The sequence below is a fragment of the Aptenodytes patagonicus genome, chromosome 1 (genome assembly GCF_965638725.1).
Source record: "Aptenodytes patagonicus chromosome 1, bAptPat1.pri.cur, whole genome shotgun sequence".
NCBI lineage: Eukaryota > Metazoa > Chordata > Aves > Sphenisciformes > Spheniscidae > Aptenodytes > Aptenodytes patagonicus.
The window spans coordinates 127774772-127896667 of record NC_134949.1 but is presented as its reverse complement, the minus strand read 5'-3'; the positions used below and the strand labels follow the sequence as shown (position 1 = coordinate 127896667).

Genomic DNA, 121896 nt, shown 5'->3' with positions numbered 1-121896 from the left:
GATGTCAGATTTGCAAAATTGGTTTAATCTGCAGCACCTATCCGTACAGCCAGCTTACCCTGCTGGAATCTCAACTTCTCAGATCATACAGCTTTAGGTTTGTTTTGGAGGATTCTTCAGGAATCCCTCCCCTCCATCCTGGTCATTTGGAGGAACCGTGCAAAACTTTATATGCTGCTTCTAGAAATGCTACAGTAACGCACCATCCGTCTGCAGTTCCCAATGACTGGCTTAGTGCAGGGAACAGCCGTAGGGTTAAGCTTGTTCTTCACTCCCAGGCTCCCAGCCCCTACAAAACGATCCACCCAGATTATCGCTGCAGACACGTGGCCCTCGCATGGATCAATCTGCAGGACTGAGACCAAAAAGCGTAAACGGAAATAAACCCAACCAAAACAAAAATAAAATAGCCCTTAGTGCATGTTTAGTTACAGAAACCAGACTGGCAAATAGGAAAAGGATGCAGATCTCCCAGTTACATTATCGGCTACTTACTCAGTAACACTGCAAAAAACCAGATGCTGGGCAGTCAGTCTTTTTCATTCAGCACAATTAAAAAACCCTCTATGCCAGCATAGTATGTACAAAATCACATACAGTTAAAATAAGCAACTGAAAGCGTGAATGAGATTCTAATATACAGTACTTTCACACAGCCAAAGCTATTTTATTTTACAAGATGAGTCTTTTGCGTTAATCTTTTTCTGAAAGCCCAGTAAAAACAGCGTGAACTACTTGAGCAAAATTTAAGAGACAACTTACAAAGTAATATTTGCATAGCACTGTAAATCTGCGTATTTGTTTGGGCACAGTTCTTAGTAGAAACTACAGTAGGTGACAGGGTTGGGTTTTCTTAATAGCTTCTTGTTTTTAACCAGATTCAGGCGCGCCTCTTCTGAACGTCATAAAAGCAAGTGTAGGAAATAGCTGTAAAAATGTACAAAAATATATACACATACACAGTAAGTGCGTACCCTGTATACAGTTTTATTACTCGTTAGGTTTGGCTAATAATGATCATCCGGTACTTACACTTCCCTCCAAATGACAAGTTTGTAACAAATGGATCAGGTTAAGGATGGTGAGTTTTCTCAGAGAGAAGGCTTTCATTAAAGCTACAGTACTTGCTGGTGATCTTTAGGAGTGAGCGACACGCCAGCTGACAGTGGCTGCCTGGCGTTCAGGCAGGTAGCATTCAGTCGTCACAAGGTACAGCTCTGACAAAGCTGAAGCGACATAACACGAAGGGGCACAGCTTGGCTCTCCGCACAGATGCGCATGCACGTAATAAAGGAGGTCCATAGAACCAGTTCATGCCTCGGGCGAAAAGAAAAATTAATTCCTGATTAGCCTCTGCTGCCCACTCTTCCTCCCTTGGCAAATTAGATTTTAGTGCGACTAGTAAATCGGTGTGTTTTTCTTGAAAATACATCTTGGCCAAAATAAAAAAAGAAATATAATTTGTCTAAGACTGCAAATTGGTAGTGGTAGCCCCCATACTACAGAATACTTCCAATTTAGATTTTAAAAGCACTGTTATATTCCAGTTTCTGCTGAAGTGCCTATTTTTAAAATACATTTCCTCTTAAAAAGATAAAATGCTGCTTCTGCTAATGTAAAGCTTTTTAGAAATAGACAATCAGCTGCACTCAAGCACTCTCTGAAGTGAAAGTGAACAAATTAACTTTCTTCCCAGTTTTGAAAACTGAAGGCAGCTTTCCATAAACCTAGAGAGGCTGAGGATAGGAGAAACATGACATGTTTGGCTGACGGATGCCAATCAACTGTCTTCCCAATTCCAAAGTGTGAAATATTTTCATGACATTTTCTGGTGGCTACCAAACGTGGCGCAGACCCTGTAACACTGACTTCCAGAAAGTTTTCCCGCAAAACCACAGCAGGTAAAAAAAACCCCCAAACCCCCCAAACCCAAACAACAATCTCCAAGGATCTTGATGCAGAGATTGCTGAGACAATCAGATAAACTAGTCTTCAAGATGAATAAGGGGGAAGTGTGGCAGAGTAAGAGTTGCCATGTGTAATAAGGAGATAAGCCCTTCAAGACAAATTCTGACCCCAATCACGTGAACATGACAAGGGCTGCCTCGTAAGTTGTCAGAGGGAGGTTTCACATTCGTATTAGTCAGAGTTTGCCTGCCCACGTACACGCTTATCTCTGGTTTGCAAAGCTCCTGGCCACTGCGCCATCTTCTCAGGGCAAGAATTTGGCCAGGTCTGTTGGTGTTCCTCCTCCTTCCAGCGACGCACCTTGCAGCCCTCAGCATGACTGTTACCCGCTTCAAATCCCGCTTCACTCAGCTCTGAAGCAGCCCATTACGGATCAAAAAGTTCAGGAATATGGAAACGAGTAGCTGTGACAAACTGGGTCAAAGTACAAATTCAGCATTACCGTTATGGGGATGGGCTTCTTTCCACAGGCATCAACCAGAACGTGGAGTAATCGTCTGCTGTGAACCAGAAACTTCACACCAAGCGACGTAAGCACACGGGCATCCAGGAGATGCTGTGAGCTACACCAGTGTATCCAGTTTTCAAAGGAAATCTAGGAACGGATTTTTCACTTTTATCTGCATTGCCCGCCAGCATCTGGATGGAACGCACTTGGGCTAGGTCTGTCCAATCTTGGCCTTAGACTTCTTAATACATACTTCTCCAAGATGCCAAAATATGTGAATATTATCTGTCTTCAATCTGAAACACTCTGCACAGTGTGAACTCAGCGTTATGGAAAGCCTCCAACCCCACATTTCTTTCATCAAAATGTACAGGAAGCAAAACCAGATTTTGGGGTAGGCCCAGACAGAAACTGTACCTTTAGCAATTATCAGATGTCCAGTGACCCCCGCTTGCTGGTTACTCCAACTGTTAGTGAAGACCTTGTCCCAACTCCCTTCTGTCGGCTTCATCAATGCCAGAGGGACCCCTTCCCAGGTAGTGATGGCCTACGTGAGCAGGCCTGGGAAGGACTTCTCTTCCCTGATAAAAGTTTTGCTCTGAAGCAGCAAAGTTGCATTATCGCTTAACACAACTTAAACACAACTGTGTCACTTCAGACCTACTGAGCACGTCAACCAGTGCCAAAATGCAGGAAGACAAAACCCCAGCTATGTGAGACGATTTCTATAGGACTGGTCGAACTGGAAAGGTCCAAGTTCCAGTTAAGAGGTCGTAACCGAACCATCTGCAGAAAATACAGGCAAGCAAATATACAGACATCAGTAGATGGAGACACGTGGTATCACGTGGAAGTGAGCAGACACTCACTTTTTCTGTGAATACTAGGCAGTTAGGACAAAGGTAGTAGTCATATTCATTGGTCATCAATTAAGTGTAGAGCCCTTCAAGATAAGTTAAAGCAGAACAAAGGAACGTTGCCCATACTCTTTGTGCCGGAGACAGATATTTTGCTCAGTGACGCAAAGTCAATTGCAAGAGCACATTCAGCCCACAATGAGCAACAGAGAACTGTAATCCCTATGAGCCAAGACCTCCGGATACCAGTTATCTGGTCCTTCTTCAGCATCAGCTTTTTGTGCCTTCCTAGCTGAGAGATGCCACAATGCCAGCAGGCTCCGAGCTTTCGCACCAGGTTCTTAGACGTAGGTCAACATGATGCTACCTGGGAACTGCAAATCCCACTTGGAGAGCAACACCATTGTTCTTCATGACAATGACAAGCGCTGCCAAGGCCAAGAGCATAGCATCTGTCCATATTCGTCTGAGAACCATAACTCCGTGGCAGTCAGCTTGCAAGTCCATACTTGAGAACACGGTATTTAGTCTAAACAATCAAGCAATAAATGAAAATTTTGAAAGGTGGAGAGAGAAAATGCTCCTATAGCTATAAGTTTATTAAACCTAGCATGGTTGAAAAGCAAAAGACGAAAAACATGATATATTTTTGTTTATTATTGCTCTTAAAGGGCTTGGTAGTCAAATATACAAGCTATATTCTATTAAACCAGAAGAAAATAAGATATAAAATCTATGCTCGCTTTTCCAATCCAAGCCACCTGCTAATCTTCATTAGTGACATTAACTTCAGCTATTTCGAGTCATTTTAATTTATACTCTGTGTACGTGCGCGCGCGCGTATAAAAAACCCCTATTTGAGGAGATAAAATTCAGAATGAAGAGATTTGTGTTGGTTTTGTACTGTTTTGTGCATTGCTGTATATTTCAATTTTCCAAATAGCTACTGATATGTCTGTTTAGAAGAGCAAAATTTAAGTAACTGATGATGTATTTATTATATTTTCAAAAAGAAAGCATGACTAATAAGTTATGATAAGAAAATACGAAATGTTGATTATTCTCCCCTTGATGTACATGCACTAAATCCCATGATTCCTAATAGGGAGTTACATGCACTAAGAGGAGAAAAGAATCCTGTAAAGAGAAAGGCTATTAATTCCCTTCTCCTTTAAGCATCTCCCCTCTTCTCAGCATTAAGAAGGGATTTATTTTGTGAAATTCTTGTCATGCCCATTAATATACTGCTCAAAATATAATTATAAAACATAGTCAATGGTCAGCCTGCTTTGCAAGCCTCACTCTGCTAAGCCAGTACAATTTATATCTATTCCACATCATCTTCAGGAAGCAAGTATACAGCATTTGTAACATCTTTCTAAGAAGCAAGAATTATATCCATTACTGAATTACTTAAGGGGGAGGGGGGAAGAATAAAGAAAAGAAAGAAAAGCCCACTGCTTTTAGTCCTCCGGTTAAAAAACAGGGAAAAAAGTCAGAGTTATATTTATCAGCATTTGGAAGCCTAACCATATTTAAAGACTGAGTACAAAAACATCCAGCAAGGAAAACAGAGTCATGGCTAGGCTCTGTTCTCCTCAATTCCCAAAGCATATTCCAAATTCCACTAACATTTACAACAGTTTTGCATCCCCTATCTTAGGGAAGATTTATTGAGGGGACAAAGATGACATACTAACGCTGGGGCTACGGGTACAATGATTCAGTGAGGATGAGTCTGACAGGAGACAAACAATGTAGGTCATCCTTCAAATCCTCTTGTTGAAAAGACCACAAATAAAAATCAAGTGCATGACAGAACAGTGATTAATGACCCCAAGTAAAATATTTTTCTAAGTTACAAAATTGCTCTTCCAGTGTTTGAAAACAGAAAAACCTGTGGGAGAAGAGGTTACATTCCAACAGTTAGAGTAAATACGAAAAGAAGGTAAATTATTACTCTCTTATCTTGGTTACTAAAGCAAAGATGAAAATAACGACCAATGCTTTGATAAGATCTGCTCTTTACAAAAGTGAGATAAATAACCAGTGACAGCTGGGTTAAAAATACAGACCCCGAGGGTCAGCTTCTGCCCTCAGCCGTAGATCTGCAATCCATTTCACCAACTTCTGAGCACAGCCAAATGCAGATCGTGGCCTTCAGACTTGAACATACGGGTAGTTCCCATCTGTTTGCAAATAATTCTCCAGCTATGCATACAGCAGCAATCTACAAAAATCTCAGAATGTGCGTTTGTAAAAAAGAAAAAAGGGGAAAAAAAGAAGAAGAAAAAAAAAAAGACAGGTACAGCCATGATTCCGATCTCTAATTTTCAGTGAAAAAACCCAAAGGTCCACAAGCAAAACTGAAGATATTTAAAATCCCTGAAGAGACCCCATACTCTTTCTAACGCTTAACAACACAGCTCACCTTGCAATATACTTCACATTAACATCTAAAGGACGACCAAGCAGGAAGTGCAGCACACGCTATCATTACAGCACACAGGGTAAGATCCTGGCCCCATTTGAATCAATGTCAAAAAACTCTCATTAAAAGTTCAAGAGATGGCAGTATTTGAAATCTGATTGCTACAGACCTCTCCTTTTCAAATTTTTGTAAAAGACGACATTTTGAAAACTATTGTGCTGATTTCTGCTGCTGCCTCCCGGTTTACTGAGAGAGGTTGGCTGAACTGGACTTTGGCGATGAGAGATGCGAACAGAAATAAAAGGAGAAAACGTCGGGACAATTGAATAAATTTCCTTCTTTGCACGACTCCAAATCCCACGGTCACCATTAATTCAGAAAACAAAACAAACCCAAACAGAGTCAAGATTATCGTACACGTATGATGTGAAACAGGGCAAGCAACACTCAAGACTGAAGTAATACTTCAAAATTAAACAGCCTTGAGCAGTTAGCAGGAGATATGATGAGAATTCTATACTGTTTTAATACTAGTGGATCTGTTCTACGGTATGCGCTGATCAATAATGCCCTGCTTCCAAACTCCACTATCCGTTCTCTCGCATTACAGAAGTTTTAAGACGTTGCCTGAAAATAAAAAGTATCAGTGTAACATACAAATAGAATTTAATCTGTAGCCATGACAACACAGCCTTTCCAAAATGATTCTAACCCAATGAACATCTGTCAATTAATTTAGGAAGGGTTGTTTTGTCCTGGCTCATCAATAAAAAAAAGTTGGAAATCAACAAACATTACGTTGGCTTTAGCAAGAGGAAACATTCAATGGCTCCTGTTGTAAAAGTGAGTGTAGTGCTCCTGACAGAAACCAGTGTATTCAGTCATCTGAAGATGCACGTGGCCACAGCCAATGCCCTCTTTTCCTCCCCCCACCCCCAAGTCCCCCAACAAAGCAAGAAATATTAGCTTCTTCTTCCACCCCACCCCGGATTTTCTCCCATAGTTTGACTACAGTAATCCTTAAACAGGCAGAAAGTTGATGCGTTCTCTTCAGTTGATGCCTCCAACTTCTTCATTCTTGGCTCAAGTTTTATTCATTAATATTAGTCATCAGTTATTAAGAAAAAGATAGTTTCTAAGTGTTTGTTGTTGTTTTTTAACTGAAGTTAATTGGATACCATAGTCTGGTTATACGTGCTGAACTGCAGCTGCCAGTTATTCCTTTTTCTTGAATTCTTGGTTGCCATAGCTGGAGCCTTTCTCTATTTCAGTTACTCCTATCAGTCTACGAACTCCAAAGGAAGCTTTAAAATATAACAGAGAAATGGGAGGCATATTAAAACCAGTTCAAGGATTTAGGAAGTTACATGTAAACACCTAAGCAGAACCAACATGAGTTAACCCAATCCTTGAAGACAGTAGTGACTACAGACCAACAGTGCGCTGTATGAGGCTGCACACAGATCACAGGTCAGATGTCAATAAACAAGGAGGACAATCCAGATTTAAAAATATAATTAATGCTTCTATGTTGATTAACAGGACAGGTAGTATGAATGCTGAAGCATACCCCTCCCCCCCCCCCCCCCCATTTCGTTTTGGGGTTTTTTTGTGTGTGTGTGTTAGGGTTTTTTGTTTGGGAGGGGGGTGTGTTGGGATTTTTATGTTTGGTTAGTTTTGTGTTTGTTGGGTTTTTTTTAATTCACAGAAAAGGTGCGCAGTAAGAGTATTTTCTCCTTCAGGCACCATAATAATAGGCTACAAGACTCACTTGCTATTGATTGCTATAGATACTGCCTAAGATATGAAGGCAAGCCTGCCTGGATTAAAGCTTTTGAAATAATAAAAATGCTATACAATGTAAAGACTACAGAGTGAGCTCCAAGTACTCTTCTGCAAGCCCCATTCATATTAATACACAGAACTTATTGGAGGTAATGGATCCTGTTACATGTCACTCTGGGCTTAGCATCTTCTCTGCTTTTATTACCTGCTCCAACAAGTCCCAGGAATGCAAGGATAAGGAGAGGTGATCCACTTGCAAAAACTCCAAAGCCAAATGTGAAGAGAGGAGAGAGGAGAACTGTGGCCCAAAAAAGAAAGTTTAGGAGAGTCCACGGTCTTCTAGGAGGTTTAAACTGCTGGCCAGGAAATATGCCTTCCTGATTATACATCTCTTGCAAAGCATCCTGGGAGAAAGAGAAGATAGAAAAAAACATGTTCATAATGTTTGTGCCAAGCAATCCAAGACTAGTCAACTCCAGGACAAAGTGAAGGACAGTATCTGTGGTAAATACCCGTCAAGAGTACACAGCATCCATTCCCATCTGCTGTCATTTATTGGGGCATTTCTGTTGACCGCCAAGGCTACCGTATTAGCCCTTTGAAGGCAATCTTGGCCACCATCAGAAACTGAAACCGTATCAGCCTCTCCACTACCAAATACCTTCATCTCTTCTCCTAATTGCTTAGGAATTTAGGGCAGTGTCAAGCCAGAGGCCAATTCAGACTACCTGCCTCTTTGCGGGATGCTTTTTCTTCCCGTTTTTACTTCCAAAAAGGTCAGCATGATTTAGCAAAGCAGAGCAGAAAAATGCTGTCTATACAGCCAGAAGAGGAAGGCAAAGCACAAGCTAACCAGCAGAGACAGCACTGTGCTAGCCATAACCCCAAGACTTCAACAGAGCAGTTGCATCCTGAGCTGAGCCTGCAGAGAGGTGCAATGATGAAACACATCACTCAAAGGAGCAGCATGCCCACGTTCTTCCCTCAGTTTGTAAGAATGTTCTGTAAAGGTTTCCAAGCCATTGCGAAGGATGGCTCAAGTCTGGCTATTTCTTATTTCTTACAAACAATCTGCTGCCTACATACAGACTAAGCGTAAGCTTGGAAATGCTGCAGCACAGGTTATCATAGCAGAAGAAAGCCCAAGACAGGTAAAGTTTCTGTGCTCCTCTGTTTTCCCACAAAGATAAGCAACACAAAAATCAAAATACACATTTCAAGTTCAACAATCCACCAGTTAGGGCTGGGCAACATTAATTACAGTTCTTGCCTCCTCCCCACAGAACTGTTAAATCTGTGGTCAAAAAATTAACCATCTAAGGTAAAAAAAAAAGACAAGACACAAGGAAAAGCTTTGAGCCGTTTGAAGGCATGCTGGCCACGTGCTACATCAGTCCCTGGCAGCAGATCCCAGGAACTGTCTGTACCATGTCACACACCACTGCAGAGGTATTACCAGGAGGCAGAGAAAGTGACAGTGGAAGAAACATGAAAGCAAAGGACAATTGCAGCTAAGAACCAGGACCGGCTGTCCCTGACATACAGTTATCACTCTTCTTGAGTGCCTAAATGCACCCACAGGGAAAATGGAGCTTTTAGAAATGTATGACAGAGACCCAAGAGCTGAAGAATATGGAAGATGGTGGATTGCTATTAGTCTTCCGCAACTCAGGCATATCTCTGAATCCCATTGTGCTTCCCAGCAATTTGAGACCTACTCACTAGCCAGCCCTCTGCGGCCCAGGGCCTCTTCTGTAATGCTCCTTCCAGTAGTTTGAGGGATGGCTGCCAAATTATACATAATATTTCCATCTCTTCTCTCCATCCAGTGCAAGAGTGTGCATTACTCAGTGCCTTAATGCACTACCCCTGTGAAAGTCCCAAAAGAGAGAAAAGAAAGCAAAGCTGTTTACCTTTTCCTGGTAAAGCTTATGAAGCCAGTTTGCAGCTTCCTTTTCATCTTGAGGGATATCTTCCAGAGGAAATCTCCTAGTTTAGTAGAGAGATTAAAAAAGAAAAAAAAAAAAGAATTAAGGGAAAATCCAGGTAGTTGACTTTAGACCTCTAGTAGGGAAGATCTTCCATTCAATGAAGGGCATAAGCTAACAGGTAATACTGTCACTGATGGCAGAGGTCTTAAATGCACAGAACTGGGACTTAAATAACACCCGATTCTCCACCTAAAACTCAGACTCCTAAGACAAAAGAAACTGTACAAGCTCCTATCGATTTCAGAGCACATTAGTAAAACAAGCATTTCCCATTCAAACACTCTTCTTCCTTCACCAGAACCGCCACCAGTTGATTCCCAGTGACCTCAGACTGAGGCATCCAGGGCTGGGAAAAGACAAGCAAGCGGCAAACCCCAGGATAATTGTCTGTTACATTTTGTTAGTGAAAACCCCATTTTGGAAGGAATGGGAGGGGTGGTTAAAAATCCACTTCGTACCAACTCTAAGGAAAACATCTTCTTCTACAGCGACTGCACTTCTCTCTCCGTGCCTCTCCAGCCCTACAGATTGAGGCATGCAGTTCTGGGTGCATATGAAAATTGTGCCCAGCTCCAGGTACTGACCTGACCTCACCAAGAACAGGCACCTTTTAAGAGCCTCTTTCTAGTGGTGAAGAGCCAACCATTTTCCTGCATTCTTTTATTTTCCGAGATAGACCACTAACATGCCCACAAATGTATCGTCTCCTTTCTCAGTGGCACACACCTCAGTCCTGTTTCAATTCAGAAAGAAGTTGCTCAGTCTGTAGAGGGCAGGCACACACCTTACCCTCAGCTCGAATGTATTTTGGCAACACTTGGACTCTATCAGGGCCCTCTTACAGCAGGGCAGTAAGAACAGAAGGGTGACCTCTGGGAGGGCTCTAGACACAGTGATCCCAGATACAACTTATTTGCTGCTGCCCAACCGGGGAATGTATTTCCGCAGTACGAACTAAAGCCTTCGAGTCTGCAGCAGCAGAGGGAAGATATTCTAATACATTTCTAATAATTTCTGCATCCTATAAATGAATTGAACACCAGATTTTACAGATTTACTTTCATTAGCTCTAACAGCAGGAGCTGCTCAATTAATATAAATAACGCTCAATAAAAGCTCAGTAAAAAGTCATTTCCTGAAAGCTCTCTAGTAAAGTTGTCACCACTAGAGGGTACTCACAGCAATAACATTTGGTCATTTAGCTGATTATTTTCTCTGGAGCCACTCAGGAGAAAGACTGGATCCTTTGCAGAGAGCTAAGCTTCTTACCTCTGCACAGGTAACTGCATACGCATATACCAAGAACAAGAGCTTACATGCTTCCTTTCTCTGAGCTAAGTCTGCTGGCATATTAAGGACACGTTCAATTTTCAGCAAAAAACCTGTAAAAATAGTTTCCTTATTCTCATAGCTTCCTCTCCAAAACAGAGAAAAAGCTTCAAGTGTAGAAAAGCATCCTGAGAATGTTGATTCAGTCCACAAACATGTTTTAAATCAAAATTATCTGAACATAGTCATTAGTTTCTTTAATAGGGTGTCCTGGTTTCGGCAGGGATAGAGTTAATTTCCTTCCTAGTAGCTGGTACAGTGCTGTGTGTTGGATTTAGGATGAGAATAATGTTGATAACACACCGATGTTTTAGTTGTTGCTAAGTAGTGCTTACACTAGTCAAGGGCTTTCCAGCTTCCCATGCTCTACCGACTGAGAAGGCTGAAGGTGCACAAGAAGCTGGGAGGGGGCACAGCCAGGACAGCTGACCCAAACTGGCCCCAGGGACATGCCATACCATGTGACGTCATGCTCAGTACATAAATTGGGGCAAGCTGGCTGGGGGGGCCGCTGCTCGGGGACTGGCTGGGCATCGGTCGGCGGGTGGTGAGCAATTGCACTGTGCATCACTTGCTTTGTGTATTATTATTATTATTACATTATTATTATTACTTTATTTCAATTATTAAACTGTTTTTATCTCAACCCATGAGTTTTTCTCACTTGTGCTCTTCCAATTCTCTCCCCCATCCCACTGGGGCAGGGGGGGAGTGAGCGAGCGGCTGCGTGGTGCTCAGTTGCCGGCTGAGATTAAACCACGACATAGGGTACAATTAGTAATTTTATCTGGCAACATCATCCTCAACAGAATTTTATGAGCCCAAACCTCTTCTAATGACTATTGAAAACTATATTTCTCTTCTTTCCTCCCACTACCTCACCAATAAATAAAACTAACTTGCATCTCCATTAGCAAGCCATAGGATATTTAACTGAATGCAGCTGCTCTTCAATATATAATTATAGAGATGTACATCCATACATATGCACCCCAGATCTAGCTAGATGCTACATGCATCTGCCATCAGTATGGAATTACAGGTGGCAACCGCCTGACCAGCTGCTTTGCTAGCTGGTAAGTTGTCTGCTCACTTTCCTCATCAGGAATATGTCTGGCAAGTGCAAATAGTCAAAATGAAACCCCTTGCAAATGAGTGACCCCATCTCTCTCCCCATCACCTCCGAAGCCTTCTTTCCAGCTGAAAGACTAAAATGTTGTGGAAGTTGCAGTATCTGAGAACAGAACTGGAACACGTGTCCTTCCCTTCCCCATTAGGGCTGCAGCACTCTGCCTCCCCTGGGATAGCATTTCTTCCACAAAACTGTTGCTGCTATACGTTGACACAATGGATAATCAGTGTGATTCCCTACAAAGTCTTTCACCCTTGGAGGCTCTGGTAAGACACACCTGTCCTGTAGAAGGACAATGTATAGAGCCAGTGCCACACATCTGCAATGCACAGACCCATGGCTGGAGGGGAAAAGTGGGGGGGAAGTAGCAAGGCTTTGTTTGTTTGTTTGTTTTAATAAACCAAACATCAACCTCATCACCAGAATGTAGCAATGTTTTCCAAAGTGTGGGTGAAGTTCTCAGAGAAGCAGAATTGAACTGTCAAAAGAACTGCGGAAAGAACAACGAGGTCATTTGTCAGGTCCAAACATAAAAGGGAAAAGAAGAAATTCAACAGGAAAGGGTTGGTAGTTTTTATCATCACAAGGAAGCCTTTAAAGCAGAAGGCAACAAGGAGAAAGCAAGAAAGAGAAAGCGTGTGTGTGTGTGCATGCACATGTGTACGTGCTGCATGGAGTCAGGTGTCAGCAGTTACTCTTTCAGGCAAAAAAGTGATGAGCAATGTGAGGAATGTACCACCTCATTCATACGATGTCTGAATTTCAGCATTATTTAACTTCTAATCTGCTCATCAAACCATGTGAGAGAAGGGGAGAAACTGGCACAGTAAGGAGCTTTACACCATTTACTACAAGAGACTACTCATGTTGGACAGGCTATTTATACCATGCATATGCTTGCAGGGGACTGGGAAGGGGGCAGAACAGTTGGTTTTCTGCTCCCAGCAGAGAAAGGAAAAACGTGGACTAGTGCCCTCAACTGCACAAAACTTGGGGAAACCCCGGAACAACAATGTGGTCATACCCAGGCTTAAAAAGTCTGCCCAGTGCTTTCTGACTTGCTGGGTGATATCATGGGATCTCACACATGAAAGCGAACTGAAGCAGGGGGGAAACGGGGAGGTCTTTGTAGCCTGCAAAGAAGCCTGAAGGACAAGGAGAAGGGGACTACAGCAAAGGACATTACCCTGTAAAATCTGAATACACTTCAGCATGCCAAAGCATGCATCTTAGGGCTCACCTCCATCATGAAATGCTCACCTTACACACATATCTGCTTCATATTTCTTTCCATAAAGAATTCCTAATAAAGACGGGTTCTTGTTTCCTCTGAAATTTAGTGTTACATCGTACACTGCTGAAACTGTTACAAAAAAGAAAATATGGCTGTTATATCAGCAATTCTAGCATGCCGGCAACCTTGCATTAGACAGCAACAGGGCCTTGTGCAAGCCTTGCATTAATGATGTCAGGTAGCAGAGTCCTTCACTACTTTGTGTTTACATGTTGTATTTATCTGTATCAGCCACCTCACATTCCCATCTATGTAGCACGTGTGTTATCAAAACACAAGACAACTCAATGAACTAAGCAACAATGACATACATGAAAGGTTTATTATTTTTTAAGATGTATCTGAGAGTTATGTGGCACAAATTAACAGCTGACATGCTGAATGCTTATTACTGCCAACTCACTAATTGTAATGGATGTAATAGATATAACAACAGAGTATACCACACTGTGCTACACAGAGTATACTAAACGACACATTACAATTAATGCAAAGAACAAGTAGCAGCTTGCCAGTACCTGTTCCCCTGAGACACTGGACAGCAGTGGTGAAACCTTTGGTTCTGGGCAGCAGGTGGTATTTCAGTTTAGGCAACCCCTTGGATTCAGCTACCTCCATGCTGATACGATGCTTGGTCTCTGTAAAACGAGTTCCTTCACAGTACAGGAGAAACTAGTACGACGAGACAAAAGGCAAAAACAAGGACATCTTGAGATCAAAAGAAATCAAGCAGAATATTGAAAATTTGTGTAAGATAAGCATACATCCATGCATGCGCACACACGTCAATTGTCTCATTTGATCAAGTATTAGGCATAAGCACCACCTCACAACTCATTTACAATTACATTTAATTTTAACAACACTGGTACCAAACTTAAGGCAACAAAAAGTCTAAATGGTTATACCTGAAACATTTACTTAAAAAAAGAAAAATCCCTGAAGGCTTTGGCTGGCTGGTGATGGACTAATCTACAAATCAGAAAAAGCAATCCAAATATCAGTACACGACCACTTGAGGAAAAAACATATTAATCACTAGCTGCCTCATTTAAAATTTGTACTGTACAACCAGAACTACTCATCTGAAGACAGACTTGTTTGTCTGAAAGCTTTTCTGTTTTTTTTCTTTTTTTTTTTTTTTTTTGCATCTGTATCAGTTGTGTTCATAAAAAAATGGTGCCTTTCCCTAAAAGCTTTACCTTGTTCATCTCGTAAGGCACCAATCTGACTGTAGTATCCTGAGTAACTATTAAAGACTTAAATCCTCCCATACTGACTTCAGGCAGCACAAAACATCGATCTGTCCTTCTCCAGCCTCCATATTGCCTCTGCTCTAGTTGAGAGAGAGAGAGAGACCAGAAGCAATGCAAAGCCAAGAGCAGACAAAGCAAGCCCTTCTGAGGGCCCTAGGGTGAATTTCTGTTTATCCCTGGCCTTTTTGAAAGGTGGACATCATTCCCATTGCGCCAGCAATAGAAAACATTGCTGCATTTGAACACACAAACCTCTGCATCCCTGGCAAGCAAGGGACGGGGAGAAGAGCAGGCTGCTACTACTTTCTCACAGCAGTATCATGCAACGCTGGAATGTTGCAATTCAATAGAAAGACTTGTCGAATGCATCACTATACATCTGCTATTTGTCAGTGCTGTGGTTGCTTGACTTTTTCTCTCTAGTGTATCCACATACTGTGCACCACAAAAGGTAAGTTAAACGAATGTTAAAACCGCAAAGCCATAGACACGAGAGTTAGACCTTCCAGAGTGCAGTGAGAGAACGGGAGCTGGTCCTGCAATCTTCATTTGGCCCTTGAAGGCACGTTCGTTATGAAAATCTGACCAACCATCACCACCAAGTGGTGAGGACAGCACAAGGTACAGAGTGTAACACCGCAATCTCAACCCCAGTCTGCAATGCAAGCTCTTTCTATACCAAATTCTCACCCTCTTCTACTCAACGGCGCAGTGATCCTTCTGGACCAAGTATGCGAGCGAGGTACAGACTGTGCTGCAGTGCACGTGTGAGAAAGACCTCACGAAGGAAGGTTGCGCAGAGACCCCTAATTGTGGCATTTAGAACGCACAAAAATTAGGCAATTGATTTACTTAAGTCAATTTTAATCATGATTTAAATTACCAAGCAGGAAGTCTTCATTTAAATAATCAATGCTAACTACGTTTTGCATTTATATTTTCTAGTTGTTTCCCCTAGAGACTAGTCCTTGGTTCTCAGTCGTAGAATCATTAAAATGTATAGATTTGCAACTGAAGTACAGTCTTGAGATTTTTTTAATTGGTAGGGTTTTTTTCTTATTTTTTCCAACACTGATCAGGAGGATATATTAAATGTAGTTCATATCCATATATTCAAGCAATTAAGTAGTTTAAAATACATTCTCCAGATTCTTATTTTTTGTATCTTTGTAATGATAGAAAATCACAAATGACGCATTCACAATGTCCTAGTTAAGGCTTACTATTTCACTATTCATTTTAACAAGCTGTACTGGATAATATTGGAAAATCACTTAAAATGCACAAAAAGCCTCTTAAAATGTTTTATGAGCCAAATAACTGTATATTACATGTGCTGCTATAAAAGCAAACCAGTAAATTTATCAGAAGTTTGCATTCAAAGCTAAAAGAAGGTTAATAGGTTTATTATACCACTGCGTTGCTGCAGTAAAATCTAAGAACATTGCACATAATGAAATATAGATGTTTCAACCTTGACTTGAAATAATGTCAGAATAAAAAGGAAAAGCGTAACTGCAAAAGCAGATGTAAGCTTGCCATATGTTCTCATAAAGACTTTTAGGGAAACCTGTAATTTCACAGATCAATGAACATACTAACAAGAACTTCCTATCAAAATCCATGGTCTGTGCATCCTGTCCCCCCCCCCCCCAATTCACTCACTTCTCCAGAAAAAACTTTTTTGTTTGGGTGTCTTTTTAGCCTACGTCAGAAAACATAGCTTAAGGTTACACAGATTTAGAGTCAAATATGGGCTGTTATTGTTTTTTTTTTTAAAAAGGTAAAAATAAGTTCAGACAAAATTAACAAGTATTACACAAGCCTGATTTATAAATTATCGTCAAGCTTGTAATCATCTATGCAAGCTTCTGAACCGTTTCCCAAATGACTTCCCTTACCAACAGGCAAACAGAGCAACACTTCACCACCATATCCCAAAAGACCTCCTGAAACAGAACACGGGTTTTCCTTGACGATGCTTGAAGGAAGTAGTGAGCAGTCCCTCCCCTGATATATAAGGCTACAGTACCACATGAGTATCTCCATCACCATTCCGCTTCTAGCAGTCGATACTAGAGGAGGAACTCGACACTTACCCACATATATTCAGGATAATCAGCCAAACGTTTTAATCCTTCAATAACCGTATCTCTGTCTTCTTCCCACTTCCTTTTGCAGAAAACAATCTCAAGGAAGTACCACGTCCAGCCAATTAGGGGCACATATAGTAGCTCTCTCTTAGCAAGAACTTTGGAACTCTTGGAGAAAAACAAAAGTAACAATCCAAAAATGTCATTTGCTGATTTGTACAATGAGATCAAAGACATTAAAGTTAAGGTGACGAAGGGTTGATGGAGTTATATCTGGAAACTCAAATGCAAAGAAACTGTATGTGCATGGGTTTTAAATAGACCTATAGTCCTCCAGATGAAGGGAAAGCTCATGGCCCCACGTACCCCTAGCACTCCGAAGCGCTCTGTCATAGTCCAGCCGCACAAGAAGTCAATTTCAAAGTTGTGATTCAAGATGATGATGACGTGTTCTTTCCCAAAGGTGTTCACCGTGGCCTCGTCTGAGAACAAGGTGCACTCTGTGCCTGACCACCATTCCAGCAGCATTACCAACTCTGACAAACACAATGAAGATGGAGAGAGGAGTTAGGGGTGCCGCTTACAGAAAGCATTTAGCATTGCACCTCCAGCCCCATTCAGTGCCTAGTCTCTCCTGACTCCCAACACCACTGTCACCTTTTCAATCCAACCCAGTAGAGATGAAATGAGAGCTTAGGCAGGTATAGACCAAACAACATCACCATCCTTAAGCAGTATTTAGGGCACTAGATATATGCATTATGGATAATTTAACAAGTTTTTAACACTGCAAATTTGGGCATTATATTATGACTGTGAACTTTCATGATCACTGGAAAAAAAACCCAAAACTTTGTGCCTGAAAACAGACAGTTGAGCTGTTGATTGCTCCACTAAATGAGTACAGTTTCTCCCAGGTGGAATACAAATTATGCATAGATGCAGCCTAATGCTTTTACTCAACATGAAACAAGCTTTATGGAGGTAAACAGACCAATAAAGGGCTTTTAAAGGCATACAGTGCCATAGATCTTCTGCAATAGATTTTAATATTAGAACACAGGACTCTAATCGTTCTGTATTATGGTCATCAACACAGAGTCAGAAGCACCAGAGAATCGAGCTAATTTATCAAAATACCCGGGCAAAGCCAGGAATGGTAAATTGTGTCTTTCTTTTACTGCAGAAGAAAGAATGAGCCCTTTCTCCTCTGTCTTCTCCAGCTTCTCAATATCCCAGCATCTCTCTTACTCCACCCTGGACACTCCCTTCGTTACCTACTCTTCTTATTTTCCACCTCCCCTTTTTTCATCTTAAAAAACCCCTTCTACTTAAATTCAGCATGCACTGAATGTAGTTGCTATGGTTAGCCTATTTCCCTCATTTCAGTACAACCAGGCAGATGGAAGGCATTGCTTGTATCATGGGACAACTATAAAAAGTATGAGAATAGTTCATTCTCCCAATAGGAAGATTTGCTTCCATGCAAGCTGTAGTCACTGGTACTTTCTCATTTCAATGAGATATGGATGCAATCAAAATTCAGTTGCACAAATATGGCAGTTAAAAAGTCCAACTCTTCCCACATTACTATGACAAACTTGCAGGGTCAAAACTGGAAGGTGCCCCCTCAGTTCTCTACACCAGATTCTGCCACGCAGTATTTTAGCTTTCCATCGAGAGGCCCTGGTTTTGCAAAATGGAGCAGCGCCTTCCTGCACAAGGGCTTCTGATCAGTGGGATCACGACAGGGTAATCTATCCATACTGCTAAATAAGAGCGGGTGCAATTTTGGAACACATTAGAGAGAAGGCAAACACAGTATTTGGGTGAATGACAGGGAAAACCAATCCTGGTCTGCTGAAGATACATAGCTTCTCTAGCACTAGTTTTTTCACTTTTATTTCCCATGTGACCACTTATCCGCCAGGTTATTTCCCTGTATCATTTTCAAGACTCACTCATTTGGAGGCATGACAAAGTTATGCAACATGCCGATCAAGAGAGCGTAACCCTGGTAAACTGGAAATACAGCAGAGGAAAGACAGAATAATAGTTTATACCAACTAGAGGTTTCTATCACTGCTTTCCAGCTTTGCCTCCTTTGCAAATGATGTGATCACTTACCCTTCTTGCTCTGGTTATCCTGGCTCAGTAAAAGGGGAAAGAGGACAGCAAGAGTGTCCTCAGTTGAGAGCTGTGCTCTTCAAGCAGGTGGCCAGGAGAATGGAGTAGTGGTGCCAAACATAGTGTGGTACCCTGAGCAATTTTCCCTTTCCATTGCTGTCTATGTACTAAGGAGGAACATCTCCAGTACCTGCTACAGTCGCTGCATTTTCTTATCAAAAATAAAATAAAATGGGTGTGTTTCTTCTTCAAAAATCAGAAAAAAATTCTGCAGAGGCAGGTGTGGATGATTTTCTGCAGAGCATTTCTTGTACCATTCACTCTAAAATAGCGGAGCAAGCTTTGCTGAGAGATTTTCCAGAGTTCATACTGAGAGAGGAGGGTTGATGAGCCAGAGAATTAATATGAGGAAACAGATTGTCCTTTACAAGTGTACTGATAAATGATGTAATTATAACCAGGAGTGGGCTCATTTCCTTTTTTTTGGTGTGTGGGTTACAGCTATTTTGCGTGGCACTGATCCTGCTGATGCTACAGCAAGCCCATCCTTCTGAACGAAGGGATGATAACACTTGCGCTGCTTGGGATGCTTCCTGTAGAGGACAAGCAACACCTTGCTACAACAAACCCCCTCCTGCGGCCGGGGTTCCCACACACCAAAGCAGGCGGGTTTACAGCCTTGCAAGCCACCCAGAAACAAAGCAAACAAGAGGCACAGCGCACCTCTCAGTTTAAAGTACTAACATTTGAGAGATTATTTTTGCAACCAGACTAAACCAAGTGCGCTGCGCTCTCCAAAGACGTGAGTCATCTGAAAGGAGCTGATGTAGGAGAGCTTGAAGTACAGACTATCTGTCATGAATCACATGTGCTGCAAAGGGTTTACGTTGAGGCCAGAGCCCAACAGACGTTTTTTCCCCAAACGTCTGCCACGAACACTGGATAGAGTCTATCTCCTTCCCCTTCTGAAGCCACGCTTTATGTATTTGAGAAGAGATGCAGTAAGAACACAGCCTGATTTTCAGTGGGCTATAGTACATAGCCAGATACCCGATCACCTGTGTATCTACCCCTGCACACCGATCCTCTGCCGGATGGGCAGAGCAGCTTCTGTTATAGATAGCTCTTACACAAACACCCTCAGCCTAAAACTAAACAGCTTGGAGTAAGCGAGCAAAATGTAGCATCTGGAACAGAACACCAACCTACAGGTTCATTGCCAGAAGGCTTCCACGTAATGAAATCATAATTTCATAATTTCATTATGAATGGCAACATTTGAACTGCTGCATTTACACGGCTTACTTAATTCGTTATAAATCACAATTGAAGTGCATATTCTGTCAGCTCTTCCATTACAGGCCATCAGCACTCTGCAATCCCATATAACATTTACGTTAATTTTCATAGTTTAATTTCTCAATCATTTAATTTATAATAGGCTATACACAAGGGGTTATCCTAGGTACAACCCAATTATCTACTCAGCTTCTCCAAACCTTTTTGAACAACAGTGTAGGTTATTTCCAGTGTATACAAGATATAAGGTAACAGCATTTAAAAGGTGATTTCTCCATGCACAATGCTAACTTGTAGAAATCAAGGGTCTGAACCTTATAAGCCTTACAGGCACAAGCAGCTCATATCCTCAGAAAAGCCAGACTATTAGTGCAACAATAGTTTTCAGGATGAGATCAGATTCTAGATTATTAAAAGCACATTAAGAAATTCTTACAAGCAAATAAAAAAAAATCCCATATACCCCCAAACCCCCTCCAACCAAGCTAATTTTGAAGTTTCTACCTGTAAGTTCTTCTATTACAATACCTTTTCTCCTGACAGTTTACTTGCCACTCTCTATTTAATTTCCTCTCTCCTGTGCTTCTCAGACAACATTCTCAATAGGTAGGACAAAAAGCACAGGAAGGACAACAAGCCTAAAAAGAAACCGAACTAGATACTTTGGAGAGTTTTTGTCATAGTACTTCACCTCAATGATTTAAGAAATGTGGGTGCCTGTCAGCGTATCGCTCAACTGTAATTTAAGTACTCATTCAGGTGACTCATTTACCCAAAGTGGGAGTTGGATGCTGAGCTGAGCACTAAGGTAAGTGGCCGTGCATACTGGGAGGGGATGGAGAATGGAAACAAATTAGATGATTCACTGCTGAAACAGGAGGTGACATTTGGACTAAGGAGCCTTCTAAACATTCATTTCAGAAATCTAATCCCCCGTTAAGCTGTATGAGGAGGAAAAAAAAAGAAGCCATCCATGGGGAGCAAGTTTTGCAAAGGTCTGAAAGAGGAGAGCAAAGCAGCTGCATTCACTGCAGAGCTGTTCCACAGGCAGAAGAAGAAAAGAGCGACAAATTGCTCACAGGAGGAGACACTGGCGTCACAGATGGACACTGTAGGGTGTAAGAGGACTCTGAAGTTGTCACACAGTTCAGCTATAGAGGCATCTACACTAGATACTTTAAGATAGACATCTCTCTGCAGACCACACAGTCAACTTGGGTTCCTGTTCTGGTTTCGGCTGGGATAGAGTTAATTTCCTTCCTAGTAGCTGGTACAGTGCTGTGTGTTGGATTTACGATGAGAACAATGTTGATAACACACCGATGGTTTAGTTGTTGCTGAGCAGTGCTTACACTAGTCAAGGACTTTCCAGCTTCCCATGCTCTGCCAACTGAGAAGGCTGGAGGTGCACAAGAAGCTGGGAGGGGGCACAGCCAGGACAGCTGACCCAAACTGGCCCAAAGGACATTCCATACCATGTGACGTCATGCTCAGTACATAAACTGGGGGAAAGCTGGCCGGGGGGGGCCGCTGCTCAAGGACTGGCTGGGCATCGGTCGGTGGATGGTGAGCAATTGCATTGTGCATCACTTGCTTTGTATATTCTACTATTATTATAATTATTATTATTTTATTTCAATTATAAACTGTTTTTATCTCAACCCACGAGTTTTCTCACTTTCACTCTTCTGATTCTCTCCCCCATCCCACTGGGGGCAGGGGGGAGAGTGAGCGAGCAGCTGTGTGGCGCTCAGTTGCCAGCTGAGGTTAAACCACGACAGTTCCTAAGTAAGTGGTCAATATCGCATGTATGCTCCGTACCTGAAGCAGTCTCTGTGAATTCCCCCTTCCCCATCACTTAGCACAGGCTCTGATGCAGGATGAAGATGGTATTGAGACAGAATCAGCAATTTCCTACCAGTCGAGATAGGGTTGGGGGTGGGGAGGAGCTTTACTTCCCCCTTCTTTTAAATGACAGTGACAATATGTATCAGTCACTTGACTTTTGTATATTTTCCCAGTATTTCAGAAAAGATAGCTGCTATGAACTGCTCTGAGTCTACCTCTACCTTAGCACTTCTCTCTCTCTCTCATGTGTCTGTGTGTATACATATACAATTTCTTTAATTAACAAAAAGAGAAACGCCCCTCCCCACCCCCAGCCCTCACGTCCCCTTCAAGCATACTCACGGCTCCAAAGCGAATAGGCAAGGCGACAGTTTACTCGGCGATAAAACTGCTTGTTTATGGGCCAGAGGACTAGCGTGCATAGTTGAATGAAGTTAATGATCAGTCCACTCACAACAAAGACGAACCCAATGAGGAGGTGAACTATGAACTGGGTCTTCAGAAAGGCAATGAAGCCCATGATAACCACTCAGAAGCGCGTGCAAGGGCTGTCACTCAGAATAACTGTCCTGAAAGAGAAAGAAAAGAATCAAATGGAGACTGGATTTACAAGCCCCGAGGAGGGGCAAAGTGGGAGCCCTGAAACACTCCACGCCACTTCACCAACAGGAACCCAACCCAATAAACACTCTGCTCTCCAAGCCTGCCTCATTCAGGTCTTCACACAATAAACTGTCGACGGTGCAAATCACTTCAAAAAATAGGAACGAATCATTATTTGCAATTTACAGCCACTAAGACTATTGTTTGCTGAAGATGAATCTCACACCTCTCTTCAAACAAAGATCATATAATTGGACTTAATGCTGGGGGGAACACAGACCCCTGCACTCGCAGTGAAGCAGTTGAGCCCCGATCGGTAAACAAGCTGCACCATGACTGCTGTACCTTCAGGGGTTGCTGTCCCTGAACTGCAACAGCAGCCTCAGCCCCCTGCACCCAATAAATGGCATGCCGTGCCTCTGGAGCTGCGTAAACAAACCACTGCCTTCCTGGCCTGCCTTCAAAGCCACCGCTCTGTACACACTTCTCCCAAACAGGCACCGAGCGACGGCTGCCGGGGGCTACAGAGACTTTGTTACGCGTTTGCTTTGACTAGAAGAGTACAGCAGTCCATCTGAGGAGCAGGCTCTTCATCCTGCAGCAAATTTTGGGATGAAAAGAGCAGGGCTGGTCACACAGAGCATCAGTCTGGCAAACACTAAGGCATGGAAATGGAAATTAGGTATTCCCACATCCAAACTCCATGCTGGAACAAGTTTAGTAACTTCTCACTTTGTCAAGCCACTGTTCCATGATCAAATATACCAGTTAGTGTGGGGGGAAAAAAGTAAAATAATAGAAAAACCTTAGGCTATGTAGCAGTACAAACTTGACCCGGAAAGGGCTTTGGTGCAGAATCTTGATTCCACCGAATTAGCCAGAGCACTTAACTCTGAGCATGTGCCATATTTATACCAGGTGCAGAAAGACAGGCGATGCCTAAACCAGCAGAAAGCAGCTTAGTAGCTTAGACAGACAAGTCTGATCCAATACGAATCCTGCCAGCACAAAGTTAACCCAGTAAAATGTATTTACCAAGCCACCAGATTGAGTTTATTCCAAACCCAGCGTTATCTGGCACTGGTCTTTTTGACCTGTTGGATACTAGAAGCCCTACAACTAGTCCAACCAGGCTGTCAAACCACAGCCTCAACGTCTCACCCAAAAAATAAAAGCATGACCCTGATTTTCTGCCACAGCCAAACCTTGCTGACAGTATTTATGCTCAGCTTTTACAAGTGTTGCAAATGACCACACCAACCAGTAGATGGTAACAAACACTTTTGACAAGTCAAGCATCCAAAGGTGATGCAGAAGTTCTGAATGCCCAAAAATAAAGTACCTGCCAGCTGTGAGGAACCAAACCATTTTCATTTGCCACATGCTTACAGTATGGTGCTATTTATAAAACTCAACAGTAATTTTACTTGTGAAACCTTGTTTTCTACCGTCTCTTCTACAAACCAGGTACTGCCTTTCTAGGCACAGGCTGTCTAGCTTTTGCACAATTAAAATCTATTTGCATCATTAGTAATCTACCCACTTCAGAAGCACGTTACAGAGGAAAAAAAAAGTCTGTTTCAATAGAGCCACTATTGTGCCTACCACAGAAAGCAAAGCAAAGCAAGTTGAATAAGCCGATATAGAAGCTTATGATAAATAACCTAAATTCTCCCAGTGTTTTCCTGTAAGAATGGAAGAAACATTCTTCCACTAATAAATTACTTTAAGAACAGCTGTTGGGAAGCAGAGACTTGTGTTTAAAAGGAAACAAGTGGAGCCCTCCTTCCTCTCCCCTCCCCAAAGGGCTGCAGGGTACAGTCATACAGCCAAAACACCCCACCAGCATTCACATGTACCGTATGGGAGGTAGCCATGGTATTCGGTGTTTGACTCCCTAACACAGCAATGGGCTCATTTATCTTTTCCACTGGCACGTTCTTCAGGTCATTGTATTAAGTACTGCCAAACATTAAACACCAAGTTCTTCACTTCCAAGATCAGTCTCATTCTCTTCATCTGGTTTCTCTCAAAAACCAGTTCAAACAAACCAGAAAAGAACAATCTCCTTCCCTGCCCCCACACCCCCAACTATTTTTTGAATCCCTACTTGGCTTCTGTACAGCCATGTACAAGCAGCTTTGCTGATGACTGTGTCTATCAGTCATTAGACCAGTACTTACTGCCTTTCAATGCACAGCTTGGCCCCTTCCGGACAAGGGCCCAAAGCACATACAAACAGCACGAGGAAGAATAGAAATGTCAAGTATTATCCTCAAATAAAGTGGTTTGGCTCCACTTCCACGGCCTCTTTGCTTTGAACAATGTCTGGAGCACTCTGGTATTTGTCCCTTACATTAAGGATGTTGCTGTATTGCGGACCCAAAAGGACACATCCCTTTTTACCAGACAGGAAGCCGGAGACATTGCGGCATGTTGCTTCTCTGGCTTCGTTACACATGGAAAACAGGATTTATCACTCGTGCGCCCATGCCCTGCCCCACACGCTGGGTACCGGTCTTGCTCTGGTGGGACTCCAGAGCTGCATGGCTCTGGCTGGCAACACGGCACAGCCGCCTCGTGCACCTCACCTGGGCTCACCGCACCCCTGTGCATCTGGGGACTGCAAGGCTTACCAGTATTGCTACAGGGTCAAGAGAACAGCACCCAAAGCATAGCTGGTTCCCCTCTGGCACCTTTCAAGGACAGCATTTGCTCAATTGCTCCATAAAGCACATCTGGTTTACTTACACTTCCTCTTAAAGTGGACAGGGATCAACTAAAAAATGGGTTAGTCTTGTTGTCTGATCCTTCTAGCTTCAATGCTGGATACAGAACCTGCCAGCGTCACTTTTGCCAATCCCTCACTTAATTGTATTTGACTTTTAAGATAATTAGAAGTTAATCTTAACCCAGGAATTCTTTTCTGCATTTCTGCCCATGTAGGACAGCCAGGCAATTCAGGGACAGACCAACAGGCAAAGGGTGGTCAGCTGCTGTTTTGTTGAATCCCACGGTCAGGCTGGGGAAATCAGTATTTGCTGGAACGAGGAGAAGCAACACTTCTGCATCTGACACATATGTGAAGATCAGTGAAGTGAAGTATCTAGGAAGCAAACACCTGCCCTAGATTAAGACAGTAAGTCTCAGCACTATTAATTTCTTCTTTTTTAAAGTATACCCATATCAGGTGCATATTCATAGACCTGCTGGTAAAATCTCTCTTTTTCTCCCTTCTTTTCCTAAAGCACCTCGTAACTTCACAGCATTGGCCTTTCACCACAAAACCCCCATTTCCTCCTGTGCAGCTGCACTAACTGCAGGCAGTAGTTCTAGTACTGGTACTCTCCCTGCTTTCACATCCTCGCCAAGTGCCTGCTTTTCGCAGCCATGCTGCAGGACAGCACTAGTGTGAAACCCAGTTCAAACCAAACGGCACACTTCCATTGCCTTTTAGTGCCTTATCTTGCAGGGTCGTTTGACGTTATGAAAGTCAGAGACCGCTCCCCATAGTATTGACCTTTATCTTCTCTGATGAGAAAGTTCTTAAATGCTTTGCAGCCCTCTGGGCTCCCTCCCTTATTCATATACCTCTCAAGTAAAGGGCAAGGAGGCAGATGTCACACAGCTTTCTTGGGTACAAAGTTGCATCTTGAGGCTCCACGTACACATGGAATCTCTGGTATCTAGAAGATACTATGTGCCTCTCAGTAGGAGGAGGAATACAACCTTTCTCCTTTACCCAGCTTTCTACATTCATGAAAGACCTAATGATTAAAGTGCTTCGAGACTTCTACCTCTCTGTTAAATGTTGCTGAAATGTGCCACCAAGTTCAAAAGCCATTGGAAGGGAGAATGACAGAGGCAGAGTGATTGCATCAGCCTCATTTCATTAAGAAATCAGGCTAAAAAAACAGATGCACAACATGCACTAAGCACATTACAGCCATTTCATGAAACTTGTAGTTATTTATGAACACAAAATTAAAAATTAACCCATTAATCATTCTATAATACAGTATTTCCAGTTCAAACTCCAGGTTTTAATTAATTTATTGCTGTCATGTGTGTACAATTCTTCTGAGGTTCATGAGGTTTGCATGAATATGAGCATGAAATTAGAAATTGGTCCACCGATTCTAATTCTCACTGGGTTGGAATATTAATGTGCTCGACAACAACAGAAACTGCGGCAGCCAGTACTTACATCTTTAGCCTTTTGCCGTCAGTTTTTCTGAGCACGCTCTGTTGCCATTTTCCAGCTGCATCTGCTCTACTGTACCATATTTATCTCCACTTATGAAACTAATTACCAACATCTCTTGCTCTGAATGTGTTGCCCCCACCCTGAATTCTGGTATTTTACCTACCTCATAACAGTTTTGCTAGTTGAGGCATTGAGTGAAAACCTTACGATACTCAATTCTACCATTTACCCTCATATTTTAAAATACTGTATTTTTCAGATTGAGCTTGGTAAGCCTCCTTGATCTGTATAAACTTGGCAAAGCCTGTCTATGAAGAAAGGCTAATAATGTTACAAGTTAAAAGCAGTACAAAAAGGCATTCTGTTGGCCAACCTCATCAGGAGTTTCCCCACCATTATTCAGAATTCTACTAACTCTGCTCATTGAAAACACACAAGGAAAATTAAAAACTGCTTTTTATTCAAAGTGAGAACTATCTGTTCCATGAGCTGCTTCATGTGTATGAGGAGGACAGGTACAAACAGCAGCAGCCTCTTCTGTCAGTATACTTTCTGCCCTCCAGATTTCTCTGATGACCCAACTCAGGCTACTTCTCTTTTAAAACCAGCTATGAAAATCACTAGCATAAGCATCTTTTCCCTCACCTCCCCTTAGAAGACCAGAAAACCCAAGAATACTAAGCAGCTACCCAACAGTTGAGGCAGAGGTGTGAGGGAAAGCTTTCAATACCACTGCCTATACCTGTTCAGTGGATAAATAAAAGTACAGGTCCCAGTCTGGTCATTCTAGCATCCCTCAGAAGTACTACATTGCCACAGGGGCAGCAGATTATTTTCCTGGACATTTCTGGGACATATCACACAAAATTATGTTTATCATCTTATGAGTTGCGTTCAATGCTTAGAAGTAATTACCTCAGTTACCTCTAAGAAATAATTTTTCCTTGCAGATTACACAATACTTTTCTAGCTACAAGACAAAAGTGCAGTGGCTATCCAGCTTTTAAACATGCAATGATATATTCATAGCAAATACCCCTGATACAGGAAAACATCCAGGAAGAAAGTAGGTGTCATGGTTTAACCTCAGCTGGCAACTGAGCACCACACAGCCGCTCGCTCACTTTCCCCCCCCCGCCCTTGGTGGGATGGGGGAGAGAATAGGAAGAGTAAAAGTGAGAAAACTCGTGGGTTGAGATAAGAACAGTTTAATAATTGAAATAAAATAATAATAATTATAATAATAATAGAATATACAAAGCAAGTGATGCACAGTGCAATTGCTCACCACCCGCCGACCGATGCCCAGCCAGTCCTTGAGCAGCGGCCCCCCCAGCCAGCTTCCCCCAGTTTATGTACTGAGCATGACGTCACATGGTACGGAACGTCCTTTGGGCCAGTTTGGGTCAGCTGTCCTGGCTGTGCCCCCTCCCGGCTTCTTGTGCACCTCCAGCCTTCTCAGTCGGTAGAGCATGGGAAGCTGGAAAGCCCTTGACTAGTGTAAGCACTGCTCAGCAACAACTAAACCATCGGTGTGTTATCAACATTGTTCTCCTCCTAAATCCAAAACACAGCACTGTACCAGCTACTAGGAAGGAAATTAACTGTATCCCAGCTGAAACCAGGACAGTAGGTAATTGATGGTCTTCCACTTCCTGCACTGTACCGCATCTCTTTCTGGGATGAGGAATCTGGGAGCCTGACCCCTGTGATGCAGAAGCCATACAAAAGCAATGTACAGAGTATTTACCCAGGGCTTTGCCCCAGACTTCAAAAAAGCGACCTGAGGCTCCTGCCCACTCTGCCATAGCACCACTAAAAGCCGCCTCCACTCAGGCCTGATTTATTTTAGAAATATAGTTTTAGAAGAACCACTGGCAACAACAGCTGTATAAGGAGGCTAGAAAATATAGCTTAGATGAACAGCACTGAAGCAGTATAGCTAATAAGCAAATGAAAGGATATAAGGTGTAACAACAGTTTTGGTATCCATTTGAACAGTCTGTACTAAGGATTCTCCAGACACGCTGTAAAAATAAACAACTATTCAGTCACATTCCCACATGGCATCCAAACTGTCTACTACAGACCTAGCCTTTTAAACCTAAGCATGACAGGAAGATTATCTTAGTTTCTCACACAATATAGGTCTAATTTCCCTGCTCATCCCCCAGTGAAATGCAAAGCTGATCCAGAGTTCATTAAAAATTCTGCTTGTCATCAATTTCTAAAATTGAAGTGTATGGAAGAGGATCTTAAGCCAAACTTGGGTCACAAAGATATAAATTTGTTTCTGAGTTGTGAGAACTAGGAATATGATCTCAAAAAGAAAAACTGTTACTGAGTTACCATCATGAAATTAGATGAGAACTTATTCCATGAAATTTTGTCAATCTTGGCTTTGAAAGCCAAGCACCACAGCCAGTTTCTAGAAAAGGTCAAGAGTAAAAGATTATCACCACTATCTGTCTGAAATATATTCATTATTTTGGTCTTGATCTAAAGTCCATTAAATCATAGAGACTTCCACAAGTGTCAATAGGTTTGGCTCAGTTTCTGTAGAGATTTTTGATGAGATTAGTCTATTTCCATCAAATAGCAAGCCTTTTGCTTGACTCGTCATCCTAATGAGATGCTGATACTTCAAGGTTAAAAAACCAAAAAAACCCAAAAAACTATGCACATTGCTCTGACATTGATTGTCATTTAATAGGCATGCAGAATGAGAGGTCCTGAAGAAGCTACTTCATTTTCTTCTGCTATAGGGGAAGTGTAGGCGTTAACTCCAGGCATGATGTGATGGTCACTCAGAACAATGACAACCACGTGAGGAGCACACATCCTCAACAGAAACACTAGTCCCTGTTCATGCCTCCTCCACTCTATAAATCTTTAATTTTATTATTAAAGGACTGTAAGTTCACCAATTAAACTTTAGGAGAGAGTAGGTTACAAACTAAAATGCATACGTGAATAGTTTCTGTGTACCAGTGAGCCCCATTGAGGAGTGACGACAGAAAGCCATCCCTTCACCCCACAAATGCCACGCTAGGGCACAGCCCCACTGAGGGGAGGCCTTTATGTGCTCAGAGCACCTCCTGCCGCGGCAATACCCCCCCCGCACTGCCCTATGAAGAGCATCCATAAGAGGTCCACACCCTACCAGGACTTCAGCCCCAGCGCTCCTTCCTGATTTTAAAGTGTGGGACAGCTTCCTATCAAGATATGGGTTGCTCTAAAAAAGAAATAAATCAAGACAACCAGTAGTTTAACTTGTATTTTGTAGATAGAAGACCGCAGAATATGTAAACAAATCAAAGAAAAACATTCAAACAACTCGATGGAACCAGAAGGGGACAGAACATTTCTTAATACTACGTATCACTGCACCTGAGGGGCAGTTTTCCCTCTTCCTCGCCCTAAATGAAGTGTTACTGAAATGATTAAGCCTCCTCACCAGCTGCAGACAGCACTGTGCTTATGCCTCTGCTAGAGATGAAATTATATTTTTCTAACTTGTTGCTACAATATTACAGCTGAAAACACAAGCAATATTAAAACGGCTATTTTCCAAATTTAATTTCAACCATTTCCTTTTATCGTACTCGGCACATACAAAAAAAAGAGAGCAAGTGTGCACAAATTCAGTTTCTCCTCAGCACACACACTCAGTTAACTCGGCCTCTGTTTAAACAAATGGATCAGGTAACCAAAATGAATCCTGACTTGCTTAGAAATCCGCCGGCTGCAAGGCAACCGACACAAGGAAGCAGAACTGCTTGAGAAACGTCTCTCACTGCAAGCGTCTCTTTATCGACGAAGGAAACAATGGTATCTTCATAAGGATTTTCTGTTCACAACAGGGAAACTAGAGAGGTTCTGTCACGAGTTCACTGGGTAAAACCAGCCCAGACAACTTCGATGTCACGGCTGAATACCACTGAACGAGGCTGACACCGTTGTTCCCATAGAACAGCCTCACCATACTTGCAAGACACTGCAGGATCCTCCATTGAGCTTTCCAGTGAAGGAGTCCCACTACTTCAAAACCTGGTTGTGCATGCGTGTAACTTGCTTTTATTTCAGGAAGACAAACATTGCCTTATGGTTTAGTAAACTTAGGATAGTTTCTATTATAGTATGTCATTTACAACTGCTTGTAGGTGTTTGTATGCTGTTTCTCCCCTGTATACACGCATGCCATTTGTCATCATTCGGTCTGTAGTCTGGCACTTTTGCTTAAGTATAAACAACACATAAAGGTAATTTTTCCTAAAGCTATAATTACAAAACCTTAATTGCATATTAAATTTAGATTAGATAATAATTTGCAAGTTTGCCTCATTTCTTATAGATACAGATGGGTTTTGTGGGTATATGCATTTACAGACACTTGGGAGACCCCTTGTAGAACTCAGCTTTAATAAACCTTACCCTGAACTTGAATATTACTAATTACAAAGATTTACCAGACTCCAAGCATTTGAACTCAAGTTCTTTCTTTGACCTGCTTGCTATCAAGAGAAAAAAAAACACACACACGTAACTTCTCTTGTTCTACATGGCATACAATTAGCCTCATTTTGAAAAACCAAAGGCAGGTAGACACACATTACTCCTGGCTTCACCTTTAATGGAAAGGGGAAAATTCAACAGTTACGGGCAAAAAATAAGAGCTTTTCAATTCTGGTTGCCTGAACCAAAAAGAAATTGCACTTGAGTAAGCCTTACCGCAGCAGAGCTAAGCTAAACTGCAAGTTAACGCGCACATTTTAATGTACCAGCTTCCCCATTAAAGGGTGCTAGTAACCCAAGAGCGCAACGGGGGTCCCACACCCCACCCTGGTGCTGACTGCTCTTCCTGGGGGCTACAGGGCTGTGTGTTTGCCTTTCTTTGCAGCACTACAGAAGTCAACCTCCCTGCTGCAGCCACGCAGAGAGACGCGAGCCATCGACCTAGGGCAAGAGGGAGCCATGTTCGCACCAGCCTGTTGGCACAGCAAGACACAGCAGGAACTGACCTGGCTCTTACACAGACGGGGAGAAGATAAGCAAGATTACAATTTAGAAGAAAAAGGTATAAAACCAGGGGAAAATACCAGCCCACAGCAAGACATTTCATGCTGAAACGCACGAGCTAGAACACTGTCATATTCCATATATTTTAAGAAATAAATAGGAACAATTATCCAGTTTTGCAAATTCCTTGTGGCCCCAGACAGACAGTTAAGCGTGACTCACTCAGAAATGGCTGTCAGACACCTTCTGCCAGTCTTGGTCCTTCTCTTGGGAGCTTGTAAACCTCCCCCCTGCCCTTTCTGTTTGTTCGGGGGCAGCTATTCTCCCTGCTTTGCCACTTTAGATAAAACTCCGTCAAGGGAGAAGCAAGATGCTAATCCTTGCTAGCTCCCCAGTTCCCTATTCCTTCCCTCATGTTATACTCTCCTCTTTTTGTTACACATGCTGGCAACTTCCCGGGCCTGTGGAAGCATCCTGCTGCGTGCCACAGTGGATTTATGCCATTCAACCGTTGTGCACAGCATTACAGGCATTGCCTGCCCATCTGGCATTCAGTTTGTATGTCAACCCCAAATTCAGAAAAATGCTGCCAAGTTTCCAGCTTGCACAGGTTTTGAGAGCAAAAGCAGGCTGGGAGAAACTCTTGGAGAACTCTGCACGCTCCAGCAGGTCTAACAGGTCCACTCCAGTTCTCTAAAGGACAGCCAAATATCTTCTGTCCCGCTAACTGCTCTCTGCAATTTCACTCTGAGTGCAACAGCAGGGTGTCCTGCCCAGTTTCAAGTGCGGCAGATGATGGTCAATACTGGGATGCAATACCTGCCAAGCAGTACTGGGATGCTCTTGGCGCTAAATACTCCCTTTCTTTTCCCAGCCAGGTACACTCACCAGTGATATCTAAGAAAGGACTTCAGTGGCACCTTTGGTAAACACTGTACATCTCTTTACCCCTATACGCAAGGGAATGGATACTTGTGAAAGCCAACAGCTAGATGTAGGTTACTGCATAGCCCGGCAGCAGCTCACACATCATTTAACCATTGCACTTGCAATGAACGAAATTGTCGCCAGCACCACAAGACGTTTAAGCAGTTTTAAATGCTCGTCATGAAAAATAAGCCAACAAACCTCTAATAACCACAGTATCTGCATGCTTCTGACTTACTCCCAAAGTTACACTGCAGGCATGGGAAGTCTTTTCCTTAATGACAACATATAGCTTTAGGATGTTGGAGATATAAAGCACATCCCCACAGGCACCTGTCAATTGCCCACTTGCTTGTGTTGCTCATGCTCTCTGCTGCTAAGCTGTGACTTACCAGTTTGTGTGTAGCACCACACTGATGTGGCTTTAATTCTGGGCCTCAGCTGGCCAAAGTGGGGGGTGGACAGAGCAGGGCAACAGCCCACAACTGTCCATAGAGATCTGCTCCAATATCCCCGCCGTGACCTCTTCCTTAAGCCTCAGGAGGAGCTGAGAGACCTCCCTCTCTCACAGAAAGGAAAGGATATAAAACACTTCTCCACTATGCAGCAGCCGGATTAAGTGACTGAAAACATGCACAACCACTCCTCTGGCTGGGGCTGGAAAATCTCCATTTTCCCCATGACAGAGGACCCCAGACCTCTGGACAGGGGAGCAGGAAGCAACGTGCTTCTCCCTGGAAGGAGGGGGATGGAGGTGATGACCTGTTTTAGCCGGGTTTACGGCTCATGCTGTGGATGCTCTGGAGGTCTTGTAGATTTGGTGGGTTAGCACCATACTGACACCTCCAAAAAACTCTCCTCAGCTACCAGCAGGTCTCAGTAGGGTAGGGCAAAATTCCACATAGGCATGGTTTTGAAAATAACTTTGCTTATATATAGAAAAAGATACAAATTATAGATGTAAAAATAATATATAGAATCACATAAATATATAAAAATAACATTTTATATATATATATATATATAAAATTATATATATAACATACACAGGACATACCAGCAATTTCCAGGATAGCAGTTATAGGCCTGACAGAATTTCATTTTAACCCAGTAGTTATGCTAGTATTTGGAAAGAAATGGTCCGTAGAAAATTAGCATTATAATCAGGGAAAGGGTGGGAAGTGGAAGCCAAGAGACTCCATGATTTACAAGTAATGTCAAAAGGCTGGGGTGGCCATAATCAATGCTGTTCTCAAGTCAGCTCATTATTTATTTCCATCCCACTGCAGTTTACACACCTATGCAATTGCTACAGCGTGTCTGTGATCTGTGATAAAATTTGCATTTTGACAGAAGCATGAATCTTCCTTTTTTCAGGCAATGTGGCAAGAATATCAAGTTTCTGCCGTCTCCACAAAAGTAAATGATGGCAGTTGAATTCTTCCTGTTGAGCCAAGACATAGATTATCAAATACAGAGTAACAGGAAAGTTAAAATGAACAGTTTCTATATACTCTGTCCAAAAAGGACAGACAAAAAGTAATTCTTCCCAGCTCTTAACTGGCTTGGAATCGATTCTCGCCTTGCATTCAACTTCACAAAGGCTATAGAAAATGTATCTATGATAGATCTTCCGTTTCTCCTACTTTTCTTCTCTCTGCAGGTTACTGTTATTGCTTCACAAACACCTTGAATATTGGGGGCACTGCTGCACCGCCCATCCCGGGTGCTGACACAGGTCTCACGGCTGCGAAGGGTCAGGAGGGGCTCGGAGAGCAGGGGCCGAAGCGCAGAAGCCCGCCTTGCATCTGAGCCGGCCCCAGCCTCAGCCCTACAAACTCCCCCTCCAGTTTCTGTGAAGGTGGGCAAAAGCAACAACATATGTACGTATTGTGAGACAGAAATACAAACCAGGTTTTCAGTTTGATTTTAAAATAATAATAATGATATTTAAAAAAATTAAACACACTCCAGTTGCTTAAAATTATGAAAGAAGACTGAGACCAAAACTTACTATACAATCTATTACAAACATGTAATTAAACACAGAAATAGCTGAAGCTCTAAGTTGTCTCAGTGAGTTCTCAATATAGCTGAAAAAAGTGGCACTTTTACAGTTTTGAAGAGCTCAGGACTTTTGCCCCACCTGACTGGAGGTCAAGTCAAGATTTAACCACCAGGAAATTACATCCTGCATCTAGCAGTTCTATTATTTTCAGCCTTTCCCATGGAGCAAATGCTGATACTGACATTTTCCCCTCAAATGTAAGCATTTTCAATTCCTCTTGTGAAGAAAGGCTTTTTGCCTTAATTACTTCAGGTTTTGATAGAGCTAGCAGGTGTAGCGAGACTATTTTCTTCATTTTGACTAGTTAACTCAAAGTTGAAAACCCGACTGGGAGTTGAAAAAGGAAAGAGCTTCTTGCAATCTCTGAATAAAAAATAGGTGGAAGAAAATGAGGTCTCTGAATTTTAAATGGGGCCAGACTTTCCCTGGTACTTACATCTTGTTTTTTCCCCTTATGGCAGATTTCTGTTCTTAAAGTGAACATGTTCTGGCTGTGGCTACTCTCTTTAGTGAGCAGAATACTGCCAGAGTGGATTTTCAGATTAATTCAATATCCCTCCAAAGCCTCTCATTCTTTCTGAAGTTATTAAGCCAGATAGTTTGCCTGCACAGGTAAAAATTCATTATAATGAATACAAAAATCTGAAGCTACAACAATTACGGTTGGTACCATAAAACAGGATTTGGTCAGATTTATTTCTGGGTGCTGATAGTGGCACTTAAGCATTAAGTGAACGCTACGGGGAAAACACTAACAAATATTTATAAGTAACACACTTCAACAGTTCGTCATCACCTTGACTCCTACTTTCTAACTTGAGATTAACATCTGCTTTGTATCTAGTAATTAAGTCTCTCATTAGGTCCCAAATCCTGAAGTTTAATCAGGTTAAAAAAAGCTTTGTTTGTTTAAAAAAAAACACAAACCACCAACAGGTTAAAATGTAACTATTTCAGTGAGAAACTTCACTATTTCTATATTTCAATGCAGGGATTTACAATTTGACAGAAGATCTGCTAGAACACCCTTTCCTGAATCACCTGCTCTCATTTGTACAACTCCTAAGTTGATAAAAATTTCAGAGTGCCTCCACCCTCACTGAAGAGAGAGGTTCGCTGACAGCAAGTGGCCAGAGCGCTAGCCAGCTAGTAGCTAGTTGGAGTGGCAAGTAACAAAGTAATTAGCCACAGTAAGTGACTTAAAAATATTAGGATTTTTTTTCTAGATAGCCCAAATAAATTTTATAACACCAGTAATCCAGCACTCTGAAGAGAACAGCAAAGGGTCTAAAGAAGTACAAGTTAAATATCATATAAAAAAGGCATCATTCGGAAAACGTCGCCTGTTTCCAGATCAGTGTATGGTTTCCTCAATGACAAAAGTGCATGGCTCCCAGCTGTCCCTTGGAGTCACTCCCCTGAATGGAGGGACATTTTCCAAAGTGAGCCATGCAACTGCAAAACAGAAAACCTGACACACGGCACTGCCACTACTGAGGTCAACAGTAAGTTCAGTCCAAGAACTGCACAGGGAGAGCACAAACCTCCCTCAAATCGGTAGCTTCCCCACATCCCTATGGAGCCAAGGGCAAGAAGGATGCCCAAACCTGATTTGCAAGTGCTCAGGTAGCTAAGTGGAAGGAGAAGATAACAGCCTTGAAATGCAGATAGCTGAAGAGCTGAGAAACTAAGGTGGAGTACAGGAACAAAACAGCACAGGGGAGCAGAGATCACCACCAGACCATGCTCCCCCCTGCAACCCATACATTTGAATTCACAACATGAACAAGTCTTCCATCCATCACTCTCCACCTCCATGCCAGTATATTTAGTATGTTATTTCCCTCCGCTTGCTACATGCAACTACAGGAGCTATTTATATGTCCGAAGAAATCCTCATCACTGTAATTTTTCCCCCCACTTGCTGAATCCACAGAGTAAAATGACAGGCTGGTGTTCTGACATCAATTTGGTAGCTAGCTACTACCATGCCACGGAGACACAGTTAATGTCACCACTACAACACTTGGATTTAGTCAGGCAGGAGGAGCTTACTAATTGCCAGAAAAAACTCTAAACTGGGCTATTTGTTTCCTAACTCGCTGAGGACAGGAAGGAAGCCACATCCACACACACACACACACACGCCACACCACTGCAGCTCTCTTCAGCTCTGCCCTGTGCATCAGCTTCCTTCCACCAGATCTGCTCCCAGTGGACGAGCAACGCAACCACTGGTCAACCCAAAAATTTCTCAGACACATCAAGAGAATAGTAAACCTGAAATATCCCTGACTTATCTTGTCTCCTTCTCCATGTAAATGTCTCTTTTCAGAAGTGTAGCTTCTATTATTGATCTTGTTGTGGTTTAACCCAGCAGGCAGCTAAACACCACACAGCCATTTGCTCACTCCCCCCTACCCCCCCCAGTAGGATAGGGGAGAGAATCAGAAAAAAAAAGTAAAATTCGTGGCTTGAGATAAAGACAGTTTAATAAGACAGAAAAGGAAAGGAAAATAATAATAATAATAATAATGATGATGATGATGATAAAAGAATATACAAAGCAAGTGATGCACAGTGCAATTGCTCACCACCCGCCGACCGATGCCCAGCCAGTCCCCGAGCAGCGGCCCCCCCGGCCAGCTTTCCCCCAGTTTATGTACCGAGCGTGACGTCACATGGTATGGAATGTCCCTGGGGCCAGTTTGGGTCAGCTGTCCTGGCTGTGCCCCCTCCCGGCTTCTCGCTGGCAGGGCATGGGAAGCTGAAAAGTCCTTGACTAGTGTAAGCACTGCTTAGCAACAACTAAAACATCAGTGTGTTATCAACATTGTTCTCATCCTAAATCCAAAACACAGCGCTGTACCAGCTACTAGGAAGAAAATTAACTCTATCCCAGCCGAAACCAGGACAATATCCACCCCTTATTCTATACCGTCTACGTCATGCCCAGGTCCCCCTGCTTTCCAATGCATCCCAATTAAGCACAACCACTTTCCCTCTCTTTTGATATATACACAGATATCATTCCCTAAGTCTACAGGCCATCCCTATAAAATGTTGGTTGAGTTCATTTAGTCCATGACTTTGGGCTCCATCTGTCCTAACAGTCCTTCAGGGCAGGAGAGATGGTGTGTGGTGTTGCATTGTTGCATGCTAAAGCCAGTTTTGGTCCCATCACCGCTGCACTTATCCAGTTCTATCATCACTGCACTTCACTCGGTTTCATCGAAGTTCATTCTTCATTAATCTGGGTGATTCTTACTGTGATACCGTTGATACGGCATATAGCCACCACAGAAGTGATGATGTACAGTATTACATAGTAATTAACATCATACAATTTAATTCACTGGCTATTCTCACCCAAAATCAAATCCCCTTGAGGTACACATCGGACTTCCCCATCCTTCCGCATCACTCACCAAGTGCACCCAGGTCCTTGAGCAAAAGCAATCCCACAGATGGATTTGCCTTTGCCCGAGGCAGGAATAACCCAGACTGTCTTCCCCAGCATATTTTTCATGTGCCCTACAGGGACTTTATTCCCATATACAGTATGTAAAAGCTTTGACTGGGCGGGGCCAGCTTGATTGGCAGATCCCCTCGTGTTGACTAACCAGGTGGCCTTTGCTAAATGTGTGTCCCAATGTTTGAACACCCCACCACCCATTGCTCTCAGTGTAGTCTTGAACGATACAATGGACTGTTAAATTTTCCCAGAGGCTGGTGCATGGTATGTGGTATAGCCACTCAATGCCATGTCCTTTGGACCAGGTGGCTATGAGGTTGTTTCGGAAATGAGTCCCATTGTCTGACTCAATTCTTTCTGGGGTGCCATGTCACCATAGGACTTGCTTTTCAAGGCCCAGGATAGTGTTCCGGGTGGTGGCATGGGGCACGGGATGTGTTTCCAGCCATCCGCTGGTTGCCTCCACCATTGTGAGCACATGGCGCTTGCCTTGGCGGGTTTGTGGGAGTGTGATATAATCAGTCTGCCAGGCCTCCCCATATTTATATTTCAGCCATCGTCCTCCATACCGAAGAGGCTTTAGCCGCTTGGCTTGCTTGATCGCAGCACATGTTTCACCTTCATGGATAACCTGTGCAATAGTGTCCGTGGTCAAGTCTGCCCCTTGATCACGAGCCCATCTCTATGTTGCATCTCTTCCATGGTGACCTGAGGTGTCATGGGCCCACTGAGCTATAAATAATTCACCCTTATGTTGCCAGTCCAGATCCACCTGAGCCACTTCAATCTTAAACAGCCTGAACCACCTGATGGTTGTTTTGATGTTCTTCAGTGGCCCGACTCTTGGGTACGTGAGCATCTACGTGACGGACTTTTACAACCAGGTTCTCCACCTGGGCAGCAATATCTTGCCACAATGTGGCAGCCCAGATGGGTTTGCCTCTGCGCTGCCAGTTGCTCCGCTTCCATTGCTGCAACCAGCCCCACCACCCACCATCCATGAGTCAGTACAGAGATAGAGCACTGGCCACTTTTCTCAGTCAGCAATGTCTAAAGCCAGCTGGATGGCCTTTACTTCTGCAAACTGCTTCGATTCACCTTCTCCTTCAGCAGTTTCTACAACTTGTCGCATGGGACTCCGTACAGCAGCTTTCCACCTCCAATGCCTTCCCACAAGACAACAGGACCCATCAGTGAACAGAGCACATTGCTTCTCATTTACTGGTAGTTTATTATACAGTGGGGCCTCCTCAGCACGCGACACCTCCTCCTCTGGCGATATTCCAAAATCTTTGCCTTCTGGCCAGTCCACAATCACTTCCAAGATTCCTGGGTGACTGGGGTTTCCTATTCGAGCCCGTTGTGTGATCAGTGCGACCCACTTACTCCACGTAGCATCAGTTACATGATGTGTAGAGGGGACCCTCCCTTAGAACATCCAGCCCAGCACCAGCAGTCGGGGTGCCAGGAGGAGCAGCTGTGCTTCAGTGCCGATCACTTCCGAAGCAGCTCAAACCCCTTCCTATGCTGCCAATATCTCTTCTTCAGTTGGAGTATAGCGGGCCTCGGATCCTCTATGTCCCCGACTCCAAAACCCTAGGGGTCGACCTCGAGTCTGCCCTGGTGCTTTCTGCCAGAGGCTCCAGGTAGGGCCGTTCTCCCCGGCTGCGGTGTAGAGCACATTTTTTACATCTTGCCCTGCCCGGACTGGCCCCAGGGCTACTGCATGAACTATCTCCTCTTTAATTTGTTCAAAGGCTTGTTGTTGCTCAGGGCCCCATTTGAAATCGTTCTTCTTCCGGGTCACTTGATAGAGAGGGCTTACAATCAGACTGTAATTTGGAATATGCATTCTCCAAAAACCCACAACGCCTAAGAAAGCTTGTGTTTCCTTTTTGCTAGTTGGTGGAGACGTGGCTGTTATTTTGTTGATGACATCCATTAGGATCTGACAACGCCCATCTTGCCATTTTATTCCTAAAAACTGGATCTCCTGTGCAGGTCCCTTGACTTTACTTTGGTTTATGGCAAAACGGGCCTTCAGCAGGATTTGGACTATTTCCTTCCCTTTTCCAAAAACTTCTCCTGCTGTGTTGCCCCACACGATGATGTCATCAATGTATTGCAGGTGATCTGGAGCCTCACCCTGTTCCAGTGCAGTCTGGATCACTCCATGGCAAATGGTGGGGCTGTGTTTCCGCCCCTGGGGCAGTCGGTTCCAGGTGGACTGGACGCCCCTCCAAGGGAAAGCAAACTGTGGCCTGCACTCTGCTGCCAAAGGGATTGAGAAAAACACATTAGCGATATCAATGGTGGCATACCACTTGGCTGCCTTTGACTCCAGTTTGTATTGAAGTTCTAGCATGTCTGGCACGGCAGCACTCAGCTGTGGCGTGACTTTGTTCAGGCCACGATAGTCTACTGTTAGTCTCCACTCTCCATTAGACTTTCACACTGGCCATATGGGACTGTGAAAGGGTGATCAAGTCTTGCTGATCACTCCTTGGCTTTCCAGTCATCAAATCAGCTCATGAATGGGAATCAGGGAGTCTCAGTTGGTGCGATATTGCCACCTGTGCACCGTTGTGGTAGTGATTGGCACCTGTTGGTCTTCAGCCTTCAGCAACCCCACAACAGAAGGGTCCTCCAAGAGACCAGGCAAGGTAGACAGCTGTTTAATTTCTGTCATCTCCAAGGCAGCTATACCAAAAGCCCACCCGTACCCTTTCGAGTCCTTGAAATACCCTCTCCGGAGGCAGTCTATGCCAAGGATGCACGGAGCCTCTGGGCCAGTCGCAATGGGGTGCTTCTGCCACCCTTTCCCAGTTAGGCTCACTTCAGCCTCCAGTAGAGTTAGCTGTTGGGATCCCCCTGACACTCCAGAAATAGAGATGGGTTCTGCCCCTTTATAGCTTGATGGCATTAGGGTACACCGTGCACCAGTGTCCACTAGAGCCTTGTACTCCTGTGGGTCCGATGTGCCAGGCCACCGAATCCATACAGTCCAGTAAACCCGGTTATCCCTTTCCTCCCCCTGGCTGGAGGCAGGGCCCCTCTAGTCCTCGTCATAGTATTTGTTTCTCATTTCCTGTACATATGAGTCAGAAGTCTCTTCATTAAGATCAGAAGTAAGATTGGCCCTTCTGCTGTGTCTGGGGAACTGCCCGCTGGAAGCTGGAGCAGCAATTTTCCTGGAAGAACCCCCTTGTGTGGTTGTTTTTCCTTGCAACTCACGTACCCGTGCCTCTAGGGCTGAGGTAGGTTTTCCATCCCACTTCCTCATGACCTCTCCGTGGTCACGCAGGTAAAACCATAGGGTGCCCCATGGTGTGTACCCTTTATATCCTCTCTCTTGAGCAAAAGAACGCTGACTCCTAATCGCCGAGATACTGGTCCGTACATGTGGGGAGTAGGACCTATCCTCTCTGAGTTGCTGGACCTCCCGGGACAGTTTCTCCACAGCCGAGATGAGGGAGGAAGAGAGACTTTCTTCGTATTGCCGGAGTTGACCAGCCAATTCATCCACCGTTTGTCCCTCTCCATCTTTCCAGGTCATCACTGCCAATGAGTTGGCATATGACGATGGTGCGCTCCGTACAAACTTCCACCACATGGGTCGTGTGCACTTGGCTTCATCTGGACCTTTGAATAGCTGCTCATTGTTCAGGTCACCATAAATCACCTCCAGCATGGCTAATTCCCTCGGGTACTGGATACCTCTCTCCATGGTGGTCCATTTGCGTGGGTGACATATAACATCTTCCTTGAAGGAAACTTCACCCCGACAGGAATCGCCTGCAGAAGCTGAGGGCTTGTGTCCCTTTTCCAATTGCTCTGTCAGTGCCCCCTTCCCTAGAAAGGGATCCCAGCTGCTTGGCTTCTTTACCCTCTAATTCCAGGCTACTGGCCCCATTTTCCCAGCATCAGAGCAGCCAGGTGACAATATGCTCGCCTGGATGACGGCTTAAATCTTTTCATGTATCTCACAGCTCACTCAGGGATAGGCATCTGGTGGTTACCATCTCATTTATGGGTTCTGCCTCTTCCTCCTCCTGTTCTTGTGATGGCCCTGGTTCATCTTCAGTCCTTACTAAACGAGTTGATTTTCTTGTGTATTTCTTCTTGTGTATAGGGGCGACTGATACTGGCACGGGTTGGTTCTCTGGTTCAGTCGCAGGGCCTGTCACCGGGGTTGGAGCAGCCGCAGTGCCTGTCGCCGGGGTTGGAGTAGCTGCAATGCCTGTCGTGCGGGCTGGAGTAGTTGCAATGCCTGTTGCCAGGGTTTGAGTAGCCACAATGCCTGTTGCGGGGGTTGGAGTAGCTGCAGTGCCTGTCAACAGGGTTTGAGTAGCCACAGTGCCTGTTGCTGGGACTGATCTCTGGATGGTATTCTTAAATAATTGTTTAACCTTAAACAAGATCACAACCTGAACTACATTCAGGAGACAGAGCAATAGGACCATGCTGGTTTGAACATCCCAAGGATATTCAAAATTCTCAAGAGCTGTTGTAACTCGCCTGAAGGAGAAAGGAAAGGTGAAGGAGCAGGAGAAAGTGTCCCCCCCATCTCCCCCATAGATTGGTTCCCCGAGGAGAAAAGGGAAAAGGTGTAATTATTAATAGTTTCCGAAAAGTGACTCCCGAGGTATGGAGATGACAGCAATGCTGAGTACAAATACAGAAGTAGAAATACAAAAATTAGTCTCACGACCAAAAATTTTATCACACCATAAACCAGTAGTGTTACACAGTGCAGCAAAATGATATCCTTGATCCAGCTCCCAGTGGTGATAGACAGCACAACAGGGAACATATACAGCAAGTAAGGTTTTACATAACACAACTCTGAGAGCAAGCACAACGACTTTGAGAGTAACTTAATCAACATTGTGACCAGCGACTGTTAAACCAATATGATAAATGCTTATAACAAATTTGCCTTAACACGCTCCGGTCAGATCTGTCGTTATCTCAACCCTTCGAGCCCCACATTGAGTGCCAAAAGGACTGTTGTGGTTTAACCCAGCACGCAGCTAAACACCACACAGCCATTTGCTCACTCCCCCCTGCCCCAGTGGGATGGGGGAGAGAATCGGGAAAAAAAAAAAAAGTAAAATTCGCGGGTTAAGATAAAGACAATTTAATAAGACAGAAAGGGAAAGGAAAATAGTAATAATAATAATAATGATAAAAGAATATACAAAGCATGTGATGCACGATGCAATTGCTCACCACCTGCCGACCGATGCCCAGCCAGTTCCCGTGCAGTGGTCACCCCTCCCTCTGGCCAACTCCCCCCAATTCATATACTGAACATGACGTCACATGGTATGGAATATCCCTTGGGCCAGTTTGGGTCAGCTGTCCTGGCTGTGCCCCCTCCCAGCTTCTTGTGCCCCTCCAGCCTTCTCAGTTGGTAGAGCATGGGAAGCTGGAAAGCCCTTGACTAGTGTAAGCACTACTTAGCAACAACTAAAACATGGGTGTGTTGTCAACATTATTCTCATCCTAAATCAAAAACACAGCGCTGTACCAGCTACTAGGAAGAAAATTAACTCTATCCCAGCTGAAACCAGGACAATCTCTTGAGAACAACAAAGGTTTTGTTTTTAATTCTCCCCTCGCCATGGCAATATGTGTACCAAGTAGAAAGATGGTCTATTTAGTAAAGTGCATTTGATGCTATTTCTGAACACAAGATACAAAATAGTATACTAATGGTTTGCAAGTTTTATTTTTACAGTAATTTCTCAAGAAGTCAAGTTCCCATCAATTTTCTGTCATTACAAGCCACTTCCTCAGTTGTGTTTTCTGCTAAAAAAAAAACTTTGAACAAGAGCTATTATATTTTAAGAACAACATTTTTTTTCTGACATTTCATTTCATACTATCATTTCTAGTTAGTTTTCTCCGCAAAGCTTCTCCCTCTCCTCTGTGTTAATACATTCTTGGTATCTACACTCTGACGGCATTTTTGTCATCTTACCTACTCCCATATACACAGCCAATTAGTCCCCTCAATCTTTCCCTGGATGACAGTTCCTGCGAGCACTTTATGATCTTTGCTACACATCTCAAAATTTTGCTTTCAGCTTCTAGTTTTATAAATAAATTGGACTGTGTAAAAGTGAACAGAATACATGCATGACAGTGATGTCAGGGAAATCATCTTTGAACAGTTACCGATGAACATGGATTTCAGACTATAGGTCAAGCAGGAGAAGGAGAGCGACCCCAGCTGCTGATAGCGTCTATTTCCCTGCGAGACTCCTAATGCAGGATAAGAGATCAGCTCTTCACATAGACAAGGCCAAACAGTGGACCCCTGCATATGGTTTGATTCTTTCCTTTCCAGGCAAAAAGGCCGCCAACAAAGAAAACCCATGGGCTGCTTCCAGGTTTACTTCGGTTTCAAGGCCACCAAACTTCAGATGTTTGCTTTGCATTGTGAACTGGCCTCTCCCAAGAAGCAGCCTCCGGAAAAGGTGACCTATCGCTCACCTTTGGACACGGACTAATAAGAAGGCATCTCAGTTCCCAAAATTTTGGATATGTATGAAGTCATCTTGGGATGTCACATCACAAAGCCCAACCACTGACACAGCTTCTCTTGCCCATTCACCATCTGTCTGGCTGCACTACCCGAACACAGCCAGTGCAAAGAGACACAGCACTGGATCCACCCTGCAGTCATCACGTTGGTCATGTACAGGACAGCCATCACCGACATACTCTCTGTATTAGGGGCCCAAGTCCTGCCAGGGCACACACTCCCCCAGTGACAGCTCACAAGGGTCTAACTTAAAGAGCCCAAACACAAACATTGGGAAGATCTCACTAGATTCTCACTAACAGCCCTTCATGTTCCCAGAACTTCTTCCAAAAGGAATTAACAGCAAAGCCCGCTCCTCACCAAGGCTTCCTTTCTCTCTTTCCAGCCATTAAAAGATGACACCGATTTGTACTACTGCTAGCTATATTAACAACATACGAACAGTGGTTCAGCACTGGAACAAGTTGTCCAGAGAGGCTGAGAAAACTCCATCCTTGGACATTTTCAAAACCCAACTGGACAAAGCCCTGAGCAACCTAACCTATTTGTGAAATAAGCCCTGCTGAACTCCGCCTCAAACTCAAATGGTATGCTCCAGAAGTCCCACCCAACTATATTCTTCTATATTACTTCATTTTTATAATGAATGCTTGTAAAATTACAAGCCCGCAGTTACAATCTCCATAGAAAAACAGATGCTGAGACCTCATATTTGACCATGGGAAACCATTCTGAGACCTCTTTCCTCCTTGAAATGTCATCAAATGAGCTCTACAGGAAGGCAGGCAGTGCACTTTGAGCAATAATGATTAAGTCCAAACTGCTTGAGTTTTCACTCCACTTCCCAGGTGGTTTTTGCAGCCTGCAGTGAGCTTTATGTTGCCATGGCTACTCTTACAAGCACTTCACCCCTCCTTTAAAACTAATCACATCACAGCTGCAGTATAGACATGCCCTATCAGGTAACTCAGCCACAGATTCATTTTTTCCTCTACCAGCTCCGCAAATCTAAGATTTGATTCAGAGCAAGTTCATCCTTCTTAAGACAGATGCAAGTTTAAGTATTACTTAGAGCATTTGTTTCGCTACTCTTAATCTCTTCACTAGCATTAAAACCATGTGTCTCTCTCACTTCCGAATTTCAGAGTATTAAGTCACATCTCTTTCATATCACAGTCTGATATCATTTGTTTGCAAAGGGCATCCAAATCAGCCACTGGGGACCAAGTGCGTGGGGAACTGCATTGCCGCACGTCCCCAGTGAAACGGGAACAGTGCCGGCCTCTCTGGCCTAGAGGTCTGTGGCAGAGCAACCACTGCAAGGGGCATGATCAGCAAAGTCCCTGAGGTCAACTTGGTTTGTGTTCAAGAGTAAAAAACAGTCTGTGCGGTGTTGACAGCTGCTTTTGCAGTCTTTCCTTCAGCCTTTAATATCTCATGTTGTTCCTAAGCTCCAACTCTGACCAATATATACAGACCTCCGTTTAGTACATGCGTAACGATTGCTCTGGTTGCAGAGAAGAGCTTCAGTAGCCAGCTACTCATCATTAGAAAGCAGTCTGCCGAAGAAAGGAATTTAGGAAGTAGTTCCAAAAGCCTGGTTCCCTACAAACTCGTATTTTAGTGTTGACGGACACTTTTACAAGCTCACATCCATGTAGACCTGGATATCAAAGAACACCCAGCTGTATGTCATAACATTTCCCTAAGGTGAGGCTCTTAGAAGCCCCTTTCTCCTCTCCCTGGCTACCTCCATGAAACTTCTAGGATTCCAGTTATTTTGGAGACATCCTCGCTTCCACCTGCCAGCCAAGTGTGGCTGGAAACCCCACAACGGGTTCAAAACATATTGCTGAGGAGAAGGACACAGATAAATGTATTTGAACAGCACAACACTAAATTTTATTTCCATAGCGAAGCAGGCTGAAAATCTGCCAAGCTCAAGCTCTTTACGTCATCAAATTTAAATACACAGCAATGCTATGTTAACCTGGATGAACTCATGGTTTACGCACATGGATATGGTCTTTAAACTCTTTGGGTAATGAGTTTTTAGATATTCAAGATCTCCATGACTGCAGATCCACGAGCAGCAGCCACAGCACAGAAACAACCCCCCGAATTCCACATTGAGAACACTGCTCAAAGCTTCAACTTCTCTGCAAACTCCTGATTTATTTGACGCTCTTAAAATTGCATGGTTTGGTGCTACGGGTGTGTTAGGAAGACATTGGCTGTTTTAATCTCTAGGCTCTTATGTCAGAGACAACTACCCAGCCAATGTAGGACACCTGTCTTCTCAGTACTTCAGTTTAAGCTGCCTAAATAAAGCAACAGAGCATACAGTGGCTTTTACAGAAATGTGGTAGTATTTCAAGCACAGCAGCCCACAGATTATGGGCACATTATCCACAGATAATAGATGTTATATAGAAATATATCATGTCGCACTTTGTGTGTCGAGTGATAATCTGTACAGATGCACCGGGAAAAATGAACTGTTCCTCTATCAGGCTCAGGCCCGTTCTTCCTCAGCCTCCCTTAATGGTGGCACAGACAGTTGCACTCCACAGGCCTGACAGAGAACGTGCCAGCCAATGCATAATGCTCCTCTCCCCCGCCATTTTGAGAAAAGCATGAGTGAAGTGGACTAGCATTTAGATACATGAATAATATACTAAGTATAGATGAGACATATTTTTTAAATCTCTGTCCCAAGAGTCCCCCACCCTTGAGAGGGCCCTCTCTCCTCTTCAGCCAGCATGGACAGCAGGGCCCGTGAGCAGAGCAGTGCTCTTCATCCGCTCTGCTGCTCCCCTCAGGGCTAGGGAACTGGTGCAGGAACACTAACGGACGACCTGGCTACCCATTTTTACCTATTTATCTCCTTCGGGAATCAATCTTTCTTTAAAACAATATTTTAATAGGCAATCACCATGCAGTCTTTTGCTGCGCTACTCTGAAGAAAGACACAAACCAAGCACTAACTTGACAGGAGCAGGGCTTAAAGCTCATGTTTGACCAGTTTAGCATTTACACTGTAGTACTTCCCAGAGCGCTTAACCATCCCCAGGGCCAGCGGCATGGGGCTCCCCACCAACACGGAAACGACCTGCCCCCGCTGTGTGCAAATCACCCCTCCAGTACATACAAATTAGGGACCTCCAGGTTATTCTGCCTAAACTAACAGACAATACATTCACTCCAAAAAATACAATGATGGGAAATACTAATAAAATCCAGGTGAAGATGAAGATAGGCATCATTAGAGATCATGTGCTAAACTACTGCTTCAAACACCTGAAACCAAGAGAGCAAAGCGCAATTACAGTCAATAAGCAAATAAAATAAATGGGCAGTGAAATTACACAGCTCATTAAAACTGCTTGAATACACATGCAAGTCTAGCATAGGCCTCCCCTCTCTCAATCTGTCTCAAAAAATGCTAAACTATTGCAGTACAAAATACCACAGTAGCCAAAACTTTGTGATCTGAATTATTTTGCTCTTAACTCAAAGTGCATTAATAAAATCAAAACATTCATGGCAAGTTCAGGTGTTTTGACACATCACTCAAGCTACAAGGCAGGGCTAGGAACGTTGTAAGACCACTGATTTAAATTACCTTAAGTTCTAATAAAAAGTACACCAATTAATCAAACTAAATACATGCTAGTATTTTGGGCTCCTTTGGTGGCCAGAAGCTGAAACGTAGAGGGCAGATTTGGCAACAGGGGAAAAAGAAAGGCAAAGGCATTTGTTTCAAACATTTTGTAGCTTGGAATGTGTCAATTAAAACCCACAAAAAACTAGAGCAGAGGATTCTTGTAAGTTTATCCTATATATTAAGTGATGACAAGTACACACAGAATGATAAATCCATTATTTATGTGCTAAGCTATTTGTTGATTGGTGAAAAAGGACAATTCTTTTAGGGTCTCATGTTGCAGGGAGACTTTAACCAAACAAACTCCCTGAGGCAGTAATGACTGACAAAAGAAGAAAATGTAATGTCTCATGCTCTTATAATTTCTGTGGACTTCAGTTTCGCGCTACGGGTTATACAATGGATTGCTGCAGTATATCTTGTGAGGCATTCATACCTGACATCAGAACGAGCCTGTGTGTGGAGACGTAGATGGGTAGATGCACGTGAGCTCTCTGGACTATTTCCTATACAGCTGCCTGTAACTTCAGGAGACTGCTAGTCTGGTGGTCCCTTGCACACCTTTCATTGCTGCCTGAGCACCTGCCTTCACATATCTGAGCAATGCATTTTTTTTTTTATATTTTTTCTTTTTTTTTGGGGGGGGGGGGGGGGGGGAGGGGGAGGTGGAAGGGGCACGCTGGATTTCCTAGGTCATTTCTGAGGTTGGTGGTGTTCTTGCATCAGACACACAGCAAGGGAGCCAGCCCGAGGCCTGCAGGGTGCCACATAAATTCCAGAGGAACAAAGACTCTTCACTTCCTTAGACAAATTCCTTAGAGAGTACAAACTAAATTTAGCCCAGAAGGTGACCAAAATACATCCTGTCCGGCAAGCTAATAAGGGTGCTCCAATCCAGGAGAAGCAAAAGATCACAGATGGAATTACAGAAAAAACAGGCTAATCTCTCAATATGCAAAGTTCCCTGCTGAACTGGTGATCTTGATCTTAATCACCCCAGCTCTGTCTGATGATATTCTAAGGGAATTGCAGCAGCCAAACACATTTAAGAAGAAAAAAAAAAAAAATTAAAAACCAAATTACTCTTTCTAGTTACTTCTTACAGAGCAGACTTATGTTAAAAAATAAACTAAAATATTTATCAAAGTTAGCTTTCTCCAAGCATCAACAAATTAAAGAGTTAAAAAAACCCCAAATCAACAAAGCCAAAAAAGCACTCCGAGGTACTCACGTTAGGTCTCATCCATATCTAATCAGAGAGGTTTGAATGAGCTTTCTTTTCACAAACACATAGATGATGTCATTAATTTTCTCCTGAACCTTGAGGTTGTTGAAGAAGAGGATCTGACCTAATACCAGTTAATTCCTGCTGTGTGCAGAATTGTAATCTCTCCTGCAAACCAGATCTGACCTGGATGCAAGTCAAGAATTTTAAGAGTGAACAAAATAGGGGAAAAAAATAGAATTACAAACGAGATGTACATGCTATGCCTATGTATAACACGCACACAAATTTGTATTTGTGTCAATACAAAAGCAAACTGATACCGGTTGCATATACTACACCCCAATATTGAGTCCCGACATGCAGAATTAATTAAAAACTACACTGTGTTCATGTATATACCTACCACGTGTACTTTCTCTGGTAAAAAGCATTTAGCAGGACAGCTGTTAACATCCTTAAGCTCTACATTTCCTGTGTTTTAACATTAGAACTGTAAAGTCACTTACATATGTCCCATTTTCTTGAACATTCTGAGGACTAACGAGGCTAGTAATCACACACATTTTAATTTGAGCTGCCACACTGTATAGCCAAAAGCTTACATATCTGCAGAGATTTGCTGTAAAGCTTAAACGTAAATAAACTCATTAATATTAGAAGTGTGTGCGTACACACACAGAGGATTGCAGGCTTGTAAATAGCACAGGCATAACTGCCTGGAGGAAGAAACAAAACCAAGAAGATCACCCCAGAGATTTTCATTTATTTGTCTCTTCATCGCCTTATAAAACAAACAAAAGAACCCACACATTATGCTGGAGACTTGTTCTCAGCAACGTCACACCCCTTGGAAAGTTTTCCAATCATAGCCATATTAATTATATCTTCAGCAGGCTTCTCCTTTTACAGTTGAACTGACATGTAATTTTTCCACTAAAACTAGTCAACAGATTGCACTAGGGTTTCTAAAAGTTGCTATTTGCTCCAGACGCAGCTCTAAGAAGTTCCAAGATTCCTTTTGGCTGAAAGTCTTGGACATATGTAGACGTGTGGAAACAAAGCCAGCCCAGATATCTAGGGCAGCCCTAGGCCCATCGCCATGTGCTCCTCCAGCACGGCAAAAACCCCAGGTACGCCCAGGCTCCATGCCACCACCCTCCTGGGCCCCAGCTCACCCCCAAGGGGAAGCAACCTGCTGAGCTCCTGGCGGGGGGGAAACTATGGCAGTCCGTAATTTTCACCTGCCTGAAACATTTCTTTCGAAGTGCTGAAGACAGAGGTGTCCTGCAAACACTCTAATGCATTGTGAGCCTGTTGCAGCCTAATTTCCAAGTTGTATGTCAAGAGAGACAGCCATGTGAACGCTAAGCAAGAGCACAAAATAAGAGTGAAAGAAGTTTAAAAAGGCTCTCACAACAAACTGGAAAGACACAATCGCCATCTTACCCAACACATGCTACGACATCCTTAGCCACTATGCTCTCAGCTGAATAAAACCATACAAAACCTCAAACAACGGCAAAACCGAGTCCCATGACAAATAAAGAGGGCACCAGTACAAATCAGGTAAGGTATCTACCCCAGCCACACATTAGTAAGTACATCAGCCTTTGAGAGCACTTCAAAAGGACCACCACCCTCCAGCCCACCCCGAGAAAGCATTTTAAAGGACAAGCCACCACCACAGTCGCAGCGCAAAATCCAACTTACCAATACAAGTAATAGGCTAAAGCCAGGGCGATGAGTGTAGCGCAGATTCCAGCTAGCAAGCATATACCCGACTGGCTTACCAACATCTTCCCAATTTGTTATTGATTAATAAAACCAAAAAAAGGAGGAGGAGAAATGGAACGGCAAAAATGGACGATGCGAGTCTTGGCTAGGAAAGCAAATCAGTCTTGAGATGGGGAAGGGATTATGATGACAAAAGCTCATCGAGGTAAATCTGGAAGCACTGCAGCTAATAAAAATGCCTGCTCAGCAGCAGGAAAAAAAAAGCTAGGTGTCCTCTCCGTTACGTGGCTTTGTAAAGCACCAAACTAAAAAAAGCCCCTCTTACCTCAAGAATGAAGGTATGATTGGCGCATAAGTGGACTAATATTTAAAATAGGTAATACTTCTCAATAAATATTACTGTCAGGTGGTGTTGCTGACAAACCAAGCTTTTGCTCTAATCCAGTAATCTTCTTACAGCAAATTACCAGGCTACGATCAACAGGATTCGCTCGTGTGGTGAGGTACGTATGTTCAGCACTGCTGCTTGAGACTTTTTTTTTTCTTTTTAAAGAGCTGACAAAAGATTTTAATAAAATCTAGATTTTAACGCAAAGGAACCTCCTGTCCCACCAAAGCCTATCTCTTCTCCACGAAGAGCGAACACAAGGCTTGAGAGAACATCACGGCAGAGAAAGAGTTTGGTCTGCATCCAGAGTGCAGTCCTTGCAGGGCAGAAGGACCGCTCACCTTTGCGGCGCGATGAAGGGACATCTGTGAACTGCACAGACTAAAGAAAGGGGCTCTGCAGCCAGCCAGGAAACAGGCTTCCGGGTGCTTTGCTCGAGGGGGACTTGGGACTCCACTGCCCTTACCCTTTCTCTGGGGGTCTCGGAGGAGAGCTCTACGCAACTAAAGACGATGGTGTTTTCTCTCTCTTCAACCCACTCCAAATTCAGGGCTTTTGAGAGGCCTGAGCCACAGCTGGCACACTCCAGTGGCTTGATTAACAACAAGGAGATACCAGAGCCTAGAGAGGAAAGAAACAAGGCGGCAGCGGTTACACCCTACACAGGCGGCAGGAACATGGTGCCACCGGTGTGATTAAGGGTCAGGGGCCTGTCTGGCTGTTCTGCACCATAATCTGGACAGTCCAGATAGAGAGAGACTTGAGGCCACGTCCACACAGAGACACCACAGTTGCACTGAAGAGTGTGATTCCCATTCACCTACCATTACACCAACACAGCCCTTCGTGCAGATACAGTTTTCACTGGCGTAACTGATCCTCACCTGGTAAGAGTCAGGCCTCTAAAAGAAATAAGAAGAAACAAAATCCAAACAAAATCTAGCTTAAATGCCAAAGAAAAATTAAAGTGGTAGTCAGCCCCCTGACGCTCCTATTCTCTGACTGAACTTTAGCAGCAGCACTACAGAAAGCTACGGCATGCTGTTAGCTCCTCTTAAACCCTTGGCTGCCCTGTCAGTGGAGTCAGACATTTTAGGAGATTTCAATAAAGTGGAAAGAGACAGTAGAAAAACACTTAAGATACAATCAATCAATAGAAAGTTTTTACAATCAAAGAAACAGACAATACTTGGAACTATTTGGCCAAAAAGGAAAAAAGAGGCTGTGAATTTAAAAATCACAGCCAGATAGGAAATTTTATCTGGTATGAAGTTCAATGGAGCTTGGTGGAAAAAGAATATAAGAGGCTGCCTCTGAGTTTAAAAGCACACACAAAATAAATATGACATACTCCAGAAAGTGTGGTGAAGAGGGTCCAGTGGAAACCAACTTCTCAACCAGGACAGAAGCATCACAGCATTCATGAATTAAAGGAAAATTTCAGGCGCTCTCTATGCACCAAGTCAATAGGTCCTCCTGCCCTCTTATACCCTGCACAAAGTCCAGGTCTATTGTAAAACTTTTTCCAACCTCACCTATAGCTCAACCTCATTTCTCAAGTGACTACATAGATAAAAGTCTTACTACTATCTACATCTTTGTCAGTGAAGGAGATAGCTTGCAAATAAATTCCTTGCTTGGGAATAATCAGTTTCTGTGGGCTCCAAAGGAATTTTTACTGACTGTGTTCCCCAATCTCATTTTGCGACTGCTCATGCTGATTCTGTTCTCAATTACAGAAATAAAATTATATTACATTATATTAAAATAACCCCCAAAACCCGAGAGACAAACACACGTATAGTTCAAAAGATGACAGGAGGGTTCCAGAGGTGCAGTCTGTAAACTGGCACTTGCAATGTTTTCGTAGGTGAAGCTCAATCACCAGTTTCCAGGACTGCTGATCAATACTTTTCCAGTGCACAATATTCATTACAGAAAATGCATATAATGGAATATGACTGGGCACAGGACAGCCTCAGGATTTTGTAAATAAAAACCAAAACAGCAATTATCAAGAGGCCTCATTTGGGGGAAAAAAAAAAATTTAAGATATTGCAATAATTGCCTACATTTGGAGCAAGGCTTACTTGGTATTTCTATTATAAAAGCAATTCTAAAATTACAGTGCTGGTATTCAAACAGTGATTCTGTAATACCAGCCCTTATATAACAAACAGAAAAGGAGTTATCTAACAGAAGCCCTATTAGTACAAAATTATTTGAGTAATAGGTCTCTTGCATTGTATAAAATAGATCAATGTTATGTCATTATATAATGTTGCCAATCTTAGTCTCTGATGATTAAGAAAAACCTCAGTAGTGTCTGCTCATCTCTAAGACTACACAAAATGCTCCTCTTCACTCCAAGTGGTCAAATTTTCAAGGCAAGTGGGAATTCATCCTTTGTATTTAGATAAAAATAAACTACAAAAGAAATTTCAGGAGTGTAAGTGCGTCTACACACCAAGCTGTGAAACGTAGAGACCCATCTCCTTCTAGATAGATTGTGTGAATCTGGAAAATGCTTTGTGGCACAGTTTCCTTACTTGTTAAAACAGGGATGCAAAATAAAGGATAAACAAAAAAGTCTCATCTGCGATCACCTGAGGTAAGTGTTAGAAGAAGAATGATATACTTTGCTTTCTGGATGGAAAATTATGCAAAAAAAAAAAAAAGAACCCTCAAACATAAGAACAAAGAGAGCCAACAGGAGGTATCTGTCAACATGCAAATGTGCTGTGGCTGAACAAGGAGAAGCTTCTGACTGCTGCTAAACGAAATCTCAGCAAACACCGCATATGCATGCCTACAAGCCCCTACCCAAGTTCAAAGCTTTTCTCTGAAGTACAACATACTAATTGGGAAGAAATTGGAAGTCTGTCTTTTGAGAATTGCTGAGCTGCTTTAAGTTTTAGGTATAAAACACTACCTTCTGCAAAAGAAGAGCAATATGATTTATTCTATGATTGCATCCACAGTAACGCATGATCACCAGTGCAAGTGAACCGGCAGGAGCAGGCAGGCTCTCGGGGCTGTCCGGTAGCAAACCCACCACCTCCTTCCTACCCCCGCCTTAGAGCAGGCTAGGAGACGCAAGACTCGGCACATTGGCTTCGCTCGCTTATGCCTCATGCTTCTGCTCCAGCTTTCGTTACCCCAATCTGAACTGCCAGGATGGAAAAGCTTAAATAAATATAATTATTTATTATTATGATGATGATTAATAAATAAGTAAATGAATAACACATAAAGTGAAGGCCCCAGATGACACCAGCGCTATCCACACGCTGTAAGAATCACAGCTGCAAAACCAAGGAGAGGCAGCAGTTCTCCCCTGCAAGTGCTCTGCTATACTAAATCCAGAAATTCCCCAGAAGAGCATTTGCATTATTTCACCCTACAAACGTACCTCCAAACTGCTAACTGCTCACAGCTTACCAGCAGCGCAGAAAGGCTGCTCTAAAAGATAGCCGAGAAGCAGAATACATGCCACTCATTTATAACTTTACGGTCCCCAGCCTTCTTGACAGGATCTGGAACAAGTGAGAAAGACCAACCAGCCTACTGTCACCAGACTGACATTTGTCACATGGACAAGGATACCTCCTCTAGATATATCTTTATAGGAAGCCTACGCTTCCACAAGCAAATTTTCCAGGGTTCAACTCGGGAGGGAAGTGGGGGCCACATGGAGGGGGAGGAAAGACGAAAGCCACCATTCTGAAGTATCTGGGTTTGGAACATCTCCATCACGGGGGGGGGGGGGGGGGGGAGAGAGAGAGAGAGGTAAAACTACTAAACCAGAAGCAGTAGGCGTTCTGCTGGGTGACTGACTGTCACTGAGGCAGCTTAAGATAAAACCCCATTGTTTTGCAGTCAGGAAGGAATAATAGGTGAAAAATGTGGCTTGGAAAACCAACAGGTACACAACCCAAACAGTTCCCCAGTCAGTTCACGCAAGCTGAATTGGCAGCCTGAATTGCACCAGGGAGCTTGATCCTGTGGAGGAGGAGGAGGATGTTCAGTGCAATGCTGCTTCGTACAGTGCTGTGTGCAGTCTGCTATTCACAACCCAAAGGGTAAGAAAGCAAGAAAGGTAGAGCTGTACAGCAGGGCAGGGGCCCACATCACCTCCCTTCTTCTTTGTATGGGATCCAACTTTTATTCTCTTTCCTGTCACCTCGGCTGCCATCAGCAGTGTGTTCCTACCTGAACACAATGGCTATACTTCTTTCGATTATTTCACTGACAAATATTTCACAACGCTGTTATCAGTCTCAATTCATAATTATCCTTGTGGTCAGATCTCTTTTTGCATATATACAAAAGCAGGTATCTTTCCAAAAAGATAGAGCAGACTATCAAGCAGACTGATAGCAAAAACAAATACACGCCGGACAAAGTTTTTTGTTCTGTGTTTTCAGACAAGATCATACCAGCCCCTTCTGGCCTGAATACCAATACTGGCAGCAGCCACACACCACACCATCTTTTCAGGGTAAATGGAAAAAACCCCACCCTGAACGACAACAAAAAAACACCCCAAACAAACCACCACAAAAAGAAAAAGCTCTTCTCTCCTACACAAATTTGAAGATCACATTATGAACGCAAAGATGAACTGCCTGCGCATAAACATGTGCTTTTGCACATGGTGAAATCTTTATAAATTACAACCAGAACACTTTATAAATACAGTATCCCACTCATTCAAAAAAAATAACTTAGAAGTGGAAAGTCTGCATGCTGTTAAAGTTCAGGCTGTTGTCGGCCATTCAGCTGGGAAACTGAAGGGCAGCCGCTCTGCAAACAGCCCACCTATTTTAAAATCCACATGAGAGAAAGACCTGAAAAAAAACATCTACAGCTCTTCCCAGTTCTTAAGATCTCCCATCTCCTGGTAGCTTGGCATCCTATTGCTAAATAAGCCTCTTGTAGCATGTATAGTTAATTCAAACCACTCTGAATTTTGCAGAGCAGGGGACCCTTCTATGGTAACACACACAGTCTTTGAAAGATGCTGACAACAAAGATCAGAATTCCAGGACTGGTTAGTGTTGTCGCGATTCAGTTTCACTTGTTCAGCTTCTTCTGAACAGTAGCCTTTTAACGCAATGTTTGAGAGGGAGGTGACCTAAATATCCTTTTACTGGAGGCTGCAGGGATCCTTGAAATGACTAGCCCACTAGAAATGCACGCCTGCCTTGCACCAGCAAAATTCAGACAGCTACTTTGCATGAGGGCTGCTCCACAACTGACAGCAAAAGCACAAGGAGTTTTCACAGATGCTCTCTGCTCTTATCATCATCATCTCATGTAAACTAGCTCTGACTGGACCTAGACAAAAGGACATTAAAATAATTCTGATGCTGTGAGTACTTCCTCAGTCCTACAGGTGCCACGGTACTGATATTAATCTGAACGTGGGAGATTTCTCAGTGACCTAACCCGAGCCAAGTAGGCAGCTGCCTGTGTGGAAACTTCTACATCTCTGTACGTGCCACTGCATCGTTTTCACTTCTGTCAGAGACGCACAAGATCACTGGAGTAGAGATTGTTTTCTGTTACCTGGCACAGTTATAAAGCGCTGAAAGAAATGTGAAATTATAGTATAAAAGTAGGCACTCATTTCTCTTGGAGCTCGCACCGTTTCAGAATAGTTGGATTGCCAAGTCAAAAATTGCTCCCCACCATTTGAAAAATTAGAAGCTAATTAGTAAACAGAGGTGTTTGTTGTAGCAAAGCCTCATATTCGAAAGAGCCTGTGTGCCATACTTAAATTCTGGATGTCACCGCTGCTAGCTTGGCACTGGTCTTCAAAAGCTCCTCAGTCAGGCAGAGTAATGGTTTGAGAAGCAGCATTTATGCTCTTATGATTCATTTTTATCTGCCAGAATAACCCTTAGCTCATCTGCAATTATATGCCAAAAAAATCAGAAATTCAAGGATATTAAAGACTGCCTGCAGTTCAATGCAATGTGTTAATATAGAACACATAGACAATGAGTCTAACAAACCAGGCTAGCTTCATTTAAAATAAACAAGCAAGCAGACTGGTCTAATTACCAGACCTAATCTAAAATAATCAATATTTGCCCAATCAAGACATGTAACAAGAACCTTCATGCTATTTATTCAGCAATGTATAATTGCTTCTTGAGTCTGCAGTCTGTGCTGTTCGCTTTCAAGCCCATTAAACATGAATTACTTCTTTTGAGTCAATCCATTTAAATTCTTTTTACCTTTACTATAATAAGCCAGATTTGGGAAATACCTGTAGTAACTGAAACTTCACTGCATTAATAAGAAGTATTTTTCTGTAACTAAGTTCATTACTTCCAGGCGACTAGGCGCTTATCCCATGCCTGCTTTGACTGTTCACAAGTCCCTACTCCCAGGCACTGCTAAAAGTTCACTCTTAATTCACGCTTAAGGTCAGCATGTCCTGAGGTTTGCTTGTATAACTGCTTTTACAGTTATTACTCATCCCAGGTCTGTACCAACAAGATATATCTTAAGCTAAACTGTTTTGTTCTGTTTTTTAATGTTTGTTTAGAATCTTTTAGCAAATAGATAATTTCAGCAGACTTGCTTAGGGAACAGTTAACCTAGTAAAGCTGAGAAATTGGTAGTGTAGGCACAGAGGGACAAACAGCCTTAACACAGTAGCACCTGCAACTGGGCTGTAAGTTTATGTTGCCAAATATCCCAGCACTACACTGGCCCACAGTCATAAACAGTGAAGATGTTTTTCCTTCTGGGGCACACCTGACAATAACAAGTGGCATTGCTATACCTTCAGTACAGGAAAAAGAACCACACGAGGAGACGCTTAGGTCTTTTGCTCCCGTCTTGCAATTAAAAGATCCAAAGGACCCAGATGATTTCTGACTGAACAAGGCAAAAGCTCACAAAAGCAAGGAGAATCTGCCCTGACAGCCAACCAGAAAGGTCCTGCAAAACAAGCCGCCACAGCCGGGCCCCGCGGTGCGGGTGAGCAGCCCACGCTTGCGGCTGGCTGCTGTTCACCCGGCCAGCTCCAACACATGCACCCGTTCTCTGCGATGGTACAGCACCAGCAGTTGCCACAACAGCCCAGCAGCTGCATCACCAGCTCACACTGCACTGAGCTTCCTTCTCTCTGTTTTTCTCCTCACATTGCAGCAGGAGCAAGGCTTGTTCTGTTTTTAGAGGGGTGTTCTCTGTTTGCCAGCTGTTTTCAATCACAAATGTATTCGGTTGTGTGATCTCCAGCTCCTCGGTCTCAGGCCAAGCCTCTCTTGCGCATCAGGCTACTTGTCCCATTAAACTTGAACACCACAACCAAGTTGGAAAAGGAGGCTCTCTTAAGAGGGAGACACAGGCACAGAGACCGGGCAAATGAACGCTTGATACAAAACTGGCCTTGCTGGTAAGGCATAATAATATCGTCCCGAAATACACGCTGCGACAGCATTCGTATTCCCATCTGTACTTTCTGCTGCTTTAGAAAATACTGTCAAAGCTCCTGAACGTGTGGCCTTCACAACTTAAAAAAACATGTGAAAACAATTGCTCCCATGGCAACATTGACATTTTCAAAACAATTATAAAAGAGTAAGAGTAAATGCCATTATAGCTTCTTATAAAGCACTTTTAGTTTGGATTATTTTTTCTTCTCAAAATAAACATCCCTAGGATACCCAGTTTATAGGTCCTTGGTCCTTGATTTCCACCAGCTGATCCCCCCAGCTAGAAGTGGTCCCTGTGCCAGCCCAGAGCAGTGACCACCCTGGCAGGGCTGAACAGCACTGGGTCCCAGGCACAAGCATAACCAGCATCGTCCCACAAGGCTGCTCTTTCCCTAAGCTTTCTGGGGAGCAAAGCTTAGCAGGGCACAGTCCGAGTGTTTTCAAAGATTGAGAGGACCGACTGCATCACAAAACACAGTTGTCATGCTTGCTTCTTCCAAATAGAAGTCACAACAAGGAGAGCTGATCTTCTGGTGCCCGCTTCTTATACGCGGGCTCAGTAGTTAGAGGAGACGTACTGAAGTGAAGGACATGGAAACAATATTCGCCCCATCCTGAAAGAGTTCAGAGCAACACTTTCCACCTTGCAGAAGAATGCTCCATGCTATAAACGCACCTAACACACCCAGACCTTCTTGAGTGTTTCTAGACTACCAAGGAAAACCAGTCCTTTCTCATTTTCATAGTGTCCCAAATCAGTGCACTACCTATTAAAAACAGATAGGAGAGAACATTACTTCTGCATGTTGTGCAAAATTTACTCTAAGCTTAAAAAACACACTGCACCAGACTAATGGCAGGGATCGTATCTCTGGTAGCAGCTTTTCAGAACATCAGTCTGCCAGCGAAGAGGCCTCTGTCTTACAGGCTTTGAAATAGCCCGTTACACAGCCTCCACATTGGTAAACTAAATATGAAACAGAGAATGTCACTAGTTTTATGGTGTACTTTACATTTCTCCTTGCTTGAACTATAGAAAATGCTTGAAATTGTGACTGCCATGACTGCTTTTGTGAGCTGCTTTTTGGTCTAGCCTGCTGGATCTTTATGTCCACAAGTGCTTTGCAGAGGGTTGGTTTTTTTTTTCTCCCTCTGTGGCCCCCAACTAAGTTTATATGAAAATTTAATCTTCCAACAATTGTTACAAATTGTAACACTGGCAAGTCTGAGAAAGAGAAATCCCATCATGAAGACACACAATAAGGACAATAGAAGCAGATGATACCTATAGGGCCTCTGCCTATGCATAAACCCCAACAGGAGGGGATGGCTGCTATGACAAATGCCATCATAATTTGGCCTCCCCGTAATTCAGTCCCTCACCTCCTTGACTGTGTGCCTGTTGGTACTAGTTGTGCTTTGGTTCATGAAATGGAGATTTGTTCCACAGAAGAAGCATCCACTGGGACACTGAAAAGCTCTCAGTACAATTTCTCTAATCCATATTAATATCTATCGACCCACTCAGGATTTATCTGAACAATCAAGAAGGTGAAGGCTGAAAGAATTATTCATGGGATTATTCAACCCATGCAGCTTCCAGCATAGCCATCCACTTCATTCAGAACATTTCATTTCCAGATTATTCCTCCTTGCAGGTTCTAGCAACCCGAGATAAGACACCCAGGCACGCACTACATGAGGGGCATAGGCACCAGGCTTGGCAGCCTGCAGGGCTCAGTACGAAAAGCCCAAGTTCTCTCTCCTCCAAACAGAAGCAGAGCTTGAAAATTCAAGAGCTGTGCACAATTCATAAAATCCTGCCCCCCAAGCATATTTTAGCTTCTCAGTAACACTCAGATTGACAGCCTTTTCAGGCCTTACACACAAAGAAGAAAAGCAAAAATTGCAGCCATGTAAGCTGAAAAATATGCTACAAACCAGCAAATGCATAAGAACAGGCTTTCGTGTGTTTCTGGGGCATTGCTCTTACACTGATGGCAATGAGCCCAGGCAAAAACATTTTGCAGAACCGGTTTTGAAAGTAGCTGGTCACCATGACACTGTAACAGGGCTACTTTCATGAGTCAACCTACTGGGTCTCCCTCCACCCACCAAAGCTGCAGATGGTCAGCATTAACCAGATTCAGCTGCAATAACTAATTTTGGGGGGTAAAATTTTGATATTTATTGAAATAAAATATTTGGGGCTCTCAGAAAGTGGTTATTTGCCCACCTAATATGATCTGGGATAAATGCTTTAACTTCCTCTATAGCAGGAAAATGTACATCTTCAGAAGGGATGTAACTTTGCATGGGGTCGGAATACATGCCCTGAACACAGACTGTGGCTGATCCAGTATGTACTGCCCTGTGAATCAGAGCTTTGAGAAATATCTCACAGAAACAAAAGTTTCTTGGGAGACACTTGTCCTATAATAGACCTTGAAAGGTTATAAAATACTAAAGCAACACTCTTGAGTATTTGCAAAATCACCAAGATTAAATCTTTCCTATAAAAAAGCTACTAATAGCCCATGAAGGGGCAGGGTATCAGAGATCATCATTAAAATGTCAACATCCGACACTAACCACTTCAGGGTTTTAAGATCTTGTCCTGGAAAAACCCTGTCCTATTGCTGTGTCAGTGGGGTCTCATCAGCCTTCCACTTTTGCTGTCACCGTTTGTAGGAGACACTACAAAAAAGGGCAAAAAGAAGGAAGTTTGTTGCTATAACTTAACATTTCCGTATCTGGTTTCTGGACAAAATTTAAGGATGTTTGGATTAAAGGCAGCCTAAGATGACCCCAGAGTCAGCATTCAAGAGATTTCTAAGAACTCTGTAAAGGAGGTCCTCAAAGCACTGTAAGGCCACAGTTCCCCTTCTACGTTTAAGGGGGGAGGCGATAGTTACGTATTTCTAGAGTCCTCTGGAGGTCTATTTGTGGTTGAGTCTTTGCTGCAATGATTACCAACAGATACAGCATACGTGAGAGAGCAGGAGCAAACACTACAGCAAGCAAGGAGCTGAAGCGCTGGTTTTGCCCCTAAATTAAAATTCTCAGAGTGGGAGACTTTTGACACCTCTCCCAGCAATTCATACAGATCTATGAAAAGAACAGGATTTGCACCCCCATTTTTTGCTAAAAGCATCTTATTGCTACAGACAAAACGCAAAGACAGAAACGTGGGGGAAGATTTCTTTCTTACCACCACCACTGGGGACCACTTCTGGCACCTGGCAACACTCAGAGCAACAGGAGAATTCCCATCTCCTCCCTCCAGGGAAGTACCACTGTTTATGTTTCAAAAGATTTGCTTTCTCATTTGCCTATAAGCAAGAGAGACATTCTTCAATGAATGAAGATAAAAATATTTTGTTTAGAAGCAAAATACAATGCAAACAACATGCAGCTGCTAACCCAGGTCACAAATTCTTTAACTCAAACTCTTCTTATTAAAATTACCCATTTTTCTCTTTTCTCTGGAGAAAAAAGCCCCTACTTAATCCCTGTTCCCATGTACTAATACTACACTCTGCTCCACAGGTATCAATTACTATTGCTTTCAGAGGGTCTAACTGGCATGTATCTACAAAATTAAAGGCAAGTACTCTCAATTTTTAGCAGGGCCTGTTGCAACAGGAATGGCTTTAAACTAAAGGGGGGTAGATTTAGACTAGACATGAGGAAGAAATTTGTTACGCTGAGGGTGGTGAAACACTGGCACAGGTTGCCCAGAGAGGTGGTGGATGCCCCATCCCTGGAAACATCCAAGGTCAGGTTGGACGGGGCTCTGAGCAACCTGATCTAGTTGAAGATGTCCCTGCCGATGGCAGGGGGGTTGGACTAGATGACCTGTAGAGGTCCCTTCCAACCCAAACTATTCTATGATTCTAATTTATATTTTAGTAGTGAAATTGCAGCTTCTATTCAGAACGGCGAAAGGGCTTGCATGCTCAAGAACTAGCCTACTTTTCCTAGCTTTACTAATCATCATAACAAAAGGTATTTCTTTTACCTACAAACCTTGTCTTGATAGAAGTTATTGAAAATGAAGCAGAAGCAATTATCCACTCCCAAAACACATACTTAATCCCTATATTTTATTAAGAGCAGTTTTTATGATCCTGAAGCAATTAAGTTAATCATTATTTAATTTTAGATTACTGAACTGAAGATTTACTTCAGACACAAGCTCACTTTCCACATAATTTATTCTCAGTAATTAGAGATGTACTTTACCCAGAGGTGGCTTGTTTAAAGCGTGTTATCTAATTTCACAAGCCTTATGCCATCAAAGTTTTGTGCAGAAATCTACAAATCAAACTTCAAAAAAAACCCCCACCCCAAAGAAACTCAGATTCACCAGACTGCAAACCTGGTTTTCCTTAAAAATAAAAAAATAAGAAAAAAATATTTTTCAAACATCCGCCAGTCCGATGTATCACAAAAGCTAATACAAAGCATTTCTTTAACCCACCACTACCTTTAGCAAAGTTTAAAGCCGCAATAACAAAAAATGCTCTTCTCACACAGACCACTTCATTTACAACTTATTTTAACCAGGATGTAAGGTCTACAGGAAAATGTACGTGTCTATCAGGATGCCCAGGAGGTATCTGCCACGGGATGTAACCAGTACCGAATCGTTCAGACACTTAACAAAGACTTCTGCGGCGGTCTTATCAGAACAGAAATAAAGACCAGGCATGTAGGTTCATACCGTATATATTTACCCTGGATATCATACCATTCGAAAACTGCTCAATTCCAACCTACTTCAGACAAATTTGTGTAAACATGCTGTTGAAACCAAACCGTACTAGGAAATGCCAGTTAGCCATTCAGCCTGCTACCCATCTAGCTCAGCTTTAGGTCTGTATACCGTTAATGGCATCACTAGCTGCCAGTCCATCTGGGCCGGCACGTTGCCCAAGGCCAGTTTTATGTAAAAACACATTTGCTGTTTTTTGGAACAAAGGGTACCATCTTCCACCGCTGCCATTAGAGAGAAGGAAAACAGATGACCAGGCAAGCATTTTAAAAACATACACCACTTTTTGCAACTCTTTGTCTTCAAACCTATCCAACAAAAACAACATACGCAACTGCTCAACACTCAATTAAATTCAACCATGTTCAAACCAATAGAGAACTACCCCTATAAATGTGGAACATGTAGTTTCAATTCAAGACTTTAATGCCAGTACTTTTATGATCCAGTTTGACTTGCTGTATAGAAGAAAGGCTACAGAACTCATTTCAGCAAAGACTGACAAAGAATAATAAAGTCATACAGCTACAAAGAGATCGGGACATAACAGGTTTGCTGAAGGGACATAACTCAAAAGAAATATGAAGTAAGTCTCAGCTACCTAGATTTTCAACAAACATTATTTAATACTTTTCCATGTGGTATTTCATTAAATATGCAGGGTTGGAGACCGGTAGAGGAACTGTGACACCAGTAAAGATCCTGCCCAAAAGAGATGGTGACAGACAGCATGGGAAGAAAAAGCTGCAGACACCTTGGAAGTTACTAATGAAAACACTAAACAAAACCCAAACAGTCTTCTGCTTCATTTTTAAATGATTAATGGCTTGCACACAGAAAAAGTAATTATGGCAGCTGATGACAAAGTTGGGAAGCAATTTGAACATGACGGTATATTGAGTTGTTATACAACAGGCACCACCAAACTGGAGCCATAAGAGTGGAATGACAGTCATTAATATACAATGCACAATCACATATATAAAACAAACAAGCCCCAGATAGACACTGGAGGATGATCAGTGCCTGGAGCAGAAGGGCCTGGATGTGCTAGCCCATCCTAGCACAAAATGGCTGAGTCACCACCCAGATGCAGCTGTGAAAAACGCACATGCAATCTTAGGATGTACCCAGAGAAACGTTTCCAACAGAGATAGGAAGTACAGGGAAGTACATAGGAGGCACTGCTAAAATCCCCGAATACCAGACAAGAGAGGCTGCCCATGTTCAAAAAGGAGGGACTAGAAACACTGAAAGGTGAAGGAGGATTTTCAGCACTGACAGCATGCACGGAGACTGGCACACATGGCAGAGGGATGCAGGGAAATTTACAGGGGATGCAATTGTTCCCTATAAGACAGTATAGATAACCACCAGGAAGGGAAATAAACCATTCGAGCACAAAAAAGGCTGCTGATACCAGAACAAACAGGTATCAACTGGCCAGCAGTAAGTTTAGGCTGGAGCCTATCAGAACAGCAAAGCTCTGGGAGAAGCTTTTGGTGACAATAAACCCACATGCTTAAGCAGGCCCTTGTTATGACATGGACATTACAACACAGTACCTGCTTTCTATAGCTCCAACCGTTCTTGTAGCTGTCCTATCTAAACGTTCATTGGAGAGTCTATGAAACTATCACCAAAAGCAGCTGGTTCAGTTCTTAGTGCTGGTAGAGGAAGGTGGTACATGGTGCGTGAGTTACAGGGTAGGTGTTGGGGAGAAGCGGATTTATAAGGGAACCTGTAAATAGTTACCGTAATCTTCCTGCATACCTAAAAGGCAAACAAATATCTCCTAATTTAATATCATAATGTTAGCCTTTTTTTTTTACATTAAAATCCTCACATGCAACTATGGCAATAAAAAGCGTGCATTAAAAAAGCTCAGCAAGCCAAGAACAGCATGTAAACCTACCTCCCAGTAGCCCACAAGAAAGAGATCTGTAGAACTGATGCAACAGGGCATGCCACAGTTCAACAAATCCCATCATTCCAGCCAAGCTGCTCCTTGGAACAAGCACGTTCTCTGGTCTCGAAGTGATTCTTGAGCACTGCCTTCATGGCTTATCAAAGGGATCTTTGCCTTTTCACTGCCTGTGTATAGTGTCTCTCATGCAGACATTTTAATAAAACTGATAAAACTGAGGTCAAAGTTCCCAGAAAGAAACGCTGCAACTGAAGCACAGCAGTGTTACGCAAGAGAACAGGACCTGAAAGCAAGTTTTGGTCTAAGAGTGTTTATTGTACTGGTGCCTGCATAAGAGGTACTTAAGCCCTAAAGAAGGAGAGAGAAGCTCTTCCCATTTAGGATCCTCATCTTGCCCACTTTAAAAAAAAAAAATAAAATTTTATATATATATATATATATATATATATATATATAACACCATGAACTGGAAACTGCAAGTTGTATCAAATTGCTTTTCTGTTGTCTTCTAAGACTGAACAAATATATTTAGGCAGTACACTGAGAATAAAAAAGTCACATTTAAGTACACACATTTTTTTCCAAAGTCCCCTAATTAAATATAAATGCATGTGCACGCACTTAAACACTTACACAGTTTCTATCTTGCATAGTAGCTTGCATTGAATTCAGTATGATAACCTCCAAAACCATGTTTCCATTAGCTACTTTGATACCACAGCTCTGAAAATTCTCAGCACTCCAACGTTTAGGACATACAGGATGCAAAAGTGGACACATACAAACTCTATCTTCAGCATCATCTCACAAATGGAACATTTCATTCCTTTTTGTACTTTTTTTTTTTTTAATAAAACTACTGAATCCATTTTCTGGTCAGTTTCCTTCCTCACCATAGGAAGTAACGATATCTTTGAATCTCCTAATTATCTGCTTGACCCACAGCTCAGTCCATTCCCTAGAGACCATCTTCCATATGATAATATCCCAATGTTGACGGAGGAATGGCAATTAGGAAAAAAAAAAGGGGGGGGGGGGGGGGGAAGGCTTGATAATGTGTGTTTAATTGCAAGTTAACTTTCTCCCTAGATGGTAAAACTGGTTTCATGGCAAACCTCTCTCAATGTCTTATAGAATCATACTGACATTAACAAGAACAGCTTCAGGAAATTACTTCTTTCCACCATCCTACTACTGTACCCATCATCTCTTAGAAACAGACCCCCTAAAAACTAAATGCTTCCCTAACAATAATTGGAAATTATTGACTCTGAAAGTGCTTTCAGAAAAAGAAGTCTTCACTCATAGTAGGAAAAACTAGGAGAATGTCAATAAACAATCAGAAGTGTTTCCCCCCCAATGCATAACTGAACTGTGAGCCTTCTTGCCATAGCTGTTACAGGTGGCATAAGTAGACTGAAAAGAGAGGGACCGCAATTATTAACGAAATGGAAATTAGGAGGATATGACAGAGCAAATAGCAGTCATTGTGTTGACTGTAAATCCTTTTGCAAGGCATCCATTATAAGCCAGACTACTGACCTAGATGGACCAACGACAGACAGAGTTTCTCCCTTTTCAAGACAGAAATTAGACTTCTGCAGCAAACAAAGCATTTAATTTTCCACTGCAACTTGCAACCAAACCCTTCAGTTTTGAGCTTCTCTTTGTAAGACGGCGAACAGATAAGCAAGAATGAAGTGGATGAATGTATCTGTGGCCTCATAACTCTGCAAAGTCCTCTGTTCACTCATCGAGAGAGAACTTGAACACCAGCAGAAGACCAGTTACATCTAACTCTGTCCATCGCCTTCTACGGAGCCAGGACTCTGATGGATAAACATCCTCCAGCAGGTTCAGCTGTGGCAGCCTAAAACATTACTGCCCCCTCTTGTCCATCCCAGCCTTCTGCTAGGGATCACTGCTTCATAGCTGGAACACCTTCATAGCCTGCACCTTAGTTGCTCCAATTCACAACTCAATGTGTTAGTTTAAACCCCTGATGAAGGTGGGTTCTTGCCATGACTCTCTTTTATTATTATTTTTTTAAAGGCAGCAAACTCCACCAGGATTTCCCAGCTGTGAACTGCTGGGGCTGAAGCACCTGCACATGGTCCTTTCTGCAGTGCCAATGGCTGGTAACATCTGGAGGAGCAAGCAATGTCCGAGATCATTGCAGCAAGACTTGGTAGACAATCCTGGTCCAATTTGAAGAGGTTGAATTGTTCTTGGTTAAAGAGGTTATAAGGCTTCCGATACTTGAGACCAGAAACAGGGTAAGTCCTCAGCAAGTTAACTCAGATGTCTGTATAGCACTATAGCGCTTAGTTGGAAAGCTTTCATCTCACTCCTAGCTTCAAGTGTGACATACAGGAAAGGAAACCATGGCCATATGAAATGACGTAAGCTGGGAAAGCCACAGTTGCCCTAAACAACTAGGGCAGAACATCTTTGAACCGAGTTAAGTGTGCCCTGTCCTGGGCAATGTTACACCAGTTACAGTCCAGACAGGTTTACTCCCAAGAAATCTAATAATTTATCTGCAATTTCTTAGAGACTAGGTACCTCTGAGGTTTTGCCATGACTTAATTCCGACTAAAGGCCTAGGTTAAAAAAAAACCAGCATAAAAGAGTAAGTGTAAGAGGGGAATTTGAGTAGGCTCAGGCAAGGTTTCTGTATTTCCTTGTGTTTGGGAGTGCTTGGGTTTTAGTTGGGTTTATTAATGAAATTTAAATTGTGAATAAATCTTGAATGTTGATGCAAGCTCATCTGTGCTTTATAAAAGAATTGCCTAAATTGACTTCTGGGAAGAAGTAGGCTCTAAAAGAGAACCTAAATTATTTTTGTAAATGGCTATTTAATTGTAAACATAAGTTTTTCCTACCACAATGTCTGTCATGTTCAGAGTAATTCCAGTTATTTTTTTTTCTTTTAAACACTGCAATATTCTTTTGTTCAGCATATGCCCATTATAGAAAATGTCTATGGCAATAGCAGAACACAGTTCTGCCTAACACAAAGCTACATAAAAAATTGCCTTCACAGAAACAAGGATAGTTAGGTGCTGTATTCAGCACCTAAATATTATATAGAGAGACCACTCTGCCGTGGAGTGTGGAAAACATACAGAGGAATGATCTGTAGGGTAAGGGATAAGCTTAATTTCCTAATTTCCTTCCTTCTTTCACTTTTCAAGTCTTAAAAAAACCCCAAAACAGTTGCAAACACGCTCTGCTGATTTCCTTTGGCTGACCTTTATAGCAGCACGTTCCTTTCACTACAGTGCTCCTCCACCGCTTTCATTTTGTGCCCTGCCCCAAACCCTGGGGCTGAGGGTCCCCACACTGCATTCAGGGGGGAGCCTCCATCGCGCAGCTTTTCTCTCCCATTGCTCTGATGTCTTCTTTGGTGTGCAACAGATTTATAGGTAACTTTCAGAGCTGTAGGTCTTTAAATGGCCTTCATCGGGGGGGTGGGGGTGGGAAATCCCAAAACACAATTCTTCACCCACTAATGAGAAGCAATTGATCATTAATTCTCATGCTCTGATCTTCCACAAGCAGACTTTCCAGGTACTCCAAATTAATCATTTTCTTATGAATTCACAGATAAAGTTAATAGGAAGGAGTTACCTCATGGGATTTGAGAATTGCAGCAAGTCTTTAGCAGAAATACCTTTCCTTAACAGGCCTTGAATTTGTAAGGTTCCAAACCAAAAACGTGTATATGAAGTGTTGGTCACATCAGGATTAAAACTCCCAGCAACCTGTGTGTGCCCAGCACGCCAGACTCACGTCATTTCCTCGAGCTCACCCATACACACCCCTTCCCTGTCCACATTAAGTCCCTTTTAGCAAGAGACTGCCACCAGGGTCATGAGTCAAGCAGGCTTGGCTAAAAATATTCTCCAGCACTGTCCCTCATCTGCCTCGCTGTTGTCCACCTTTGCCTTAATGCTGGACATCCTTCAAGCTTCCAAGTTGTTTGCAAAGCGCCTACGGCTATCAGTGCTAGCACCAGCAAACCCCAGGAGACAGCCACATCCTAGCACTGGGCACAAACCTGCATGGCAGCTACTTGCAGCTGAGGGATCCTCCTCAGTAGTTATTTTACTCCCCCTGGTTAGACTAAACTAACTATGCGTATTTCTGTTTATTCACTATTCATAATTCAAATACAAGTGAAATTAAAAGGATCTAGAACGGCAATCTAGTTAAGAACTTTAATGAATGTGAATAGCATTTTAGAAATAAAGTCTATTATAAAGCACTTGAACTAATTAAAAGTTCACTCCCTGCCTAAAGCCCTTAGCATTCTGCATTAAGTAAAAGCCTTTTAAAGAAAGCTTTAAAATTCTGAACTGCTGCAGCTAAGATCTGAACAGGCAATGGTGAAACTAGCGTATCTCATTCAGTAGCATAAACAAGGAAAGAACAGTTAAATACACCTACATCCTGAGGGAAAAAAAAAATAATCTTGTTATGGGTGAAGCCATTTTGCAGTGAACAAGGTGATAATTTGGGATGCATCAGCTCTTCAGGATCTCAAAAAAACCTATAGATGTTCCACACACTCCTTTCCAAGCAACAGTGGCCAACAATAAGATAATAAAAATAAATAAACAAAAAAAAATTCTTCAGAGCTGACTGCCGAGGCAAAGAAGGCCTAGCTTATCTTCTCCGGAGAACCTGTGCACTGGACCTTTGAACTAATGTCTTTTTTCCCTTGTTTACACAAGGAAAGTTTTTTAATACCATCTTAACAGCATATCTAATTAATCAGAAATATACATAAATAATAGATTCTCAGAAGCCTGATGAAGCTTGAGATAATTGTAACCTAAAATAATAATGTAATTCCTAAGAGGATGCGTTATCTTTACATTGTCCTAGCTTGGTCTTGGTCAAACACAGTAAGAGAGTAAATTGCTACATTAGAGGTTAAAAGCAGAGGAAAAAACCCAAGTCAAATAGAAGAGCACACAGCTGAGGAGACAGAAAATACTCGTGATCAAAGGGTGACACAGCATGGGTGTTTTATTAATCTTGCAGGAGTCCAGCCAATAACCCTGCCAAGGGGTTGTCCACGCTCCTCCCCGTGGCTGGGGCTGCTCCACCTGTAACAGGCAGAGAAAACCTCACCAGACCGCTCTTGCTCATGCCAGCCCTGGGGCTGGCATGGGTGGCAGCAGGGCCCCAGCTCACCCCTGGCCAGCGTGACTTGAAGCAGGTGCCAGCTATTTTTATGTCTAAACTGCAATTCAGATCTGACCTGTTATTAAGTTCAAAGGGAGAAGCGGCCGCAGCAACGCCACCGGGAAGGCAACGCGATGTGCTCCCAGCTCATCGGTGGAGATCGGGAGGCTACAGCTGGAAGGGGGCATGCGGTCATGGCTCTGAAATGCCTGGTGGGCTGCAGGAATGGTCTGCTTCACCTGCTGTAGGCCAGTGGCTGCCCAATGCTGTGCAACCTGTGAGATGCCAAAAAGCCCTGACCCCTTCCTCCCCATGCATCACACAACCCATTTCTGGCAGCACCAGACTGTGGGTAGCACACACTTGCTTGGGCTGATCTCAATGTTTCTAGGTACCAAAATGTGTGCATAGTTTGTAAATAAAGGGGTGTGGCACCAAATTATTAAATTTTGAAGTTCTACATGACAGGGAACTGAAGTAATAGTTGAATCTTAAACTGATTTAAACACGTTAACTGATTCACCAGTTCATTCTCGCAACACAGATCTCAAAGGACTACTCAGAATGTAATGAGTGGCTAACTATGCGCAAGGAATCGTGTCCGCAGCAGATCATCTGCAAATTGAGAATTACTTCAAAATCCCTTTGAAGTAAATCATTCTCCTGCTACGAAAATCTCAGCTTCTAAGATTAGAGATCTTTTGGAAAATTATTCATTCCCTCATCTCACACTTAAAAGGATGCCAGAGTTACTATATCCTGGACTGTAACTGAAGCCATACAGTGCAAGCAGCTTTCCTATCAAGGGACCATCTTTTCAGTGAGATCCATTACATATATATCTTAGGGTTTGATTGAGGTATTTAGCATCTTTTTTTTTTTTCCATAAACACAAGAGCTGAGCAGTCTTCTAATCTCTGAGATTGCAAATGCCCAGCTTCTACAGCTGCAGTAATTAAACCAACTTCTCATGCCATTACCCACATCGTCTCTTCCTCAGCATCTGCTCTATTCCCACATTGCACTCTTAAATCAAACCAAGATAAGCTATTTTCTAAGATCAGCTGACTTGTCTCTCCCTCAAAATCACTGCAGCCAAAATGATTCTGAGCAGATATGAAGCATCTTGCTAAATATCCAAAAGGTCTCTTTTAAAGAAAAAAAAGTAGACGTCAATGCAAGTGGATATTTTTAGCACCTGAGTTGTTCTATATTTATTCCTTTATATCTATCTAAAAAAACCCATGATCTCTGATGAAGCATTACCAGAAAATATATTCTACTGGAAAGTCTGCTTTATGAATCTTAGCTACATGAGCACTGCAACAAGTACGTCCCGCCACCCATTCAACCATACAAGTCTAAGGGTTAGGAGCGTACACAGAATAATGTTTCCTTGGTTTCAAAGAGATGCTTAAAAAAAAACCAACAACAACCAACAAACAAATAAACCAGCCCAGAAAGCAAACTCCTGAGCATAATCTTTTTGTCATTCTGCTTAGATGCAACACTTGAGCCTCATGCTTAAAAACTTCCACCTTGAAGTATTTCTAATTGTCTAACCCCCCAAAAAACTCAAGACACCTTGTGGGTTAGCTGTTAAAAACAAAACAAAGCCACCACCCCCAACTCCAGGACACACCATACTTCAACAAAACCTCAGGTCAGCAGCAACAGCAGCGGCTCAGGTCGTATCAATATTCAGGCAATAAAAGACTACTTATCTCTTCCTTATTCTGTTTCCTTATAGCTGTTACCTTCTTGCCCCGAAGACCCCTGCCCTGTTACCTCCAACATGTTTACACTACCCCAACAGCCTTGTGCCTTTGATCTTATGCAAATTATTGGAGGATTTATTTTCAAGGGCAGGATACAGGTTATCAAAGGTGTGGGTTATTTGTGCAGGAAGAGATACCTCAGATAGACAGGAAAAGCACAATTGTTTCAAGGAAGCTTCTCCTAGTTGTAGTAAACTTTCATTAAAAGAGAAAGAGAAAATAAAGTAATTTAAGAGAGGGTCTTACATCCACAAAAACTGGAAGGTAACTTGTATTTTGAAGCTAACTATTTTAATTTCCTGCTCTAGAAAGATACCTGTTACCTACCCACAGTTATTTTAGATTTTTGAGTTATGCTAGATCTCTTAATGTACTCATGAAAATAGCAAAAGGGCAGGGGGGCAGATGGGAAGATACTGGTAAAATACTTACCTCTATATAAACTTGAAACTCCTCTCTCCTCCGACCTTGAAGGACTCTGTCTTCCTTCCAGATACTCCCTACCTAGAAGACAGACATGTCTCATCACTCAGCCATACCCTCCAAGTATTTTTCCAACCGGCATTACCTACACATTGACAGCTCTCCGATCCCAGGGTAAACAACAGGCAGGTGAGGGACTCCAGAGTACAAAACTATACCAGAAACATCTCGGCACACACACTGATATCAAATGAGTAAGTTTGGTCAGTGGCAGGTTATTACTACTTTCATACAGTGCAAATCACCTCAGTCTGCAACTTGCCACAAGGTAAAAGTATGGCTTTTCAAAAAAAATACAGGCCTTTCCAAGTTAAAAATATATGTGCCTCAATTACCTTAATCTCAGACTGACCCTTGTATATTTGTCTTTGAAGACCTTGCACTGCACTATTGCACTATGGAAGGCAGCGAGACTTCAGGTTAATTTTACGCAATTTTAAAACAAGCCGCTCTGAAGGCTTTTAACTGAGCAAACCCACCTAACCCTCCTATCCAGTTTTGAACTATTTTTTTTTCCCTTCTGATTAAAATGTTTCCCATCCAGCTGTGGTTTCAGTTCAGTCTTCTGTAAACAACTAAAGGCAAGGAAATAGCTAGCTTGAATTCAAGAATCCTCTCCTCTTAGCCACATAAAATTCACAAAAAATGGAAATTCTCTCACTGTTGCCAGCGCCTCCCCTGCTATCAAAAAATAGTTTATCATTGTAAATTACCCCAAAGCAAGGCAACAGAAATATCCAAAGCCTTTGAAAGACAGAAACCAAATGCTGCATACCCTCTCTGGTTATTAAAAACAAAACAAAAATCACATACTCTAACAGAAACAAAGTTAGGGTTTGCTTAAGATAGGTACATCTGTGGAGAAGGAACAGCATATCCAATTTATTCTTATTTCCTGGATTAAAAGCCATTAAGCTCACGTGACAATTTTTTTTAGAAAATTTGTCTACCTTTTGTGAATTGGATAATCCCTTTTTCAAAATGGATTAAATTCCAGAATAAGCATGTCAAGAAAAGTTTGTCCAGAAACATGCATTGTGAATGAACTGGGTTTTGCCTCTGGCAGTCTTCCCTTCTGCTATATTATTTAATGCCCAGATTAAGCTGTTTTGTGGCTTTTTTTTGTTAGTACTCGGGTCTCAAACTGACCACATATAACCTGTGCACTGAAAGGCCAATATGCAGCTAGGTATAATCCATTTGTAATTACAGAGTCACTCACATACCCTTCTCAGCACTAGAGCTGTCTGATGTGCTTCTCTGAGCAGACCCAGGCAGACATCCTGCAGATGAGAGCTGGTTCCTTAACATGGGCCGTGAACACAAGACTACAAGGACACATCCAAACAACCAACTTGGGAGGTCACTCCCAGGACAGCCATGCTGCAATCAAGAGCACATGAGCTACAAAAATAGCTTCTTTCAGAGTAATTAAGACTCCAGCACAAACTCCAGCACCTGCCCCTACTATGGAAAAAGCAACAAGGGAAGTCCAGCAAGAGCACTACTGAGTACTAGCCATAGCCAGCATCAAAGCCACCAGGGAAGCCGCAGACTCAATTGATCTAAAATAGCACATTAATCCACAGCACCAGTCTGCTTTTGAAGGGAATGTCCTATTGCTTCTGCGACTTGGACCACAGAATGATTTTGGTGTGCACAAGCCAGATTCCCTTTGGATGAAACCAAATCAGAAGATCCACCTACAGCGTCACAAGCATCCAAAGCAATGGGCAGGCTGCACATCTGCAAAGCTCTCCAGCACATCCCAAGCAGTAGGAGACTCTTCAACTGTCACAAATTTATGCAATACCTGGAATACCTCATGCTAAACAAAGGGTTAAGTAGCGCCCTTTGCACTTCTGTAAGTAACGTATTTTTGTATTTGATGTTAACCACCAGCTCTCAATTCTTTGTGATCCACTTTGCCTTCCATTGAGGCCTCTCTTGCCTCAGTGCCATTTCTCTTTCCTCAATACCTGCCCTGCCTTCTGTTGCCTTCCTCACCATTGCTGAATGCCACCACTTCTTTCAGCTTTATTTTGTATTGTACTGCCTCCAAATGTCCTTTCCTATGGCAAAATCAACCTCCTTCAGGCTCACAGAAGACCCAGCACGGTGGCACCTGGAGTTGCGTGGAAACAACACCGCTCATCAAGCAATGCTGAAAGGGGGATGAGGCTTCTCCAGTGGCAAGAGGAGGCTAACCAACCAAGGAGCAAGACTGCTGACTTGCAACTGCAAGAGGACTGGTGATGGGTGTCACAAAGATCAAGGGGATGAAGGTTGCCTTCTTAAAGGCCACAGAACATGGGGGCAATATGGCAGGCATACCCTTGCTACAGACATCTTCAAACAGATCTTTGAGCACATCATCAACCCTACCCCCTACCACAGGATGTGCATGTGCTGGGGCCAGGGTCATCACACAGGAAATACTGTAAGACAGCACAGCCTCTATGCTTCCTGTTCCCAGACCTTACAGGTAACTCCTATGAGGGAACATCGATGTTCAGGGAACGGACACTTCCCTTTGTCCATTCTCCGCCACGGCCAACACCAGCAACCTCCTGCATTAACACCTCTGATTCCAACCCAGTTAAGTGCATTGCTTTTCTATACTTGGTGCTAGGAAAGAAGGATGTGTGCACATGAGTCTTCAAGCTGAATTACAGAGCGCTGATCTTGGGCCTGCAGAGAGCCAAACAAACATCAGCAGTCTGACTGGGAAGGCTGTCATGCCTTTAAAAGCAATTCCACAAGGGCAGAAGATTGCTGTTGCTTCATGGCAAGCAGCTAAACTAGAAAGCATCTCTCCACTCCTTGCCCTGTACAAGAGCGTCTCTCAATCCTGCTGACCAAGCACACCTGCACGCAGCATATTCTGCTAACACAGCCTGCAAAGGCCCTGACTATGGCCCCCTCCTTCCCCAGCGTAGTGGCACAACCCCAGAAGCACACAGGCCTAGGTCACACCTTGATCCAGGTGGGCTGTTGTCTGGCATAGAGCAGATTCACAACAGTTACTGATGGGATGCCCTCAAAGGCCACCAGATATTCCCAACTAGATCTCCCTTCAGCACAGACCAGCCAAAAAAAAAAAAAGCCCACCAAACCAAAAAACAAACTCCGAGGGGTCAAAATTTTTGGAGGAGCCCTTTTCCTTCCTTTTCGCTCTCTGCCTCTCCCCTTCCCCCTGCTCCCCCCGCGCTTCTCTGCCTTCCCCTGCTGCAAATTTGAGCAGGTCGCAGGACAGATTCTTGCACTACAGCACTGGCCATAGCAAAGAGGTAACTACCATGCATGGTAGGATATCCTATTCGGAGGTCAACTTCATGTGTCCCTTACAGGAGGAGCAAAAATGGGTCTATCAGTTTATACTGCCTTCCATCTCCTTCCGCTGCTCCCACTAAGCTGCAGAAATTTGTCTTTACAAACCCGGGGAAACTAGTCAGAGCCCTGCATTATATCAATACAGCAAGGACCAAACAGTTTGTTTTTCTCTCCTCCATAAGGTCCTCTGATGTAGAGGAGGTCTTAGAGGCAAAGACAGCCCCTCTTCACCAACCCCAGGCATCTTATCCTGAAGTTTCTGCAGGCAGGGGGCAATGTATGCAGTAGCAGGCCAACCCACTGTAGCACCTCTGGTCTGAAGGGGTACTTAAGAGGGGAGAAGGAGAGAAGAGAGGAGGGAGACCCTGGGCTGGCACAGGGAGTTACAGCAGGCCCCACAAAGGGTTTTGGTTCAGCTCAACGCCAGATGGGCAGATAGCCTGGCGAGGTGGCAGCTCCTGCAAAGTCCTTCATCTCCATCCAGAGTCCCCACCTCATAATCACAGACACCAGCAGGTACAGCAGTGCAAGAGCAAGGGGAAGGCTGTCAGCCCCAGTGACAGCTGACACATCCCCCCACAATCCACAGAGCTTCTACCTAAGTACTTAAGTTGGGCCAAGAAGACACAGCGTAACAACAGGCTCCATATAGCGATGACTGTCAAGACTTCTATTATCACAACTCTAGAAGAGGTCTCTGCCCTTCTAGTTAATGTTAATAAAAATAATCCTGGCCTAATCCCCCAAAGGCACACTTGGGATATGGGACACCTGTATGGTTTGTCATATTCCTTGACTATCCTCATCCTAAAAACTCTTAGGTACCACTGCCTTCCCTCACCAACCCTTGAGGTGGCAGCAGCTAATACAGATCTTGCCAAACTTGACTACCCTTCCCCACCCCAGCAAAGCAAAGAGACACTGCCCCTCAAGCCCACTCCCCTTCCTCTGAATGGCAAACCATTCTGTCAGATGAGGTTTTCTCAAAGGCTCACAGGCACAAACCTGGACACGAGGAAGTCCCAAAGGGTTGGGGGCCCAGCAAAAATGCTGTCAAGACTAATCAAAAGGGAGAAAAAGGGATGATTGATTTGAGCACCACCAGGAACAGAGTGCGCACACGTGTGCTTGCACAGGCATGCAAACGAGGAGGGCAGGTTAAGAAGACCCAGAGTAGCATTGGGAATCTCTTACTTTTTATTCAGCACAGACATGTTCACACACTAATAAGTCATGGCACATAATTTCGTTCCCCCATTCCACTCTGTCTGCTCTCAGCCACTGATCACGGTGGTCTTCCTCTGTGATAAGCGTGCTAAGATGAGTGTCATGCTGGGTGCTCCAACTTTTTGAAGCAGATGTAGGAGGCTAAAATTACAGTCTCAGAAAAGGGTCACCCACATCCTCAGTGTCCACAGCAGCCACCTGTGATTCAGAGGCCACTGGAAATATTCATGTCTCACCTTTTGTGCAGGCAGAACCAGGCAGCACGTTCCACCTCAGTAAGGCAAGATATGAGGCCATGGCCCGTAAATACCCTTCCATGGTCCAAAGCTGGCAGGACTGCCAAAGGGCTGCCCCCACTGTTTACCTACTGGCGGGCCTGGGCCAGACACCAGGCTGGAATCAATACTGCTCACACTGCCTGGGGATCCACAGAGGGCAAAGGCCCAGGTTATCTTGTTGATAACTCCCAGTACATGGAGGTAAAAGGTTTGGAAGATAGCCTTGGAAACCTTGATCATAACTACACCCAGACTGGAATTGCTCACCCCACATCAGCTCACCACTAGTGGTAGGAACTGAGGGTCATGAGACTTTACATATAACAGTCACTCTTTTGCGCAAGGTCTAGGCTGCTAAAATTTCATTCGGTGACAGCAGAGATGTTGTACCATCTGATGGCAGAAGGCCTTGACTGTGCCTCTTCACACACAAAAGCTCTGTGCCCACTGCTGGTCATTTCATTGTCTCGAGATCAATAGCATCCTACTGAACCAAGCTTCTCCATTAGGGCCAGAGAAAAAGCAGCTGCAAAACTTCAGAGGAAGCTCTTACTTCTGCCTTCTTCCCCAAACAACAGGATGTCCAGGAAGGTGAGAGTCTGGTCTTTTGGGTGTGCTCCTGGAGCAGCTGATGGTGAAAAACACCCATCTCCCCTGACATCACTGATCTCAAGAGTCAAGAGGGGATCCAGGCAGCAGGTTGCATAGGTCACTCCAGCGAGCCGGAAGAGAAATAAAGTTTGTTCCCACAAGAGGCTTACACAGACACTACTGACAGGGCAGTGACATGCTAGCATCATCCCTGCTAAACAGGGAAGAGGACAATTTGACATTTCCTGAAGCAACAGTCCAAAGAGCAGAGGTTAGTGGGACAGCTTTCCTTCAGAGAGCTCTGCAGCACACACAGAGGGAGGACAGTCAGTCCAGGGAGGAGGCTAACTCAAATTCAAAGAACATTAAGTAGACAAAGCACGTAAAACTGAAATCTGATCTCCTGGCCTGCTACTACTGCACTGCACATGCAGTTAACGCAGACACGGCCAGCCATGACTCCCCTGGCAAAGAGATTCTCTCCCCCATAGAGAAGACTCCAGAGAGCAGCTCCAAAATCCCAGCCAAAGCCCAGCATTGGCACTGCAAGGAAGAGACGACTTCTGCTAAAAAGCATTAGGAGTATTATGTGCCACGCTGCAGTATGGTTCTGTTGCTTGGGGTTTTTGTTTGTCTTAATAAACTTTTGCTTCAGGTATCTGTGTGACAGATACACTTGACCCCTAGTTGTACTTTGGTTCAGGCTGATTAAGGACCAACAGGCCTCATGCCCTGTGGTGAATCTGCGAGCTGAAAAGCTCCTGGCTCACGTACAAGGGAGTGAAGGTGCCTTGGAAAAATATTTCAAAAGGTGGTTTTGAAGCCCAAAAATGCAAGATAACCAAAGTACAGAACACGATACCAGAGCTAAAACGAAGACATCTATCTTGACTAGCAGCCAACTACTTCACTCTGTAAATATTACCATCACAATGGGCCCAATTTGAGCTATTCCTGAATTGCAGCTGCACTGCACGCCAGGTGACCCTCCCCTTGAGCAGGGACACCTCTCAAAGTTTGAGATTCCTTACCTGAGACTAAAAGATCCTTCCTTTTTCAAGGCAGAGAGATTCCTTACTCCCAACAGATCCTCGTTAAGTGACTGATAGCATGCTGAATTAATACTAATGAAACATTACTAATCCATGAAGCTACTCAATATTATTATAAACTTTGAATAGATAATTCCATTAGACATGAACCGTTGTCCAAGTCTGAGACTAAGATTGGACCTGGATGCACCTAAGCTCCATCAGGAGTTTAGAAAGCAAGGGGGTCCACTCCGAACTCATGACCCAACGGCAGGGTCTTCCTTACCCTTTGCATCTCCAGTCTCTGTATGAATCATTCTAACTCGATTCTAACTCAATTTTCCTTTGTATGTTTCTTCCATGCAGTAATTAATAAGGTGCACCTTGCCATCAAACTTATTGAACCTTGGTAAACCACTGTTAAACTTTGTTAAATTTCATTGAATTTATTGAACTCTGTCAAATTATTATTTTACCTCAATACAACATATTGCTGCTTCTGTCTTTTGAGTGACATGTATTCCACTCATCTGCAACAATCTGATAGACAGGTGCCTTTTCAATCTTCCCTTCCCTCCAATATGTACCTTTGTTACTGTGGTTATAATCACCACAACTACTAGAAAAAACAGGGACTAGCACATTTATTTGAACAACTGATAAGGACAGAAAAGCATACCATATAGCCTTTTGATTTCCAGTTTGAGCAATATCCTGAGTCTGAACATTTCACATGTGTGTATTTTCCCCCTTCCTCCTCCAAACATGACATTCAGAAACCCAGAGGTTATCAAACACAGAGCTAGTATTAATCAGCCTCTCAGGATCTGAATCCCATGGGCTCAGGGCAAATTGCTGTAGAAGCCTATTTCTTCTCCAGTGGACTTTGTGCTGATTCACAAGCCACATGAAGAGTTTAAGGCAAGGGTAGGACTCCATTTTGGCATACACCCTGCCAGGCAATGCAGCCACTGCTACTTAAGGCACTACTCTACAGCTAGACCGATGCTGCTAAAGGCCAGAAAGCCAAGCTTGGTCCGAAACGAGTCAGGTGGCAAGCCAACAGCTAAGCACGGCGGATGACAAGGGCTCCAGTCCTTATGATCATTTTTTTGGACCTCTTCTGTATAAGTGTCCTCTTGGGTCCCGCAGCAGTCAGAGCACTGCGGCAAGTAACACCACCAAGCGCTTTGCTGATCAACCCACTGCTTCCCGAATGTGGCCCCTTTCTGCCTTGCCGTGAACCATCACCAGCCTCCCACACAAGGACTCCTCTACAGACATGCATGTAAGATGTCTACTGCCCTGGCCCTTCCTGTCCTCCATGATTCTGGACAGGTACCTAGATCCTACATAAAGGAGATAATCAAGGGATGGAGGGAATGCTTCCTCACATCCAGGCTCACCCTGACATAAGGAGATTATAAGGGCTCTCCAAAACTGAGGGAGGTGAGGAGCAATATTTTAACCAAGGTGGTGGTGAAACAGATCTTTATCATTATTTCTAGAGACTGGAATATTTTTTCAGTAATTTCTTGTTCTATTTCTGTGCTTTCCCAGCTTGCGCACTAGATGTGCATGCTGACCTATCCTCCCAACCAAAAGCATTTATTAGCCCCTGAAATCTGAGAGATACCAGAACTCACACACGCTCACATTATCACCACCTAGCTGTAAATCCTCTGGTGGACCTCAGTGTTTGCTCCCCAAAGAGGGAAGAAACAGCTGCAGAACAAAAGGAAAAACTTTATCAGGCAGCTCACTTTGCTTCTAGGGGTTTGAATAGCAGACAACAGGGAACAGCCAAATTGGGGAGCAGGGACGAAAGAAATCAAAAAGCTCAATGTAGGGAACGGACTAAGCAGATCTGGCAGCTGCCTGCAAAAGGGGACAGGAATGGCTCCACCTCCAAATGGGATAACAGGACTCTCAGAAAAGCCAAGGATAAATCCTGACCATAGCTGTACACTAACACCTTAGTACCATCCACTCCTGTTTATGTTTGGACAATACTCTGAAGCCTGGGGAAAGGGCTAATTTGAGCATAGCTAATCACCGGGCTGATGAATCAGCTCACCGGTGTGCATTCTCTTTAGGGAGAGGAGAGAGAATTGGCAGAGGACAGCCCTGCAGAAGATAGCAATAAGAGGAAACAGCTGCTGAATTTGATGCAGGAGCAGCCCGTCATGTGGAAAACATTTTGGTGCAGCATTCTTGGCCAAATCATCATCTCCAGCCAAGCACATCCTACAGCACGTAAGCAACAAGCACATTCCCTTAGGAAATCCACAGGATTTCCAACTCCAAAACACTGGAACAGCAAAACCCAAGGCTTTTGCTACTGTACATACAAGTAATAGCAAGACAGAAAACATTCTCTGTCACATGGCAAAGATCAAGGGAAACCCATATCGACGCGATCCTCTCAAGGATAGTATCAATCATGCATCCAAAAGCGATGAGCTTGTGCCATACCTATACCTGTATTTCATGAAACCTGTACTAGTTTGAGGATAGTTTTTGCAGCAACTTGTGGTCCACTGGCTTAAAGTCTGCACTGTTAACTTCACTCAGTAACCTTTCATAAGATGAAATGCAAAATGAACTTCAAGTGTTTCCTATAAAATTCTTTTATTAAAAAAACTTAAAAAGCCCTCAGACTAAAACAGAAGTGCAAAGCCCCAGGTAAGACCACTATGCAGTCCAATGGACTTGCTGCAATTTGCAGAAGCAGTCTTCCTGCCTCTTCAGTGTGTTGCAGAGGCTACTGCACCTCTTCTGCTCAATGAGGCTTCCACCTTTCCCCTTTCCCACTCCCCTCACAGACAAGCTCAAGCACCCGAAAAGCAGCTCTCAAGACTGCAGCACCGAGCCTTGCCATGAACGCTCTCCCTGCAATCCTCCAGGCTGCCATCCGCCTTAGAAAAACACTGCTTGAGAAACACTGAAGTCAGGGGAATGGCAAGCAAGCCATTGGCCAGAGCAACCATAGGAAAAATGTCTTTCTACAGAAGTAGTTCTCGTTGATGAAGATACTAGAATGAGTTTAAGGATCCTGACATCATAGGCCTCTGCTAGTTAGCAAAATTCCGAAGAGATTAAGGCCAATTCTCAATCGACACACCGGGAAGCCTGTTTGGGAAAGGGAAGGCTCAAGGCTAATGGCTTTATCAGTGATCCCAAGACACTCTTAGAGCCACTGCTGCACTAATGCCCTTCAGCATACTGCCAAGCTACATCAAAAGTAGACACTGTACTGGGAAGCAACGGATCAGGAGCAGTGATACACAGCAATTTCCCAGGTGGTGATGGCTGCACAGACAGACAAGAGGGGAACTATCACATGTGTGTGCTCCTGCACAGAGCTCCCCTGGACCAGCACCAGTGCTGCCAAGCTGACCTCCAGCACGCAGAGGCTGGGTTCCCACCGGCAGCTGCCCTTGTCCTGTGCAGCTATCTCTCCCGATCAGGCCATGCTCATTTCCATATACAAAAACATCTCCAGGAGAGGCTGCTGCAGGTAAGGGCATCCAAAAGCAGCAGTTCAATTTCTTCCTCCACCTGGATCAGCCGAGCAGCCACAGCAGCTGAACAGCCTGAGCAACCAGGCTGCACAATCACACACATGCGTGCTGCAGTTTAAATATCTTGATGATTCTCAGGATCATGCCACCAAGCTATGGTTCCACCTTGCTGTCTGACAGCAACCCGAAAATGGAAATGGAAAGAAGAATCGCAGGAACTGGTATTTGAACTTGCACTTGCAAAAATCTGGTGTCCTTAGAAAAGCTTCCTACAACACACTGGAAAGTGAATCCCAGAGCACAGAGACAAGCCCACACCTTGCTAATTTTGCAAAACCAAGCTGCCATGCAAATGTGTTGATTCAAAGAGAGGTAGGTCAAAGCCATCAGGTGGACATGTTCTGGATTATTTAACTTTTATGACAAATTTTATGCAAATACATGCCTGCACAGGAGTATTTATGTGGAACAAGCCCTTATCTAAAATACATTATTATCAGTACTTCATATGAAAATCTACCACCACTATTAAAAAAAAAAAAACCTGCAGAAGCTGAATTCTTTACTCATCACACAAGATAAAGCCCCCAGGTACTCTGGCCTGTAAGAGGAAGTTTCATAAATAAGCACTGTTCTCTAACTGGCTTTTTTTGGTTACAAAGATTTGATCAGCATCCTCCTGCCCCTCCAGCCAGGTCACAGATCAGTTACATTAGACCTATAATAAAAGGTACAAGCCAGCTTCAGCTTTGATGGCCTTTATTTCCAAGCTGCCTTAATGGGACAGAGAAATCTTATGGAACAAAACTGCATTTCACATTTTTGTTCAACAGAACACTAGTTTACTGCTGGACTACTACAGTCTTCCCACCTCTAACATTTTCAATGACTGATAATATCCCACCTCCAGGACTGATATACTCTGCATGCAAAGAACCACGTAATGAAAAATTACAACCATGAACATACATATGCTCCAAGGGCTTTTCACATAATACAAACTATTTCACCAAGCAATTTTAGACTTCGAGGAACAAAAGTGGGTTTGTATTCCTATGCCAGACTGGCAGATCCTCTCCTTTCTTTGAAAAGTAAATAAAACCTGCTCTCAATTCTGTCAGCATAGAGACAAGGATCTAACTTCAGCAAGAACTGCAAGTAACCCGACCTTTTAATTTCTCCTAATGCTTCACATGTGTCCGATCAGTGGCATACTAAAGTTTTACTTATTTGTTCTTTTTCTGCAGGGCAGAAAAGAGCTTTCAGTCTGTGTGAAAGATGATGCCTCGGGTGCTCCCCATGGGCCTCTTATTTATTGTTCACTAACTTCTTTCTCCTGCTGGCAACTGGAGACTTGTTGACCAGTTTTCTGTGATGACAGGTATAATAAGAGACAAGCAGATATCTTCTATTGCATCTCTGGACACCTGCTCTGAAAGAGTTTTCTGTTCTCGCGTGCTGCTATTTGAATACGTGAATGACCTTTCAAAGGCAAGCGACAGTTTTCCCCAGAACAGGCTTGGTCCGACTGTCAAACTGAAGGGTGGGAAAAAACCACTTGCTCTCCTCAAATATCTTCCAGTGCTACCTTTGTGAATTGAGAAATCAACAGCCTCCAAGACTTATTTCAAGCCCTACAAATTATAAGGCTTAAAGCAAATGGGGCCTTACTGTTGCAGTACAAATAAAACTATTACACACTGCCTATCTATCAAGATTTTAATAATACTGAGTCCTGTGCATTAGCCCTGTTGGTTTTTTCACTCTTTTTCTTCCAGGTGACCAAAAGGACTACTTTCCCCACAAAAACCTCAACAGGCACCTGGAAAAGCAAAGAGGTAGCTTTTTTTAATTCCAAATACTGAGCCACTCAAAACAAAGGGAGGGCTCTACGTACATAGCTCATTCCCGAGCCTGGTGAGCCTCATGACTTGGGATCATTGCTTCCTCCAAAGCCAGCCTGACAAGTAGAACCATACTAACAGTCTTCCAAAATTTGCTCAATGGCTTTCAAACCAGTCAGTCCCTCTACCCAAAAGGTATAAACATTACGTCCTGGGGAAGTGGTGAAGAGGAAAATACACACATCATCAGAAGCTGGGACAGTCCTTGAGCGAGGGGAAGCAGAGCAGGTAAAGGAAATTCCATAGGAGAGGCAGGAGAAGAAACAAGAGCGAACAAAGATGTTGAAGATGCAGGGTGGTGGTCAGGAAGCATGGGGAGGAACAGGAGAAAGAAACAGGGCCTTGCTGTAGTGAGGGGCTGATACAAACATGACCCAGGGTTGTCATACATCCACATTGCCATGTCGAGTTCTGCCTTCGGTAGTTCAAGGATTATGTTCACAGACTGAAAAGTGTGCGTGGAAGGGCTTCACAAACAATTTCAACCACCAGAAATCAAGTCTTCAGCAGGAGACTCAACAAGGACAGCTGTTTCAAGTTTAAAGAAAAAAAAAAAACACAAAACCAAAACCACAAACTTGATCACAGTCTAACTCCCCTCATGGAAACAAGTTTTACAGCAGGTTAAACCTCAGCTGCTGGAACTAAAGCTTGGTAAACAAGAGTCATCAGCTTCTGGATGAAACTAAATAAAATTCAGGTCACAAGCCATGTACTTCAGCAAAGATCACCAGCCACTGGAATACCTTACCGAGGGCCAGAATAATCTTCATGACTAACCATTTTTTAAATCAAGTCTGGAAGTTTTTCTTGAAGGCAAGTTATAGTTTGAGTACAGAATTATGAGACACAGGGTTAACCCTGGGAAAATTCCTACACCCTTTACCTTTGACTTGTGACCCAAGAACCCAAGGGGTGGGTGGGTGAAGGGGCCGGGGAATGAACAAGGGGCAGGAAAAGAAAGTAAGAGAAAGTACAGAAAAAGATATAGAGGGAAACAAAGAAAGCATACTGATAATGAAGCAGAATGAGTAAAACCAACCTAAAAAGAGAAAGAAAAAGGATGTACATTTTATTCATTGTAGTTGAAGATGCATGGGAGGAAGAAAAGAAATGGAACAAGAGAGACCAATTCTGTGCAGGAGACCCGGGCTGGAGAAGGGGCAAGGAGGGGCCATGAGGGAAAAGGCGACAACTTTGTTTCCTCAGATCACTGAGTATTTCAAGAGTGAGTTTTCCAAGCGCAAAATTCCCCATACCAGAGAACCTGGGTCCAGCTTGCCATGCGGTACTCCGACCGGCCTTGCACTGTGTAGGCAGTACATGATGCCACGTGACGATGAGCCAGAAAAATGCTAAACCTAAAACATGTCCCCAGTCACACTCACTCACAGCCCGATTCTTCTGACAAATCCTTACACTTAGTAATCCCCCTGTCCAAATGAAACACGGAAGCAGAAGCTCTTTTAAAGCCACTGTATTCCTTTGCATGCTGCCTTGATCAATACAGTCGTCGTTTATTTACTTTGTTGTTTCAAGCTCCGTGACAAGGTACAGCAGCGAAACTTTACCTGGACACCAGCGCTATGGGGGATCAGATGCATGCAGGCGTTGTGATCTATGCAAAAGGAAAGGAGACACCAGGACACCAGGTATTGATACACAAAAGCACAGGAAGCAAGGAACTACCTAGCTGGGCTCTCTGTCGGCTTCTTCAAGCAAGAACTACAGGATCAAATAACAATAACCAAATTAAAAGGGTTTGCCACATAATGGTGTAAAGATCTGAACTCTGTAGTCAGGGAAGCTAAGGTGGCAAACTATATAGGACAGATCAAAACGTACTGACCAATTCATTAGCCACAGAGGCTTTAAAGCAGGCTGGTTTGTCTCACTTACAGCTCTATCAATGAAAGCAATCAGCCCCTCGAACACAGCAAGAAAGTTTATTTAAGGCAGCACAGCACACTTCTCTCACCTCTGCTAGGCATGGGATGGTAACTTGCTGGGGGACGCGGACAGAGGGATCAGTTCCCTCATCAGATCTGAAGGAATCTATCTTTGCTCTAAAAATCACATCCAGCAAATCACACACAAACAAACTTCTAAGTGGATAAACACTGCATAAAAGCTTACACTTTCTGCAACTGAGCACTATCATTAGGCAGAAAAAGGCAGAAAATACACACAGCATCATACATGTACACAAAAAGTCATGGGCAAAACTCAAACTCAGGGAAAATAAGCCTCCTAAAAGTCTTAGGGAAGTAAAAACAGTGGGGTTTGGTACATCCCCTTTTGGTGCCACCTACGTTTATGTTTCATCCACACAGCTTCTTCCACTCGAGATTTAAAAAAAAAAAAAAAAAAAAGACAAAAAAACCCAACCCAATAACCACAGACATTCAAAGACATGTTCCTCCCCCCCTGCCCCAATCCCAAATAGTCTCTTTACAACTCATGCTCTTTTACAACTCTGGATCAACCCAGTCATCCCCACACTGCATGAAGTGGTCCCAAGCAGTGTTCGCTCTGGAGGTATCAGGACGAGAGACAGAAAAAACCTTGCTAATGTATAGATATACTCCAATGACTCCAGAATGACTCCGGGAAAAGGGAGCAGTTCTTCCTGAACACTGAAGACAGCTGGCAGTTTACTCACGCACCATGCAGAAAGGCTTTTAAGTGTTAAACAGCATAGTCATAAAGAGATTTATTCCTTCTCGCATGCGTGCTTCCCCCCGCTTCCAATCACTCTGCTCCTGGGAGCTCCATTACTTGTGTTAAAAAGAGCATTCCTTTTTAATCTACCTACTGCTTTTCAGATTAATTTCACAGCACAGTGTTGAAAATTTTAAAATCAAAGAAAAAAAAAAGATAACTGTAAGAAAATAACATTGTCCAAATAAGACAGTTTTTTATACAGAGAAATAAAATAATAAAATTAGTTTTTTAAACACAAAGAAGGGCAAAGGAAAAGAGAAATGAACAAGCAAATACTGGGGAACCAGGCTTTTTTTTTTTTTCCCTTTTTTTTTTTTTTTAATTTCATCGTGATGGATTTGGGTGCTGCAGTAAGACTGTCTGCCTTCAAGCTCCATGAGAGAGTCATGGCATCTACATATCAGAAGCCTGTTTTCACACCTCGTTGTCAGCCTAAGCATAGGATTAGGTTTCCTCTCATTCTCATTTCCCAGATGCCACAAGAGGCTAAAATGGAACAGTAGAGCCACTTCCTACCCTATTAAGAAACTAAAAGATTTTTTAAAGTTAAAAAAAAAAGAAAAAAAGGTGAGATGCCTCTCAACATTCATCACATTCATTTATTTCCACATATCATGAGAGGCAAAAACTGTCTCCTTATTGTCCTCACGAAAAACAGAAATTCATAAGGAAAGACAGCATTTCCTAAGTGGATGAGAGATTTAAAAAAGGATTGCTGTTTCAGAAATACAGAACCCCAAAAACACAATAAAACAATATGAATAGTTAAAGGTTAAAATATTTATTGGCACACGGAAGATAAAATTCTATGTTGACAGAGCATCCTAAGTATAGTGCATTCAGCGGTAAGTGGATTAGCACCTCATACAGACTTCAGAGGAGACACCTAGGGGTGTTACAGCTTTTCTTTTGCACGTTCCCAGCTTCACCTTGCCCCCCCAGCACAATCATCACCTTAAAATATCAAATCCCAATCCACTTTTAGCAAGCTGAGAAATAAGGTTGCACCACTCGTGCAAGATAACAGGTAATCCTGCAGCACCAAAGACCTGCAGCTCCTAAGCAGACAGGCTTGGGCCCCCAGAGAGGTCCATGAGAAGCGCTGGTGGCTGACCCACCACCGGGATAGCAGCTCCAGGAGCAGAGGAACCACACGCCACCCAGGCGGGCCAGGGCCTCCAGGCACATGCAGCCAGAGGAGCCTCCCTGACTTCACCTACGCCTGCACCTCACGAAACTTAACCTCGCACCGCTCAGGCTCACTGGCCCGAAGGGATGGCTGACTCCACCTTCATGCATTCTCCTTAATCCAGGGCTCTTTTGCAGATGAAGCACCCCACAGCATCACCAGCACAAGAGACAGCTGGTCAGACGCTTGCGTGTTTGCACACCCTGCTACTGCCAGATGTGTCCAGCCACACATGCCGCTAGTACTTCAAAAGATTAGGAAGAACAGGTAAAATGCTGGTGCAGAGCACATCCAGAGAGGAACAGCAAGTATTTACTGACCCTTATGTGTGCACACCACCACTCGCATCCTTCAAAGATCCAGCTGCAATCTCATGTTGCTTCAAATATTAATACCATTTGGAAAAGTCACATAATCAGGGTAAAGTGCACAGGTAAAGCAAACAGAAATGCCCTCTGGATCGCCAAGGCCAGCCCTGGCACTGCTCATAGGCAGGCAGATGAATTTGAGAAATATTGTCACAGACTTCAGCAAGTTTTTCTGACCAGCACAAGTCAGTATGAGCAGATTTCTCTTTTTGAGTGCTTTTTACAGTCAGAAGGAACGGTTATGATTTCTCGTGAGTGCATTTTGCCAGGTGCCACACTTGGCTTTTCAATCCGGTGTCCTGCCCCACTGCCCAGCCCCGACCACACTGCTGCAGGCTCCGCTGCCGCCTCCTACCCAAGCTACATCCATCCCCTGGAAACATACTCAGCCCCACGGCCAGTGGTTTATTGTGGCACAAAGCGGCATTTGATTACAATCCTCAAACATACTTTGAACTATTTAGAAAGCACAAATTATAGTATTATTTACCTATTTGATTATCATGTTATAACATGCTGTCATAAGTAAGACTTTTTACTTTTCAATTTACATACTGGTGACTAGAGTGTATTTTGACCCATATATAAAGTACTCACTGATTTTTAGAAAAAGAAACAGTAAAAATAAGCACACAGTTAACACCTTCTTCTGAAATCAGACATATTAACTACAACTGCAACCAGCATTTGACGCACTCCAAAGGAAAGGATGTTTGCTTTTCAGCAATGCAATAACCTGAATTAAACACCATTTGAAGTGCTGGTTACTACAGAGATGGGCATGAGTTACTGAACTAGGGGGAAGATTTCTAATTATTTATTTCCAGGCTTAAAGCTCTGCCTATTGCTTGATTCTTAAAAACAGCCAACTGTGCTCCTGTCCTTCTCTTGGACATGGAAAAAATTAAGAGAAAAGGAATACATACTTTTAAAAAAAAAAAAACCAAAAACCTTCTCTCCTTCCACTGTATGCCTTCCCCCCAGAAAGGTATTTAAAATATTAAATGCTTACTCAAAATAATAAACAACTGAATCTACATAGACCATTTATATGCACCTACATACAAGGAGTTTTAATAAAAACTGAATGCTTAGTGACCAAGTGACTTGCATCACCTTCATTTCAGATAGGCATTCAGCTACCAAGATCAACAATCAGAGACTCCATGAATCTTACCCAAATTCGCACCATTGATTTAACTGCTTTTCAGAGGTTGGACTTTCTCTTAATATCCACACTAATCATTCTTTCCACAGCTCAAGATGTTTGTCATATTTTCTATTCTAAGCTGGTTTTGCAACTATGGCCCCTTTATGAAAGTCCAAAATACTCTTTATGAATGATGATGATGATAATAAAGCAGCTGCATTCAGGACACATGGAAATCTTGAAATCAAGGGGACTTAAACATATACCTGAGTGTTTTGATGAATAACAGAGGATTGGAAAGCATAGAGATACAAGTACTTTTTGCTAGGGAATGACTTTGCTTTTCACATGACAAATATTTTTCCAAAGCTGGAAACCTCCAGAGATGTTTTCTTGTTTCTTTAGAACATCAGATTTATTACAAAGCTATCACATAGTGTTCCAATGTATTTATTAGTTTGGAAGTACTGTGCTAAAGGACAGTGGGAAACTGGGGGGGGAGGAGGGGAATCTCACCATACCAATCCATTCACTACCTTACTCATTTTGCCTTCATCATAGCAGAGGCATGCTATTTCATTAAAATGGGTATGACACTGTGGCCAGTAACAGGAAAGGAAGCAAACAATCAGACACTACTTTGCTCAGCTGCTTAAAAACTATTTAACGCATAATATAAATCTTGATCCTGCCAACAATGAAAATATTAAGGTTTACAGCACTTGCAGTCCCATAAGTACATATCTTTGAATGCACACTATTCATATGCTTACACATCTGCATTTTTGCAATGTTGAACCCATGGAACATTCCTTTATTATAGATTACTCAGATCTTCATTTCAGAGCGATTTTAGAGTCTTATAGCAATGAAACTGCATCTTCACAAGAGTCAAATAATCTCAAACTGAATTCACACACTGATGTATGCGTGTATTTGCTTATTGGCACTTAAAGGTTTTGGCTTTAAACACATAGACAAACACTGAGGCAGGGAGGTGAAAAGACAACCGAGGTTTGAGGAAAGGTCTATCAGTTATGAAGGCTTCTAGGTTAACAGGCAGAAAAAAATTGTTCCTTGAAATTCTTACCAACGCTTACGGAAGAGATCTAGGTTTCTAAACACAGGCTGTTTCCAAGATACATCCACAGCGTCCACGTGGGACTGGCAGATATGACACCAGACCATTGGGAAACCTATACCCTTCGAGACTGGTGGCTCCAGGCCAAGAGTGCCTAAAGCGACATTAGATGTTCAGATACCTGAGTCACCCCACTAGTCTCTAAGGCATTTAATTAAAGCAGAGAAGATTACAACCGGATTTAGAATCAGCCCAGTCCCTCCATCCTACCCCCTTCCAGCCAGTTCATTTGGTGGATAGCCGCACGATTTCAGTGTGCAGCAAAGAAAGCTGCTTTCTCAGAGTAAATATTTGGAATACTTTGCATGGTATCGGTCTGAGAAATAATTGAAGAAACTTTTGAGAACACTGACTGCAAGAGGAAGAGTGCACACTAAAAACTGAGCTACGCATAAGGCAAATAGAAGATAGCAGCATGAAAGGACTCAGCTTTCACAACACATCAAGGGATTTACAACACTATTTCCCACTATCGCTTTGTGAAAGATGATGGCAGTTTCTCTTTTTATTAAAAAAAGCACAAAAATCAGGCTCCAATATGGAAGAGCATACATTATGAACTCAAAAAAATGGTTTTTAGGTGTCAAAGACATTAACTACAGACATTAACTACCTGATACACACACTTTCAGAAAGCGTTTTCTAGCTGCTACCCTGTTCTCCAAGGCCACCACGATTACTGATGGGAACCACCATGATGCCATGAACAAAGGCGACATAAGCGTGGCTTAAGACTCCAAGTACTCCACCTTATCTTACCCGAGCGTTTTATTAAGTTTACTCTGCTTACTGGCAGGACTTGAAATTTCAAATTCATACTAGGAATGAAATAGGTCAAAACAAACCATAGCCATAGCTGATCTATAGAAAGAAACCCACTAAGCCAAAAGGAAATGTTTTTGTTCCCCTTTGGGCTTTATTACTTTCACCAACGCATTTCTGTTAGACAGTAAAAGTACAAATACAAAACAGGAACAAAACACAAAACAGAAATTAGTGTTCAGGAATGTGAAATGAAACCACGTCAGGAAAGCCACACATCGCCAACAGGAAAGACCACTCGTAAAAATTAGCTTGAACACTTCAGTTTTTCCAACTTCTGTTGTGAGCAATGCCCTGCAACCAAAACGTACCCATGCAAAATAAATCAGCCTTGGCTGAAGTTTGACTTTTGACCATATTACAGTCTTTTTCCCAAAATAACTTCTCACCAAACAACTAAAAAGGCTGCAGTCAAGAACTGGGCAATATAACCAGGGTCTTTAGCGAGCTTACACAGCTCCCTCCACACGCAGAAACTATCACTTCCATTGCAAGAACTGCAAAGCTGTCTGTGCGAAGTTAACGTCTGAGCAAGTCTTAAGATAGGATCTCTACATAAATTAGGATTGCATCCAGACCTGAAGCAGCAAACTAGGACTCCTGAGAAAAAGAAGAGGTATTGCCATCCTAAAAAATCAGCAGTGGCTCTTAAATGCCTGTGAGAGCCCTCCAGAGGGCTCCTAGCCTCTCACCTAGACCTCCTAGCCCAGAGGTCCTAGCCTCTCACCCTCTGATAAAGCAGCAGAAAGCGCCTCGGCAGGGTACAGGGTGGGAGGAAGCAGCAGAAACAACCCCACGAGTTCATGGTGGTGGAAGTAAAGAAGTTTGACAAAGAACAAATTCAGGGTCTAAAAGACAGATCCTGGGAAGCAGTAAGCGAGGCCAGGAGAGATGCACTGTAGGAATTTGGAGCAAGACAGGCAATGGGGAGTCCCAGAAAGCGATGCGTTGAACAGATGAACCTGCACAGTCCCCCCAGCATCTCCCCCCACACACTCCTCTATTTCAGCCAAGACTCCTTCCAAAAGCCCACTAGCTTAATTCATAGCTGAAATAATGGCAGCATCTACCCATCGTGGATTTCAGGTTACTGTTACATTCTGCTGCCTATGTACACGATGGAACTCGAGAGAGAAGAACCGCAGCCCCCACCCGAGGCAGACACACTTACGTAAACATAAATCCAAGAAAACCCAGGAATAGTTAAAGGTGCTTTTCACTCCCTTCATGCTCCTCCTCTTTCCCCTCCCTTCCCCATGTACATCTAGTATAGAACAAAAATGGTTAAAGGCACAATAAAGAAAACCTGATCTAATTACACTGGAAGTAGAAAAATGAAACACACAAAGATTAAGCATTGCTAGTTGTCCTGGTTTCGGCTGGGATAGAGTTAATTTTCTTCCTAGTAGCTGGTACAGTGCTGTGTTTTGGATTTAGGAGGAGAACAATGTTGGTAACACACCGATGGTTTAGTTGTTGCTGAGCAGTGCTTACACTAGTCAAGGGCTTTCCAGCTTCCCATGCTCTGCCGACTGAGAAGGCTGGAGGTGCATGAGAAGCTGGGAGGGGGCACAGCCAGGACAGCTGACCCAAACTGGCCCCAGGGACATTCCATACCATGTGATGTCACGCTCAGTACATAAACTGGGGGAAGCTGGCCGGGGGGGCCGCTGCTTGGGGCCTGGCTGGGCATCGGTCGGCGGGCAGTGAACAATTGCATCATGCATCATTTGCTTTGTATATTCTTTTATTATTATTATTATTTTATTTCAATTATTAAACTATTCTTATCTCAACCCATGAGTTTTCTCACTTTCACTCTTCCAATTCTCTCCCCCATCCCACCGGGGGCAGTGAGAGTGAGCGAGCGGCTGTGTGGTGCTCAGTTGCCAGATGAGGCTAAACCACGTCAGTCCTTTTTAGCGCCCAACATGGGGTGTGAAGGGTTTGAGATAATAACAGATTAACCAGAGCGTATTAAGGAATTTATATCTGTTAACAGTTGCAGGTCACAATATTGATTCATCTCTTCTCGATATTAGTTTATCTGATCTGCATCATGCTCTTTTTTTTGCTAAACTTGTTAAAGATTAGTGTTGGGTTTTGCAGTTTGCTGTGGCCTGCAGTGATTAGAGATGTTTTGCCTGGGAGGTTTATTATTAAAACACTGGCCTTAAGCTTAATCTGGTATTTGAGCATTGTACTGAAGCCATGACTGTACTTCGGATACCACTTTGTGGAGACAATTAGCAATTATAGTTCTTCCTCCGAGAGGTTTTTTACGGAGGAAAGACAGAATGGCAGCGCCGCTACCTTCTTCTATGGTGTTTCCTCCTTCATTACAGTAACTTTTCAGTGTCTTGAACATCCTTGGGTAGTTAAGATACTTCTATTGGTATTTCTTGGGAATATTGTTTCGGTTTTGTCCAAGGTTAATAAGCAATTTAAGAATATCATCCAGAGATCTGCCCCAAGGCTGGATAGTTATGAGTGGGAGGGTGTGTGGGATAGCACGGGCAAGTACCTAGGCCAGTGGGCACCCCCAGTGTTTTGGAACTTCACCCCTGAACAAGTGCAGAATCCTGAAAAGTTAGTAGAATATTTGGAAAAAGTATGCTGTCACCCTGGCAGCTCCAGAGGGACACAGATCACTGCAACGTGCTGGGGCCTGGCCCGTGCCTACCGAGCCCTGTTCAACACTATTCAGTACCCTCAAGGGGAAGAGAAGGTCTCTGGATCTGACAATAGAATGACAGGCCCTGCGGCCACTCCAACCCCGGCAACGCGCCCTGCGGCTGAACCAAAGAACCAACCCGTGCCGGTATCAGTCGCCCCTGTACACAAGAAGAAATCTTGGAAGCGGAAGTCGGCTCGTTTAGTAAGGGAGGAAGAAGCTTCTTCTAAGAGGGAGCCCGAGGAAGAAGTGGATGAGGCAGACTACCCTGGAGCAGGGCCATCACAAGAACAGGAGGAGGAGGGCCAGCAACTGCCTGGGGAGGAAGAAGAGGCAGAACTCATAAACGAGGCAGTAACCACCCAATCCCTATCCCTGAGTGAGCTGCGAGATATGCAAAAAGATTTCAGCCGTCATCCAGGCGAGCATATTGTCACCTGGCTGCTCCGATGCTGGGATAATGGGGCCAGTAGCCTGGAATTAGAGGGTAAAGAAGCAGCTGGGATCCCTTTCTAGGGAAAGGGGCATTGAGAAAGCAATTGGAAAAAGGACACGAGTCCTCAGCATCTGGAGGCAACTCCTGTCAAGCATGAAAGAAAGGTATCCCTTCAAGGAAGATGTTATATGTCACCCACGCAAATGGACCACCATGGAGAGAGGTATCCAGTACCCGAGGGAATTAGCCATGCTGGAGGTGATTTATGGTGACCTGAACAATGAGCAGCTATTCAAAGGTCCAGATGAAGCCAAGTGCACACGACCCATGTGGTGGAAGTTTGTACGGAGCGCACCATCGTCATATGCCAACTCATTGGCAGTGATGACCTGGAAAGATGGAGAGGGACAAACGGTGGATGAATTGGCTGGTCAACTCCGGCAATACGAAGAAAGTCTCTCTTCCTCCCTCGTCTCGGCTGTGGAGAAACTGTCCCGGGAGGTCCAGCAACTCGGAGAGGATAGGTCCTACTCCCCACATGTACGGACCAGTATCTCGGCGATTAGGAGTCAGCGTTCTTTTGCTCAAGAGAGAGGATATAAAGGGTACACACCATGGGGCACCCTATGGTTTTACCTGCGTGACCACGGAGAGGTCATGAGGAAGTGGGATGGAAAACCTACCTCAGCCCTAGAGGCACGGGTACGTGAGTTGCAAGGAAAAACAACCACACAAGGGGGTTCTTCCAGGAAAATTGCTGCTCCAGCTTCCAGCGGGCAGTTCCCCAGACACAGCAGAAGGGCCAATCTTACTTCTGATCTTAATGAAGAGACTTCTGACTCATATGTACAGGAAATGAGAAACAAATACTATGACGAGGACTAGAGGGGCCCTGCCTCCAGCCAGGGGGAGGAAAGGGACAACCAGGTTTACTGGACTGTGTGGAGTCGGTGGCCTGGCACATCAGACCCGCAGGAGTACAAGGCTCTAGTGGACACCGGTGCACAGTGTACACTAATGCCATCAAGCTATAAAGGGGCAGAACCCATCTCTATTTCTGGAGTGTCGGGGGGATCCCAACAGCTAACTCTACTGGAGGCTGAAGTGAGCCTAACTGGAAAAGGGTGGCAGAAGCACCCCATTGCGACTGGCCCAGAGGCTCCGTGCATCCTTGGCACAGACTGCCTCAGGAGAGGGTATTTCAAGGACTCGAAAGGGTACGGGTGGGCTTTTGGTATAGCTGCCTTGGAGATGACAGAAATTAAACAGCTGTCTACCTTGCCTGGTCTCTTGGAGGACCCTTCTGTTGTGGGGTTGCTGAAGGCTGAAGACCAACAGGTGCCAATCACTACCACAACGGTGCACAGGTGGCAATATCGCACCAACTGAGACTCCCTGATTCCCATTCATGAGCTGGTTTGATGACTGGAAAGCCAAGGAGTGATCAACAAGACTCGATCACCCTTTCACAGTCCCATATGGCCAGTGTGAAAGTCTAATGGAGAGTGGAGACTAACAGTAGACTATCGTGGCCTGAACAAAGTCACGCCACAGCTGAGTGCTGCTGTGCCAGACATGCTAGAACTTCAATACGAACTGGAGTCAAAGGCAGCCAAGTGGTATGCCACCATTGATATCGCTGATGTGTTTTTCTCAATCCCTTTGGCAGCAGAGTGCAGGCCACAGTTTGCTTTCCCTTGGAGGGGCGTCCAGTCCACCTGGAACCGACTGCCCCAGGGGCGGAAACACAGCCCCACCATTTGCCATGGAGTGATCCAGACTGCACTGGAACAGGGTGAGGCTCCAGATCACCTGCAATACATTGATGACATCATCGTGTGGGGCAACACAGCAGGAGAAGTTTTTGGAAAAGGGAAGGAAATAGTCCAAATCCTGCTGAAGGCCCGTTTTGCCATAAACCTGAGTAAAGTCAAGGGACCTTCACAGGAGATCCAGTTTTTAGGAATAAAATGGCAAGATGGGCGTTGTCAGATCCCAATGGATGTCATCAACAAAATAACAGCCACGTCTCCACCAACTAGCAAAAAGGAAACACAAGCTTTCTTAGGTGTTGTGGGTTTTTGGAGAATGCATATTCCAAATTACAGTCTGATTGTAAGCCCTCTCTATCAAGTGACCCGGAAGAAGAACGATTTCAAATGGGGCCCTGAGCAACAACAAGCTTTTGAACAAATTAAAGAGGAGATAGTTCATGCAGTAGCCCTGGGGCCAGTCCGGGCAGGGCAAGATGTAAAAAATGTGCTCTACACCGCAGCCGGGGAGAACGGCCCTACCTGGAGCCTCTGGCAGAAAGCACCAGGGCAGACTCAAGGTCGACCCCTAGGGTTTTGGAGTCGGGGACATAGAGGATCCGAGGCCCGCTATACTCCAACTGAAGAAGAGATATTAGCAGCATATGAAGGGGTTCGAGCTGCTTCGGAAGTGATCGGCGCTGAAGCACAGCTGCTCCTCCTGGCACTCTGACTGCCGGTGCTGGGCTGGATGTTCTAAGGGAGGGTCCCCTCTACACATCATGTAACTGATGCTACGTGGAGTAAGTGGGTCGCACTGATCACACAACGGGCTCGAATAGGAAACCCCAGTCGCCCAGGAATTGTGGAAGTGATCATGGACTGGCCAGAAGGCAAAGATTTTGGAATATCGCCAGAGGAGGAGGTGATGCGTGCTGAGGAGGCCCCACTGTACAGTAAACTACCAGTAAATGAGAAGCAATGTGCTCTGTTCACTGATGGGTCCTGTTGTCTTGTGGGAAAGCATCGGAGGTGGAAAGGTGCTGTACGGAGTCCCATGCGACAAGTTGTAGAAGCTGCTGAAGGAGAAGGTGAATCGAGCCAGTTTGCAGAGGTGCAAGCCATCCAGCTGGCTTTAGACATTGCTGACCGAGAAAAGTGGCCAGTGCTCTATCTCTGTACTGACTCATGGATGGTGGGTGGTGGGGATGGTTGCAGCAATGGAAGTGGAACAATTGGCAGCGCAGAGGCAAACCCATCTGGGCTGCCACATTGTGGCAAGAGATTGCTGCCCGGGTGGAGAACCTGGTTGTAAAAGTCCGTCACATAGATGCTCACGTACCCAAGAGTCGGGCCACTGAAGAACATCAAAACAACCAGCAGGTGGATCAGGCTGCTAAGATTGAAGTGGCTCAGGTGGATCTGGACTGGCAACATAAGGGTGAATTATTTATAGCTCAGTGGGCCCATGACAGCTCAGGTCACCACGGAAGAGATGCAACATAGAGATGGGCTCGTGATCAAGGGGCAGACTTGACCACGGACACTATTGCACAGGTTATCCATGAAGGTGAAACATGCGCTGTGATCAAGCAAGCCAAGCGGTTAAAGCCCCTCTGCTATGGGGGATGATGGTTGAAATATAAATATGGGGAGGCCTGGCAGATCGATTATATCACACTCCCACAAACCCGCCAAGGCAAGCGCCACGTGCTCACAATGGTGGAGGCAACCAGCGGATGGCTGGAAACACATCCCGTGCCCCATGCCACCACCTGGAACACTATCCTGGGCCTTGAAAAGCAAGTCCTATGGCGACATGGCACCCCAGAAAGAATTGAGTCAGACAATGGGACTCATTTCCGAAACAACCTCATAGCCACCTGGTCCAAAGGACATGGCATTGAGTGGGTATACCACATACCATGCACCAGCCTCCGGGAAAATTTAACAGTCCATTGTATCGTTCAAGACTACACTGAGAGCAATGGGCGGTGGGACATTCAAATATTGGGACACACGTTTAGCAAAGGCCACCTGGTTAGTCAACACGAGGGGATCTGCCAATCGAGCAGGCCCTGCCCAGTCAAAACTTTTACATACTGTATATGGGAATAAAGTCCCTGTAGGGCACATAAAAAAATATGCTGGGCAAGACAGACTGGGTTATTCCTGCCTCGGGCAAAGGAAAACCCATCTGTGGGATTGCTTTTGCTCAAGGACCTGGGTGCACTTGGTGAGTGATGCGGAAGTCCGATGTGTACCTCAAGGGGATTTGATTTTGGGTGAGAATAGCCAATGATCTGAATTATATGATGTTAAGTGCTACATAATATTATATGCCATACCAATGCTATTACAATAAGAATCACCCAGATTAATGAAGAATAAACTTCGATGAAACCAAGCAAAGCACAGTGATGATGGTACCAGAACTGACTTCAACATTAAACAATGCAACACCACATACCACCTCCATCTTTCCTGCCCTGGAAGATTATTACGACAGATGGAGCCCAAAGTCATGGACTAAATGAACTCAACCAACATTTTATAGGGATGGCCCATAGACTAAGGGAATGATATCTGTGTGTATATATATCAAAAGACAGGAAAAGGGGTGGTGATTAATGGGAATGTATTGGAAAGTGGGGGACCTGGGCATGACGTAGATGGTATAGAATAAGGGGTGGATACCTGTCCTGGTTTTGGCAGGGATAGAGTTAATTTCGTTCCTAGTAGCTGGTACAGTGCTGTGTTTTGGATTTAGGAGGAGAACAATGTTGATAACACACCGATGGTTTAGTTGTTGCTAAGTAGTGCTTACACTAGTCAAGGACTTTCCAGCTTCCCATGCTCTACTGACTGAGAAGGCTGGAGGTGCACAAGAAGCCGGGAGGGGGCACAGCCAGGACAGCTGACCCAAACTGGCCCCAGGGACATTCCATACCATGTGATGTCACGCTCAGTACATAAACTGGGGAAAGCTGGCCGGGGGGGCCGCTGCTCGGACATCGGTTGGCGGGTGGTGAGCAATTGCATTGTGCATCACTTGCTTTGTATATTCTTCTTACTATTATTTTATTTCAATTATTAAACTGTTTTTATCTCAACCCACGAGTTTTCTCACTTTTACTCTTCCAATTTTCTCCCCCATCCCACTGGGGGCAGGGAGAGTGAGCGAGCAGCTGTGTGGTGCTCAGTTGCCAGATGAGGTTAAACCACGATACTAGTACAACTACTTCATCTATCATGCAATGCAGCATTATACTTATCTGCTCATTACTGTAATTTGGCAATTGAATCAAATGCTTAAAAAAGAGCTCTGACAAAACCCACAATAAGTGGGATGAAACGAGGAAGATGAGGAGGAGGTGAACAAGAGAAAACTACACCAAGAGATCAAGATAAGTTGGAGATGCACAAATTCACCTGTCTGAGAAGATCCACCTTCTTCTAGAGAAGATCTGCCAGTGAAAGTTTCAAGCAAAAAACTCAGGGGGGAAAAAAAATCCCCACTTTGTGACCAAGTTGTATGTGCTTGGCACCGCTAGAACTTGTTAAACACGGTTGCTGTCGGACAGACACTCCCACAGAGCGGACTTGTATCAGTGCAGTGGGTTTTTAATTTGTCTAAAATTATTCTCAGGTATAGAAGCACATAGCTAATGAGGACTCACTGGCTAGCCAGAGCAAACATGTATTGCAAAGTGCAGGTACTGGCTTTCTGCTGCTTATACCCTCTCTCATAGGTGTAATTCCACCGGATTACACCAGATTTGTGAACTCCAAATATTACATTATCTGCAAAAGACAGAGTCTTCCAAGATACAGTGTCCATTTACCAAACAGTAACATCCAAAATGCTTCCAACGTACAGAATCCCATTTTAACGTTGTTCTGGAATTAAGGCAGAAACACAGCAGGGCTCCCCTCTCATAAGAGCATATGGCATTTTAAAAAGCAGTGCATTACAAATTCCCCCAACAGCTATTGAGTCATTCAATAGAGGCTCAATTTATCCTAGTTGTGTCTCTCCTACCTAGGCACACACTCCATAGTCAGCGACAGAAAGACTGAAGTTCCTTGTGGTCATAAGGAGGCAAGTTCTGTCTCATTTATATTAAAGATATACACACTTCTGATGAGTTTTTCAGACACAGTCGATGACAGCTCAGCGCTGCCGAGGTTAGGCACTGGCCATTGCTGGGAGAGAACTCAAAGAACAAGAAGTTCCTTGTGTGGAAGCATCCTAGATCGCCTGTGTTTTACCAACACGCAAAGACCATATGTCCTGCCAAACAATTTTAGGCATACCACGTATAAAATAAAGCATTTCAGGAAGCTGGATGGTATTTCTTTTCTGTTCATACAGAGTGACAGACCATCACAGTCCATAAATTTGCTGGTACTTCATCTCTAATACTTGCTAGCGAAGCGTTCGCCAGTACAGGGAGCCAGGACTTGACTCAGATTTTAATTCATTGCTTATCATTCTGCAAAACTACTTCAGCACCCACCAGCTTCGTGCAATGGCTGTAATACCAAAAAGGCAAGCAGTACACTGTTGTAGAGAGAACCTGCGCTTGCATTGAAATTCTGCGGGCACATACCAGCTAGCTTCTCAATGAGGTTTACCCAGCCTTTCAGCTTTTGTTTAGTGCCCTCCACGCACTGCTGGTAGTTACCGCTTCTGGCCAGAGCGACTCTAAGGTACTTTGGCTGGTCGTCAGGAATTAATTCTGTGTCACAGAAATTCACTGAGAGCTGAATGGCTGAAAAATAGCAAACCAGAGGAAAGGGGCACCACGGTCTTTGCAGTAGCTGGGTTCAGGCTCCAGTTTTGAGGCTGATCTGTAAGGTCAACCTCCTCAAGGCTTTGCTCCACCTTCTGCATGGAACAAACATGGACCGCAAGTGAATTGTTTTCACACACTTAAAGAGGAAGATATGAAGCAGCCACTAATTAAAAGGACCCCTTGTCAGAAAAGCTAAAAATACCAATACCCTTTCCCAGGGTCATTCAGTCTGATGCACAGATTGATCAGCATTGCCCTGTGCTGGAATTTGCAGCACGCAACACTCCTAGAGCAGAGCGGGCTTGGATCGTGAGTCTCTACCAAAATAAAATTGCAGTGTGTGCAGCTGAAGGGGATTTCAGGAGGTCACCTAACCCAGCTATCCCCAACCTTTGACAGTTAAGCTGCTTCATCACCTTTAACTTCTCTTCTTCATCATGAACACTAATTTCTTGCCCCCCAATCTCTTCCCACCCGTTTTTTGCAGGACAACATGAGGGATGAGCAGGGATGGCCAGAACTTATGTTCTTTGGCTCCTCCCTGCCCCTTGCCCACATCTTCTAAAGGTGAATTTCCCACCAGGGACCCAGCACTCTGGCTCCCAGTGCAGGAGCACCAAACCCCAACCCTTCCCACAGGCATCTGCCAGGATCTTTTCTTTTTGAGTTCTTCCCAGCAACAGAGATTTCACAACTCCCGTTTGGCAACGGAAAGCTTTTTCCACAGCTTTCCAGCTCTCCCTTCTGCATCTTAAATCCATAACTTCTTGTCCTCTCTACAGCAGGCACAGAGAGCAGTTCACTCCCTTCTCCTCTTGCAGCAGGCTTTCAGGTGTTCTCTACATAGAACAACCTTCACTCTGTAAACCTTCCTTTTGGTAATGTCTTCTAGACGTCCCTGTGAATTTTTTCACTCAATTTTTCTTATAGCTTTGTCCACAGGTAAAGGTGTTTCTTAAAAGGTGATGCTTTTGGTTGCATGCCATAGTCCAGCTCACACCGAGTAGAACCATTTTGCAGGAGTGTGTATGCATCCCCATCTAGTGTGCATGCATCCCCATCTAGTGTGCTTGCTTTTTTCTTTTGGGGTCAGAGAGAAGGGAAGGGGTTTGGGGTTGGTGTGTTTTGTTTTGTTTTGTTTTTTTTTTGCAACCACCTAAGACTGACTCACATTCAAGTTTGCAAACTGCTAAGTGGAAGCACTACATTTTTGGTTATTATGAAAACAGGTATTTGGTAGCAATACAGGCAAGCCTAGGGCTTTCTTTCCCCTTAGATGTTTTGCCAACCTAGCTATGTTAATGAATAGCATTAAAGAAGAGAATCCAGCGTAAGTACAGAGGCACAAATGAATGTAGGCAATGACATCACCAAAAATTGAGGCTGTTGTGGTTGATCTTGTTCAAAGAGAGGGATTAAGAGTACCAGCAAACAGAGTCCTGCCTTCCAGACTAAACTGTAATCCCACTAGAAAAGATGCTGACAACCTTTTTTCAGTGTTGATATTCCTGTTGCGCTGGGGAGGAGCAAGGAGCCCACTAGATAGGAGGTAAGCAGCCAGTTTTATCTGCCCCATGACAAAATGCTCCCACCCAGGAGTACTCCACTATTCCACTACTCCCCACGCTGGATCAGGCAGAAACCTGAACACACAAGAATATGGCTATTGCATCTTTAGGGACCCAGATCTCAGGAAAGTTAATGCCAATCAACAACAAAAGGTCAGGCCTGCTGGAGGAGCTGGGGGGGGGGGGGGAAGGAGGAGGGGGGCGGGGGGGGCAAAAAAAAAAAAAGGAAAGCTGTAAGTTGGCTATTTTAGGTCACCCAGTAAAACCAAAGCATCTGCGTAATGCTGCAAGGTTCATATTTAGAACTGAATTCATGAGGTTCAGAAAGGGAGCTTAAAAATGCCACAGTGCGCTTCAGACCATTCTTAAAGCTTTTTGGCCTGAAACCATCACTTTAAAAGCCAGCAACTTTTTCACCAAGCCCACCCCTCCCACACGCCTCCTTGTCAAGAGCAGTGATACAGTAGACACGTCTCTCCAAACAAATTAAATCTACTTTTTCTTGAAGGAGGAGGGTCAAGAGGATGAGGGCACCCTACTTTTAAAAAGGACATTAATAAATAATTATGCTAAACCATGTATCAGCACAAATTAAAGAGAAACAGTAAAATGCCTTCTTTCAACTTGCTTAAATATTCAATTAAAACAGCCATCTAGGCAAAGTTTTATTAAAATAAATCAACTAAGGAAATACTCGTTAAACCAATCTGAAACCCACATTCTATTTGGATGTTCCTTCACTGAAAAATAAGTCTTCACTCTGCCATTATAAACCCAATCATGTCCTCAATGGATGCGCCTTCCTTTGCAGCGGCAGCGGGTATGAAGGGCAACCAGTGCTAATTTCAAACGCAACACCAAGTGTGGTAAAGCTTCTGCCTGTTTCTGTCATACAAAAACACATCCTCTGCCTTTCTTAGGCCCAGCAAGCCAAGTTATCCATAGATAACCCTTCCCGGTAGTTCATAGCTTCCTTTGGGATCCATCAAGACAGCTTTTGAATTGGTGTCAGAAGAATTAGTGCAGATGGATGTAAAGTACTGCCTTTCCACCCGTAATGCTTTGAAAGAAAACCAAAGGTTCAACCTTCAAACCAGACCTACAATATGGATGCTTGACAAATGCTGAGATCACTGCATTTGTAGAAAAAGTTTAAGGTTTAGGACATTAAAAAATTGACAGAAAAAAACCCAATGCAAAAGAAGAAGAAAGAAAAATATTATACCACTTTCTTTTGCTGTAGAGAAAGGTACCGGCACATTACCTGAATGAGGTAAGGCTCATAGTGGGTTGCATACAGCAGGTCCTGTTATTTCAGTGATGATGAACACTATTTGGTTTTTACTATGAAATATAACCAAGATGATGCTGTGAATGCCAGTTCATCAGGTAAACAGCAAAACAAGGAAACTTTTTTTTTCCCCAGTAAAACTAATGATACCTTTGGATCCTGGAAAGCTACAAAGCCTGCTTTCCAAGCTACTACATGAAATTCCCTTTAATATCAACACTACTTCGGTCAGCTCTCTTTCTCCAGCATGATATTGCTACTGAAAAGCCAATATACTACTCCAGCAGTGTACTGGAGTATACCATAAAAAACCTATAGTACATAGACTAAAATGAAACTTTTCAGCCAGTAAAGCCTATTTCCTTATTGGTAAGTTGCTAGCAAAAGCTTACAAATTAAAAAAAGAAAAGTACCGTCAAGAGGGCTTTGGTATAGGCACAGCTGCACCCGGGAGAGCTTGCTAGCAGTATACGTCTAATAGCATACATACATGTTTAACGGACACATCTTCATTCTAACACTATATGCTCCAAAAACCTTTCCCATGAATTAAGTTATGGTCCTCAATTCACAGCCACGGCTACAGCTGCAACAAGCAAGCTGAAGCAATGCCATTTTTAACCGAAGTTTTCATTTCAAATGCAAGGCTGAATGCCCTTTCTAGGGCTGAGCAGGACCCAGGCAGCAAACAAGGACGTCTGTAGCAGGTCAGAGCCAAGGTCCACCCCATCTCATGACATGTCCCTGGCAGTAGCCAGCAAATGATGCTCAGGGAAGAACAGAGGACCAGGGCAAGCATACTGCAACACTGCTGCTGCCTAACCTCCCAGCTGCCTAACCTCCCAGTGTCTAGCGATTTGCAGCCAAGTCACTTCTCAAGCTAGAAGTAGTGCTGCTGCCTTCGGAGTTCAGCTTAAGACATGCTGCTGTAAGGTTGTTAGAAAATGAATGCAAACCCAGTCCCTTCAGAGCGGGCAGAGGGAGGGGGCTCGTTGAGTGTTTTCTGATGAGTATTTGGGCAGGAAAGCTTGAAAGGAATCCAGCAGCATTTGGCAGCGATAGGTCTCGTACCGTCACAGAGACTTTGGGGAAAAACGCAACTGGAGAGTTAAGCTAGCCAGTTCAGTTTCCTCCGTCAAAAACAATTCAACCTGAGACAACAAAAAGCAAACTGAATTACTCAAAGTACATAATATTTCAGATTAAGCCATCTCAATTCTTAAGAGAGATCATGTAAACACCCTTGCCGCAGTGCTAGCTATATATGAAACATATTTTCAAACAGTTGTCCTCTCTACAGATAAGAGCAATACCACACACAAATTCAACGTGAAAAACATTTACAAGTTTCAGAAGAGTTAGTTATGAGAAGAGACTGCTAAAGGGCATAGCACTGTCCCCCTGCCACGGGTTGACCAGGAGATAAAAAAACTCAAAACACAAAATACCAAGAACCACCTCAACCCCATGATCCCAGTGATGAGGATATTGCACTGGAAACATGGGGGAGGGGGGAGGAAATCAGTAAGGATCTGGAATCTGGCCCAAATTCCCACTGCTGCTTATAATTTTAGCCAAAGGTACTTTACAGGCAAAATGAATTTAAAAAAAAAAAATCCTTGAAGTAGAGACGAGAGCCTCATGCTCCCTAGGAAGAGAGGGACTCCAACCCTCTGTACCGTGAGGTACCCCAGGAAGCTATCTGAGGAACCAGAGGCATCACCCTCTGCCATGACCACCAGAAGGAAAAACAACACTGCTCAGTGGGCCTGGGTGATTTGGGTCACAGCATCTTTACTGACCTCAAGAAATTAAAAACTTACTTTCCCTTTGGTTTCAGCCCTCTCACAACTCAAACTTAAAGCAGAGGCTGGCTATATGGTTACTAACCCAAGGGCCACAGGCACCAGACGGATGCGAGAGGAGAAGTTCAGCTCGGACACGCTGGTAGGGAGCCTGAGACTGCAGGAAAGCATTTGCAGCAAGGGAGCCCACAGAAAAGTACACACTGTGCAGCATAACACTGGATCAATCAATCACAACTGCAACTGGGAGATTGAACGCTTGCATTAGGCATTAAAGATGCATGCGTCAACTGTATAGCCGCGCATCTCTGCTCAGCTGGGAGGAGGAACAACGTTCACACTGAAACCTGATGGAAGGCTACCAGTCAGGGTAATGGGTTTAAAAACCTACCTTTATCAAATAAGCTGATTATAGCTGTGTTATTTAACGGCGTGTCAGCTGTTATCAAAATTTGGGTCCATAAGCAGTCTAGTCTATATCACTACCAGGAACCTGAAAGCTGACCCAGCGGGAGAGGGCTGAAAACTGATAACATTAAACCATCACATGAATTATGTTAAGAGGAGAGACAGGCTGTTTTTGAACCAGCACATAATGCACACATTTCCACCATCCTGTTCCCCTGAAAAGACCAAATCTGCATTTGAAGTACCGACAACTTTGAATCTCCAGGGAAAAAGAGCGTTCTTTGTACAGAGTCAAGCTTAGGCAAATCTTGCAACAGTAATTACAGACACTGCCTCCCCAAGCCATCTGCTGTGGCATTTATAACTCCTGGAAGGGCAGCAGGCAGAGCTGGTGGAGAAGAGACACACATATCTCAGCAACCAAAGCCAGGCTGCGCAGAAAAGCTGCGATGCTGGTCTGACCCAAACAGGAACTTACATCCCGGTTATCCAGACCTCCTTCAGCTTGCAGATACTGCCACTGTTCATGTAGTGGAGGAAACAGCTGGGTCTGCAGCCTTTTCTGATCAAAGGGAGTTAGGAGCCCAACCTCAAGGCAACTCGTAACCCTGAGCAAGCCCAGCCTGGCAAAAGCCCAGTGGGAAAAGTCCGACCAGGACCTCATCCCACAAATGAGCAAACTTGTGCTCTGAAGTCAGTCTGAGCAACCCAACTTTCACACGTGGACAAACTTTACAGACACCAGCACAGCCAACAGCTCTGCACACCTCTCCTCCAAGAAGTGATGCCAGTAACACGGGCAGAATAATTTAGAACAAGCTAAATTCAGCCTTTATGAGGATGCATAGGGTCCAGCCTGATGTATGCACCTGCATGCCGATGACCACTGCTTCTGCAAAATGTTTTCATCGGCACAGCTACAGCTAGAAGAGGCAGAAAGACACTCTCACCCACCCCTCGCTCACACAACCACAAGTTTTAGCGGTGGGCGAAGCCACAGGCACTTTGAAAATCCCACTTTTGCAGTACAGCTGGAGACAATGTCGATTAATTGTTTTGCCATCCATAAAAAATTACTACAATACTCACTTCATAGGGTTGTCACAAGGATTATTTAACATCTCTGAAGAGCTTTGAAGAAGAAAGAGTGGCTATTGTTCTAAGTACCATAGAATTTGGAAAGATCTCACATGAATTTTGCACGACTGTGCATGTGTGACAGTTGCAGCACCAATATATTATTTTTCTCACAAAAAAGCCTCACAGAAGCTCATTTACTCTGGGCAACACTTTAGTCAGAAATGTATTTTGGTTTGCTCGTTAATATATTCTAAATAGATATCAACCTTGACTATTTAATTAATAGATTCAGGTGCTGTTTCTAGTCTTTCTTAATTAAGGGAAACATTGCATTTTTGACAAAGAACTCAGTTTAGGCTGTCAGGGCTCCTAACAAACACACTATAATTACCTAAGTAATGCTAACGCACAAGAACAACAACAGGGGGAAAAAAAAAGGCAACTAAAAATTTCACTGAAATCCCATTTCCTTTACAGCCAATGAGAAAGTCTGTCTGCATGGAGAAGTGGTGCTACACACTGAAAGGCCAATGTCGTACCACTTACGCCTGACCATTAAAGAGCTCTTAACACTGATGCAGAAACATTGTAAAGGGTTTAAATAGGTTTTTTTCAATGAATACACAAATACGGAGGAGATACTGGATTCTAAATGTTCTGCCATACACTCGGATCCACCTCTTCCGTAAGGAAAATTCCTTCTATAAGGAATCTATATGCCCCTTCATTCTCATAAAACACAGGGAGCTCGACACCTACTTCAAGGACAAGCTTTTTTTTTTTTTTTGAGCACTCTCAAACTACAGCGGTAATCACAATTAGGCAACAAGGTTGTACCCAGGGTAGAGACTGATCTGGCTTAGAGAACTACCATTTCCACTACACAAAGCTTCAAAGGATCTTTAAACTCTTTGGGGCATAGACCACATCTTTTGTTTGGAAAGCGAACACCACGTTATTGATACTACTGCAAGATAAACAACAGTAGTAGGACTAGTCAGTACACCGGCTTTCATTCCCTGTCCAAGATGCGACAGAAAGCTTCTTCTCTTCTTTATTTCATCCTAGCTCTCCACCAAGGAACTGGCACCTACGGGTGCACAAAGAAATGCAGCATTGCAGTAGCAAGCCTTACAGAGCTGAAGTCCCAAGTTCCCCGATTCCCAGGGGAATCGGCAGCCCAAAATTACATGCCTGCCCTCCCTAGAAAATGCATTGAGGAAGTTGCATGCCTGAGAACAGCAGAGAGAGGAGAATAAAAAATAAAATTAGAAAAAAAAAAAAAAGACAAAAAAGCGACATGAGCAGCTGGGCTGATTTACCAATAGCACACAGCAAGGAGACATACCATCAGTCCCAGCTTTCCCCAGGTTTATGTCTGGTAGAGATCAACAACTTTAGGTGAAAGTTCAGGGTGCCAAGACTATACTGACCCCCTCATAAAACACAGGCATGAAACAGAAAGGCAAGACTGATCGGCTCCTTTGCCCATCAGTTTGATGGGCAGCATCCTTTCGTAGTTTGAGCTGTACATCGTTTCAACACAGCTTTCCTTGCCTTTTCCCTGGAAGGTATCATGACCTTCACCCACCACGTCCTTGGTAACGCATCAGGGTACCCTGGCACAGCCGGCCACTGCCCTCTCCTACTAAAACAGTCTGGGTTTTGCATCACTTTACAGACAGAAAAAGAGTCCCTGTGGCTCTCGGTTCCCTTTTACAACACCGAATACTCATTTGGACAAAGATAAGAACCCAAGCCTCCTGCTTCCCAAGACGAACGTCCTGTCTACTAAACCACACAGTTATGCTAACCCGTGCAAGGTTATACAGCTACAGATGAAGACGCAGCAGAAGGTGCTGCTGTTGTGAAGGACCGGATCCAAAGGCAGTGCTCATAGATTCGTCTTTACAAAAGAGACAAGCATTTCTTTCATTTTTGCTATGACTTGTGTGTAACAGCTCTAGGTGCCCAGCCTCTCATCACTGTCATGTCCTGCACACTCCTAAACGCATCCAGACTCAGAGGCACAAGGAAATTTTACAGCTAAATCATAGGTATCCACTGATTTTAGGAGCATCAAAAAAATATGTCAGCAAGGGTTTGTTTCCTTTTTAGCCATTTGAAATTTGGACTTCTGCAATTAATAAACCAAAACAGGAAGCAGAGATTATTGGTTTGGTACACCAAGAAATTAAACACTTCCTAGATTATCCTGATTTTACCTGTAGGTGCCTGTGTCCTAGCAATAATCAGCCCCCAACTTAGGTGCTGACTCAGTCCTGGCATTCTGACATGATCATGTATCAGATGGCAAATTGATTTTAATGTAACACTTCTAAGAGTATCTTCATCAAGCATGTGGCAGAGGCCTTGAGATTAGTGTTTCTTTTTCTCATTTTATGCTGGTTAATATCATAGGTAAAGAAGAAATTTGGATACCACCTTCTAATGCCTCTCCATTCCCTTTCTGTGAGTTTTACTTAAAAAGATTGTATCGATTACTTATTAAGAGCTACCCACAAGCAAAAGTTCCTTGGTATCAGCCTGAAGCGCAAGTGTAGACAGAGAATCCTTATTACTAGGGGCTCAGCACCAGAAGGTGGTGGAACAGTCTGATACACAATGAAATTTTGGGTTCCCTTTGCTTTTTGTCATTTCTTTTGTTCTTTATCTCATAATACTCAAGGTACCGATTGCCTAGTCACCTGTTCTCTGTTCAGGCACTGCCTATAAACAGACTAATACGCATGCACCAACACTCGGTATTAACACTAAAAAAACCCACTGAAAGAGCAGAACATTTTTAGTCATTACATATGATAATGACATTTCTTTGTCAGTATCTTGGCTATTCCTATCAGGAATTATGTTCTCATAAGCCAAAGGAGCAAGATTGAATGCAACCTTTCTTGGGTTTGAATTTGAATTTGTATTTGAATAAAGCGTAGAAGCAGCCTACCATAATTTATGGCTATCATAAATTTAGTATAGGTGAACTCATTACAGTTAACAGCAATACTTTATTCACACCGGTTCCCCACAAAATGTAAGCCTCAAATCCAATTATTCCGTAATAGTTTTGTAAGTAAACAAAACACCATTTAGGATTTGAAAACAATGCATCTTTCTGCAAACAGAGGCAGAAAGAAAAAAAAAAGTGAAGCTAGCGCAGAACTATGCAATAGTTTCATTCGGTAAGAAGATTAACACAGGGCAGAAAGCTTTGGCTCTGGCTTGGAAAAGAACATACACTTTGTCCTAGTAGAGTTTCCTGTAATTGCAAGTGGAATTTTGTCCTGTTTGTTAATGCATCTCTTCAGAGATAAAAGAAATCACACTGGGAAGAGAAAATAGCATCCTTAGTTCTCTCCAACATTACCTCAGCTAAAGCCCACTCTGATTTCAGCCCTTGTCAGGTAGAACTCGCGCACCCTCGACTGAGCTACCTGCAATGTACTGTTAAACTGCAGTACAAAGTTTTGATAAGTGGTCCTGCCATTTTAATCGTGCTCAGCAGAGACAATCTGGTCAGGTGTTTTTCCTGTGCTTGTTGAATTCAAGCTATATTTGGAGACCAACTGTTCTCTATCCTGCTTTCTCCAATTAAATGTGTGTATAGGGTTAGAGAGGCTAAGGTGGGAATGAAAAGAGAAAGGGATAATGAGACTTTTCTTAGAGTACATAAGATTGCCCTTAAAAAAAGGTTGAAAAAAGGTATTGAATGTAATTCATATAATTTTAATCGCAGAGGTTCAGTAACAATAGACATGAAGGGGAAGAAGACTAGAGTACACAGAAGGGGACCAAAAGCCAAGGCTCCTGCGAAAGTTACAGGAAAGATGAGAACATTTATGTTTAAAATCCTCAGGGCACGAGGAGCTCTGTAACAGCCCAATGCTCACCGCAGCAAAGCATGTTCACTGCAGGTTACAACAACAACTCTGTTTAACTTCGTCATCTCGTACACAGCTGCAGTCTTGAAAGAATATGAATGGAAACTGTACAGGTTTTACTGCCTGTAGAATCAAGCTTGGGAAAAAAAAATACACATACCTATCCGTGATTATGTTGAACTTCACCCAAACGACCTGTAGTTCAAGCAAAGAGCCTCAAGTGAAGAGCGTCACCGCGAAAGAAACACTGCCAAGACAAGTGGAGAGCTTACCGCTTTACTCTCAAACATGCTTGTACGTATCAGCAATTCACTGATGGCAAACATGCAGTCTTGGACTCTAGCCTATTCCCCTTAGAGTGGGAGAGGGGGAAAGGCCATGAAGTTTATTTTGGACTTGAAATTAATGAGTTTGATAACATGATGAGCTAATGAGATTATTATTGCTTTGAAGAAGGAGCAGCAAGATTACTGCAAACTGCCACTTTCCTTTCTCATTCCACACCTGCTCTCTGCCTAATCAAGGAGGGGAGATGAAGATTCAAGGAGGAAAAAATATTGGAGGGGAAGAATATACAAACGAGGCATCAAATAGGTAACACTCAGTCTCAACACAAAGTTCCCTTAGAATACAGAGTATTAAAAGCTATAAGGGGATCATCAATGTGCTTATTGATTCAGATGCCTACACATTAGGTTAGCAGCTTATTAAATCCATCAGCATCATCCAAACAGAATCCAGGCACAACAGCATCCTATTTGGTTGCCGCTCTCAGATCAATAGGGTTTGCTCTTCTCCATTTTGCACTCGCAAGCCATGCACCCAGGTACAGCCTGGCTCTTTCGGAAACGGGCTTTTCTTCTATTTTTTTTTTGTTTGTTTGTTTTAAACCGCTCTCCCACTTTTCGACCATCCTTCCTCCCTCCCTCCCCACAGACTCGGTGGAGAGCCCAGCTGCCATCCTCCCAGCAGCGAGCCGCCAGCCTGCACCTCCTCACCCCGCACCCCCCGGGAGGGCGTCCATCTCACCCGGGAGGGGAGGATGCATTTCAGCCGGGGCCCGGCCGCGCCGGCGGGACCATTGTGCCCTTCCCCGCGCCGCCGCCGCCATCCCGCCGGGTACCCCCCGCCGCCGGGCCGGGCCCGGCCCCGCCGCTCCCCCCCCGCCCGCCGGCGCACAAAGAGCTGCGCCTGCCGGCGGCACCGGCACCGCGGCCGCCGGACCGAGCCGGGCCCGGCCCGGCTCCTCCTGTCGCCGCCGCAGCGGGGGGCGGCGCGCTGGGGCCTTTCAAGAGGGGCGCCCGGCGGAGCCGCCGCCGCCCGCCCCGGCAGCGTGCGGGAGCGCCGAGGCGGGAGGCGCTGGGGGCCGGCACGGCACGGCACGGCACGGCGCGGCACGGCGCGGCGCGGCGCGGGCAGGGTCCGCCGCCCGCCTTCCCCCCGCAGCCCGGCATCCGCGCCTCGCCGGCGGAGCGGCACCAACCTGCAGTCCCCGCCGCCGCCTCCTCGGGAAGAGCCGGAGCTGCCTCTGCCCGCCTCAGCCTCCAGCCCCGGGGCGGGCGGCCTTGCCCGCCTCCGCCTGCTGCTGTCCGCGGTGCCCCCCCAGCGGCGGCGGCGGGCTGGCTCGGTGCCGCTGCCCTCGGGAGGCGGGGAAGGGGCGAGCGGGGCGGGCGGCTGCGGGAGCCTCGCTCATTGAGTGCGGCAGCCCCAGCTGTCGCCGCCGCTGCTCCCCGCAGCCGCTACTTCCTGTGCAGCGATGGTTCAGTTCCTCCCGGGCCGCTGGGGGCAGGACAGCCGGCCGGCGGGGGGCGGTGGAGGAGGAGATGGGGAAGGTCGGGTCAGATAGCGGGGGCGGCAGCGGCCGCCGCTCCTCACGCCCGGCCCCGCCCCGCGCCGGCCAGCGCGGCGGGACCCCCGCCGACCGCTCTCACCGCACCGCACCGCACCGCAGCGCACCGCGGCGCGACGCGATGCGGCGGAGCCGCCCGCCCCGCGCCCGGCCGCCACCTGCGCACCGCACTGCGGGGTGGCCGCCAGGGGGCGCCGCCGCCCCCGCCCAAGGCGCCCCTCGCCGCGGCCCCGCTCCTCCGGCGGCCGTTGGCGGCGGGCGGGGTAGCCGGTGTGCCCCGCCGGCGGGTGTGGGGCGGTCGCCCGGCCCGGGGAGGGGAGTGCGGCGCCCTCGCGTCCCCACCGCTCGGCCGGGGCCGAAACGCCGCTCCCCCCCCCTCAGGGAGCGGCGGCGGCGGCGCCTGCCCCGGCCCCTCCATGAGGAGGGAGGGCCGTCTCGCTCGGGCACGGCCGCTCACCGGAGCCATGGCTCGCTTTCCCGCTGGCTGCCCTCAGGTACGGCGGTCTGTGTCCTCTCGCCTACCCGGCAGCGCGTCCCACGACCGCCGCGGCAGGGAGGTGCGGGGGCCTCCCCTGTCCGCGGGCCTGGCCCCGCCGCCCCTCGGGACTGGGAGCGGGCGGGCGGCCGCCGGGGGAGGTGTAAGTGAAGTTCTCGGGTACGTACACAGGGTCGGGGGATCTGTGTGGAAGAAACGCGAAGATGGCACCGTGAGGAATCAATAACGGAAATTCTCAGTAACGCAGGAAACTGCTACGTAACGCTATTTAATAAAGATACAATCCCGGGTCCGAATGAAGAAAAAAGCGGTAAAGCGGGGGCTCTCGGCTGTAGGGGCGATGCTCCACATGCAGTAAATCGGATGCCCTGCCAAGGACTGGACTTGATGGAAGCTCTTCATGAAAGGAGCAGGATCTCACCTAGGTTATTTGATTTCGAACAAATGTAACGCCCTAGACTGCCAATATCTTTGTGTTCCTACATGCACCATAAAGAAGCAGGTCAGAACGTACTGAAGGGAGTACAAGTTTGGTCCGTTTTTCAGAATGAGTCTTGAAAGATAACGTTTTTGTTTGGAATCTTAGCCATTCTCCTCAGGGTGTGATAGGACTGCGTGCGGGGGCTGCAGCAGCTGCGTTTGTCTTGGCCAGAGAAATTCACCTTGATGAGGCTTTCATGGGCGATGATGAGTAGGGGTAGGGAGATCTTCCTCTCCTTTCTTGGGTGCAGTATGAGGAAGTGTCAAAGCTTGGAAGTTACAAATCTTTTACATAAAATCTTTAAAATGGGAAGAATATTTTCAAATACCAGTATCTAGTGTTAGCCTTCAAGCACCTTACTGATGCCGCTAAATAATTGGTTTTACTTTTCAAGATGAGAGCTTGCAACTCTCAAAGCTTTTTGTTCAAGATTGCATATGTTCATTACCTCTGAAAGTCAGTTCCTTTTATTTGGTTCCAGAATACGGGTTTTGAGGAGACTAGTGTTAGGCAGTGACATGGAAAGACAGCGCTCATAGTGCTCTCAGGATCATCACAGTAAAGCAAATACTACCCTCAGCAGTTATGAGAGACCCGTAAAAAACAGTGGTTTTAACAGTTATTTAGGTTCCAAATGTTTCCCTCTTTCGCCTGCAGTGTGTGACATTCAGACCGTGATATCTTGACCTACTTTAGAAAAGTACACACAAGTAATATCTAAATATTTCTGTTCTGTGTTTACTTGAAGTGCCATTAAATCCCTTAATGTGCTTTTACTATCATTGCAGAACTCGCTACTGGTTTCCAGTTGTACGTGAGTTCTAGTACGAGGCAGAGATTCTGCCCTTAGGTCAGGTGCGTATGCTGCTTTTTTTCTCCCTCTGTCTTCTCCAGCACAGCCTCTTACTGGCAGCTCTGATCAGCCTTACCTAATGCTGCTCAGCCCATGCCGGCTTGGCCAATCACAAAATCTTTGGCTGGTTTCCTATGCTGGTGTAGCTTTATAGTAGGCTGCCGTAAATTACAGCAGCCTCTGTGGCTTCCTGGAGAACATCGCAGGTGATTTCAGTCTCTCACATAGCTCAGAACTGAGACAGGACAAAGGCAATTTAGCTTTCCTCTAAGGGTCCTGGTGCCGAGCCTCCTGTTTGTCTTCATTTCCCACGCTGGTAGTACACAGGTATTTGCAGCTTATTTTTCTGCAACTTCTGGGTTTGTACAAGGATGCACATAGAGTACAGCTTCCATTTTTTCTCTGTGTGAGCTTTTAGTATACCTCACAAGTCTGTTTCCAAATAAGAAATAGCTCATTCAAGGAAATGATCTATAGAAGTAGCTTATGATGTTTTGATTGCAGAAACGGAGGATGACATAATTTCTTCATTCAGAAGGCTTTTCAGATTGTATCACTAACAGGAAGACAGTTAAGCTTGCCTGACCCATTTCTGGTCTGTCTGAATTTTAACTACAGCAAAGTATAAATTCCCTATTTTTTTAATATACTGGCAGTCCTACTGCGCAGTGCTTACGAGCTTATAGTGTCCACTGAGAGTGTTGTGCATGTAACAATCAAATGATCAAAACTAAAATCTGAAAGGATGGTGCATTCATGGGGTATTTTAGCATGAGACAGATACGGAAGAAAAAGAGAAAGAAAAGAAAGTACATTTAAAGTTTGGGAATAAAAATGGTGAATACAGAAACAGCGTGAAAAAAAATCCCAAAAGGTAGCACCTATAAAGTTTGCCAAGAAATTCATTTCCACCTTCCTGCTCAGCTGTGTTCTGACATCTCACTGGCAAACAGCATCTTCTCTTTCTCAGCTGGTAAGAGAGCTCTGTAAAGTGCTGACCAGTACCTCTGGAGTGAAACTGAGAGCAACCATCCTGATACTCATCCATTATCATCCCCAGGCTTAAAATGAGCTGTTCCACAGACGCAATGTTTGTTACGTGTACAAAGCAGGATTTCAGATAGGGCACTACTAGCCTTTTCTATTGAGCAAAAAACACCGAACATATCAAAGTGGTTGAAATCTCCTCAAGGGCATCAGGAAAGCAGCTATTTCAGATCACCCCAACAGGTCTGCAGGGTCTGCTGGAAAGAAAGTCTCATACATTGGTCTTCACTTGTCGATTTTTCTGAGAATGTGAATGTAATTAGGAGAAGCAGGTTTTCTCTCCACCTGAAGAGACCTTCTTTTCAACATTAATGGGGGTTCAGTTCTCCTAGGTTTTGAAATGTATCCCCTTTGTAGCCATCGCACCTGCTATAGCCCTCCCCCCACCAGCCCCCCCACCCCCCCCCCCAGTCTCATTCTGGTTTCTCAAACTGTCAGTTAGAAATCACTGGAGGACGTTTCCGTGATAGTTTTCAATACTGAGCCATGTCTGAGTCATGCTCAACACCTCGGTCCAAAGGCGGCTCCTCATTACTTCTGGTCAACTGCAGTGAAGCCCTGACTAACTTCTGGAGTGAGCAGAAGCCAGGCAACCGTTTGCAGTTTTGTGCAGCGGGTACTGCACGAGCCGCGGTACGTCAGCTGCTGAAAGGTCAAGGAGACTTGAAGCTGATGCTGAATCGGGTCTCATCTGTACTTGAAAATCTGGGGGCACTCCGGCAAGTGCAGATACACGGCATTGGGCACATACATAAGTGAAAGCATGACCTAGCAACAACACTTGTTATTTTCTAGTGCTGACACATCCTATCCTAAATATAAGCTCAAATTCCTAATTAATTTGAGGTCTTAGAAAAACCCCATGCAGACACAATGCATTAATGTGCATGTGATACAAAAGATACAGAAAGCCAGAATTCATCTCCCAAAGAGGTTAATACTTTAAATCCAACCTAACTGAATATCCTCTTAGCTTACCAAATGTTCAACATTTCCTTTATAATCACTTCTACAGTATTCTCGGCTTTGTTGTGTCCTCAGTAGTGGTGTGCTGTTGATTTTGACAGATGAACAGAAACCTGTACGATGAATAGAGCTTTCTAACAATTACTTGAAAATGAATTACTGTTAGAGCTGAAATTTCTCAACTCATAAAACAGGTTTTTTTCCTTTGGGAAAGTATAGTCAGCTTTCATTTGGTCACTTCTGAGTTATACGAGCATTAAAGAAAGTCTTATCACCATAATTATGAATACTTCCAGTATGTTAGAAGAAATATGACTAGAAATAAAGAAGCCACAAGCTAAAAATACATATGTAGCAAGCATTTCAGAAGGGACTGCTGATTTGGAGTGCCTAACTGTGCATACTTTAAGGGGCCAGCTTTTCAAAAGCTGTTGAGTTTGTATAAACAGTTCCCTTCCAGATGTCTCCATTACAGCTTGGTTTTTTTTCCTCTCTTCACTCAGTTCTAGTGTTGGTCTCCATTAGCAATGAACTGAGAAAGTCCGATAGACAGGGTTGCTTATGAGACTGGGACACAGGAATTCCTGTTTTAGGAATGCCAGATCATTTTAGCCAGAGGTGGCATCCCTAGATTTTCATCTCTGTGTGCATAGTTGAAAAAACTTCAGGCAGCTAAGCAAAATTTAAGCAGAAAACTTAAGCACCAGAGTGAGGTGGAAGGCGGCTTAAATTCCCTTCGTGCACTTTAGACGCCTAAGTGCTTAACTGCCGTTGTGGTGGGAGATGGACTTTAAATCATATTGAATCCAAGTGTAATTTAATTTGGATTTTCCTGATGCTTTGTACATTTTTTGAATAAAAACTTAATGAAACTGCATGCTGCCAACAACAGATAAGTATGTGCATACGCTTTATGCGTATGTACCTTTCAAAAGGGTTATGAAGTTTAAATAAATAAATAAAAAGAAACGCAACATTATACTATTTTATTGGGCAGAATAAAGGAAGATCAGATTTGTATCTTTTCCACTGGAAAATTAATTCTACTTCTTTACAGAAGAGTCTTCCAATACAAAAATCACATGATGCTGGGAAATAGGTCATGCTGCTAAGCAAAGAACAAAACCTCTCGCAATACAAACACACAATACACATTTTGCTGTAACTACAGATCCCTATACTTTCTCTTGAAATTGCATTCGTTATCTTTGGATGCCCTGAGGTGAATTTTAGTTCTGTTCTTCTCACAAGGCACTCAGAGCTGAACCAAACGCTCTTGACTTACATTGAAATTGCACTTTTTTTCCCTGTGATCTAAGGGCTGTGTCTTGTGCATCTTCTTAAGGAAAAAATACACATTAATGTTAGTGGGAGTTTTTCTGTACACGGAAAGCAGGATCACAGTCATGTACATAATTAGATCTGACGAAAAGTTGGATAAATGCTACTTTGATTTAACCCCTCCCTTAACAGTATATTTTCAACCTCAAAAGCCGGAGCAAGGCTTGGTCTCCTAGCAAGGCCTGTTTCCCACTGACAACACAGGGAGCCCAGCTCAGTGTAAACATCTGTACTGTAGATGTTGAGTGTTAGGTGAAATGAACCCAGCACATGCTGTGTTGCGTGGCTGCAGACGTGGGCATCTGGAAGGGACCCTGGAGATCACTTAGCCCAATGCTCTGTTATCTGATCCAAGGGCTACATAACCACCTACATAACCACCTCAGATAAAATTAGGGATCTTTTCTGGTAATGCACCCACACTGGTTTTCATTTACAAAGAGAAAGCCTTAGGTTCAGCTTTAGGTATCTCTTTACTAGGTTTCCTTTCACAAACTTGCTTATTTTCTTGCTTGCGTGCATGGAAAGATGCGTGTATGTTTGGTACTGAGTTTTGGTGGCCTGCTCCATCAACCACCTTCTGACAGCTTATGAATCATGCATGGCTCCCAGATCAAGTGTGAAAAAGACTGGTCCAGTTGATCTATAGAACACATCTGTACAAAGAAGTAGGATGGGGTAATGAAAACCCCACTTAACGCATAGGATCAAGGAGACAGAGCTGAGTTTACTGGGGATTCTTAACTCTGAATTTTCTGATAATTTCCGTAGGAAACGGATTTGACACTATTTGAGTCTTTAAAGCAATTTTGGAAGCTTAGTCAACTGATTTTCCTTTGCATTGCCAGAATGGTGGATGGGGGCCAAAATGTGAATGCAAATGAGATTCCTCAGCTTCAGGACTGCATTAGCAGAGCTTCTCTGTCAACCGCAGTACCTTGCTTTCTAGCTGTGACGGCACTCGCATACCGTTCAGTTTTGTTACGTTTTTAATGGCGGTCAGCACCGTAGGCAGTGCCTCCATACTTAGAGCTGAATGTTGACAAACCAACGTACCTATTTCATGCGCTGCTCCAGCAAAAACCTACCCACTCGGAGCTAAGCCGTTGCTGCTGGTTTTGGCCAGAGCTGCTGGCAGGCTGCCCCGTTGTGTATAAACATGTAAAACACAAAAAGATAAAAGATTGCAATGTGCCAGATCCCTAATATAGATGAAAACTTGATTTCCTACCTCTGTGTGGAAGAAGTTGCTTTTTCCTGGTTTTGGAAGCATTTGCAGTTCAGTAAGCTGCTGTTACGTGGAAGGGGATATGCTTTCCCACTGTGGTTTTGATATACTTCAAAATGCTTTTCTGGAGTAATCTGTGGCTTTGCCAGCCTGAAACTCAATAAACATGGTTTTAAAAGGCCAAGGATTTAGTGGTACTGCTCTATGTATCATAAAATAAATCTCCATTGATTTATTAATGTATGAATGAAGCCAGAGAAGATTGTCCAATATTATCTGTCATCATCCCATACAATCCCTGATCTATGGACCTGACTCCTTGGTTTCTCAGGTGTGGTTTGGTGACGCTAGCGGAGTCGGACTGGCATTACAACGATATACCCAAGAGGAAAACCTGACCCTATTTGTGCCATCAATTAATGTCCTAGGCTAAGGGTATTAGATAAACCCCCAAACCCAGGTGGGAACTAGTATGCAAGGTTGTGGCAACATTTCCATTAGAGAGGCTTATTTGTAAGGTTTTGTAGTCTTTCTGTATGTGTTAATCTTTCCAGATGAGTAATTTTCCCAAGACATCACTGAAATGAAAATTGAATGTCACAGTAGCTGTTTGGTCTGTACATCTGTTACTGATGCTCTGGTTTACATAATACTGGTGAATTGTTGTGCAGTTTAGAGTACATACCATTTTTTTATTGCAGATTTCAATGTAATTGCCACATTTCTGAAGCTAAGGAGAGAAAAGAGCCAGTGGACATCCCCCTCCCTCCCCCCCTGAGAGTGTGAAAGGTACTTATAATTCACACAGTGTTAGAAATCCCATGGCTGAGGTATCGTTGCTTCAAAAGCTACATTCACGAACCACGAGTTCTGAGAACTGCCAGTTAGGCAGTCATGTTATGGCCTGGATTTGCCAGAAATGGAAATGAGAGTAAGGTACGGCAGATTCGGTGTCATCAGCAGTGCTTTAGCATATTTGCAGTTGGGAAGAAATGTTTGGATGCATTTGTGTCAGAAAAGAAAAGCAGCAATTACTGATAGGGAGTCTCTGAGGCAGATCCAAGTGGATCACCATATGAAGCAGTCTGTCTCTGCTGTCAGATGAAAAAAAAACCCCATATTTGAAAGAACCGGGGATTCATGAAGTGCTGGTTAAATGTAATGCACAGTAATCAAATGTCCAAGTAAGAAAATCTGCTGCAAAGAAGATGGACAACAGGTGCTTCACAAGTTTCAGTAGGGAGATTGGAGCTGCAAAAGCCTGTTATCATCGTGCTTGCTCCCATATATACACTGAGAATGA

General features: G+C 43.9%; 1 protein-coding gene across 9 annotated transcripts; it reads right to left on the bottom strand.

The window, feature by feature from the left end:
• Positions 1–6650: 6650 nt before the first annotated feature.
• Positions 6651–114668, bottom strand: AGPAT3 (1-acylglycerol-3-phosphate O-acyltransferase 3). Of its 9 annotated transcripts, none has more exons than XM_076354885.1 (11): positions 113816–114053; positions 73292–73363; positions 62393–62513; positions 22201–22427; positions 16951–17120; positions 16591–16752; positions 13754–13907; positions 13202–13304; positions 9403–9478; positions 7695–7893; positions 6651–7008 (listed from the first exon to the last, which is right to left on the bottom strand). In XM_076354885.1, the coding sequence occupies exons 4-11, from the start codon at positions 22376–22378 to the stop codon at positions 6920–6922; spliced, it is 1131 nt and encodes a 376-aa protein (XP_076211000.1). In that variant the 5' UTR covers positions 22379–22427; positions 62393–62513; positions 73292–73363; positions 113816–114053; the 3' UTR covers positions 6651–6919. The 9 variants fall into 9 exon arrangements, with proteins under 9 accessions (XP_076211000.1, XP_076210992.1, XP_076210976.1 ...); XM_076354877.1 differs by lacking the exon at positions 62393–62513 and adding an exon at positions 52552–52629; XM_076354861.1 differs by lacking the exon at positions 62393–62513.
• Positions 114669–121896: the final 7228 nt, after the last annotated feature.

Coding starts and splice junctions, on each gene's coding strand:
- AGPAT3 (XM_076354907.1), bottom strand. CDS start 22,378: ATGGGCTTCATTGCCTTTCTGAAGACCCAGTTCATAGTTCACCTCCTC. Junction 13,305..13,753: donor CCAGTGTCTCAGGGGAACAG/GTACTGGCAAGC, acceptor TTTTTGTAACAG/TTTCAGCAGTGTACGATGTA. Junction 9,479..13,201: donor GAAGCAGATATGTGTGTAAG/GTGAGCATTTCA, acceptor CTACTAAACTAG/GAGATTTCCTCTGGAAGATA.